This window comes from Aegilops tauschii, chromosome 2 (assembly GCF_002575655.3).
Source record: "Aegilops tauschii subsp. strangulata cultivar AL8/78 chromosome 2, Aet v6.0, whole genome shotgun sequence".
NCBI lineage: Eukaryota > Viridiplantae > Streptophyta > Magnoliopsida > Poales > Poaceae > Aegilops > Aegilops tauschii.
The window spans coordinates 119,499,004-119,643,182 of record NC_053036.3 but is presented as its reverse complement, the minus strand read 5'-3'; the positions used below and the strand labels follow the sequence as shown (position 1 = coordinate 119,643,182).

The window sequence follows — 144,179 nt, the reverse complement described above, 5'->3', positions numbered from 1 at the left end:
CTCTCGATACCGAACACCCTCCTTGAAGGCGCAAACTGCTTGATGCTGAGATACATTTTCCACTGCGTGATGCAAAGTGGTCCACCTTTGAATGTAATCTCTCAAAGTCTCATTCGGCTTTTGTACACAATGTTGCAATTCTGCCAACCCTGCTGGTCGTTTGCAAGTACCCTCAAAAGTTCTGACAAACACTCAGGCTAGCTCTTCCCAACTAAATATACTGCCTGGGGCCAACTGATTCAGCCATGCTTTGGCCGAACCCTCTAACATCAGAGGAAGATGCTTCATAGCTACATCATCATTTCCACCACCGATCTATACAGCCACTCGGTAATCTTCGAGCCAAGTGTCAGGCTTCGACTCACCGGTAAACTTACTAACCCCAGTCGCCAACCTGAAGTTGGGAGGGATCTCGGCAGCCCTGATGGCTCTGCTAAAGCACTCGGGACCTGAAACATGTACTCTGCTTCCATTCGGGCGATCTGTGTCCTGCCCTTCTCTGTATGCTCGGTTCCTATCGACCAAACCTTGCACTAAAATTGACCTAGCATCAAACCCTGGCTCTCTTGGGTCAACTGGCAACCTCCTCTCATCGTTGTACGGGTGCCTGTCATCATAATGCCGGGGCACATATGATCCACCTCTCGGGGGAGGTGTAGGCACCCGACGGCGGTCATCGCGGCCGAGTCGGTGATCATACTGCTCCTGGTTCTGACCCAAATATTGCTCTTGACGATTGAGTGAGTCCTGGACTAAGGGGTCCTCGGGCGTCCGGCCTGTTATCCATGGGCCGGACTGATGGGTTGTGAAGACATGAAGGCCGAAGACTGCACCATGTCCGGATTGGACTCTACTTGGCGTGGAGGGCAAGCTTGGCGACCAACTATGAAGATTCCTTCTTATGTAACCGACTCCATGTAAACCCTAGATCCCCCCGGTGTCTATATAAACCGGAGGGGTTAGTCCGGAAAGGACACATTCATTACCATATACACATAGGCTAGACTTCTAGGGTTTAGCCATTACGATCTCGTGGTAGATCAACTCTTGTAATACTCATATTCATCAAGATCAATCAAGCAGGAAGTAGGGTATTACCTCCATAGAGAGGGCCCGAACCTGGGTAAACATCGTGTCCCCCGTCTCCTATTACCATCGATCGTAGACGCATAGTTCGGGACCCCCTACCCGAGATCCGCCGGTTTTGACACCGACATTGGTGCTTTCATTGAGAGTTCCACTGTGCCGTCGACAAAAGGTTTGATGGCCCCTTCAATCGTCGATGATGACGCCGTCCAGGGAGAAACCTTTCTCCTCGGACAGATCTTCGTGTTCGGCGGCTTCGTACTGCGGGCCAACTCGCTTGGCCATCTGGAGCAGATCGACAGCTACCCCGTGGCCATCAGGTCAGATTCGGAAGCTTGAACTACGTTGCGGACATCCATGGAGACTTGATCTTCGACGGATTCAAGACCGCAGCAATCGCTCCCCGCCGCCCCGATGGACATGGCTTAAACCTGTCATCGGGCCGCATCCAGGAGAGAGCTCCTGCAGCAACTCTGGCCTTAGATCCAGAGCAGATCAAGTCCCCCGAAGATGGGAAGCTCAACCCCATCGCGGGGGCTACCGATTCTGCGGCGTTGGAGCCGCTCGCAAATTCCACTGCGTACGACATCTGCATCAACGGAACCCCGGACTCTTCTCCGGATTCAAGTTCCGAACCCTGCGAGCCCGCGGATACCGAACTCGATCGGTTATCGATCTTCAAGTTCAGCGCCGCAGATGTCTTCCAACACTCGCCCATGGGCGACCTACTAAACTCATTAAAAAACCTATCCCTGGCAGATGGCTTGTCGCCGAACTATGTTTGGTTAAAACTTACGGCGGATGATGGAGAATTTTGCTCCCCACCCGCCACCCACTTTATAGCCACCATCGAAGACCCAACCAACACGCCTGACCCCCGCTCCGAAGACATCGCCGGTATGGACAACAATGAGGGGCAGGGCCAGAGCTTTCTACCCGCCAGACACGGGATGGCCACTTCCTGGTATGATGTGTGTATGATAGACACACCGGATGACGCTCTCGACGATGACAAGGAGGATCCAGTCGAGAATAAACCTCCTGGTACACAGTCCGAACATCGGTGCCCACGGCACCGCTCCAAGCCACATCGCCCAAGAGAAAACACTGCTAGCACCAGAAGAGACAATACTCCGGACAACGAAGACCCTGTTGAGGTAGAATCCGAACAGGAGGAACAGGAAAGCGGGCAAGACAGCCCTGATGAACAGGCCACATATGGAGACTCGGAGGACAGCAATTATCTCCCACCCTCTGAGGAAGAGGGGATCCTCGGCAGCGAGGATTTTATCATGCCTAAGGAACCTCTCGAGCAGGAACGCTTTAAACGCCGGCTTATAGCCATTGCATGGAGCCTAAGGAAGAAGCAGCTGCAGCTTCAAGCAAGCCAGGATTTGCTCAATGATAGATGGACCAAGGTCCTGGACGCCGAAGAATACGGCCTTAGCAGCCCAGACGAAAGCCACCCCAAGAGTAGGTGGCTCCCTCGATACGATGGTAGGGCATTGGAGCCCACATCAGCATCAAGCAACGCGGTGGGCCGACCACAATTTGGTCCGGTCAAAGCAGCAGCCCAAGCAGAGCACCATACCAACCCATCCGGCCACCCAAGCAAGAATAAAGCAGCTCGGGGGAACACTCGCGACATCCAACAAGACCTGGAGGGTAGAACAGAACACACAAAACCGACACCCAGATCGCGGGGGCATGCCCCGACCAGTAACGACGGTTATCTATTCAGACACAACAGACCCGACCATGCTCGCTCCGAAAACCGTAAGCGGAGTCCGCCGGAGGTGCTTCACAGTGTGGCCCAACATAGAGGAGCCGCACACCCTCTCTGCTTCACTGACGAGGTAATGGAGCACGAATTCCCAGACGGGTTCAAACCCATTAACATCGAATCATACGATGGAACAACAGATCCCGAGGTATGGATTGAGGATTACCTCCTCCATATTCACATGGCTCGCGAAGACGACCTTCATGCCATTAAATACATACCTCTCAAGCTTAAAGGGCCAGCTCGCTACTCGCTAAATAGTTTACCAGAAAATTGTATTGGTAGCTGGGAAGACTTGGAAGACGCCTTTCTAGACAACTTCCAAGGAACATATGTTCGACCTCTAGATGTCGATGACTTAAGTCATATTGTCCAGAAGCCCGGCGAGTCAGTAAGGGAGTTCGGGACTAGGTTCTTAGTCAAAAAGAACCAAATTGTCGACTATCCGGACGCAGAGGCCCTTGCAGCCTTCAAGCATGGCGTCCGGGATGAATGGCTAGCGCGTCACCTCGGGCAGGAAGGACCCAAGTCCATAACAGCCCTTACCGCTCTAATTACTCGCTTTTGTGCGGGAGAAGACAACTGGCTCGCTCGTAAAAGCAACAACGCTAGTGACCCGGGCACTTCCGTAATTCGAGACGGGAACGGTAAGCCACGACGAACCGAACACAACAGTCGCAGTAATACATGCGACACAGCGGTGAACGCCGGATTTCACAATCCGAAGCCCGGTCAACGGAAGAAGCCACTAAAGGCAAACCAGGATGGACCATCCACCCTTGATAGGATATTGGACCAACCTTGTCAGATTCACGGTCACCCTGATAGGCCAGCTAATCATACCAACAGAAACTGTTGGGTCCTCAAGCAGGCAGGCAAGCTCAACGCCGATCACAACGGGAGGAGGCCACCAGGCGATAGAGACGACGGATCGGCTCGCCAGCCGAACACCAGGGGCCAGAAACACTTTCCCTCTGAAGTTCGACCACTCCCAGAACGGAAATAGCAGTTCGGCCTCCGCCACCCACCTACTGTACTGGCAAAGTTTACACCACGCGTACATCACTACGCACTCAAGATACCATGGGCATCGGCGGAAGCACAATATGGACAACCCTGCAAGAATCCCCGTAACGTTTTTATCTGTTTTCCTTATTTTTCTGTATCATTTCTTAAAAACAGGTGACCATCAGGACAACATCTACATCGGACTCTATCGAAGTTCGGATCCGCACACTCACCTAAGGGGCCACTCCTGTTAAGGATTCCCCTCCCCGAGGACGGGCGGCGCAGACGTGCGACAGGAGGTCCAAAATAAGCTTTTGTCAACCGCACTCTTTCTTTTGAGCCTGTAACATACCCTTTTCCTCTGTTCCCAACCCCGAGCATGTCAAATAGTTGGGTTGTGGTTTTTACTCTTTATATATATTTATCATTGGCATATTGCTCCGCTCCCAGTAAACTTTATCCGAACTAATCTTTCATGCTCTTTCTATAATGAGTCCGGCCATAACGACTGCCTTACAAGACGCGTCTCAGCATAACTTGCCAGGGGCCCGGTATGGGAACAAACGAGTCGCCAGTAAAAGTCTGAACAGCTCTATAGCGTACTTCGGCATCGCAAGTTTGGCCTTATATGCATCAGCTCCGAATCATTGTCTTTGGTCAATAGTTGGGTTGCCCGGCTCCTGTGCTTGCTACCCTACGTTTCGCTCTATCGGCTAGGGTAGTAAAGGGAGAACTACTGCGATTGTGCCCTGGCCTAGACCGGATGAGCACCTCAGTAGAGAAAGCCGAAAACTGACTGTCATGATGCGGCGAGAGCTGGTCAACCACTTGACGACTTATTCGAATCTTTAGTGATTCTCCGTGTCACACGAGGGATCTTTTTTAGATCAACATATGTAAGGCACTATGCGTCGTATACATACCAGGGGCTATGTCGTAGCCCCACCATAAAACTCCTATGGCTAAGTGAAAGTGTTAACGCCATATAGTCCGATTGCCTGGTTCGCCGCATTATCACCTCCTTTATGGACCAAGATGTTGGATAAAGAGTGATTAAATGCTTTTCCAAACACCCCCGTACTTCCTACAAGGGGGCTGAAGCCGACGACTGGAAAACTTTCAGATTATACTAACACGGCCACAGAGGAGGAATTCAAGCTTTGGAGCAAAATATAAATAGATTAACTATAAAGTTGTCTGTTACACCATTATATAAATCACCCGAACATTATATCTTTCGAGCATTTACCCTCTATCAAGCGGGCGGCATCTAAGACGTCTTCAAAATAGTGCTCCGGCTCATTACGGTCCTGGCCCTTGGGTGGACTCCTCGCCGCAACATCAATGGCCTTCATCTTTCCCCAAAATGTTTTGACTCGGGCAAAGGCCATCCGCGCACCCTCAATGCACGCCGACCGCTTCACAGCGTCGATATGTGGCACCGCGTCAACAAGCCGCCGCACCAGGCCAAAATAACTACTCGGAATAGGCTCACTTGGCCACAACCGGATTATGACGTTCTTCATGGCGTCGCCAGATATCCTATGAATCTCAGCCCACTGGGACATCTGTTCATTGAGCAACAGAGGGCGCTTTGACGCGCCGAATTGTGACCAGAAAAGCTTATGCGTTGCATGTCCCTCTTGTGCGTGGTAAAACTGCGCCACATCGGAAGAACTCTTCGGTAAGTCCAAAAATTTGTTCGGACAACTCCATACTTGGTTAAGCTGAACATAGTTCGGATCGCCGAACTTAGTCTGCAGCAAAAAAGGCTTGCCAGCCGCAATCTCCCCAGCTTGCCGGATTTCCTCACGGGCCGCTCTGGATTCAGACCGTGCTTCTCTCGCCTCTCGTAAGGCCTTGTCAAGTTCAGCCATTTTGGCTTTATTTTCCTCCTCAAGAAGTTTACAGCGGCCAGCCGCATTCTCTAACTCGTGCGCCCTGGTGGACATCTTCTCTTTGTCTTGGCGCCATGCAGCTTGTTCGGCTTTCAACTCAGCCAATGCCTTTTCGGCAGCCGCATTACTAAGCCAGGCCTCCTCCTTGGCCCGGGCTAGCTCCGCCCGAAGGGCCTCCACGGCGGCAGCACCATCTGCATTCACGCACATTTCATATAAAACTCTTTTTAGAGTCAGGCTTAAATTACAAGCACATTGGTGTAAGGAATGCTCGGAATATATACCTTGCGAGTCGTCAAGACGCCTGTTGATCAATGCAATATCATCCTCCGCAATATCCAGCTTTCGCTGCAGTTCGGCCACTTCCGTACTTCGGGTAGCCGCAGGAGGGGAGGCAGCATGTATTCCAAGTAACATCAAGGTTAGTACCTGAGCATATCTTTTCGATCCTCCGATTGCTTCCTTTGGAAGGCAATCCGAGTCTCAGGGGCTACTGCATATACAACAGGTGCATTCTATCAATAAAACTCCATTGGCAAAATTACATCACAAACCTCAAAACCCTTTAGAGAGGCTCGTGAAGGCCTCGTTCAACCCACTCTTCGCGGATAGAACCTTTTCGACCACCGTAACCATCAAGGCACAGTCTTCCTCCGAAACGGACGCTTGTCGCAGCATGTCCGTCAGCATTGCCGGCGCTTCTGGGTCTCCGGAGACCGCCACCGAAGTACGGCATTCCTTTGAAGGAGTCTGCTCACTCGCCTCCAGAACCGTCTCCGGCTGTAAACCGGATAGTGCGGGGCCATCATGCTTGATTGCCAAACCTTGAGTGACAGAGGCACCACCTTCGGGTAATGCCTTCCCCGTTTCCTGCACTACTCGTCGACCGGGAGGAGCCCCTGGGACAATACCTCAGAATCATCCGCCCTGTTGGGCGAGGAGGCCGGAGAAGGCGTGTCACTCTCCATCATTTCTGGAAGAAGGTCTCCCGGGGAGGAGGACGATTGAGCAACACCAGGCGTTAACCTGCGAGGACGTACATACGTCGGAAGATTACTTCAGCAATAAGAAAGGAATGAGGTATGATTAAAATACCATGTTGCACTTACGGTTTGGCCAGAGGTTCGTCCTCATCATAAAGCTCTACATCAACATCGCTTGCCCGGCCCAAGCCGCCCGACGATGGCGTTTTCCCTTTCTTGGGAGGTTTCCCCTCCTGATCTTCAGAAGCGGCCCTCTTCTTGCCATGGAGAGCTTCCTTTGCACCTTTGCTCTTGGGTAAAAGAGTTTCGGTTTCCCCGAACACAGCGTCTAATTCGTCCTCAGGGCGGGTATCACCTTCGGGCTCCCCGCTCTCGCCCCCCTCTGCAGACACCTGGTACGGTGTGGGAATCAACATTCTCGTCAGCAGGGCGGTCGCAGAGTCTTCGGGAAGGGGCGCCGGACACCAGATAAACACCGCTTTCTTTATCCAGTCCTATATAGGGATGGATTATTCAGTATCTTGTCAAGAGATGCTTGAATGGAAGGTGTTCAGAGTTTGAATACTTACCGCAGTGTCCGGATGATTGCAGTCAAGGCCGACGTCTTCGGTGGTGTCCGGCCATTGCTCTCGTTCCCCGAAATATAATTTCCATATTCCTTCGTGTGTGGTACCGAAGAAGTGCTGAAGAGGCCGCCGCCCTTCTGGATTAAACTCCCACATACGGAGAGGCCGCCACTGACATGGCAGGGTCCGGCGGACTAGCATTACTTGAACGACGTTCACAAGACCGATGCCCTTCTCGGTAAGGCTTCGGATGCGACCTTGCAGGGTCTGCACTTCATTGACGGATCCCCAGTCCAGTCCCTTATTGATCCATGAAGCAAGTTGAATTGGAGGGCCAGGTCGGAACGGAGGCATGGCCGCCCACTTGGAGCCCCGCGGCTCGTTGATATAAAACCACCCCTGCTGCCATAGGTCGGAAGACTTGGCGAAAGATCCTTCAAACCAAACCGCACTAGCAAGCTTGCCTATTGTGACGCTGCCGCACTCTGCCTGCTCCTCCTCTGCCACCTACGGCCTCACGTCGAAGGTCTTGAGCCATAAACCAAAGTGCGGAGGAGTCCGGAGGAAGGCCTCACACGTGAAGATAAATGTCGAGATGAGGAGAATAGAGTCCGGGGCCAGATCATGAAAGTCCAGCCCATAGTAGAACATGAGCCCCCGGACGAAGGGGTTGAGCGCGAACCCTAACCCATGGAGGAAGTGGGACACAAATACTACCCTCTCGCCGGATTTGGGGGTAGGAACGACCTGCCCCTGTGCAGGAAGCCGATGAAGGATTTCCGGGGACAGATACCTCGCTGCGCGGAGCTTCACAATATCCTCCTCTGTGACAAAAGAAGCCACCCACCAGCCTTGACGGCTAGATCCGGACATGATTAGGGCTGGTGGCGATGGGAACCCGAGGGTTGGAACTTGGGGTGGCTAGGGTTGAGGAAGAAGCAAGCGCAAAGGAAGAAGACGAGTCTGGGACCCTATATAAAGACCCCAAATACTAAGCGTATCCACCTGGGTCTCGAAGCTTACCTATCCCCAGAGAGTTGTACCCAGGGGACGGTTGGGTCACCCACGCTTGCATTAATGAAAATCTCGTGAATAAGGGAACACGATCTCTGCCTTGGCAAGACGTGCCAGTAAAACCGCGACCCGAGACATGGGCGACATGCCAGCCAACGGTTGGAAACAGTAACCGGGCAGGCGTGATACGATGTCATAAACGGTTATCAACAAATCAGACTCGTGGAATATTGTATTTTCTGCAATTGTATACACAGGTCTGAATATATCTACTACATCCGAAGACTATTCCGGAATTCGGAAGGAGGGAACCCGCCTTGCAATGCCGAAGACAATCTGCGCGCCGGACTCCTTCTCATTGAAGCCAGGTTCAGGGGCTACTGAGGGAGTCCTGGACTAAGGGGTCCTCGGGCGTCCGGCCTGTTATCCATGGGCCGGACTGATGGGCTGTGAAGACATGAAGGTCGAAGACTGCACCGTGTCCGGATTGGACTCTACTTGGCGTGGAGGGCAAGCTTCGCGACCAACTATGAAGATTCCTTCTTATGTAACCGACTCCATGTAAACCCTAGATCCCCCCGGTGTCTATATAAACCGGAGGGGTTAGTCCGGAAAGGACACATTCATTACCATATACACATAGGCTAGACTTCTAGGGTTTAGCCATTATGATCTCGTGGTAGATCAACTCTTGTAATACTCATATTCATCTAGATCAATCAAGCAGGAAGTAGGGTATTACCTCCATAGAGAGGGCCCGAACCTGGGTAAACATTGTGTCCCCCGTCTCCTGTTACCATCGATCCTAGACGCACAGTTCGGGACCCCCTACCCGAGATCCGCCGGTTTTGACACCGACAACGATGCCCTCACCCTTCACATCGCTGAGGCGATCTAGGGCTGTGAGCCGACTAGACTGTGTCAGCCACCACGGACCTGCTATGGATTCTGCTCCGCGACTGAGACACTGCAGTGTTCTGCTCTCCTGCTGCCCGGAGTAAATCCCGGATCTGCATCAAACCTCTTTCAGCCTCTGACTGGGACGGCTGAATAGACTCTGCTATACGGGCCGCAGCTGTAAGATTCTAAATCGGAGTGCGGTATACCTGAGGTTGAGGCGGGAAGAGTTGTCGCTGCCGTCGACTGGACTTAGGGATCCGCTGCCGAGCACGCTCGTCGAGTGCATGCTGAAGGTTCTCTAGTCGGGTGCGCTCAGCCAAAGTGGCCAGGCGCGCCTCCTCCAAGGCCCGAGCCTCAGAGGTCTCTCCAACGATGGGCGTGTGGAGCGCCTCCATGTTGCGGCGGTGAAGTCCCTCCCTCTACTGTGAAGAAAGGGTTTCGGGGTGGTACTCTTCGTGAACGCGTGACGGATCGCCGCCGCCATCGCCGCCACCATTGCGACGCATGCTAGGGGGGCTGCGCGGCGAGTCGACCATTAGGACTTCTACCGCAGGATCGCTGATGTCGCACTCGGACAAGGTCTCGACGGAGCCAGTCGACAGATCGGACAGGCCGTAGAGTGATTCGTCAGGCTTGATTGCCGCGACTTGGGGGGTGGCCGACTGGCGTGCCACCGCGTGTTTCACCCACTGCTGAAGCCGCGAGCGACCGGATCGCTTACAGCGGCGAACAGCGGGAAGCGAAGAAACCGCGGGAGCTGACCGATACTGGGTCGACGGCTGCCGCAGAAGGACGCCGCGAACGCACGCACGAAAGTGCATCGCTCCGCGGACGGGGAGTGTCTCGACGTCGAGAGGAGCCTCCTGGAGCCAGGCGGAGTCGTCGGCGACGAAGACGAGCGCGCCGAGACGGATCTCGCAGCCATCGGCCAATCCACCGCCTGAGACCATGACGATGGGGATCGCAAAAAACTGCAACCTCACCAGAAAGTCGCTAAGACACCTGCCCCAAGGTGGGCGCCAACTGTCGTGGTTCTAAGCCTGACAGTAGAATGGGGGTAGGTATGAGGAGGCAAGATCCTAGCTATGATGGAGTTGTGCACGCAAGATTTACGAGTTCAGGCCCTTCTCAGTGGAAGTAACAGCCCTACGTCTCGGTGCTCGGGAGCTCAGTCAATTGGATTATGCGTGAAGTTACAGGGGGTGCGAACCCTTGTGCCTGAGGAGGGGGTGGCTTATATAGAGTTCGCCAGACCCCTCCGGCCCTCAGTTACACAGGGTTCAATGTACATAAAGATAGGACGTTACCGGTAACACCAGCATTAAAGTCATATAAATGATCATTAAGACTACGGAGTGAACGCCTGACCGTTGTCATTCAGAGTGACCTTAGATCTTCTATACTCCGAGTGGTTCCTGATATGGTCGAGTGAGCATACTCTTGTCGAATGGAATTGGGTTGTCCGAGTGGAACTCTCAGTCGAGTGGGTTGTATCATGTGATGATTTCAGTCGGTAGAATCTGCTGTCCTTTGAATGTCCTTGACTATAAGGCAGTGTCCTTGGGTAGGGTACTTAGATCAGGTCTATTGCCCTACCCAAGGTACATGTCATCGTCAGTGATCTATCCTTGTAATTGTGTGCGAGATATATAATAAAGTTTAGTTTGAGTTTTTGCTTTATTTACCTTTTTGTTTCAATAAAAAGAAAGGAAATAAATGAAAAAGATCATAGGGTAATCTTATGGTAGGTGATGACACCATAAGGAAAAGTATAAGTAGAAATTTTTATTAGAGATTGACAAACATAGAATTGGTCAATGATGCATCTCATGAAAGAATTAATAAGGGAAGAGAAGATTCACGTATAAATACACTATCATGGAAATCTTTTGTGATTGTGAGCCCCCATCAAAATATTATATGCCAAAATTGTTGACGTTGGACAAGGAAGACAACTTAATGATTTATGTTTGTTCATATTCACACAGAAGTTATATTGTCATAGATCCTTCAACATGTGGTGCTTGCCCCCCATCTTTACTATCCAAAAATCCCGCACTAAGTAGAGATACTACTTGTTCATCGAAAAACCCTTAAACCCAAATCTTATTTTCAAGAGTCCACCATACCTACCTATGGATTGAGTAAGATCCTTCAAGTAAGTTGTCATCGGTGCAATGATAACCCACAAGTATAGGGGATCACAACAGTTTTCGAAGGTAGAGTATTCGTTTATTGATTCGACACAAGGGGAGCCAAAGAATATTCTCAAGTATTAGCAGTTGAGTTGTCAATTCAACCACACCTGGAAAACTTAATATCTGCAGCAAAGTATTCAGTACCAAAGTAGTATGGAAGTAACGGTAACGGTGGCAAAGGTAACATTAGCAGTTTTGTAGTAATTGTAACAGTGGCAACAGAAAAGTAACTAAGCAAGGATCAATATGTGAAAAGCTCATAGGCATTGGATCAGTGATGGATAATTATGTCGGATGCGATTCCTCAGGCAACAGTTATAACATAGGGTGACACAGAACTAGCTCCAGTTCATCAATGTAATGTAGGCATGTATTCTGAATATAGTCATATGTGCTTATGGAAAAGAACTTGCATGACATCTTTTGTCCTACCCTCCCGTGGCAGCGGGGTCCTATTGGAAACTAAGGGATATTAAGGCCTCCTTTTAATAGAGTATCGGACCAAAGCATTAACACTTAGTGAATACATGAACTCCTCAAACTAGGGTCATCACCGGGAGTGGTCCCGATTATTGTCACTTCGGGGTTACCGGATCATAACACATAGTAGGTGACTATTGACTTGCAAGATAGGATCAAGAACTCACATATATTCATGAAAACATAATAGGTTCAGATCTGAAATCATGGCACACGGGCCCTAGTGACAAGCATTAAGCATAGCAAAGTCATAGCAACATCAATCTCAGAACATAATGGATACTAGGGATCAAACCCTAACAAAACTAACTCGATTATATGATAAATCTCATCCAACCCATCACCGTCCAGCAAGCCTACGATGGAATTACTCACGCACGGCGGTGAGCATCATGAAATTGGTGATGGAGGAAGGTTGATGATGACGATGGCAAAGGATTCCCCTCTCTGGAGCCCCGAACGGACTCCAGATCAGCCCTCCCGAGAGAGATTAGGGCTTGGTGGCGGCTCCGTATCGTAAAACGCGATGAATCCTTCTCTCTGATTTTTTTCTGCCCGAACGTGAATATATATAGTTGGAGTTGAGGTCGGTCGAGCCTCAGGGGGCCCACGAGACAAGGGGCACGCCCCAGGGGGTGGGCGCGTCCTCCACCCCCGTGGACAGGGTGTGGGCCCCCTGGTGTTGATTCTTTCGCCAGTATTTTTTATTAATTCGGAAAATATTCTCCGTGAAGTTTTAGGTCATTCCGAGAACTTTTATTTCTGCACAAAAATAACACCATGGCAATTCTGCTGAAAACAGCGTCAATCCGGGTTAGTTCCATTCAAATCATGCAAGTTAGAGTCCAAAACAAGGGCAAAAGTGTTTGGAAAAGTAGATACGTTGGAGACGTATCAACTCCCCCAAGCTTAAACCTTTGCTTATCCTCAAGCAATTCAGGTGAGAAACTGAAAGTGATAAAGAAAAACTTTTACAAACTCTGTTTGCTCTTGTTGTTGTAAATATGTAAAGCCAGCATTCAAGTTTTCAGCAAAGATTATGAACTAACCATATTCACAATAACACTTAGGTCTCATGGTTACTCATATCAATGGCATAATCAACTAGCGAGCAATAATAATAAATCTCGGATGACAAGACTTTCTCAAAACAATCATAATATGATATAACAAGATGGTATCTCGCTAGCCCTTTCTGAGACCACAAAACATAAATGCAGAGCACCTCTAAAGATCAAGGACTGACTAAACATTGTAATTCATGGTAAAAGAGATCTAGTCATAGTCATACTCAATGTAAACTAATAGTAATGCATGCAAATGACAGCGGTGCTCTCCACCTGGTGCTTTTTATTAAGAGGGTGATGACTCAATATAAAAGTAAATAGATAAGCCCTTCGCAGAGGGGAGCAGGGATTTGTAGAGGTGCCAGAGCTCGATTTTTGAAACAGAGATAAATAATATTTTGAGTGGCATACTTTCATTGTCAACATAACAGCCAAGAGATCTCGATATCTTCCATGCTACACACATTATAGGCGGTTCCCAAGCAGAATGGTAAAGTTTATACTCCCCCACCACCAGCAAGCATCAATCCATGGCTTGCCCGAAACAACGGGTGCCTCCAACTAACAACAATCTTGGGGGAGTTTTGTTTGCAATTATTTTGATTTTAGCATGGGACTGGGCATCCCGGTGACCGGCCATTTTCTCGTGAGTGAGGAGCGGAGTCCACTCCTCGTGAGAATAACCCACCTAGCATGGAAGGTACAGGCAGCCCTAGTTGATACATGAGCTATTCGAGCATACAAAACAGAATTTCATTTGAAGGTTTAGAGTTTGGCACATACAAATGTACTTGGAACGGCAGGTAGATACCGCATATAGAAAGGTATGGTGGACTCATATGGGATAACTTTGGGGGTTTATGGAAGTGGATGCACAAGCAGTATTCCCGCTTAGTACAAGTGAAGGCTAGAAAGAGACTGGGAAGCGACCAACTAGAGAGCGACAACAGTCATGAACATGCATTAAAATTAATCAACACTGAGTGCAAGCATGAGTAGGATATAATTCACCCTGAACATAAATATTGTGGAGGCTATGTTGATTTTGTTTCAACTACATGCGTGAACATGTGCCAAGTCAAGCCACTCGAATCGTTCAAAGGAGGATACCACCCTGTCATACCACATCACAACCATTTTAATAGCATGTTGGCACACAAGGTAAACCATTATAAACTCCTAGCTAATTAAGCATGGCATGAGCAACTATAATATCTAATTATCATTGCAAATATGTTTCATTCATAATAGGCTGAATCAGGAATGATGAACTAATCATATTTACAAAAACAAGATAGGTCGAGTTCATACCAGCTTCTCTCATCTCGATCAGTCCATCATATATCGTCATTATTGCCTTTCACTTGCACGACCGAACGGTGTGGATAATAATAATAGTGCACGTGCAATTGGACTAAGCTGGAATCTGCAAGCATTTAATACAAGGGAGAAGACAATGTAATATGGGCTCTTGGTTAAATCAACAATAATGCATATAAGAGCCACTTCAACATTTTCATCATGGTCTTCTCCTCTCGACCCCAAAGAAAAGAAAGGAAATAAAACTATTTACACGGGAAAGCTCCCAACAAGCAAAAGAAGAACGAGAAATCTTTTTGGGTTTTCTTTTAATTATTACTACTACAGGCATGGAAAGTAAGGTAGCTAAAAGCTACAACTAATTTTTTTGATTTTTCTTAAGGTTTTTCAGACATACAAGAAGAAGACTTAGAAAGGAAAATAAACCAGCATGGATAGTACAATGAAAAAGTATGAGCACCGATAACTGGCATGAGTGTGTGAACATGAATGTAATATCAGTGAGAAATACTTACTCCCCCAAGCTTAGACTTTTGGCCTAAGTTGGTCCATGGCCACGAATTGAAGCTACTCTCTCTGGTGTACGGAGGAGTGTCCTCTGGGTGCCACTGGTTGGCGATCTCCTCCGGATCCCCCTGATAAACAAAGTGTTGTTCGCGCTGGTCGTGGAGGAAGTCGGTGAGGCCTCCGCAGTGCGAGGAAGATTATATTTGGGCTTTTTATCCTCTTCATTTTGCTTATCATTAGAGCTTCGGCTCGAAGAACCTCTCAACAACCTCTTCAACATTTTCTCCCTCTGAAAATTTCTGAAATTTTTAGTGACTCAAAATAAAAGTGAACCAAACTCAAAAAGATTGATAGCAACTACTCCCACAAGTGCCTAGAGACTATATGATGCATTAGAACTACTTGGGACCATATAAAGTTGACATGCAAGCTCAAGAACAGGGTCACCTTAGCAGCAAAAATTTGCAATAAATAAAGCACTAGAACAAAAAACTAATTGGACCATTGGAGGAGTCACATACCAAAAAACAATCCCCCCAAACAGTTTTATGAATGGAGCTTTGAGTAAGGAGATCGAAAATGGCAGCAAGATGAGCTAGAACACGGGTTTGAGCTATGGGAGGATTTTTTCTGGAGGAAGACGAAGTGAGTGGGTGCAGGAATAAGTGGAGGGGGTCCAAGTGGGGCCCACGAGGCAGGGGGCGCGCCCCAGGGGGGTGGGCGCGCCCTGGACCCTCGTGGCCATATGGTGGGTCTCCCTGGTGTGTTCTCAGTGCCATATATTCTTAAATATTCTACAGAAATCGTATTTCATTTTCGGGACATTTGGAGAACTTTTATTTTTGAGGTATTTTTTATTGCAAGGATAAATCAGAAAACTAACAGAAAATACTATTTTTTTCTTTATTTAATCTAAATAACAGAAAGTAAAAAGAGGGTACAGAAAGTTGTGCTTTCTAACTTCATCCATCTCATGCTCATCAAAAGGAATCCACTAACAAGGTTGATCAAGTCTTGTTAACAAACTCTTTCCGAATCGCATGAAACCGGAGAATTTTCAAATAACACTAGGTTGACAGTAGGAAGAGGAAATTCAAAACCTCCAATAATAATCGTTGAAGTTTTTCCAATAGAATTGATACTATGGAATTGAGGTTGTTTCCTCGGAAAGTGTACCGTATGCTCATTACCATTAACATGAAAAGTGACATTTCCTTTGTTGCAATCAATAACAGCCCCTGCAGTATTCAAAAAGGGTCTACCAAGAATAATAGACATACTATCATCCTCGAGAATATCAAGAATAACAAAGTCCGTTAAAATAGTAACATTTGCAACCACAACAGGCACATCCTCACAAATACCGACAGGTATAGCAGTTGATTTATCGGCCATTTGCAAAGATATTTCAGTAGGTGTCAACTTATTCAAATCAAGTCTACGATATAAAGAGAGAGGCATAACACTAACACCGGCTCCAAGATCACATAAAGCAGTTTTAACATAGTTTCTTTTAATGGAGCATGGTATAGTTGGTACTCCTGGATCTCCTAGTTTCTTTGCTATTCCACCTTTAAAAGTGTAATTAGCAAGCATGGTGGAAATTTCAGCTTCCGGTATCTTTCTTTTATTTGTAACAATATCTTTCATATACTTAGCATAAGGATTCATTTTAAGCATATCAGTCAAACGCATACGCAAAAAGATAGGTCTAATCATTTCAGCAAAGCGCTCAAAATCCTCATCATCCTTTTTCTTGGATGGTTTAGGAGGAAAGGGCATTGGTTTCTGAACCCATGGTTCTCTTTCTTTACCGTGCTTCCTAGCAACAAAGTCTCTCTTGTCATAACATTGATTCTTTGATTGTGGGTTATCAAGATCAACAGCTGGTTCAATCTCTACATCATTGTTATTGCTAGGTTGAGCATCAACATGAACATCATCATTAACATTATCACTAGGTTCATGTTCATTACCAGATTGTGTTTCAGCATCAGAAATAGAAATATCATTGGGATTCTCAGGTGTGTCAACAACAGGTTCACTAGAAGCATGCAAAGTCCTATCATTTTTCTTTTTCTTCTTTTTAGAAGGACTAGGATCATCAACATTAGTTCTCTGAGTATCTTGCTCAATTCTCTTAGGGTGGCCCTCGGGATACAAAGGTTCCTGAGTCATTTTACCCCCTCTAGTCATAACTCTAACATCATTATCATTTTTCTTGTTATTTAATTCATTGAGCAAATCAATTTGAGCTTTAAGCACTTGTTCTAATTGAGTGGTAACCATAGAAGCATGTTTACTAATAAGTTTAAGTTCACCTTTAACGCTAGACATATAATCACTCAAGTGTTCAATCATATAAGCATTATGTTTCAAATGTCTACCAACATAAGCATTGAAGTTTTCTTGTTTAACAATAAAATTATCGAACTCATCTAAGCATTGGCTAGCAGACTTATAACGAGGAATATCACCTTCATCAAATCTATAGAGAAAATTTACCCTTACTACATGAGTCGGGTTAACAAGACCATGTATTTCTTCAATAGGTGGTAAATTCTTGACATCTTCAGCTTTAATACCCTTTTCTTTCATAGATTTCTTTGCCTCTTGCATATCTTCAGGACTGAGAAATAGAATACCCCTTTTCTTCAGAGTTGGCTTAGGATTTGGTTCAGGAAGTGTCCAATTATTATCATAACTCTACCTATTATTCAATAGCAATTCAGCTTGATCAATAGTTCTTTCCCTGAAAACACAACCAGCACAACTATCCAGGTGGTCTCTGGAAGCATCGGTTAGTCCATTAAAAAAGATATCAAGTATTTCATTTTTCTTGAGAGGATGATCAGGCAAAGCATTAAGTAATCGGAGAAGCCTCCCCCAAGCTTGTGGGAGACTCTCTTCTTCAATTTGCACAAAATTATATATTTCCCTTAAGGCAGCTTGTTTCTTATGAGTGGGGAAATATTTAGCAGAGAAGTAATAAATCATATCCTGGGGACTACGCACACAACCAGGAGTAAGAGAATTAAACCATGTTTTAGCATCACCCTTTAATGAGAACGGAAATAACTTAAGGTTATAGTAGTAACGAATTTTTCCTCATTAGTGAATAGGGTGGCTATATCATTCAATTTAGTAAGATGTGCCACAACAGTTTCAGATTCATAGCCATAAAAAGGATCAGATTCAACCAAAGTAATTAACTCAGGATCGACAGAGAAATCATAATCCTTATCAGAAATACAGATAGGTGAAGTAGCAAAAGCAGGGTCATATTTCATTCTAGCATTCAAAGACTTTTCTTTCAGTTGAGCTAACAGTTTCTTAAGATCATATCTATCTTTGCAAACAAAAAAGTCTCTAGCAGTTTCTTCATCCATAACATAACCCTCAGGTACATCAGGCAATTCATATCTAGGGGGAGAATCTTCATCATCACTTTCATCAATATTATCAGTTTCAATAATTTCATTCTCTCTAACCCTAGCAAGTTGTTCATCAAGAAATTCACCTAATGGCACAATATTATCAAGCATAGAAGTAGTGTCATCATAAGTATCATGCATAGCAGAAGTGGCATCATCAATAACATGCGACATATCAGAATCAATAGCAGGTGTAGGTGTCGCAAATTTACTCATAACAGAAGGTGAATCAAGTGCAGAGCTAGATGGCAGTTCCTTACCTCCCCTTGTAGTTGAGGGATAAATCTTGGTTTTTCGTCTTTCCAGTTCCTCATAGTGATCAACAGATATAAATTCCAAGTGACTCAAAGAATAGAGCTATGCTCCCCGGCAACAGCGCTAGAAAATAATCTTGATAACCCACAAGTATAGGGGATCGCAACAGTTTTCGAGGGTAGAGTATTCAACCCAAATTTATTGATTCGACACAAGGGGAGCCAAAGAATATTCTCAAGTATTAGCAGTTGAGTTGTCAATTCAACCACACCTGGAAAACTTAATATCTGCAGCAAAGTATTTAGTAGCAAAGTAGTATGGAAGTAACGGTAACGGTGGCAAAGGTAACAGTAGCAGTTTTGTAGTAATTGTAACAGTGGCAACGGAAAAGTAACTAAGCAAGGATCAATATGTGAAAAGCTCGTAGGCATTGGATTAGTGATGGATAATTATGTCGGATGCGATTCCTCATGCAACAGTTATAACATAGGGTGACACAGAACTAGCTCCAGTTCATCAATGTAATGTAGGCATGTATTCCGAATATAGTCATACGTGCTTATGGAAAAGAACATGCATGACATCTTTTGTCCTACCCTCCCGTGGCAACTGGGTCCTATTGGAAACTAAGGGATATTAAGGCCTCCTTTTCATAGAGTACCAGACCAAAGCATTACCACTTAGTGAATACATGAACTCCTCAAACTACGGTCATCACCGGGAGTGGTCCCGATTATTGTCACTTCGGGGTTACCGGATCATAACACATAGTAGGTGACTATTGACTTGCAAGATAGGATCAAGAACTCACATATATTCATGAAAACATAATAGGTTCAGATCTGAAATCATGGCACTCGGGCCCTTGTGACAAGGATTAAGCATAGCAAAGTCATAGCAACATCAATCTCAGAACATAATGGATACTAGGGATCGAACCCTAACAAAACTAACTCGATTACATGATAAATCTCATCCAACCCATCACCGTCCAGCAAGCCTACAATGGAATTACTCACGCACGGCGGTGAGCATCATGAAATTGGTGATGGAGGAAGGTTGATGCTGACGATGGCGACGGATTCCCCTCTCCGGAGCCCCGAACGGACTCCAGACCAGCCCTCCCGAGAAAGATTAGGGCCTGGCGGCGGCTCCGTATCGTAAAACGCGATGAATCCTTCTCTCTGATTTTTTTCTCCCCGAACGTGAATATATAGAGTTGGAGTTGAGGTAGGTGGAGCCTTAGGGGGCCCACGAGGCAAGGGGGCGCGCCCTCCACCCTCGTGGACAAGGTGTGGGCCCCCTGGTGTTGATTCTTTCGCCAGTATTTTTTATTAATTCCAAAAATATTCTCCGTGAAGTTTCAGGTCATTCCAAGAACTTTTATTTCTGCACAAAAATAACACCATGGCAATTCTCCTGAAAAGAGCGTCAGTCCGGGTTAGTTCCATTCAAATCATGCAAGTTAGAGTCCAAAACAAGGGCAAAAGTGTTTAGAAAAGTAGATACCTTGGAGACGTATCAACTCCCCCAAGCTTAAACCTTTGCTTGTCCTCAAGCAATTCAGTTGACAAACTGAAAGTGATAAAGAAAAACTTGTACAAACTCTGTTTTCTCTTGTTGTTGTAAATATGTAAAGCCAGCATTCAAGTTTTTAGCAAAGATTATGAACTAACCATATTCACAATAACACTTAGGTCTCATGTTTACTCATATCAATGGCAAAATCAACTAGCGAGCAATAATAATAAATCTCGGATGACAACCCTTTCTCAAAACAATCATAATATGATATAACAAGATGGTATAGCTCTAGCCCTTTCTGAGACCGCAAAACATAAATCCAGAGCACCTCTGAAGATCAAGGACTGACTAAACATTGTAATTCATGGTAAAAGAGATCCAGTCATAGTCATACTCAACGTAAACTAATAGTAATGCATGCAAATGACAGCGGTGCTCTCCAGCTGGTGCTTTTTAATAAGAGGGTGATGACTCAACATAAAAGTAAATAGGTAGGCCCTTCGCAGAGGGGAGCAGGGATTTGTAGAGGTGCCAGAGCTCGATTTTTGAAACAGAGATAAATAATATTTTGAGTGGCATACTGATAATCCCCAAGTGTAGGGAATCATCGTAGCAATTCCCAATGATGGAAGTGATAAGTATGGAGTGTCGATCCCACAAGGAGCTAAAGGTAAGATCAATATTCTCTCAAGTCCTATCTGCCACTGATACGACTCTACGTACACCGAATGTTTGCTTCCAACTAGAAACGAGAAATAAAACTACGTTGTGGGTATGAAGAGGATAACTTTGCATGATATCGGAGAGCTAAAACATAAAAGTAGGTGCTGTTATCATAAAGTTAGAATATATTACTAAATATTATAAATAGCGAGTGTGGAATAATGATGGATCGGTGTGCGGAATTGTCCTAGGCAATTGTAACAAGACCGGTGGTCGTCATTGCAATTTCATATGAGGGAGAGGCATAAGCTAACATACTTTCTCTTCTTGGATCGTATGCACTTATGATTGGAACTCTAGCAAGCATCCGCAACTACTAAAGATCATTAAGGTAAAACCCAACGATAGCATTAAAGCATCAAGTCCTCTTTATTCCCATACGCAACAACCCCCTTACTCGGGTTTGTGTTTCAGTCACTCACCAACCCACTATAAGCGAATCATGAACGTATTGCAACACCCTACAGCGGGAATCCCTCACGCTTGTGCGACACGGAGGGCACCATAGGACAGCACCAAAATAAAACATACAACTCATACCAATCTCGATCATCAATCAACCCAAAGACAAAGGATATCTACTCAAAACATCATAGGATGGCAACACATCATTGGATCATAATATGTGGCATAAAGCACCATGTTCAAGTAGGGATTACAGCGGGGTGCGGGAGAGTGGACCGCGTAAAAGAGATGAGGATGGTGATGGTGATGTTGATGAAGACGATCACCGCGGCGATGATTCCCCTCCCGATGATTCCCCTCCCGATGGCACTCCGGCGCCACTGAGAGAGAGGAGGAGAGGTTCTCCCCCTTGTGCTTCCTCCTCCATGGCCTCCCCCCTAGATGGGGAGGGGTTCTCCCTCTGGTCCTTGGCCTTCATGGTGATGATGGCCCCTCCGGGATCCTCCTCCATGGCCTCCGGTGATGATGGCCCCCTCCGGCAGGGTGCCAGAGAGGGCCTAGATTGATTTCTCGTGGCTACAGAGGCTTGCGGCGGCGGAACTTCCGATCTAGGTTATTTTCTGGGTTTTTTAGCATTTATAGGAATTTTTGGCGTTGGTTTCACGTCAGGGGGGTCTCCGAGTCGTCCACGAGGCAGGGGCCCACGCCCAGGGGGGGTGGGCGCGCCCCCCACCCTCGTGGACAGCCCGGGACTCTTCTGGCCCAACTCTTTTGCTCCAGGGGCTTCTTTTGGTCCATAAAAAAATCAACAAAAATTGGCACGTCAATTGGACTCCGTTTGGTATCCCTTTTCTGTAAAACTCAGAAACAAGGAAAAAAACAGAAACTGGCACTGGGCTCTAGGTTAATAGGTTAGTCCCAAAAATCATATAAAATAGCATATAAATGCATATAAAACATCTAAGATGGATAATATAATAGCATGAATACTTCATAAATTATAGATATGTTGGAGACGTATCAGCATCCCCAAGCTTAATTCCTGCTCGTCCTCGAGTAGGTAAATGATAAAAGAAATAATTTATGAAGTGTGAATGCTAGCAGGTGCACAAGTTTGATCAATGATAATTTCAATCACTTGTTCTAGCATCAATACATGTCATAACAGTAGCTCATCTCGTAAAACTTTTCATGATCAAGTAACAAGCTATTCACATGTTAAAGTATAGATCATAAACTTTCTTGAAAACTAACAAACAATGCTCTTAGTCATCAAACAATTGCAATTCATCTTATTTTCAGGATGGGTCTATGTCAGAGCTTTGATTCAGCAAACTCCACATACTCAACTATCATTTAATCTTTCACAATTGCTAACACTCATGTGATATTTATGGGTTCAAAGTTTTAATCGGACATAGAGAAAGATAGGGGCTTATAGTTTCGCCTCCCAACCTTTTACCTCAAGGGCAATGTCAACAATAATAGTTCATGATAACTTACATCCAATTGGATATATGTATCAGGATCTTTCCAACACAATGTGCCTGCCAAAGGATAAAATGTAAAAAGGAAAGGTGAAGATCACCATGACTCTTGCATAAGGTAGAAGATAAAAGTAAAAGATAGGCCCTTCGCAGAGGGAAGCAGAGGTTGTCATGCGCTTTTATGGTTAGATGCACAAAATCTTAATGCAAAAGAACGTCAATTTATATCGCCTCTTGTGATAAAGACCTTTATTATGCAGTCCATCGCTTTTATTACTTCCCTATCACAAGTTTGTATAAAGCTTATTTTCTTCGCACTAATAGATCATACATATTTAGAGAGCAATTTTTATTGCATGCACCGATGACAACTTACTTGAAGGATCTTAATCAATCCATAGGTAGGTATGGTGGACTCTCATGGCATAACTAGTTTAAGGGATATTCGGAAGCACAAGTAGTATCTCTACTTGGTGCAAAGAATTTGGCTAGCATGAGGGGGGAAGGCAAGCTCAGCATGTTGGATGATCCAAGACAATATACTTTATTTCGGATATAAGAAAACATAACCCATTACGTTGTCTTCCTTGTCCAACATCAACCTTTTAGCATGTCATATTTTAATGAGTGCTCACACTTACAAAAGATGTCCAAGATAGTATATTTATATGTGAAATCTCTCTTCCTTCAATATTCTTTCATGAATTGTTCAAGTAACCAATTCTACGTTTGCTAACTTTCAATGAGTTTACTACCTATACTTATTATGTGTGAAGTCATTACTCCCCATGTTATAAGCATATGAAACATATATAAATTCAGATTTATGAAATTTAATTCATTCAACCATTTACTCATAGGATATTCGTGACGCACATGAGTAAATGACAAACTACTCCAAAAGGTATAAGTGAAGAACACTGAGTAGTCAAATAATTAACTAGCCATGGGAGGATTATTTTTCATTCAATAATTCAGATCCAATGATTTTATTCAAACAGCAAGTAAAATTCAAAATACGCTCCAAGCAAAACACATATCATGTGACGAATAAAATATAGCTCCGAGTAAGGTATACCGATAGTTTTGAAGATGAAAGAGAGGATGCCTTCCGGGGCATCCCCAAGCTTAGGCGCTTGAGTCTTCCTTGAATATTACCTTGGGGTGCCTTGGGCATCCCCAAACTTAGGGTCTTTCCACTCCTTATTCTCCTCATATCGATATCTCACTCAAAGCTTGAAAACTTCAATCACACAAAACTTGACGGAACTTCGTGAGATAGGTTAGTATGATAAAGAGCAAACCATTCACTTTGGTACTGTCAAAGACAAGGTTCATAGTTGTTATCACACAATGCCTACTGTACCATATCATTTCTACAATTTATATTGAGAAATATAAGCCATAGAAACTAGAAAACAAGCAAACTATGCGATGAAAACAGAATCTGTCAGAAACAGAACAAACTGTAATGATCTGAACAGCAACCATACTTCTGCTACTCCAAAAATTATGAAATAAGTTGGTGGACGTGAGGAATTACGTAATCAACACTACTAGTCACCCACAAGCACCAATCTATAGTTCCGGTAACAAGATTGAACACAAGAGATGGACTAGAGCTTGAGATGAGATGGTGCTGTTGAAGATGTTGATGGAGATTGCCATCCCCAAGATGGGAGAGTTGTTGGTGAAGATGATAACGATGATTTCCCCGTCCGGGAGGGAAGTTCCCTCGGCGAAATCGCTTCGCCGGAGGGCAAATGTGCTCCTGCCCAAGTTTTGCCTCGAGACGGCGGCGCTCTGTCCTGAAAGTCCTCTCCTTATTTTCTCTATGTCAAAATGACCTATATACCAGAAGATGGGCACCGGAGGTGGGCCTGGGTGAGCACAACCCACCAGGGCGCGCCTGGGCTCCCTGGCGCGCCCAGGTGGGTTGTGCCCACCTGGTGGGCCCCCTCTGGTACTTATTTGCTCCAATATTCATCATATATTTGATAAAAAATCTCTGTGAAGTTTCAGCTTGTTTGGAGTTGTGCAGAATATGTGGCCTGACGTAGCTTTTCCAGGTCCAGATTTCGAGCTGCCGGAATTCTCCCTCTTTGTGTGTACCTTGTAAATTATGAGAGAAAAGGCATTAGAATTACTCCAAAAAGCATTATTATGCATAAAAACATCATAAATAACAGTAAGGAAACATGATGCAAAATGGACGTATCAACTCCCCCAAGCTTAGACCTTGCTTGTCCTCAAGCGAAAAATCGAAATCGAAAAACATGTCCACATGCTTAGAGAGAGAGAGGTGTCGATAAAAACAAAATACGGACATAGAAGCATCATGTTCATTATTATAACAACAACAAACTTGAACACAAGACTCTTACCATTAATCGCTTATCATAGACTTCTCATGAATAAGTGACAATTCATCACAATATTGAAGTATAAAGCAAAAACTCTATTAAAAACCAACAAACTATGTTCTCAGTCAACTTTGCAACTACAATTCATCATCCTTTCAGGAAGGGTCACGTATCGGAGCCTTTAGGCAAGTCCACATACGCAACCATCATATAGTCTTCTATGATTGCTAACACTCACCGCGTACACATGAGTAAAACGTTTCAACCGGACACATAGAAAGATAGGGGCTTATAGTTTCGCCTCCCAACATATTCACCTCAACGGTGATGTCAACAATAATAACTCATGCTATCTATATTCAACTGGACATATGTGCCTAGATCTTTCCTCGCCACATGATGCTTGCCAAAGTAGAAAAATAAAAAGGAATAGAAGGAAAACTTTGACTCTTTGCATAAAAGTAAATACATAAAATTAAAAGATAGGCCCTTCGCAGAGGGAAGCAGAGGTTTCCATGCGCTCATTTGTTTGTATGCTCGACCCCTTAGTGCAAAAGAACGTCACGTTGCATTGCCCCTTGTGGTAGCGACCTTTATTATGCAGTCTGTCGCTTTTATTCTTCACCATCACAAGTTCGTGCAAAGCTCAATTTTCTCTTACACTAAATGATCTTACACTTTTAGAAGCAATTTTTATTGCCTTTTTGCACCGATGACAACTTACTTGAGGGATCTTGCTCAATCCCTAGGTAGGTATGGTGGACACTTGAAAATAAGATTTGGGTTTAAGGGTTTTTGGATGCACAAGTGGTATCTCTACTTAGTGCGGAATTTTTTGCTAGCAAAGATAGGGGGCAAGCACCACATGTTAAAGGATCCACGACAATATGACTTCTGTGTGAATAAAAACAAACTATAGCCATTAAGTTGTCTTCCTTGTCCAACGTCAACAATTTTGGCATATAATATTTGATGAGGACTGAAAATCACAAAAGATTTCTAGGATAGCATATTTATATGTGAATCTTCTCTTCCCTTATTAATTCTTTCATGAGTTGCATCATTGACTAATGCTATGTTTGTCAATCTCTAATAAAATTTTCTACTTATACTTTTCCTTATGTGGTGTCATCACCTACCATAAGATTACTATATGATCTTCTTGATTTATTTCCTTTCTCTTTTTCTTCCTTATTTCTTTTCTTTTATTTGCAACATGAAAGTAAAGAAAGCAAAAACTCAAACTAAACTTTATTATATATCTTGCACACGATTACAAGGATAGATCACTAAGCAAACTCTCAAAGAAGAAAGGATCAAGCTAAACTTTTATTCATCTAAAGCAAAAGATCAAACTAAAATAAATAAAGGCAAAAAGATAGTGGGATGATACGATACCGTGGCACCTCCCCCAAGCTTGGCGGAAGCCAAGGGGAGTGCCCATACCCGATACTCAATTCTCTTTTGGTGGTGAAGAAGAAGGTGGTGGTGAAGAGATCTTGTCCTCAGATTTCCATGGCAGTGGTCCACCATCATAAGAGGAGGGGTGAGTCTCACGGGTCCTGCAACTAGCAGCCAAACTCATACCTTTAGACCTCGCCTCATATTCAAAGACTTGGTTTTGGAGATCATAGATCTGGATTTGGAGGAAGTTGATTTGCTTGTTGAGGGTGAAGACGATGTCCTTCATGGGCTTGCCATCCACCTTGAGATCACGGGAGAGGTCTGTGATCATGGGTGATTGGCGTTGAGTCCACGCTCCACCATCCCCTTGCACCGGAAGACGTCCTGCTCCATAGCTTCGAACCTAGCCTCCACAGTTCCTGTCCCTTTGGGACCTTGCACATCGCGGATGTGGAGCAACCCCTCATGCATCTGGATGACCTGAGGGTGCTGCACCACCTCCCGCAGATATGGGTTGATGATGTTCTTGAAGAACTTGTCCTTGAAGGAGCTGGAGGTGGCCATGGTAGATAGGATCTGACAGAAAACAGCAAGGAAAAGAAAACAGAGGATTTCTCCGGGATACGGTGGTTAACAGGTTCAGGGAGTATATATAGATTTTTTTATCTTGGGTGACAAGCAAACTACAGAAAAACGGAGTCCGGAAGGTTGTCCCAGGTTGGCACTGATGACCCACAAGTATAGGGGATCAATTGTAGCTCTTTTCGATAAGTAAGAGTGTCGAACCCAACGAGGAGCAGAAGGAAATGACAAGTAGTTTTTGGTAAGGTAATGTCTGCAAGTGCTGAAATTCTAAGTAGCGAAGTAGTTTGATAGCAAGATAAGTTGTAACGAGCAAGTAACGATAGTAGTAAAAAAAGTGCAGCAAGGTAGCCCAATCCTTTTGAGGCAAATGACAGGCCAAAACGGTCTCTTATGATAAGCAAAGCATTCTTGAGGGTACACGGGATTTTCATCTAGTCACTTTCATCATGTTGGTTCGATTTGTGTTTGCTACTTTGATAATTTGATATGTGGGTGGCCCGGTGCTTAGGTGTTGTTCTTACCTGAACAAACCTCCTACTTATGATTAACCCTCCCGCAAGAATCCGCAACTACGAGAAAAGTATTAAGAATAAATTCTAACAATAGCATTAAACTTCTGGATCCAATCGGTCCCTTACGGAATAGCGCATAAACTGGGGTTTAAGCTTCTGTCACTCTCGCAACCCATCATCTAATTGCTACTCTACAATGCATTCCCTTAGGCCCAAATATGGTGAAGTGTCATGTAGTCGACGTTCACATGACACCACTAAGGGAATCACAACATACATACTATCAAAATATCGAACACATATCAAGTTCACATGATTACTTGCAACATGATTTCTCCCGTGACCTCAAGAACTAAAGTAACTATTCACAAATGATAAACATGCTCATGACCAGAGGAGTATTAAATAGCATATTGGATCTGAACATATAATCTTCCACCAAATAAACCATATAGTAATCAACTACAAGATGTAATTAACACTACTAGTCACCCACAAGCACCAATCTATAGTTTCGGTAACAAGATTGAACACAAGAGATGAACTAGGGTTTGAGATGAGATGGTGCTGTTGAAGATGTTGATGGAGATTGCCCTCCGCAATGGGAGAGTTGATTGTGATGATGAGGATGAGGATTTCCCCCTCCGGGAGGGAGGTTCCCCCGGCGGAATCGCTCCGCCGGAGGGCAAAAGTGCTCCTACCCAAGTTCCGCCTCGAGGCGGCGGCGCTTCGTCCCGAAAGTCCTCCCCTTATTTTTTTCTAGGTCAAAATGACCTATATACCAGAAGATGGGCACCGGAGGTGGGCCTGGGTGAGCACAACCCACCAGGGCGCGCCTGGGCTCCCTGGCGCGCCTAGGTGGGTTGTGTCCACCTGGTGGGCCCCCTCTGGTAGTTTTTTGCTCTAATAATTCTTAAATATTCCATAAAAAATCTCCGTGAAGTTTCAGCTTGTTTGGAGTTGTGCAGAATAGGTAGCCTGATGTAGCTTTTCCAAGTCCAGATTTCCAGCTGCCGGAATTCTCCCTCTTGGTGTGTACCTTGCAAATTATGAGAGAAAAGGCATTAGAATTACTCCAAAAAGCACTTTTATGGATAAAAACATCATAAATAACAGTAAGAAAACATGATGCAAAAGGGACGTATCAACTCCCACAAGCTTGGACCTCGCTTGTCCTCAAGCAAAAACCAAAATCAAAAAACATGTCCACATGCTTTGAGAGAGAGGTGTCAATAAAAACAAAATACGGACATAGAAGCATCATGTTGATTATTATAACAGCAACAAAATTAAACGTATGAATTTTATCATAGAACTTTTATCATATACTTCTCATGAATAAGTAATAGTTCATCACACAATCGAAGTATAAAGCAAAAACTCTATTAGAAACCAACAAACTATGTTCTCAATCAACTTTGCAACTACAATTCATCACCTTTTCAGGAAGGGTCACGTATCGGAGCCTTTAGGCAAGTCCACATACTCAACCATCATATGGTCTTCTATGATTGCTAACACTCACCTCGTACCCATGAGCAAAACATTTCAACCGGACACATAGAAAGATAGGGACTTAAGGTTTCGCCTCCCAACATATTCACCTCAAGGGTGATGTCAACAATAATAACTCATGCTATCTATCAACTGGACATATGTGCCTAGATCTTTCCTCACCACATGATGCTTGCCAAAGGAGAAAAATAAAAAGGAATAGAAGGAAAACTTTGACTCTTTGCATAAAGATAAATACATAAAAGTAAAAGATAGGCCCTTCGTAGAGGGAAGCAGAGGTTTCCATGCGCTTATTTGTTTGTATGCTCAATCCCTTAGTGCAAAAGAACGTCACATTATATTGCCCCTTAAGATGACAACCTTTATTATGCAGTCTGTTGCTTTTATTCTTTGTCATCCAAGTTCGTACAACGCTCAATTTTCTCTTACACTAAATGATCTTACACTTTTAGAAGCAATTTTTATTGCCCTTTTGCACCGATGACAACTTACTTGAGGGATCTTGCTCAATCCCTAGGTAGGTATGGTGGACACTTGAACATAAGATTTGGGTTCAAGGGTTTTTGGATGCACAAGTAGTATCTCTACTTAGTGCGGAATTTTTGGCTAGCAAAGATAGGGGCAAGCATCACATGTTAAAGGATCTATGACAATATGACTTCTATGTGAATATAAACAAACATAAATCATTAAGTTGTCTTCCTTGTCCAACGTCAACAATTTTGGCATATAATATTTTGATGAGGGTTCACAATCACAAAAGATTTCTAGGATAGTATATTTATATGTGAATCTTCTCTTCCCTTATTAATTCTTTCGTGAGTTGCATCATTGACTAATGCTATTTTTGTCAATCTCTAATAAAATTTTCTACTTATACTTTTCCATATGTGGTGCCATCACCTACCATAGGATTAGTATATAATCATATTGATTTATTTCTTTCCTTTTATTTATTTCCTTTCTCTTTTTCTTCTTTATTGGCAACATGAAAATAAAGAAAGCAAAAACTCAAACTAAACTTTATTATATAACTTGCACACGATTACAAGAATAGATCACTAAGCAAACTCTCAAGGAAGAAAGGATCGAACTAACTTTTATTCATCTAATGCAAAAGATCGAACTAAAATAAGTAAAGGCAAAAAGATAGTGGGATGATACGATACCGGGGCACCTCCCCCAAGCTTGGCGGAAGCCAAGGGGAGTGTCCATACCCGATACTCAGTTCTCCTTTGGTGGTGAAGAAGATGATGATGGTGATGAAGCGATCCTATCCTTAAGGATCAAGAGATTCTCTAATCGACGGATGACACTCCGGAGATGGATGACATGCTCTTGATGCAGAATATTTTCGCGAGTGAGGTACTTATTCTGTATGCAAACTATTTCAATGACGCAAAAAGCTTCAATCTCAGCAGGAGTAAGGTGAGTAAGGTAGGGCTTAAGGATATCCTCTTCCTCCTCCTCGGCCAACAGTTCTTGTGCTGCCACCGGGGATGGATCTAAGGTAGATTTCTTTCCCTTGTCTCCCTTGACGGCGTCCGTAGGCTCCTCCTGTTTCGTCTCGAACTTCATCAACCAAGCATCTTCTACCACGTTGTTGGAGGAGCAAGAAGACATGATGCCTGGCTTGATAAATCTGACCGTAAACAGCAAGGAAAGAGAACAGAGGATTTCTTAGCGATACGGTGATCAATAGGTTTGGGAAGTATATATAGATTTTTTTATCTTGGAGGACAAGCATACGAAAGAAAAACGGAGTACAGAAGGGGTCCCAGGTGGACACAACCCACCTGGGCGCGCCAGGCGCGCCCTGGTGTCTTGTGCCCACCAAGGGACGCTTCCTCGAAGTTTCTTTATTTCCAAAATTCTTAAATATTCCAAAACTGATAAAAAAATGCGGATTTTTTGGAGTCCGTTTACTTACCATATCACGTACCTCCTTATTTTCACGATTCTGGAGTGTTCCGGGACGACTCTTTTATGTGTTCTTCCGGTGTCAAAGTTTGGATAATATTACTTTCAATGTTAATGGGCATACCTGAGATATAATGTTTTATTCGTTGCCCATTGACAACCTTCGGGTTAGTACATTCGGGATTATTTATTTTGATGACTCCAGACCGGTAAACCTCCTCGATGGCATATGGGCCTTCCCATTTTGAGAGGAGTTTTCCTACAAAGAATCTGAAATGAGAGTTGTACAAAGAACATAATCTCTGACTTTAAACTCACGCTTTTGGATTCTTTTGTCATGCCATCTTTTAACCTTTTCTTTGAATAATTTTGCATTTTCATAAGCTTGGGTTCTCCATTCATCTAGAGAGCTAATATCAAATAACCTCTTTTCACCAGCAAGTTTGAAATCATAGTTGAGTTCTTTAACTGCCCAAAATGCTTTATGTTCTAACTCAAGAGGCAAATGACAAGCTTTTCCACAGACCATTTTATAAGGAGACATACCCATAGGATTTTTATATGTTGTTCTATAAGCCCAAAGTGCACCATCTAATTTCTTAGACCAATTCTTCCTGGACCTATTAACAGTCTTTTGCAAGATTAATTTGATTTCTCTATTGCTAAGTTCAATTTGACCACTAGACTGAGGATGATAAGGTGATGCAATTCTATGGTTAACATCATACTTGGCAAGCATCTTACAGAAAGCACCATGAATAAAGTGTGAACTGCACGAAATATGCCCTAGAGGCAATAATAAAGTTGTTATTTATATTTCCTTATATCATGATAAATGTTTACTATTCATGCTAGAATTGTATTAACCAAAAACTTAGTACATGTGTGAATACATAGACAAACAGAGTGTCACTAGTATGCCTCTACTTGACTAGCTCGTTGAATCAAAGATGGTTAAGCTTCCTAGCCATAGACATGAGTTGTCATTTGATTAACGGGATCACATCATTAGAGAATGATGTGATTGACTTGACCCATCCGTTAGCTTAGCACGATGATCATTTAGTTTGTTGATATTGCTTTCTTCATGACTTATACATGTTCCTATGACTATGAGATTATGCAACTCCCGAATACCGAAGGAACACTTTGTGTGCTATCAAACGTCACAACATAACTGGGTGATTATAAAGATGCTCTACAGGTGTCTCTGATCGTGTTTGTTGAGTTGGCATAGATCGAGATTAGGATTTGTCACTCCGATTGTCGGAGAGGTATCTCTGGGCCCTCTCGGTAATGCACATCACTATAAGCCTTGCAAGCAATGTGACTAATGAGTTAGTTGCGGGATGATGCATTACGGAATGAGTAAAGAGACTTGCCGGTAATGAGATTGAACTAGGTATTGAGATACCGACGATCGAATCTCGGGCAAGTAACATACTGATGACAAAGGGAACAACGTATGTTGTTATGCGGTTTGACCGATAAAGATCTTCGTAGAATATGTAGGAACCAATATGAGCATCCAGGTTCCGCTATTGGTTATTGACCAGAGACGAGTCTCGGTCATGTCTGCATAGTTTTCGAACCCGTAGGATCCGCACGCTTAACGTTCGATGATGATCGGTATTATGAGTTTATGTGTTTTGATGTATCGCAGGTTGTTCGGAGTCCCGGATATGATCACGGACATGACGAGGAGTCTCGAAATGGTCGAGACATAAAGATCGATATATTGGAAGGCTATGTTTGGACATCGGAATGGTTCCGGGTGAGTTCGGGCATTTATCGGAGTACCGGGGGGTTACCGGAACCCCCCGAGGAGTCTATGGGCCTTATTGGGCCTTAGTGGGAGAGAGGAGGAGGCGGCCAAGGTGGGGGCGCCCCCCCTCCCCCAAGCCCAATCCAAATTGGGGTGGGGGCCCGCCCCCCTTTCCTTCTCCCTCTCTCCTCCTTCCTTCTTCTCCTACTCCAACTAGGGAAGGGGGAATCCTACTCCCACCGGGAGTAGGACTCCCCCCTTGGGCGCGCCATGAGAGGGCCGGCCCTCCCCTCCTCCACTCCTTTATATATGGGGGAGGGGGGCACCCCGTAGACACACAAGTTGATTGTTTAGCCGTGTGCGGTGCCCCCCTCCACAGACTTCCACCTCGGTCATACCGTTGTAGTGCTTAGGCAAAGCCCTGTGTCGGTAAATTCATCATCACCGTCATCACGCCGTCGTGCTGATGAAACTCTCCCTCGACCTCAGCTGGATCTAGAGTTCGTGGGACATCACCGAGCTGAACGTGTGCAGATCGTGGAGGTGTCGTACTTTCGGTACTAGGATCGGTCGGATCGTGAAGACATACGACTACATCAACCGCGTTGCCATAACGCTTCCGCTTTCGGTCTACGAGGGTACGTGGACAACACTCTCCCCTCTCGTTGCTATGCATCACCTAGATGGATCTTGCGTGTGCGTAGGATTTTTTTTGAAATTACTATGTTCCCCAACATGAACCACCATCAGTCATTAAATATTTAGGGACTCCAAACCGTGGGAAAATAACTTCCTTAAGCATTTTAATAGAGGTGTTGTGATCAGCACTACTAGTTGGAATACTTCTACCCATTTAGTGACATAATCAACAGCAACCAAAATATGTGTATACCCATTAGAGGAAGGAAAAGGTCCCTGATACGTCTCCATCGTATCTACTTTTCCAAACACTTTTGCCCTTGTTTTGGACTCTAACTTGCATGATTTGAATGGAACTAACCCGGACTGATGCTGTTTTCAGCAGAATTGCCATGGTGTTATTTTTCTGCAGAAATTAAAGTTCTTGGAATGACCTGAAACTTCACGGAGAATATTTTTGGAATTAATAAAAAATACTAGCGAAAGAATCAACACCAAGGGGCCCACACCCTGTCCACGAGGGTGGAGGGCATGCCCACCCCCCTCGGGCGCGCCCCCTGCCTCGTGGGCCCCCTGAGGCTCCACCTACCTCAACTCCAACTCTATATATTCACATTCGGGGAGAAAAAAATCAAAGAGAAGGATTCATCACGTTTTACAATACGGAGCCACCGCCAAGCCCTAATCTTTCTCGGGAGGGCTGATCTGGAGTCCGTTCGGGGCTCCGGAGAGGGGAATCCGTCGCCATCGTCATCATCAACCTTCCTTCATCACCAATTTCATGATGCTCACCATCGTGCGTGAGTAATTCCATCGTAGGCTTCCTGGACGGTGATGGGTTGGATGAGATTTATCATGTAATCGAGTTAGTTTTGTTAGGGTTTGATCCCTAGTATCCATTATGTTCTGAGATTGATGTTGCTATGACTTTGCTATGCTTAATGCTTGTCACTAGGGCCCGAGTGCCATGATTTCAGATCTGAACCTATTATGTTTTCATGAATATATGTGAGTTCTTGATCCTATCTTGCAAGTCAATAGTCACCTACTATGTGTTATGATCCGGTAACCCCGAAGTGACAATAATCGGGACCACTCCCGGTGATGACCGTAGTTTGAGGAGTTCATGTATTCACTAAGTGTTAATGCTTTGGTTCGGTACTCTATTAAAAGGAGGCCTTAATATCCCTTAGTTTCCAATAGGACCCAGCTGCCACGGGAGGGTAGGACAAAAGATGTCATGCAAGTTCTTTTCCATAAGCACGTATGACTATATTCGGAATACATGCCTACATTACATTGATGAACTGGAGCTAGTTCTGTGTCACCCTATATTATAACTGTTGCATGAGGAATCACATCCGACATAATTATCCATCACTAATCCAATGCCTACGAGCTTTTCACATATTGATCCTTGCTTAGTTACTTTTCCGTTGCCACTGTTACAATTACTACAAAACTGCTACTGTTACCTTTGCCACCGTTACCGTTACTTCCATACTACTTTGCTACTAAATACTTTGCTGCAGATATTAAGTTTTCCAGGTGTGGTTGAATTGACAACTCAACTGCTAATACTTGAGAATATTCTTTGGCTCCCCTTGTGTCGAATCAATAAATTTGGGTTGAATACTCTACCCTCGAAAACTGTTGTGATCCCCTATACTTGTGGGTTATCAGTCCCATGTAATCAAATACCCAAACATCAAATGGTTCAACAGCAAGTGAATAATTCATAGGCATTTCTTGACGCTTACCGATATTACCTATTCTTTGACATTCATCACAAGATAAGACGAACTTAAGGGCATCCTTGAAGAGAGTAGGCCAATAAAATCCAGACTGCAATACCTTATGAGCAGTTCTATCTCTAGCATGATGCCCTCCATAAGCTTCGGAGTGACATTTCCGTAGGATTTGTTCCTGTTCATGCACATGTACACAACGTCTAATAATACCATCTACTCCTTCTTTATAAAGATGTGGGTCATCCCAAAAGTAATGTCTTAAATCATAGAAGATTTTTTTTCTTTTGTTGGTATGTAAAGCTAGGTGGTAAATATTTAGCAACAATGTAATTAACATAATTAGCATACCAAGGAGTACTATGAGAAACATTTATTGCAGCTAACTGCTCATCAGGAAAACTATCATCAATAGGTAGTGGGTCATCAAGCACATTTCAAGCCTAGACAAATTATCAGCTACTAGGTTCTCAGCCCCTTTTCTATCAATGATATGTAAATCAAATTCTTGTAACAAGAGAACCCATCAAATAAGTCTAGGTTTAGCATCTTTCTTTTTCATAAGATATTTAATAGCAGCATGGTCTGTGTGAATAGTTACTTTGGAATCAACAACGTAAGGTCTAAATTTATCACAAGCAAACACCACTGCTAAGAATTGTTTTTCAGTAGTAGCATATTTTCTTTGAGCACTGTCAAGAGTTTTACTAGCATAACGAATAACATTCAGTTTCTTATCAACTCTTTGCCCTAGAACAGCACCAACAGCATAATCACTAGCATCACACATAATTTCAAAAGGCAAGTTCCAATCAGGTGGTTGAACAATAGGTGCAGATATTAAGGCTTTCTTGAGTGTTTCAAAGGCTTCTAAACAATCATCATCAAAAACAAAGGGAATATCCTTTTGCAAGAGACTAGTGAGAGGCCCAGAAATTTTAGAGAAGTCTTTGATAAATCTCCTATAGAAACCAGCATGACCTAGGAAACTGCGAATACCTTTTATATCTTTAGGACATGGAATTTTCTCAATTGCATCAACCTTAGCTTGGTCCACTTCAATACCCCTTTCAGAAATTTTATGACCCAAGACAATGCCTTCATTAACCATAAAGTGGCACTTCTCCCAATTCAAGACAAGATTTGTTTGTTCACATCTCTTCAAAACTCGATCAAGATTCCTTAAACAAACATCAAAAGACTTCCCATAAACCGAAAAGTCATCCATGAAAACCTCAACAATCTTTTCACAAAAGTCGGAGAATATAGCAGTCATACATCTTTGAAAGGTAGCAGGTGCATTACATAAACCAAAAGGCATACGTCTATAAGCATAGGTTCCAAAAGGACAAGTAAAATTGGTCTTTTCTTGATCGGGTTGAGAAATAGGTATTTGTGAAAAAACAGAATATCCATCAAGGAAGCAAAAGTGTGTGTGCTTAGATAATCTTTCAAGCATTTGATCAATAAAAGGCAAAGGGTAATGATCTTTTCTAGTTGCTTTGTTTAATTTTCTAAAATCAATTACCATTCTATAGCTTGTAACAATTCTTTGTGGAATAAGTTCATTCTTATCATTAGGAACAACAGTTATACCTCCTTTCTTAGAAACACAATGAACATGACTTACCCATCTACTATCGGCTATAGGATAGATTATACCTGCTTCCAGAAGTTCTAATATTTCCGTTCTTACCACTTCTTTCATCTTCGGATTTAACCGACGTTGGTGATCAACAACGGGTTTAGCATCAAGTTCCATATTAATTTTGTGATGACATAGAGTGGGACTAATGCCCTTTAAATCATCAAGAGTATATCCAATAGCAGCTCGGTGCTTCCTTAGAACTTTCAATAATCTTTCTTCTTCATATTATGAAAGGCTAGCACTAATAATAACAGGATATATCTTCTTTTCATCAAGATAAGCATATTTCAAAGTGTTTGGCAATTGTTTTAATTCAAACACAGGATCATCTTTAGGTGGAGGAGGACCTCCTAGAGTTTCAATAGGCAAATTGTGTTTAAGCAGAGGATGTTGTTCAAAGAAAATTTTATCTATTTCATTCCTTTCATGCATATGTAAATTATTTTCATGGTTTAGCAAATATTGTTCTGAAGGATCAGTAGGTGGTACAACAATAGAAGCAAGACCAATTAATTCATCCTTACTAGGCAATTCTTTTTCATGAAGCTTTCTACTAAACTTGGAAAAATTAAACTCATGAGACTCATCACCAAAACTAACACCGACAGTTTGTTTCTCACAATCTATCTTAGCATTAACAGAGTTCAAGAAAGGTCTACGAAAGATAATGGGACATCATCTCGTGGGGAACCAAGAACAAGAAAATCAGTAGGCTATTTTATTTTCCCACACAAGACTTCAACATCTCTAACAATCCCGATTGGTAATATGGTGTCTCTATTAGCAAGTTTAATAGTAACATCTATGTCTTCTATTTCTGCGGGTGCTATGTGATTCATAATTTATTGATATAAGGTGTAAGGAATAGCACTCACACTAGCACCTATGTCACATAAACCACGATAACAGTGATCTCCTATTTTGACTGAGATGACAGGCATGCCAACAACAGGTCTATATTTATCTTTTTTATCAGGTTTGGCAATTCCAGCAGCTTCTTCACAAAAGTAAATAACATGCCCATCTATATCTTCTTCCAAGAGATCTTTAACCATAGCAATGCTAGGTTCTACTTTAATTTGTTCATCAGGTTTAGGTGTTCTAATATAGCTTTTGATAACCACAGTTGAAACTTTAGCATGTTCCTTTATCCTAAGAGGGAAAGGTGGTTTCTCAATATAAGCAGAAGGAACAACTGTATCAACATTATAAAGTATAGTTTCTTCTTTAACTGGTACCGGTTCTTTAATTTCTTCTTTAATAGGTGGATGGTATTTAAACCACTTCTCTTTAGGGAGTTCAACATGAGTAGCAAATGATTCACAAAAGGAGGCTACTATCTCTGAGTCAAGTCCATATTTAGTGCTAAACTTTTAAAAAGCATCGGTATCCATAAAAGATTTAACATAATCATACTTAAGTTTAATACCTGACTCTTTACCTTCGTCGAGTTCCCAATCTTCAGAGTTGTGTTTAATTCTTTCCAAAAGATCCCACCAGAATTCAATAGTCTTCTTCATAAAAGAACCAGCACAAGAAGTATCAAGCATGGTTTGATCATTACAAGAAAGCCGAGCATAAAAATTCTGGATAATAATTTCTCTTGAGAGCTCATGATTGGGGCATGAATATAACATTGAATTAAGCCTCCCCCAAGCTAGAGCGATACTTTCTCCTTCACGAGGCCAAAAATTATATATATAATTCCGATCACGATGAACTAGATGCATAGGATAATTTTTTTGGTGGAACTCCAATTTCAAACAATTTCAATTCCATGATCCAATATCATCGCATAACATATACCATGCTAATGCTTTTCCCTTCAAAGATAAAGGGAAAACCTTTTTCATAACTTCATCCCCAGGTAAACCTGCAAACTTAAACAATCCACAAATTTGTTCCACATATATTAAGTGCATATCAGGATGTTCGGTTCCATCTCCTGCATAAGGATTAGCTAGCAGTTGTTCTATCATACCCGAAGGAATTTCATATTCAATATTTTCAGCAGGTGCAGCAGGTTGAGGGGTAGCTAATTGTGGTTCCGGACGAGGTGAAGGTACCCCGAACAAATCCGTCAAAGGATTGTTTTCCATAGTAACAAGTAATAATAAATTTCAGCACACTATATAAATGTTCCCTTACCAAATTCCACTTACCAAAGGCGCTTCAGTCCCCGGCAACGGCGCCAGAAAATAGCCTTGATGACCCACAAGTATAGGGGATCAATTATAGCTCTTTTCGATAAGCAAGAGTGTCGAACCCAACGAGGAGCAGAAGCAAATGACAAGTAGTTTTCGGTAAGGTAATGTCTGCAAGTGTTGAAATTATAAGTAGCGAAGTAGTTTGATAGCAAGATAAGTTGTAACGAGCAAGTAACGATAGTAGTAACAAAAGTGCAGCAAGGTAGCCCAATTCTTTTGAGGCAAAAGACAGACCAAAACGGTCTCTTATGATAAGCAAAGCGTTCTTGAGGGTACACTGGGTTTTCATCTAGTCACTTTCATCATGTTGGTTCGATTTGTGTTCCTACTTTGATAATTTGATATGCGGGTGGACCGGTGCTTAACTATTGTTCTTACTTGAACAAACCTCCTACTTATGATTAACCCTCCCGCAAGCATCCGCAACTACGAGAAAAGTATTAAGAATAAATTCTACCCATAGCATTAAACTTTTGGATCCAATCGGTCCCTTACGGAATAGCGCATAAACTTGGGTTTAAGCTTCTATCACTCTCGCAACCCATCAGTTAATTGCTACTCCACAATGCATTCCCTTAGGCCCAAGTATGGTGAAGTGTCATGTAGTCTATGGTCACATGACACCACTAAGGGAATCACAACATACATACTATCAAAATATCAAACACATATCAAGTTCACATGATTACTTGCAACATGATTTCTCCCGTGAACTCAAGAACAAAAGTAACTACTCACAAATGATAAACATGCTCATGATCAGAGGAGTATTAAATATCATATTGGATCTGAACATATAATCTTCCACCAAATAAACCATATAGTAATCAACTACAAGCTGTAATCAACACTACTAGTCACCCACAAGCACCAATCTATAGTTCCGGTAACAAGATTGAACATAAGAGATGAACTAGGGTTTGAGATGAGATGGTGCTGTTGAAGATGTTGATGGAGATTTCCCTCCCCAAGATGGGAGAGTTGTTGGTGATGATGAGGACGATGATTTCCCCCTCCGGGAGGGAAGTTCCCCCGGCGGAATCGCTCCGCCGGAGGGCAAAAGTGCTCCTACCCAAGTTCCGCCTCAAGGCGGCGGCGCTTCGTCCCGAAAGTCCTCCCCTTATTTTTTTCTAGGTCAAAATGATCTATATACCAGAAGATGGGCACCGCAGGTGGGCCTGGGTGAGCACAACCCACCAGGGCGCGCGTGGGCTCCCTGTCGCGCCCAAGTGGGTTGTGCCCACTTGGTGGGACCCCTCTGGTAGTTATTTGCTCAAATAATTCTTAAATATTCCATAAAAAATCTCCGTGAAGTTTCAGCTTGTTTGGAATTGTGCAGAATAGGTAGCCTGACGTAGCGTTTCCAGGTCCAGATTTCCAGCTGCCGGAATTCTCCCTCTTGGTGTGTACCTTGCAAATTATGAGAGAAAAGGCATTAGAATTACTCCAAAAAGCATTATTATGGATAATAACACCATAAATAACAATAAGAAAACATGATGCAAAATGGACGTACCAGGCACAACCCACCTGGGCACGCCAGGCTAGTGTCTTGTGCCCACCAGGGTACGCTTCCTGAAAGTTTCTTATTTTCCTATTTTTCTAAATTTTCCAAAACTAACAAAAAATATTTTTGCGGATTTTTCTGAGTCCTTTTACTTACCGTATCACGTACCTCCTTATTTTCACGATTCTGGAGTGTTCCGGAAGGACTTTTTTATGTGTTCTTCCGGTGTCAAAGTTTGGATAGTATTACTTTCAACATTAATGGGCGTACCTGAGATATAATGTTTTATTCGTTGCCCATTGACAACCTTCGGGTTAGTACCTTTGACATTATTTATTTTGATGGCTCCAGACCGATAAACCTCCTCGATAACGTAGGGGCCTTCCCATTTTGAGAGGAGTTTTCCTGTAAAGAATCTGAAACGAGATTTATACAAAAGAACATATTCTCTGAATTTAAACTCACGCTTTTGGATTCTTTTGCCATGCCATCTTTTAACTTTTTCTTTGAATAATTTTGCATTTTCATAAGCTTGGGTTCTCCATTCATCTAATGAGCTAATATCGTATAACCTCTTTTCACCAGCAAATTTGAAATCATAGTTGAGTTCTTTGATGGCCCAATATGCTTTATGTTCTAACTCAAGAGGCAAATGACAAGCTTTTCCATAAACCATTTTATAAGGAGACATACCCATAGGAATTTTATATGTTGTTCTATAAGCCCAAAGTGCATCATCTAATTTCTTAGACCAATTCTTCCTGGACGTATTGACAGTCTTTTGCAAAATTAATTTTATTTCTCTATTGCTAAGTTCAACTTGACCACTAGACTGAGGATGATAAGGTGATGCAATTCTATGGTTAACATCATACTTGGCAAGCATTTTATGGAAAGTACCATGAATAAAGTGTGAACCACCATCAGTCATTAAATATCCAGGGACTCCAAACCTTGGGAAAATAACTTCCTTAAGCATTTTAATAGAGGTGTTGTGATCAGCACTACTCTACCCATTTAGTAACATAATCATTAGCAACCAAAATATGTGTATACCCATCAGAGGAAGGAAAAGGTCCCATGTAATCAAATCCCCAAACATCAAATGGTTCAACAGCAAGTGAATAGTTCATAGGCATTTCTTGACACATACCGATATTACCTATTCTTTGACATTCATCACAAGATAAGACGAACTTACGGGCATCCTTGAAGAGAGTAGGCCAATAAAATCCAGATTGCAATACCTTGTGAGCATTTCTATCTCCAGCATGATGCCCTCCATAAGCTTCAGAGTGACATTTCCGTAGGATTTGTCCCTGTTCATGCTCAGGTACAAATCGTCTAATAATACCATCTACTCCTTTATAAAGATGTGGGTCATCCCAAAAGTAATGTCTTAAATCATAGACTTTTTTTTTCTTTTGTTGGTATGTAAAGATAGGTGGTAAATATTTAGCAACAATGTAATTAGCATAGTCAGCATACCAAGGAGTACTATGAGCATTTATTGCAGCTAACTGCTCATCGGGAAAACTATCATCAATAGGTAGTGGGTCATCAGGCACATTTTCAAGCCTAGATAAATTGTCAGCTACGGGGTTCTCAGCTCCTTTTCTATCAATGATATGTAAATCAAATTCTTGTAACAAGAGAACCCATCGAATAAGTCTAGGTTTAGCATCTTTCTTTTCCATAAGATATTTAATAGCAGCATGGTCCGTGTGAACAATTACTTTTGAATCAACAATATAAGGTCTAAATTTATCACAAGCAAACACCACTGCTAAGAATTCTTTTTCAGTAGTAGCATAATTTCGGTGAGCACTGTCTAGAGTTTTACTAGCATAATGAATAACATTCAATTTCTTATCAACTCTTTGTCCTAGAATAGCACGAACAGCATAATCACTAGCATCACAAATAATTTCAAAAGGCAAGTTCCAATCATGAGGTTGAACAATAGGTGCAGAAATTAAGGCTTTCTTGAGTGTTTCAAAGGCTTCTAAACAATTATCATAAAAAACAAAAGGAATATCCTTTTGCAAAAGACTCGTAAGAGGCCTAGAAATTTTAGAGAAGTCTTTGATAAATCTCCTGTAGAAACCAGCATGACCTAAGAAACAACGAATACCTTTTATATCTTTAGGGCATGGCATTTTCTCAATGGCATCAACCTTAGCTTTGTCCACTTCAATATCTCTTTCAGAAATTTTATGACCCACGACAATGCCTTCATTAACCATAAAGTGACACTTCTCCCAATTCAAGACAAGATTTGTTTGTTCACATCTGTGCAAAACTCGATCAAGATTGCTTAAACAATCATCAAAAGACTTCCCATAAATAGAGAAGTCGTCCATGAAAACCTGAACAATCTTTTCACAAAAGTCAGAGAATATAGCAGTCATACATCTTTGAAAGGTAGCAGGTGCATTACGTAAACCGAAAGGCATACGTCTATAAGCATAGGTTCCAAAGGGACAAGTAAAAGTGGTCTTTTCTTGATCAGGTTGAGAAATAGGTGTTTGTGAAAAAATAGAATATCCATCAAGGAAGAAAAAATGTGTGTGCTTAGACAATCTTTCAAGCATTTGATCAATAAAAGGCAGAGGATAATGATCTTTTCCAGTTGCTTTGTTTAATTTTGTAAAATCAATTACCAGTCTATAGCCTGTAACAATTCTTTGTGGAATAAGTTCATTCTTATCATTAGGAACAACAGTTATACCTCCTTTCTTAGGGACACAATGAACAGGACTTACCCATCTACTATCAGCTATAGGATAGATTATACTTGCTTCCAGAAGTTTTAATATTTCCGTTCTTGCCACTTCTTTCATCTTCGGATTTAACCGACGTTGGTGATCAACAATGGGTTTAGCATCAGGTTCCATATTAATTTTGTGCTGACATAGAGTGGGACTAATGCCCTTTAAAACATCAAGAGTATATCCAATAGCAGCTCGGTGCTTCCTTAGAACTTTCAATAATCTTTCTTCTTCATGTTCTGAAAGGTTAGCACTAATAATAATAGGATATATCTTCTTTTCATCAAGATAAGCATATTTCAAAGTGTCTGGCAATTGTTTTAATTCAAACACAGGATCACCTTTAGGTGGAGGAGGACCTCCTAGAGTTTCAATAGGCAAATTGTGTTTAAGCAGAGGACGTTGTTCAAAAAAAATCTTATCTATTTCATTTCTTTCATGCATATGTAAATCATTTTCATGGTCTAGCAAATATTGTTCTAAAGGATCAGTAGGTGGTACAACAATAGAGGCAAGACCAATTATTTCATCCTTACTAGGCAATTCTTTTTCATGAAGCTTTCCACTAAACTTGGAAAAATTAAACTCATGAGACTCATCACCAAAACTAACACCGACAGTTTGTTTCTCACAGTCTATTCTAGCATTAACGGTGTTCAGGAAAGGTCTACCAAAGATAATGGGACAAAAATCATCTTGCGGGGAACCAAGAATAAGAAAATCAGTAGGGTATTTTATTTTTTCACACAAGACTTCAACATCTCTAACAATCCCAATTGGTGATATAGTGTCTCTATTAGCAAGTTTAATAGTAACATCTATGTCTTCTATCTCTGCGTGCTATGTCATCCATAATTTCTTGATATAAGGTGTAAGGAATAGCACTCACACTAGCACCTATGTCACATAAACCATGATAACAGTGATCTCCTATTTTAACTAAGACAACGGGCATGCCAACAACAGGTCTATGTTTATCCTTTTTATCAGGTTTGGCAATTCTAGCTGCTTCTTCACAGAAGTAAATAACATACCCATCTACACTTTTTTCCAAGAGATCTTTAACCATAGCAATACTAGGTTCCACTTTAATTTGTTCATCAGGTTTAGGTGTTCTAATGTAACTCTTGTTAACCACAGTTGAAACTTTAGCATGTTCCTATATCCTAACAGGGAAAGGTGGTTTCTCAATATAAGTAGAAGGAACAACTGGATCAACATTGTAAAGTATAGTTTCTTCTTTAGCTGGTATCGGTTCGTTCTTTGATTTCTTCTTTAATAGGTGGGTGATATTTAAACCACTTCTCTTTAGGGAGATCAACATGAGTAGAAAATGATTGATAGAAGGAAGCTACTATCTCAGAGTGTAGTCCATATTTAGTGCTAAACTTTTGAAAAGCATCGGTACTCATAAAAGATTTAAAACAATCATACTTAAGCTTAATACCTGACTCTTTACCTTCGTCGAGTTCCAATCTTCTGAGTTGCGTTTAATTCTTTCCAAAAGATCCCACTGGAATTCAATAGTCTTCTTCATAAAAGAACCAGCACAAGAAGTATCGAGCATGGTTTGATCATTACGAGAAAGCCGAGCATAAAAGTTCTGGATAATAATTTCCCTTGAGAGCTCATGATTGGGTCATGAATATAAAATTGAGTTAAGCCTCCCCCAAGCTATATAGATACTTTCTCCATCACGAGGCCAAAAATTATATATATAATTCAGATCACGATGAACTAGATGCATAGGATAATTTTTTTGGTGGAACTCCAATTTCAAACGATTCCAATTCCAAGACCCAATATCATCGCATAGCCTATACCATGCCAATTCTTTTCCCTTCAAAGATAAAGGGAAAACCTTTTTCATAACCTCATCCCCGGGTAAACCTACAAGCTTGAACAATCCACAAATTTGTTCCACATATATCAAGTGCATATCAGGATGTTCGGTTCCATCTCCTGCATAAGGATTAGCTAGCAGTTGTTCTATCATGCCCGAAGGAATTTCATATTCAATATTTTCAGTAGGTGCAGTAGGTTGAGGGATAGCTAATTGTGGTTCCGGTCGAGATGAAGATACCCCGAACAAACTCCTCAAAGGATTGTTTTCCATAGTAACAAGTGACAATAAATTTCAGCACACTATATAAATGTTTCCTTACCAAATTCCACTTAGCAAAGGTGCTTCACTCCCCGGCAACGGCGCCGAAAAATAGCCTTGATGACCCACAAGTATAGGGGATCAATTGTAGCTCTTTTCGATAAGTAAGAGTGTTGAACCCAACGAGGAGCAGAAGGAAATTACAAGTGGTTTTCAGCAAGCTAATGTCTGCAAATGCTAAAATTGTAAGTAGCAGAGTAGTTTGATAGCAAGATAATTTGTAACGAGCAAGTAACGATAGTAGTAGAAAAAGTGCAGCAAGGTAGCCCAATCTTTTTGAGGCAAATGACAGGCCGAAACGGTCTCTTATGATAAGCAAAGCGCTTTTTAGGGTACACGGGATTTTCATCTAGTCACTTTCAACATGTTGGTTTAATTCGTGTTCGGTACTTTGATAATTTGATATGTGGGTGGACCGGTGCTTAGGTGTTGTTCTTGCATTAACAATCCTCCTACTTATGATTAACCCTCCCGCAAGCATCCACAACTACAAGAAAAGTATTAAGAATAAATTCTAACCATAGCATTAAACTTTCTGATCCAATCGGTCCCTTACGGAATAGCGCATAAACTGGGGTTTAAGCTTCTGTCACTCTCGCAACCCATCATCTAATTGCTACTCCACAATGCATTCCCTTAGGCCCAAATATGGTGAAGTGTCATGTAGTCGACGTTCACATGACACCACTAAGGGAATCACAACATACATACTATCAGAATATCGAACACATATCAAGTACACATGATTACTTGCAACATGATTTCTCCCATGACCTCAAGAACAAAAGTAACTACTCACAAATGATAATCATGCTCAAGATCAGAGGGGTATTAAATAGCATATTGGATCTGAACATATAATCTTCCACCAAATAAACCATATAGTAATCAACTACACGATGTAATCAACACTACTAGTCACTCACAAGCACCAATCTATAGTTCCGGTAACAAGATTGAACACAAGATATGGACTAGGGTTTGAGATGAGATGGTGCTGTTGAAGATGTTGATGGAGATTTCCCTCCCCAAGATGGGAGAGTTGTTGGTGACGATCATGACGACGATTTCCCCCTCCAGGATAGAAGTTCCCCCTGCAGAATCGCTCCGTCGGACAGCAAAAGTGCTCCTGCCCAAGTTCCGCCTCGAGAGGGTGACGCTTCGTCCCGAAAGTCCTCCCCTTATTTTTTCTAGGTCAAAATGATCTATATACTAGAAGATGGGCACCGAAGGTGGCCCTGGGTGAGCACAACCCACCAGGGCGCGCCTGGGCTCCCTGGCACGCCCAGGTGGGTTGTGCCCACCTGGTGGGCCCCCTCTGGTAGTTATTTTCTCCAATATTCACCATATATTTGATAAAAAATCTTCGTGAGTTTCAGCTTGTTTGGAGTTGTGCAGAATAGGTGTCCTGACGTAGTTTTTCCAGGTCCAGATTTCCAGCTGCCGGAATTCTCCCTCTTTGTGTGTACCTTGTAAATTATGAGAGAAAAGGCATTAGAATTACTCCAAAAAGCATTATTATGCATAAAAACATCATAAATAACAGTAAGGAAACATGATGTAAAATGGACGTATCAGCCCACAAGGTGGGCACAACCCGCCTGGGCATGCCAAGGAGCCCAGGCGCGCCCTGGTGGGTTGTGCTCACCTCGGCCCACCTCCGGTGCCCATCTTCTGGTATATAAGTCATTTTGACCTAGAAAATAAGGAAAGGACTTTCGGGACGGAGCGCTGCCGTCTCGAGGCAGAACTTGGGTAGGAGCACTTTTGCCCTCCGGCGAGCGATTCTGCCGAGGGAACTTCCCTCCCGGATGGGGAAATCATCGTCATCATCATCACCAACAACTCTCCCATCTTGGGGAGGGCAATCTCCATCAACATCTTCAACAACACCATCTCCTCTCAAACCCTAGTTCATCTCTTGTGTTCAATCTTTGTACCGAAACTATAGATTGGTGCTTGTGGGTGACTAGTAGTGTTGATTACATCTTATAGTTGATTACTATATGGTTTATTTGTAGGAAGATTATATGTTCAGATCCAATATGCTAGTTAATACCCCTCTGATCTTGAGCATGATTATCGTTTGTGAGTAGTTACTTTTGTTCTTGAGGTCACGGGAGAAATCATGTTGCAAGTAATCATGTGAACTTGATATGTGTTCGATATTTTGATAGTATATATGTTATGATTCCCTTAGTGGCGTCATGTGAATGTCGACTACATGATACTTCACCATATTTGGGCCTAAGGGAATGCATTGTGGAGTAGCAATTAGATGATGGGTTGCGAGAGTGACAGAAGCTTAAACCCCAGTTTATGCGCTATTCCGTAAGGGACCGATTGGATCCAAAAGTTTAATGCTATGGTTAGAATTTATTCTTAATACTTTTCTCGTAGTTGCGGATGCTTGCGGGAGGGTTAATCATAAGTAGGAGGTTTGTTCAAGTAAGAACAGCACCTAAGCACTGGTCCACCCACATATCAAATTATCAAAGTAGCGAACACGAACTGAATCAACATGATGAAAGTGGCTAGTTGAAATTCCCGTGTACCCTCAAGAATGCTTTGCTTATTATAAGAGACCGTTTTGGCCTGTCCTTTGCCTCAAAAGGATTGGGCTATCTTGCTGCACTTTGGTTACCGTTATTATTACTTGCTCGTTACAAATTATCTTGTTATCAAACTACTTTGTTACTTACAATTTCAGCACTTGCAGACATTACCTTGTTGAAAACCACTTGTCATTTCCTTCTTCTCCTCGTTGGGTTCGACACTCTTACTTATCGAAAATGCTATAATTGATCCCATATACTTGTAGGTCATCAGACATGGGTGGCCCCCTAATGACCATGGTGGTGTTCTAAGGCAGGAATACTTTCCACCAATTTGGTAGTGTCCTTTTGGCTTGGCGTGCAGTACTCACAGATACTACTATCGAATGATCCACTGGTTGGAATACCACATCATGTTCGGGTTGAAAACTCGTATCCTGATCTTTATTGGTTGGGCTCAGTGGCGAAGAACTGCATTGCAACCTTGTTGAAGGCGTTGTCTACTTTGTTATTATTGTGATCGTCGGCAATCACGACGAAAATCCTTGTCCACGTCATCTCCGATCGGACGTAGCAACAATGGCGCAAGGACATTTATCCCATTGAAGGCGTTGTTGTGGAACAAGTCAATTTAGTCGTAAATGTGAATTTCGTATCTTGATGGTTCGACTATGTTTCATTTTTTTTATACCCTACGTGCATCACAATGATGCAGGGGCCGAAAGTTTCAACCTTGTTTTTAAAGAAAAAAATACATTGAACCAATGATTTGGCGGCAAATCATATAACCCGTAAACTATACCACCTACCTCACTTATTTTAATTTGAAAAGGTTACTATAAAGGGATTGAATTGGAGATACAAACACATTTTAATGGTTTTTCATAATGAATTTCGTCGCAACTGCTAAATACCAGTGGATTATTGTTAGCATGAATATCGGTACACACATTTTTGATATTTGTATTCACATCCTATATCCGCCTGCTATGCTTGATTCTTTCTCAAATTTTAGGCGTGATTGCAATTTTGGCCGAACAAAGAGCTCCTATTTGACCGGGCTAGGGGGTTTCAAGCACTTGTTTTGGGCGGAATGGCGATGTTGATGGTGATTGGGCATCATATGTTCAATTTGTAACCTTATTCCTTTTGCTCTATTATTTCCTCGTTATAATGTTGTGGCAATGAGAAGGTCATGGTGTTGCATTAGTTGTTGTTGAGATGAGGGCGTTGGTCCTTTTGTTTGATATATTCGCTTGAAATTCCGCTCATATTTTAGCGCTCGATTAAGCTGTCATGTTTCCCCATCAATTTTTATTGTTCGGGACACACAAATACTATTTCTTTTTCGGTCTCAGCCATTCTTTACAAGCCCGCTCAAGGTTGGGTTGTGCCCCTACTGCCGGGCTTGCATGTAGCTCCACCAATGGGGCTAGGCTTTTTATTTATCGCTTACACGCATGGTACAACTCTGGACGGGTTGAGTTTCTTTTGGTGGAAAAACCTTCTGATTTACAATAAATCCGAGCAGGTCGCTTCACATAGAAAACATGTTTAAATTATGAGTGTTCACATTTACATATATGAATCCATTATTTGGAAAAAGATTATGTGTTACTGAAATCCACCATCAACCGACCATATTTTGGAAAAAATAAATAAAAAATAGCATGGCACACTTGTGAAGAGTTCACCGGCAGTGGAAGAAAATGCCGCACGAGCCGCTGAAACGGGAAATTCCGGGAGAAGTTTTCCGAACTCTGCAAATTAATCACCATCGAGCGAGGCGAGCCGGCGACCACTTCGTAGCGTAGCCGTCGACCCACGACGGACGGTATGGCTACATGGGTACGTCTCTCTCCCCACGCACTGCGACCCGACCCACCCGGCCTCGTCAAAAGGAGCCCCAGCCGGCCCTTCCACACCGCAGCGCACTCCCCCCCTCTACCTCACCTTCCTCTCCCCCCTCCCCCGCCCGCTCCCTCTCCTCGCCCGGGTGCTTCCTCCCTCCCTCCCTCCTGGTGTCCACTCCACTCGCCACTGGCTCCGTTCAGTTCTTGAATCTTGACCGACCCGCCTGGGCCGGTGGCCTGCTGCCGCTTCTCGCTCCGGTGGTGGCTACGAGCTGCGGACGGACGGACGGAGGGGGTCCGGGATGGAGCGGTACGAGGTGATCAAGGACATAGGGTCGGGCAACTTCGGGGTGGCCAAGCTGGTCCGGGACGTCAGGACCAAGGAGCTCTTCGCCGTCAAGTTCATCGAGAGGGGGCACAAGGTGAGCCCCAATTGAATTGAATCCCCCTCTGTGCCTAATTCGCCCTTTCCTAGGTTGTGTTTGAGTTCTTGATTCGTGGACGAGGCTTCTTCATCCGGACTGCTGGTGTTTAGCTGGTAGTACTTGGTAGTTTTGCTGATTCGGTGCTATCTGGCTTGAGTGGTTCCGGGTGTACTAGTATGCTCAGGAGTCCAGAGATTCGATGATGATCCACTGTGCTATCCCTGGCCCGACATGCTCTGTTTCGGTGTCTGAAATTCTCGCTCGAGTTTCGATGCTTTTAATTCATGGGTCCTGAATTTTCAGCAAAATATACTAGTTCACATCGCTGTTCGGTTTCTTGGCCTTAAATCGCACTTGACCGGTCAATGCAGTCGCTCCTCTGTTCATCGCTTTATATTGATTAAACAGATGGATTTTCACCTGGTGCTAATTAGTCCAAGTCCTGTCCACCTTAGTTGTAAATTGGGCAAGCATCTATTCACAGTGCATCTTTGGTACCAGGATCACCAACCAAATCCATATACCCTGTCCCGTTTTGCAGCCCAAGTGAACGGTCTGTCCAATTTTGGAATGCCTCCTTGGATTGTGTTGCATTTTGTTAGATTATGCAGAACCATGGTTGGCTTGTTTAAGGTGTTAACAGTTAGTTAGTTAAGTAAGTTTCCACAAAGCTGGTAGACGCCCGTACAGAATTAGCAAAATTTCTGTCTGCTCAACAAAATGAAGTTAGCAAACACTGTCATGTTTGGTAAACCCTCTTTACTAATTAAATTAAATAATTCACACGGTCATATCGGTTAGCATGTGTTATTACTTGTAGTTCACTTCAGCCTCGTATGGACATTCCCCCCACCTTTCCTGCTTATCATCATTGGCTCTCAACATCTTTCACTCAATCAATGATACTGCTATATTCATTATGTACACACAACCATTTATTATTTTCGATCTATTACGTCCACCACCTCTGACCATTTTATTGTTCATGTTTCGCTGTTCGTGTGGAGAACCATTCACCTTAACTTAATTGGGTTCTGTAAGCCATTTTGGGCGTGGTATTTGAGTATCTTTAGTTTGTCAGCTTGAACTTTAATTATTCTTCTTCTGCTTTCGTAGATTGATGAGAATGTTCAGAGGGAGATTATGAACCACAGATCTCTGAGGCATCCGAACATTGTTAGATTCAAAGAGGTAAGTTCTTTCTGACTGTATGGAAATACTGATACAAACTCAAAACATTTGAATCCAGTGTCATCTTTATGGATCTGACAATGCGTGATACCTCAGTCCAATGATTTTCGGAAACTCAAGACATTTTTTCTAATTTTAACGACCCCGTTTTACATATAATGGCTTTAAAAAGCGATGCAAAAATGTGTGGACCCAAGCTCTGGCCTAAGGTCGTATGTTCTAAGTCCTAATGCCTACTTATAAAACAATCATTTCTTTTGAAACTTCATTGCAATGTGTTTGCTGAAAATTCGTCAAACTTCATAACAGCAGTGTTTAAAATGCATTCAAAATCATACATTAGAATGAATCGCCCCCGCCCCCTCTCCCCCAAAAAATAAATGCATACATGATATGATGTAATGTTCAACTTCTCGGCTTCTGTCCTGTACCCATTCCAGCAAGAAAGTGGTGCCTATCTGTTATCCATCCATTAACTTGAATAGCACAATTAGAATATGTAAAGAAAACCTTTATCCTAGTTGCAGCGTTTGAAAGGACACTTTTGGTAGTGACGGATACCTTTATTGTTATACTTTATGCGCACAGCGGTTTTCCTATTTTGAGTAGTTTGAAGCATATGCTAGGTGTGGCTATGAATATTCCGATGGACCCTTATTGCGTATATGGTAATTTTATGTTTATTCATTCCATGTGTATGACTAGTGGGCTGCTTTTTCAACTGTTTGTGAGAACATATTAATTCTGTTGGATGATTGGATGCTTATCAGCATTCAGTAGCTTGTCCTAGTGCATGCCCTCTAACTTGGGTAATTCTGTTGTGGACCTGCCGCTGGCGTTGAGAATTGAGACCACCATTACGTTGTGTGAAGATACCATAATTGCTTAGGGGCCGCAATGTAAACTTTCATTAAATGACTATTGGAAGCGACCGTGGCGGCCTAGTAGGACACCATAGCCTCTTGTTCAAGTGTTGCAGGTTAATGTTATTCTTGGACTTGAAATCTTGCTCATGCTATGCATTCTAACTGCAGTTCAGAACGAGTGAATGCATGGACAAGCAAAAAATGTTGTAACTCTAGCACCATACTTAAATTTGAACACAATCATACTTTTTTTATTCAAGACGTGACAGAGACAGACACCATAACCATAAGAAATATTTATTCCAGGTAGTTATACTTGTATGGTATTGTCTCAAAAGAAGCTTTGCTTCAATAGTCCCCCACCTTTGCGTAAAAGTGTACAAATATGAAAGCGATTGATTAATACTTTGACCTGGCCTAAAAATATATAATTTTCTTAGTCCAAATCGACCAAGGATTTTCTCAGTTTAACTCCTTTTATTTCCTAGGAGCACTAAAAATCAGTGTCTTATTTTCTCAAGTATGAATCTATTATCATATCCAGATTGCAGGACTTAACAGAGATCACTTAATTTTTCAGGTTGTGCTAACTCCCACACATTTGGCCATAGTTATGGAATACGCTGCTGGCGGTGAGCTATTTGAAAGGATCTGTGGTTCTGGAAGATTTAGCGAGAATGAGGTATACAATATTCACCACAATTTATGATAATTAATAGTTACGTGCATGCCATTGTATTGATGATTTATCGACTTATTCATTCTTATCAACAGGCTAGGTTCTTCTTCCAACAATTGCTTTCAGGAGTTAGCTATTGCCATTCCATGGTACACAACTATTTCAAATTAAGTTACAAGAGCAACCTAGAAGTAGCACATAGCACATAACCATATCCTGTTACCACTGCAGCAAATATGTCATAGAGATTTGAAACTAGAAAATACGCTCCTGGATGGGAGCGAAGCACCCCGGCTCAAGATATGTGATTTCGGTTACTCCAAGGTAATCCACAGCAGATTATGACATTTATAATCACCTGCTTACTAAATTAAGCCAGTATACTTACCCATTTATCTACTTTTCAGTCCTCTGTGTTGCACTCTCAGCCAAAATCGACCGTCGGTACTCCTGCCTACATCGCCCCCGAGGTCCTTTCTAGAAGGGAATATGATGGAAAGGTAATTTATATTTACTGTTTTTCTTTTCAAGTGTTCATGATCCTTCACCTGAAACCTTCAAAACCCTGCAATTCAGGTCGCTGATGTTTGGTCCTGTGGAGTAACTCTATATGTGATGCTTGTGGGCGCTTATCCTTTTGAGGACCCAGACGAACCGAAGAATTTCCGCAAGACAATTACTGTGAGTTCATCCAACAATCAAGTGCACCATATCCTCATTCCATTTTGCTTCACTCAGCGCAATGCCATTAATTATGCTTGGGAGTAAAAGTTTATAAGATCCTTGCAGAGGATACTCAGTGTACAATACTCAGTACCTGATTATGTCCGGATTTCAATGGAGTGCAGACATTTGCTGTCCCGGATTTTCGTGGCAAACCCTGAGCAAGTAATCCTTCTCCCCAAACAGCTATGTTTCCAAACAGAAATGTTGAATACCTGCATTCTCACCAGCTATTTCCTGCAGCGAATAACCATCCAAGAGATCAAGAACCACCCGTGGTTCCTCAAGAATCTGCCGATCGAGATGACCGACGAGTACCAGATGAGCCTGCACATGGTCGGCGTCAACGCTCCCCCGCAGACCCTGGAGGAGATCATGGCCATCATCCAGGAGGCGCGGATACCGGGCGACGGTTCCAAGTTCGCCGGGCAGCTGTCAGTGCCTGGGCTAGGGAGCATGGAGCTCGACGACATAGATGATGTCGATGTGGACGTCGAGGACAGCGGTGACTTTGTGTGCGCGTTGTGACGAGCAGGCGTGGCGGTTCCCCTTGGTGGTGTGGCCTTTGTGTTTGTAATGTGTTCATCCTTCTGTTGTGCCATTTGTTTCAGAGGGTTGTGGTGTGCTGTTGTATGATTACATGTGTTTCTGTAAGCGTTGTTCGTAGTGATGCTGTGGATAAAGTATAAGTATAACTATACTTCCATATGTGTTTGGTGTCCTCAGCTGGATTCCTGGTGATTTGCTTCTCTGTGTGCTTCGGCAGTTTACGTTAGAAGGTAGTCCAGAAGCGGATGCAAATTGTGCTCTACATCAACGATATTTGGAAGACGAAATGTGTGCTGGGTTCGTGGTAGATGGATGGCATGTATGGTTTTCTCCTTCGGCGTCTTAGTCGTAGTAGGGTGTTAGATCTTAGTTTGATAGCTCACCTTTGGTGAGCCACCTTAGAGGTTCGCAAAGCAGCATATTAGCGACGTAATGTCGGTTGTTATGTGACTTGTAATTTGATCTTTATGATATGAGTGAGACACATATTAACATGGAAAAAAAAGTTAACATTAGTTATTTTTTTGAGGCTGCAGTTGGAGGGATCGTCCTAATTGTTGATCCATCGTGTGTTCAGGGGTTTGTACTATTCTAAACTACTCGTAGTTGGTATTGCAACTAAAACAACTAGTATTGAGTATTTCCCCTTTTTTAGAGTAGCTAGAATATTTAATTTTATTTTTAGGGTGACTAGAGTATTCATGTTCCAAACCAAAAGGAAAACAGAACCACACCTCTCCGAACCAAGCAGAGTAGTTTTTTCCTTTTTCTTTTGAGAAACTTGAGCTTCTTTACGTTTTTTCCTTATGAGAATCATGAGCTTTTTTTATGTTTTTCTGTTGTTGAGATCAACTTATTTATTTATTTTTTAAAGTTTCTTTCGAGACAAATGTTTTTTTAAGTGAGCTTCTATATTTATATTTTTTTAGGGGTGCTTCTTTATTTATGTTTTTTTTAGCGACAACAGCTAGGCTTTATTGATCTGTAATAATGTGAGCTTCTTTATTTATGTTTTTTGTTTAGCGACAACAGCATAGGCCCATTTTACACTCTAGGCCGGTTTAATCTTGTCCAACTAACCCTCCCGCGCTGAAAATGGCCCAGATCAACCGAGCACCCGCAGGCTGGACCCTAACGGCCCACTCCACTTCTCCCCGACGTCCCCCACCTTTATAAGCTCATCACATCTTCCCCACGCACGCATCCTCGCCCCCAAACCCTAGCGCTCGCGCCGCCGCCGCCGCCGCCGCCGCCGCACCACCGCTCCCCAGCTCGCGGCCCGCGAGCTTGCGCCGCAACTTCACCATGAAGGTACGCACCTGCTCCTTACCTACCGTCGTGCTCCGATGCGATCTGCGTTTCTGCGGGCGCCTGATTCGTGTGGTTCTTGCGTTGGTTTCAGTTGAACATCGCGAACCCCACCACGGGGTGCCAGAAGAAGGTGGAGATCGATGACGACATGAAGCTGTGAGTGTTTCTCAGCCCCACATTCGTTCTTTAGACCCGCGTCGTGTAGTCTAGTCACCACACTTCTCTTCGAAATTGCGTTGCCTTCAGTTTGGATCCTTGTGGTCGGCCTGTATTAGTTTGGTGGACTCGTTAAATCTGTTGTCTTGTGCATCTAACACTTGGCATGTTGACTGCGGAGAAGCTGCTCTGTTACATTGTTAGATTGGATTTGTCGGAACTATTATTTCTTTATTTGTAGGGAACTAGAATCATGTTATCGTGTGATTAGAATGATGTTTAGAACTTTTGCTGTTCTAGAGAACTAGAATCATGATTAGAAGCTTTTGCTGTTGTAGAGAACTATAATGGAGGTTCTGTCAGCGGTAAGGTTGGTGTTCTTGTAACAGTTTCGATAACCATACTATGTCACAACATTCACTATTTTGTTTGTATGTTTTTCAAACGTAGCACATTTAATGTACATGTATACTTGAGCACATACAAATGCATGGCTAGATTGTGTACTCTGAGCTAGCATTAGTGGCATCTAAACTACACCCATCGCACAAATTCATGTAATTGCTACTTGTCTGTGGTGCAGCTAGTTATGTCTGATGATTTCTCTCTAGCATAGTATCAATTAACAATGAATAGTTTCAACTATCTTGTGATGCCATGAACAATGTTGAGTTTAGGCTTTAAGTAGTCAACGATTGATATAGTAGTAGGAATTTAGTCTGCCGTTTGACAAAATATTACAGCTGGAGTTTACCCTCTGTTTTTTTGATATGGATATCTAATAGTTTCATATAACTACAGGCGGAACCTTTATGACAAGAGGATCTCTCAGGAGGTAGTTGGTGATCTTCTGGGTGAGGTAATCTACTGGCAAGTGATTTCATCACACTTAACCTGCAGCTGATATTTTAGTAGTTTTGATTAAAGATATCTATCATTTTCTGTTTCTCAGGAATTTGAGGGCTATATTTTCAAGATCATGGGTGGCTGCGATAAGCAGGGCTTCCCAATGAAGCAAGGAGTGCTAACTCCTGGGCGTGTTCGCCTTCTGCTTCACAGGGGTATTACTTTATTTTCATTGTACTTCTTGCAGACATTTTCTCTCTATTAAATTATAACTCCTACCTGTATTTATTTTGCGTAGGCACATCTTGCTTCCGTGGGCATGGCAGGCGTGTTGGTGAGCGCCGGAGGAAGTCTGTCCGTGGTTGCATTGTCAGCCAAGACCTATCTGTTATCAACTTGGTGATTGTCAAGAAGGGCAAGAATGATCTGCCAGGCCTGACCGACACTGAGAAGCCCAGGATGAGGGGACCCAAGAGGGCTTCCAAGATCAAGAAGCTCTTCAACCTTGGCAAGGATGATGATGTCCGCCAGTATGTCAACACATACCGCAGGTCCTTCACAAACAAGAAGGGTGAGCTTTCCTAGATTTGTTCGCTTACTGATGAATTATATTGTGTTATTTTACCCTCTTCCACTGTTCTCGAAGAAATTTTAAAGTCTTAATATCATAATGCTTGTCTTGAGCCTGCTAAAGAAAAACTTCCTCTACAATTCACATTGTGTCCTTAATTTACTTGTTTCTTACGCAGACAATATTGTTTGTTAATTGCAGGGAAGACCGTGAGCAAGGCTCCCAAGATCCAGCGTCTTGTGACACCCTTGACCCTCCAGAGGAAGCGCGCGAGAATCGCCGACAAGAAGAAGAGGATTGCCAAGAAGAAGTCTGAGGCTGCTGAGTACCAGAAGCTGCTTGCACAGAGGTTGAAGGAGCAAAGAGACCGCCGGAGCGAGAGCATGGCCAAGAGGAGGTCGAAGCTTTCTGCTGCTACCAAGGCTCCTGCTGCCTCTGCTTAAGATGTTTACAGTCTTTCATTAGTTGGACAAAACTACCCACTACTTCCAGCTTTCTTGAGTTCGTAGTTGATGATATTTTGCGTGAATGGGTATTTATCGGCTGGAGTTTGTTACTGAAATTCTATGTTAGTTTCTACTCAAGTAGAGCTGTAAGCAACCAAGTATTATCATCCATTTGAAATGTCCAGTACTTTAATTTGCTCATTTATTCCCAAATTTATCTGTTATATATTGTTTAATTGCACCAATGGGATGGTATCTTCGCCCTCACGGTAGCACCCCACAGCCAACCTCTAATTCGAGACAGGTCGTTGCAGCAGGCGACTAACAGGGTTAAGCATTTTTGCATGGCTAAAATATTGGTTGTGCAAACATGTTTAATTCTCGGGCTTGATCAAGTCTCAGTAAAGTGACATACTTCATCCGTTCTAAAATAGATGACCTAACTTTGTATTAAAGTTAATACGAAGTTGAGTCATTTATTTTAAAACGGAGGGAGTATATAAGAAGGAAATAGGAGAAACTGAAAAAAAAAGTTTGTATGCTCCCTGCAAGATCAAAGGAATAAGGATCAAGGAAAGTGCTCATGTGAGCCCGAGCACACGTACGCCATCAGCTGGCTTCGGGATGCTCGACCGAACAGGTATACTCCCTGTATTGTTATTTTATCCAGGGCCCATGGTCCACATCTGAAAAGTGGCCGACGTTACCCCGTTATTGACGCCCAAACCGGCTCGGATGGAAGACGACGGTATGGGCCGTCATCTATCGGATTCTGGACCAACATCGTCCTCATTTTCATCCTTCTCTGCCGCGACGCAGGTGCAGCCACCGGCGGCAGGATCGTGGTCGCCGTATCCCTCTTCAGGCAGTGTCAGCGCCGGCAACTCCCGTGGCCTTCCACCATCACAGCGTTTCGCCCAGATCAGTATCATCAGCACCTAGCCCCCTGCAAAATACAGGCGTTAGTCTTCAGACATTCGTAAGATCATGCAGGTGTTCATTCCTGAATATCAACTAGATTATAGATGCTTGCATCCTCCGAGACAGCAGAAAGAGCATAAGACAAATTTATGGCACCTCAGATCCTTCTCCTTCACGGACGCCCTCCGAAGCTACATCGACCTGAAAATGTCATTCATACCAAACTGACGAACATCCCCAAAACATAGAAAAGAGCCACATACAACACGAATGCAAAGTACCTCCACCAAAAGCACATCTCGCTCGGAGTATGCATCCGATCGTGTAATTGCTGATCCGCCGTCCGAGAAGACAGAGGGAGCCATCTCCTCTCTTTGCCAAGAGCTGCACAACAGTATTGCTATATCTACATGAACCAATGACAAACGCAGGGGACAACTCATCTTAGTCTCACCTGGTAAATATGTATACAGTCTCCACAGTGCTCATGTAGTTCAAAATTTGAACGCATGGAACTACCATATGTACATGAGTATTACCATAGCTTCACTTGTCTGAAGCCTGTCAGTTACTGAAAGCTTCATTAACTTGCTGGAGCATTCAGCAAGCAGAAACTAAGCAGGTGGTCATCTATTTGATCTACAAAGATCAATCAACACATATAACCCTTTCTGAATATAAAACACGGTATATGATCTGTTCCACGTCTATGATAACAACTTTCTGAATATACAACAGTATATGATCGGTTCCACTCTGAATGATAACAATTGCACACAAAAAATTAAGACCACCACTGTTTTATTCAGGAAACTGCCTGTAAAAAATATGGAACTAATGTAATGTCACAACACATCTCCGATTCGAAACATGCAGAAACAATTTTGTCTGGACAGTTTACAGGCATAGTCAAAGTAATAGTACAACATAACTGAAGATTTTCCAAACACGCAACATTCAAACTACACGAGCACATTTCAACACTATTTTTTCAAATCAGCCTCCATTCATTCTTAGCTCCGGTCTTTTGTTCTAGTTGTTTCGACCGTGACCTTCTACCCCACAATTCTTGCGGTGTGCAGGTTTCCGAGCTTGGTTTGGAACATCTCCACAATCTGTGCATGTCGTCTGCTTGTGCTCTGCCGCCAATAAATGATTCAAAATCTTATTTTCTTGATGAAACCTTTGTATGGCACCTTTTATCTGCTATGTACCAACCGTTGTCCATGGAATTGAAACGCTGCAGCCTTATCAGAGCAGGGCACTCACAACGACAAGACTTAGTGTTCTCCACGAACGCCTTCCCCTGATGCCCATTTGTACACAATGAGAAATAAGTTTAGTAATGAACAATTCAGTAGCTAGCAGTGTTCAGCAATACCAAAAGCATTTTTTACATACAGCACGGCCACAGACTATTTCTTGCATGCATTTCGTCCTCTCCACGTTCAGCCTGCTTTTGTCGTACCTAATGCCAAATCCTTTCTCCCAAGAGTATATGTTGTGAAGATCATAGGCTTCATCCGAAGTATCAAAACTTGTCCCCAATTTTGGCACAATTACATTATATCCAAGATTTTTAGCAGAACCACGGATTGCTTTCTCCAATGCAAAAATACCAGACACTGTGTCCTGCCTGCCGCGGCAGCATAAATCCTAACTCTGCGAGCAAATAACACTATTTTTTGATAAAATTGCAAATGCACGACAGTTTCATGAGTATCCCAGAAACCGGCCAGAACACTTTCACTAAGTCTCCCCATTTTCTCCAATGCAAAAATCATCCTATTAGGGCATGGCGCCCTGCCTGGCTCGGCAACCCCAATTCTGACTCTGGGTGTAAATCACGGTGTTCAGACAGAAATGGATAACGAACAAATGCAAATTACTCTCCTCATCCAAATGTAAATCACAGTGTTCAAACATAAATAGTCGATGCAAACATAAAGCCAGACAAAAACTAGATTGCCGAGCTATCACATACAACAAAGACTCTAAATTACTCCCTGATTAAAAATTCAGCCTGGCTCAAGCAGCACGCAGGCACAAACACCATACAGGAAATCAATTATTTGCTCACAGCGCACCAGCCATAGTGCAAATGTAACCATTAAGTGTTTCAACTCTTGGTCATTCAAACACACACCACGAACTATGTCACACAGAATCTAAATCGTCACAAAGCCATACCTTTGCATTCACCCAGGAGCTTTGAGGTCGATCTGCTCTACAGATTGCTTGAGCGGAATCTTCAATCCCTGTCCCCGCCGCCATTAGTGCGGCACAGATCTGGCCGTCCGCACTTGCTGCCGTCATGGGCAGCAGCCCAAGCGGCTCCATGGGGAGGTCTGCCGTCTGCACACCACAAATCGCGAAATACAGTCTAGATCTTCAGAAATCGCCACCACAAATTATAAGTCAATACATACGCAACGACTCAGATCCGTACCTCTTAATGGGCTGCATCAAAGAACTCCATCTTCGCGGGTTGCCGCAGGCATCTTCTCGCACGCCATAGGTCGCCGAGATCGCCGACAAAGGAAGGATCCAATCTCATGAGGTAGAAGACAACTGCTCCCAGCGACCCCTTTGCATTTACTCGGCTACTGTTGGTTCTCGCAGTTACTAGGAAAGCAGAAAACCTGAGGCACGGATCAGGACGACATTGACGTCTCGAGCCACGGCTCTGTTCCCACTCTTCGACGGCGTTTCATCATCTGCGCGAGACATGGCCCACTGCTCAGGTCTGCATGTGTACGTATATCTCATTTTCCCTATTTTTGGCAGAACCCGAGCCTGTCGCGCGCATTAAATGCGGTGAATCGCGAGGCTATACCCAACCGCTCAGATAACGAGCGCCTGTGTGCTCGAGTTCACAAACGAGGAAAACTTTTCTCTCTTTCTCTTCCTCTCATCTGCCTAGCAATATATCAGAGGATCAGGGCATGTTTTTTATTTAAACAGTTTTGCTAAAGCACATCTAGACGTACTCTAAGTATTGCACATCTACCTATATCATTGATTGATTTTAAGCTAGGATTCGTGCAAGCATTTTTTTTCTTTTTTCTTTCTATTTTGATTTGAGACACTTAGGACACTTGCGGTTTTTACTCCTCTAACCGAGACCTAAGTGGTTATCAATTTCAGTGTCGGAAAAATTTCAGCACCAATCGAAATCATTGAAATTCACTTTCATTCTGGTCAAAAGGCCGAAATATTCACTTGAATTCAATTCAGATTTTTTTTTGAAAATCATTTGGATTCATGTGTACTATTGAAATTGTCGAAATATTTTGGCCGAAACGTAATATTTCAGCGTCTGCTGAAATTAATGAAATTCAATGAACTTCATCGAAATCTCACTGAAAGTGAAAACCACTAACCGATCCCCAATACACGTTAGTGGAGTAAAAAAGATTACTCGGCCGCCGTAAATCTCCCTATTTTTACTCCACGCTCGGTGACCGAGTAAAACTTCTCTCCCTTTCTCTTCCTCTCCTCTGCCTCCTTTTCTCCCCCTTGCCTCACTGGTGCGTCCCCCACCCTTCGCCGCCCACCCCTCTCCTCCCAATAGTCAGACACGGTGGCCGGAGGTCCCCGCCGCCGATCCATGCTCGAGGGTCACCGTCCGCCGGCACATTCTCGAGCCGCCGACGCTCGCCCGCCCCCACCCGATTCATCGACTTCCCGGAGCTCCCTCCGCCGCGGTCGTCGACGAGGACCTACCTTGACGTCTGGCAGCACTCTTGGGGGACGTGGATGGCGGAGATCACCGACTGGGAGACCCACAAGAGGATGTAGGTCGGGTCGTTCCACACGGCCGAGCTCGCGGCCATGGAGTACGACCGGTGGCAAGTCCGGTATCACGGCGCCGCCGCCCGGCTAAACTTCCCATCGGGATGGCGCCAGTCCACCTCGTCCCGCCGGAGCCGGGGGTGGTGAGCGCGGCGATGGCACGGGAGGACCGAGAGGCGAGGGAGCGCCTTGAGGCGGAGGCCGCTGACGAGGCATACATGTCGGACCTCCGCCGGCAGCACCCGGAGCTCGTGGAGGCGGAGCGGACGATATTCGCAGTCAATGACGGGGAAGTCATCGTCATCTTCGACGACGAGGAGGAGGAGATCGACGTCGAGGAGTGGCGAAGCGTCTTCCCCGACGACGACGACGGCACCGACCCCGACCCAGCTCTCACCGAGGGTGGCTTGACGAGGAAGGATTGGCTCGACATTCACTTCAACCGTTGAATTTAAGTAGTTTTTAGTGTAGTTTAAATTTATGTTTAATGTTTTGTTGTGAAGACTATCTATGTTGAACTTATGTAATGCATGCAAATTTTTTGTTGAAATTAGATTCAATTTATGCAAATTCACGTTTACTCCGCTAAATTTAGAGGATCGGCTAGAACCGATCAAAATTTAGTGGAGTATAAATACTCCACTAAGGTTTAATTAGGCCGGATACTCCGCTATTTTCTAGGGATCGGTTAGAAATGCCGCGGTAACTAGGGCACATCTAGATGTGGGAGAAAGACCCTTATTTAGATAGAAGTAATAAGTTATCCTTCAGTGTTTGTAGTCGTTGCTAGGTGGTTTACGGATTTGGATGTAATTTTTTATTATTTCTGGTGTTCATTGTACTGTCTTGATTGAAGATGAATAGATTGGAATTTTTTTCGCAAAAATAATTAAAAAAATAAGCTACTTACTCCCTCCTTCCATCTATATCATTGGAAGCTCTTTTCACATATAAATTTGACGGTATGATTTGTGTAAGTTGCATGTCATATATTATTGCTCTAACATTTGGTTAAAGTTGATCTCGAAAAATGTATTAGGCCCTGTATAGATGGAAGGAGGGAGTATCTCATTGCCTTGATTTTGTACTGGGGTACTGCGCAATAGGAAATGAGTCTGTTTAGGACACATCTAAATGTGATATAATTATGTCACATTTAACCTGATGTCCACTATGTTTGTGGTCTAATTATTATTTTTGTCCCAGTTTTTCTTTTTCGTTCCTTGTTGTTGCGTATTTGTGGGAGGTTAGATGTGACATCTTTAAAAAATATCTAGATGTGAATTAGACAAACTGATAGGAGATGTCCTATTGGCCCGAACAGTTTGTCCCGAACAGTTTGTCTAATTCACATCTAGATGTTTTTTTAAGGATGTCACATCTAAACTCCCACAAATAACGCAGCAACAAGGAAAAAAAACGTTGGGACAAATAAAAAACCACAAATATAATGGACGTGGATGTGCCCTAGCCCGAAGTGAGTCATCATATGAAAGAGAACGAAACCGACTCCAAATCACATCGGACGCCGTGCGCTCTGCATTATATACTGGACAAGCACAGCAAAATCGCCACGAACGAACTGTACGTACGTCTTCTGCGGAGATGATGCCCTGGCCGACCAACAAGTCGCGGCAGTCCGGCTCTGGCCTGGCGGAGCTCGCCGCCGGCCTCACCAAGCGCCTTGCCGACGAAAATCGCAGCACCAACCTCGTCTTCTCGCCGCTGTCCATCTACGCCGCCGTCGCGCTCCTGGCGCCCGGCGCCCGTGGGGGCACCCTGGACGAGGTCCTCCGCCTCCTCGGCGCGCCCTCCCGGGACGAGCTCGAGGGATCCATCTCGCGCCTGGCGGACGACGCGCTCCAAGACCTGTCTGGATCCGGCGGGCCGAGCGTCGCGTTCGCGAGCGGCGTGTGGGTCGACAAGCGGCGGCCGCTGAAGCCGGCCTACCGCGAGGCCGTCGCCGGCGCGTACAGAGCGCAGGCGCGCGCACTGGATCTCCGGGAGGACCCCGCGGGAGCGGCACGGCACGTCAACGCCTGGGTCGCCGAGGCCACGAAGAACCTCATCAACGACGTCGTCTCCCCGAGAACCTTTGGCCGGAAGACCGACGTCGTGCTCGCGAGCGCCATGTACTTCAAAGGCGAGTGGGCGCTCCCGTTCGACGAGAGGGACACCAAGGACCGGCCGTTCCACCGGCGCGACGGAACCACCGTCGACGTGCCCTTCATGCGCAACTCCTCCCGCCACCTCGTCGCCGTGCACGACGGGTTCAAGGTGCTCGCGCTGCCGTACAAGATGCCGCAGCGAGGGTATCAATCGTGCGAGTCGGCGGCAAGCTTCAAGCCACCCACACGATACTCTATGTGCATCTTCCTGCCGGACGCGTACGATGGCCTGCGGAGCCTCGTCGACGAGATAACCTCCCGTCCGGGCTTCGTGCACGACCACCTGCCGGCGATCTCCGTCAAGGTCGGCGACTTCGGGGTTCCCAAGTTCAAGCTTGATTACTCGAGCAGCTTCGTCGGAATCCTGAAGCAGCTAGGGCTCGTTCTGCCGTTCGGCATGGGTTCTGACCCGTCGGACATGGTGGGGCACGACGGCACCGGGTTGCCTTTGGTCGTTCGAGACGTCATCCATAAGGCTGTCATCGAGGTCAGCGAGGAAGGGACGGAAGCTGCGGCTGTCACCATGATGAGTGCAGAGTTTGGACGTGCTCCCATGATGATGCCGGAGCCGAGGGTGGATTTCGTCGCCGACCATCCTTTCGCGTATTTCATAGTCGAGGAGGCATCCGGCGCGATCATGTTTGCAGGGCATGTCGTCGACCCTAGCAATGGCGACAGCCCGGCGCGGCTTGTGCAACGGAAACAACGGGGCGCACTTAACGAGCAGAGGCTACCTGATAGAGGATTCGAGTTGCCGATGACCAGAAACTTGCCGGTGCAGTTCGACGTAGTAGCGCCGACGGGGAATTCTGGCTCTAGCGGCCTGGCAGCGCTCGCCGCCGGGCTCGCGAGGCGCCTCGCCGAGGGGAGCACGAACGACAACCTAATCTTCTCGCCGATGTCCATCTACACAGCTCTGTCGCTCCTGGCCGCCGGCGCCAGGGACGCCACACTGGACGAGATCCTACGCGTCCTCGGCGCGCGGTCGCGCGGCGAGCTCGAGAACGTCGTGTCTCGCATGGCGGCGGGCGCGCTCCAGGACAGGTCGGCCTCAGGCGGCCCCCTTATGGCGTTCGCGTGCGGCGTGTGGAGCGACCTGACGCGGCCGCTGAAGCCGGCCTTCCGCTTAGCCGTCGCGGGCACGTACAAGGCCGAGGCGAGCACTGTCAACTTCCGCGGCGCGCCGGAGGAAGCGCGCCACCAGATCAACTCGTGGGCGGCTCAGGTGACGAGGAACCTCATCGACTCCGTCCTCCCCCCGGGATCGATAGATCCGGCGGCAACGCCATGTACTTCGAGGGCAAGTGGGAGGACCAGCCATTCGACAGGGGGCACACCGCGCACAAACCCTTCCGCCGGCTCGACCGCAGCCAAGTTAGCGTGCCGTTCATGCAGAGCTGGAAGCCGCAATTCGTTGCCGTGCACGACGGGTTCAAGGTGCTCAAACTCCGGTACAAGATGGCGGCGCCAGATCACGAGGGCACCACACGGGAACATGCACCTCCTCCTCCTTTGGGCCATGGTGACCATGGCGTCCACGGCCATGGTGCTCCCTACGCCCATCGCCATGTGAGTGCTGCATACAACGATGGGGGTCCGTCTCCAAACTATCTTCCCACCGGACCCCCACCATACTTCCGTCACCGTCGTCACGATCCCCCTCCCTGGGCCGGCAGCCCCATCTCATACGCCCATCCTAGGCCATATCCATATGGTGCACTTGGTCGGTTTGGCTACCCTCCTAATCCATCATATGCCCTCCAGGTTCCATTTGGTCGTGTTGGTCCGATTGGCCACCCTCGTAACCCATATTTCCCCCGCCATAATGCATTTCGCAACAGCTACGCGCCTGATCCGTGGGCAGGCAATGCCTACCCATCCCAGGGTGCTGCTCCGTGGGCGCACTCCGGCTCCGATCGTACCGGGTACACGCAGTTCTCCATGTGCATCTTCCTTCCGGACGCCCATGACGGCCTGTGGGGGCTGCTGGACACGATGGCGTCCCGGCCTCCTGGGTTCCTGCACGACCACCTGCCGGAGCAGAGAATCGCCCTCCGCGAGTTTCGGATGCCAAAGTTCAAGCTGTCCTTCCACAGCAGCGTTGCCGCCGTCCTCAAGAAGCTTGGGCTTGAGCTCCCGTTCTGCCAGCAGGGCAACCTGTCGGACATGGTGGAGGACGATGGCTCTGGCTTGCCAATAGTGGTGGATGATGTCATCCACAAGGCCGTCGTCGAGGTAAACGAGGAAGGGACTGAAGCCGCCGCCGCCACCATGGTCGTCCAGGGTCTTGGATGCGCAATGCCATCACCTCCAACACCTCCACAGGTGGATTTCATCGCCGACCATCCGTTTGCCTACTACATAGTGGAGGAGGCGACCGGAGCAGTTGTCTTTGCGGGGCACGTCCTCGGCCCCTCCAAGGAGTAATAAGTAGACTGTTGAGGTCGGCCAACACTTTTTTTCTTTCTATTTTGATTCCTGCACCTACTTGTACAATGATGAATTTATATGGACAGCTATTTTTCACCTCATGAAAAATCTGCTTTGTGGCTCAGTTTGATTATACTAGATGCATCCGTATGGCGCAAGAAGCCAATTAAACTTATATCTCAGGTGTCTTGCTGTATGCAAATGAGTGTTTTTTTTATAATTGTGCAAGATGAGAAAGAATCAGCAGGCAAATTCATGTACATCTGTGCTGAAACTAACAAACCGGTCTGCTAAGGCAGTTCACACCGTCAAAAAGATTCAGCATCGCTAGGTATCTTAATTTTCTGTTCTTTTATCTCGTTTTTCTGAACCACTGAATCTGCGAGCCTTGTATTGGTATTTTCTGCTTGCTGCAGCCACGCGTAGCTGTAATCGACAAGCACCTTAGCTTATCATAATCGACAGGCACCCTCTTTAAGAAGTTCCAACCTTAGCTTATCTCAAGATGAGTGGGTAAAATTTATTATGTCGGTAACTAGGATAACATTTTTTATCTGAATGCATGCCTAGTTTGAAAATATTAAGCATTGGCAATTTGGCGCACATGCAAATCTGTTGTTCAGAGAAAAAACATTTTGCCTCAAAGAATAACTTTGTATGATATATTGTGGTTAGACCAAAGAAATCATCTCCAAGTCTAACAGCCTTCTACTACTTTCAGTCAAAAGAGCACAAGAAGATCATGTACCATGGTTCTCACCTTCTGTAGTTTTGGAAATTTTAGCATTGCTAAAATAAGTCAAAAGAATCAAACTCTAAATAATCCGTATTTTCATGTGTGGAGTTTGTGATTGCACCAAAGAAATTATCTCCAAGGAAGAACACCAGGGGCAGCACAGATAACACCAACAAAAGAGGGAACAAATCAGCCATAGCACAATTGTGTTGTCATAGACCTACAAAATGAACACATGAGTAATAAGGTCCAAGAACTGAATTCTAAATAACTCCATAGCTGCCCCAAAACTTTGATGCAAAATATTTGAACCCAAGCATAATGCAAGCGGCAAAACTATGATGGAGTTTCGGGTGTCAGATGTGCCCTGCCTTCTATCACGACGGTCTATTTTCATGTTTGGAGTTTAATGCCCTAGCAACCCGATGGGGAGCTGGCGAGACGTGTAGGTTTTCAGACGGGCCCGGTGGTGAGTGGGATACGGTCAACCACCATAAATGATAAAAATGGCTATTGTGGTAAAACCTACAAATTCACTACAAAAATATGACAGCAAAGCTCAATAAATGTGTGCATAAACTCATAACGCGTGCCTGAGATAGGAGACACATGTGTGACCTGCAGGTATGTACAACAGGGCTCACTAAATATGAAACTTACAAATTTATTGTTATTTTTAATAGTTTTGTTATAAAGATTGGGATAGAAAGACATTTTCCAAGGACACCCTTTTGGGCAGTGCTATAATCAAAGCTTGTCTTACAAAGTTAAATTCATACCCCTCTTAAGCAGTTCCAACCAGAGCCTGTCTCAGGGGCTACTAACGGTGCTATGGCCAAGGGTGCTTTAACATATCGAAAGCCGGACTGAATAAGCCGACACGAATCAGGCCCCCTTAGGTCGGTTCCTGCCTTGGGTGGTAGTGCCGGCCCATGGACCTAACCAGAGAAGGACCCAGAGGATTTGGGGCACACGACGAGGAAACCGGCGCTCCTCCAACCGACTAGAATTATGTAACCCTAGACCCTGGTAGCCATATATGTTGGGGTCAGAATACTTGATTAGATACAGAACCTCAAAGCTATTGCTCAATCCCTCGATCTTTGTAAGCCCCTGTACATAAGCAATATACACGAGCAAGAAATAGGGTTTTACCTCCTCTACGAGGACATAAACATGGGTAATCCTTGTCTATTTCCCATTTGATATATTCGTCTAGCTAGTATACCCTATTGAGGGATCTACCGGAAATAACTCACATACTCCCTCAGTATGGCATGCGTCTTACGTTTTGATACAGAAAATTGTTCTCAAATTTCAAATTTCAAAAAATGATCGCTGATTCAAAAAACATTCATGAATTCAAAAACTGTTCATGTGTTTCAAAAAATGATTTATTAAAAAACAAAAAAAAATTGTGAATTTCAAAAGGTGCTCCCAAAATTCAAAAAATGTTCACAATTCAGAAAATGTTCGTGAATTTATAAAAGATCTTCATGATTTCAAAAAATGTTAATGAATTTGTAAAAAAATGTTTAAGAATTGGAGAAATGTTTACAATTTCAAAAAATGTTTGACATGTTTGAGAGGACAGATTTACATCACCAAATAGATGAAACAATGAGATATAAATAAATTAATAAAGGTAACTCATATTATTTTTATTTTCTCGAATCACAAAGGCTCAAACAGATCAAACACTCAAAAATAAAACAAAGAAACAAAACATAGTGCAACACCACGAGTAAGCTACCCCCCTGCTGTCCTCGACAAGTACCAACACCTCATAAGCACACAGCTTGTGCAAAGAGCACCCCACCATACAAACTCAATGGAATGCGCATTTGGTTACCGCTTGCAAATGCCAACTATCTAAACCCTCCTCCCTGGTGCTTCCTGCTTAGAAAGCCAATGGGGGCAGTGGCAGGTTGTTGGTGAGTCCTGACTTCATCCGCCTCTTCCTGAGTCTCTCGGCGATGATGAAAGCGAGCTCCAGAGACTGCGACGCGTTCAGCCTTGGGTCGCAGTGGGTGTGGTAGCGGTCACCCAGGTCATCGAAGGTCACAGTCCGCGATCCACCAATGCACTCAGTGACATTCTGTCCAGTCATTTCAAGGTGGATACCTCCTGGGTGGCTGCCTTCTTGGTCGTGCACGTCGAAGAATGCACGCACCTCATTCTGTTGATCAACACAAAGTTAATGTTAGAGCAGTCAATATATGCCAAAAGAAACTTGTAAATTACTGGAAATGTTGTTTAATAAATAGAAACTCTTTGTTGCAACCAATCTATCTAGAATCAAGCTTTAGGCTCTTCACTATAGTAAAATATTTTGTAGGGATTTATGCAGCAAAAAGAGCAACAAGCAAAATGTCAGATGGAACAGCAAGAGCAACCATCTTTCATTGCCCACTTCCATAGGCAGTTCAATCAACAATTTTTTTACTTCAATTGTTCATATGAACTTTGAATCATCAGAAAACATTTGATTGTGAAAGAAATGGTCACACCCTATTTTGCCATGTCATGAGTTTCACTTTCATCGACAATGTTTAGGAATGCAGTAGAATCCGGAGTAGAAAGATACTCACCATAATAGAGTCAAATGGACGAGTCTTCAGACCACATGGGGCCTTGATGGTGTTTCCGTGCATGGGGTCGGTAATCCATGTGACAATCTGTCCAGAATTGCGGACAGCACGGATGAGATGAGGCAACTTCACCCTCATGTTCTCAGCCCCCATTCTTGTAATTATGGTGATCCTTCCCGGCTTGTTTGAAGGGTTCAAAATGTCAATCAGCTTCACCAGTTCAGCAGGGTTCATCTTGTCACTCACCTAAATTCCACAAGTTCATGTTATTTTAAATTTCATCATCCAAAACACACTGAAAAAGAATTTAGATTTCCTTTGACCAAATCTTAAAATGAATTCAGTACCGACCTTAATGCCAAGAGGGTTGGCAATACCACGGAGGAATTCAACATGAGCCCCATCGAGTTGACGAGTGCGCTCACCAACCCACACCATATGGGCCGAGCAGTCGTAGAAAAGGCCACTTGTGGAGTCCTCACGGGTAAGAGCCTGCTCATATGGCAAGAGGAGACACTCGTGGGATGTCCAGAAGTCAGTAGTCGTCATTATCGGATGGTCCATTCCCAGCCCAGCTGCAGTCATGAAGCCAAGAGCCTCATCCACCCTATGTGCCAACTCACGGTACCTATAGACCATTCCACAGAAGAACTTAGACCATTAGATAACATATCAATCCAGCAATTAGAGAAATATATTCTGCAAACTATACGGTAGGATAAGCAGCGACAAATACACTCATAGCATTTCTGCGGTCTATCTGCAATCTGATCTTAAAAATCCTACGAGCACATGTCATTTATTATGCCTTATTTTGATGATGACCCGGTAAGAAACTTTGTTAGAGCACCATCTTTTCCAGAGAAATAAAAAGGACTTCATGAATATACATTATTCGAGTTACCTAGACACACCTGAAGAAAACATTGACTATATTAACACGACACGGCTTAGTAAAAATAACAATTCCAAGAAAGGTTACTGGTGTTTAATTGGACGCACGCCAATTGCATGGGCGATTGGCATATTCTGAGTATATACTGCAGCACAGCGACACCTAGGAAGATTCATACAACTAAAACTGAGCAAATCCCCGATGAATCATTCAGAAAGTTAGGTGCAGAGAAAGACAGCTTGAAAGAAAAGGACATCTAAAGCGAAAGTTTCCACATACTCTAATATGGCCACTCGTCCACTCCTACCAACTACTGATTGATGAACCCCGAACTACCATGTGATTTGTTTAAACATTGGCAGGCAGTGAAGAACCACACAAAAAGCTGTTCTACTTAATTTTGAGGCTACAACTGAAAATATCTGCATATTCCAAGAACAGGACTAAGTGTCATACTCTCAAGAATATGTCCAGCAATCTTTACTGACATGACAAGATTTTTACTAGAATAGGTTAATACTTGTACCAGCAACCTATCAGTTGCCTTATCGTGATAAGGAGATATGTGGAAGAAATTCAACACCGATATTTTAACAGGACAGCGAGTGCCCAAGCTGCACCAAAAGTTCTTCTAAAAATTTGAATGACAAAAGGCATAATTTTTCTCACCTGTCTCCCTGCTCGTTGTGATCCATGAAATCCAGGTTCCACTGGATGACGCGCTGCATAGCTGCGTAGCCTCCGGTCGCGAACGCGCGGAGCAAGTTCAGCGTCGCCACCGACTGGGCGTAGGCCCTGATCATCCTGTCGGGGTCAGGCGTGCGGCTCTTGAGGTCGAAGGCGTCGCCGTTGACGTTATCGCCCCTGTAACTCGGCAGCTTGACGCCGTCCTTCTCTTCGAAGTTGTCAGACCTGGGCTTGGCGAACTGGCCAGCCATCCGTCCCACCTACCATGCGCAAGGAACAGAGGAGCAGATCGGATCAGATCTCACAAATCAAACGACCGATGGGCGTACCAGGTTCAATTCAATTCGGTTTGTGTATAATCATCGGTGTGTACCTTGACGACGGGGACCTGGCCGCCGAACATGAGGACGGCGCCCATCTGGAGCAGCACACGGAAGGTGTCACGGATGTTGTTGGCGTTGAACTCCTTGAAGCTCTCGGCGCAGTCGCCGCCCTGGAGGACGAAGGCGCGGCCCATGGCGGCCTCGGCGAGGCGGTCCTCGAGGTGGCGCGCCTCGCCGGCGAACACGATGGGCGGGAAGGTCTCGATCGTCTTGAGCACCGCGTCGAGCTCCTCCTTGTTGGGGTACTCGGGCAGCTGCAGCGCCTTCTTCTTCCTCCAGCTGTCGACGGACCAGCTCGCGGGCCGGGTCACGGCCGCGGCCTCCGGCGCCACGGTCGGGGACGAGGTCTTGGCCGCCGCGGCCGCCGGGACGGACGCGCCGCCGCTCCGGGCGGGGTCGGCGGCGTGCACCGCGGAGATGGTGCGGCGCTTGAGGGGGAGGAACCCCGCGCGGCGGGGCTGGGCCGCGCCGCCGGTCAGCGCGGCGGCCGCGGCGGCGGTGTTGGTGGCGAGCGCCATTGCTGCGGCGGGTGGGGAGGGGAGGGGAGGGGCTGGGCGGCGAGATGCGCAGCTGCTCGGGCGGTAGGTCGGTAGGTGGGGCTGCTGTGCGGAGGGCGAGTCGTGTGGTCTGGGGGAAATGGGGGTGGCAGTCGGGGTTTATATACCAGGCGGCCGGCGAGGGGTGGTGGCGTGGGGTTGGTGGCGAGGCGGGGCGGGGGATTTGGTGGTTGGCGACGAGACGGGACGGGGCGGCGATGGGGGAAGAGAAGGGGGGAGGGGATGCCGGGGTAGATTTGGGTATCTGCCGTGCCGGAGACCGGATATGTGGCGTGGAAAGATACTTTTGGGGGGTTTGGTGGCGAGTATGACAAAAGGGTCCGCGACGCACGGGCGGTGGGGCACCACCTGGCTGTGGGTTGATACGTACACGGTGGAATTGGTCCGCTCAGCTCGGCAATGGATCGGCTCAGCTGGGACAAGATGGCGTGTGTGTACGCACGTATCCGCATGACCGCGGTTGGCGATAGCTGTTTTTAGGCTAGTTTTGGATTCTTGCCAAAAACCACCCCATCCATATTTTGGTTACAATTAAATTTTTGGTTTCTTGTTTTAATCATGGCCAATTTTTCAACAGGCCAATGCTCATTTTTCTTGCAAGGCTTATACACACAAAAAAAAAATCATGGGCAATTTTTCTACAGGCTAATGCTCATTTTTTCTTGTACGAAGTTGCGATGTGAATATTCTTCTTGTAAGACCAACCACATCATAACTAGAGTTGCGCCAACGCTCGGTGATTGTGAATATTCCTGTCAGAGTTACAATGTGATTTTATTCAATAGTAGTTCATTATATCATGTCAGATGGGAGAAACTAAAATATAGATGAACAATAAAGATCTCGGGTAAAACTAAAGTTAGATCGAAAGTCCTATTCTACTCCCGAGCTCAAATGAGGTAAAATAATTGTGGCAATTTTGACAAGTGTTTTGTGTGCTTGAAAAAAATTAGCATGAGAAAAACAGCACTACAAAATACTTTCAAAAATAGCAATTTTGGAGCATTGATTTTGTTTTTTTTTCTCACGACTTCCACGAATATCATTTTATGATAAAAAATTCAAGCGCACAAAAAATGTGTCAAAGTTTATTAAAAAAATAGAATTTTTTGATTTTTTTTCCCATGACTTCCACGAATGTCATTTTATAACAAATTTTTGCAAGCACACAATTTTTTTTTCAAAGTTTACCAAAAAATGTTTTTTTATTTTTTTCACAACTTCCACAAATGTCATTTCATGATAAATCCAGAATTTCGTAATTTTTTAAAGTATTATTTTTTTATTTTACTGCTCATCAGGGAGCATTCGAGCTCAGGCGCACATACTCCGCGTCCAACTTAGATCAAACATTGTCGGATTTGACATGTCGTGCACCTTTTGTATCTCACATTTCCATTGAGACCTAGTGGAAACCCCATTAAGATTGAATATGCATAAATTGGATGGGTCTTGTAGGTTTTGAATAGCCACTTGAATCGCTCACTCCGGCAGGTATGCGTTGTGGCGAAGAACACATTTATATATGTCATTCTTCAAATGGTTCATTCATCACCATAGTAGAGAGGATAGGTTCGCGAGCACAAAGGAATAAAGCATGATAGTCGTTGACCAAACAAAATTTGATACCACTATCATCGCCACCGCGCAAGACAGGTCAAAAGCACAGGACGGCAAAAACTCTGGATTTAAAGCCAACCAAGAATCGGTGGTACTAAAACACATGCTCTTTGGTGTTTCCCATGTTGGCCACAACGACCACAACATGATAGGGATAGAGGAACTTTTATTCCGCCAGACACCACCTCCACCATTGAGACACCGTCGTTAAACACACACAAATCCAATATGAAGAAATTAAACTACAATCCATATGCCAAGTCCAAGGTTCTTCCCACCTCCTAGCACCAAATCGACCGGAGGGGACTAACTGAATTGTCGATGGAAGGTGAGAATTTTCTCCTGGTCATGTCCTTCTATGGTTTATGGATATTTGAAGCTCACTACAATTTTTCTAAACTCAACATATATCTTTATTTTTTAAATCAATTTATGTTGTCACATTTGGTAAATTTTATAACAGTTTAAGATAATTTATCTTGGCAATGGTTGCTAAGGAAAAATAGTTTACATTTTTAAATTTTTTTTAACAATACTTGTGTTTTGGCGGACTGAGCATAACTCAGATGGTTATGTTCCTTTTGGTGAAACCAGTTCACCAAGGTTCAAGTTCTAGACTTGGCACATGTGTTCATATTTTTCTGAATTTATTTCAGACTTTTCGGCGACATTCGTTCAGTGGGAGCAAATGTTCATGTTGACTGTGAGATGTTATGGGTGTGTGTGCGCATTTATAGGGGTGAATGTACGTGCGTATGTGGGTATTGGCGTTTGCACCGTCTTAGAAAAACGACGCGGGACAAATATAACTTTTTTTGCAAGAAAACTTCCGTTCTATTCATCTTCAATCATGTCAGCACAACGAACACCAGAAATAATAAAAATTACGTCCAGATCCACAGACCACCTAGCGACAATTAAAAGCACTGGAGTGAGCCGAAGGCGCGCCATATATAACATTGTTGATACTAAAGAGAAAGAAGCTTGAAAATAGTGTGTGTTTTGCATTTCAAATGAGATGTTTTTTTCTCAACTCCGAAAAATCTTCTCTCTTAGTCACATGTTCATAAAATTTAATTGTAATTGCCACATAATTTGAGTAGACAAAAATTAGTTCCTAAAGATAACGTGAAGAGCATCTTTTCTCTTAGTCACGTGTTTATAAAATTTAACATAACTACCACGTAATTTTAGTAGCCAAATATTACTAGTTGCTAAAGATAATGAAGAGCATGTTTTCTCTTAGTCACGTGTTTATAAAATCTAATTTTAATTACCACATATTTTTAGTAGCCAAATATTAGTTGCTAAACATAACGTTAAGACCATCGGTTGTATGTATAACGTGTTTTGTACGCTGTCATCCCGGGATGACATGGAGAGTTTTGGGAAGGCTTCCTTATCTGCACAACTTCAATAAATGCCCTAAACCTTTGGACCAACTTTTCTACCATATCATCGTCCATATCTATACCTGACCCCGAATGTGACTTACAAGATGATTGCTCTGGCGTGCTTCTAAAAAATGTAAGCTTGTACTCCTATATATGCTTAGCAACGTGCAACGTTAATCTGCGGGTGACTTGGGAAAGAAGTGCAGTGTCAAGATATTGTATGGCATCCTGGAGTTTGTTTATCTTGTAATCTGTAAAGCGACATCACGCGGATCGGCCCATTTCTTGTGCTGATAGGAAGAAATTGCCTTGTTTCAAGCGTGTTTTTAATTATCTTACTCCTCACGGATAAGCAAGTTAGTGTCTATCCTGAAATTGGCTTCCAAGACATTGGTGCTTGGTACAGTACTTTTTACCCGAGGGGCAGCCAGCACTGTTTCGGCAGTTCCACGAACATGAGTATAGTATATATATATATGACCAAAGTGTCCCGCGAAGCACACTGTACCTTTGTCTCACCTAACGTAGAAGCTGCTAGTAGTAAGCGACCGAGACATCACGATGCTGGTGTGCCCCACCCGGTACCGACGGCGTCGACGTGGCGTGAGGCTCTTCCGTCGCGGCAGTCTGGACGCACCAACCACCACCCGTGCCACGACTCGCGACCAAGTGAGTGGGTGGGCTTGGTTGGTGCGGCGTATGGCTCGTCGCCTGGACACACGCCTCTGCGTCGCCGCCACCACAATTCCAAGTCGCGGCACGGCGCGGCACGGCGGTGTGTGCAGGCGACCGCGGGAGAAGGCGGCGACCCCGGCCGGGGGTGGGGCGTCGCGCGCCTCCCCAGTCCCCACTCGGGCGTGTGCGGTTCCCTATTACGAATGGCCAGCACGGGTAACAGGAGGGACACAGGGAAAGCACGTTGCACATGCTCCACCACACGCCGCCACGACTGGCTGCATGGGCGGCTCGCGTACCATTTTAGGTCCAAGGGTGTACGGTACACGTAAACTGTTTTCGTTTCCTGACATTTGTTTTCCCATGGCTACTAGAGTAGTATTTTCAGAGGAGCAATTTGCCACGCTGCATGGTGCCTGTGGTCGACACAGTGGTTCGGGGCCAGCGATATCCCAAGTCACGATGAGCCCGACGCATGGAAGCCCATGCCCTGCATCCGTGGGACCGTAGATAAATGCCTGCTGACATTTACTGTCCACACTGATGAGCAAGAGACGCAGCGGTTTCGTATTGGCTAGTGTTCCCGCCGTGAAAAGTCAACCTCCGAGGCTCCCGGCCGATGATCTTCGGCCTTCCTTGACATGGCGGGTAGCGGATTTGACTCCGATCACTCTAGATCCATCAACTTGAGTGTCGTTCCATGCGGGTTGAAGGAGTCAATGGACATCCGCATTGCCCTACGCCGCTCCCGGGAGGACTGCGCCCGACCGACGACGGGATCTGTTCGACGTGAATCCATTCCTTCTGCGCGACAGGCGCTTGGATTCTCCGGGGCTGGATCATCGCGGTCCCTTAGCTTCCCTGTCTCTGTGGGCCAAGTATGAGAGTTACTGGGACCGGTGTGCCCGCCGTGGGAGGGACAAGATGAGGGTGGCCGAGGCCTGCCTCGCTGCACACATGGCGACGGCGGAAGCGACACATGTGGCGGCGCGCTGCCGCGGAAGAAGCCATATGTGCCCGCATCGTAAAGAAGCAGCAGCAGAGGAACACACCCGCCCTCGCCCGAGAGCAGAATCGAGCAGTTCGCGCCATGGCCGAACTGCCATCCAAAGAGGAGAAGGAGTACAACGACGGGCCGGACAACTCCGGCGATGAACATATCCGGTTTGATCCACATTGTGTTTTTCACTGCTACTTTCACGAGAAGGCCGGCAAGGCGCTGACATGGGCAAGGGCAGCCATGGATAATCTTCTCTATAGCTAGTATGTCGGTAGAACATGCCAAAAATTGATAGTCCGATGGCATGTCTTGATGAGCTAGACGATGTGTGTTGATCGTTTACGTAGGGTTGCATGTCTATGTATGGATTGAGATTTTTTAATTGAGGTGTCCAGTTGTGTGAAAGAAAATTTGATATATGCTCGGTCAGTGCCCCGGGATGTCAAAATTAGCAAGTTCAGATGCTCTTAATCATTATTAAGTTTGTCATGGCTCGATATCCAAAAGGATAAGGAAATCCCCTCCAAAAGAAAATGAATAAGGAAATGAGCAGCAGCGTCTTTTGTTCTCTGAATCCCATCAAGCAGGTCGTCGTAAGAGAAGAACAATAATAAACAAAGTGAAAGCAGCAAACAATACTAGTAAGCCGAAAACAATAGCTGCACAGGGGCAAACAAACAGCAGACACACACACACATGTCTTGCTTTCTTTTGGTAACATACTGTAGGTGAGTACGACAATGTAAAAAACGACTCATTTGAACCGTTCTTCGCATCAACGCATTACACGTGCGGCGAATGTCAAAAACTTGTTTATTTAGCAGTAGCTCCCTATATTCAATAAAAATAATTAGCTGCAGCACACAACACAGCCAATTAGTTTGACTGCTCTCCGCTGACGCTAATAATACCAATTCCAATGCGACTAACCTCCGCTAGGACTAACCAATCATCATGGGTAAACAAAAACAAATCTCGTCGCACCATCAGACACAAGGAAACTAATCAGCTACTATAGTAAGAAAAGAAACTATGAACAGACAAATTACCGTGGGCTGAACCTCCACGAGCTCCCACGGTAATCTTTCAGTCCAAAACGGATGTAAAGGTCCGCCAACCCGACGGTTTCTTCTCGCCGCAACCCGCAGGCAAAGTTCAGCTCAAACTTTTACCCAGACCAACGCAGCTCCGGTCCCAGCACGTCAGGCCTGGCCAGCAGCAGAGCTGCCGATCTACGACGGTATGTGGTTAGTGTCCGTGAATCGGGAGTGCAAACGAAGCATGCTGCGAGGAAGGTGCGTTAAATAAATCAGCCACCAAGCAGCCCACATGTTTGAACTGAATTACTAGTACGACTTGACCCCATATGTCCAGATGCGTCTGTCGATATGCTTTTCGCGGCTACAATATGCCGTCGACGTCGAGGCTTTGTTCGCTAGCCAGAGCCACCTACCCCACCACCCTCGCCTCGTCTCCAACCTCTTTCGTCTGTTGGAGGAAGAGGGTTCGTCAATGGTACCGGCGTTGGTCAAGCAAAGATGGCGATGTTTCATCACACATCAGGTTTTTTAAGCTAATGAACTGTTAATGCAATCAATCAATCAATTAGGGTCACATGTTTGAAAGTGAAGGTAGATGATTAAGGGGATAACTCCTCTGCTCAGTGCTCCACTAACTACTCACCTACATATTGTAATGTGCAGTTGTGGTGGTGCGTATGTATACCGAAATAAAATTAGGGCAACTCCAACGTTTGGTTCACCAAAAATGGATACAACAAATGTCTGCGGACACATTCGGACGTGTCCGTGGTCAACAGATAGAGGAGTGGCCATCCGATCCGGTACATCAAACTTTCGTGCTAGTTCTTTTTTTTTAGAAAAAACTTCCGATCTATTTATTAACTGTCAAAGTAGTACAGAGAACATCAAAAGTAAAAAAAAAAATACATCCAGATTCTTAGACCACCTAGCGACGACTACAAACACTAGAGCGAGTCGATGGCGTGCCATCGTCATCGCCCCTTCATCACCGGAGCCGTGCAAACCTTGTTGTAGTAGACAGTCAAGAAGTCATTATGCTAAGGCCTCATGGGACCAGCGCACTAGAACAGCAACCACTGCTGATGAAGAGATGCGTAAATCGGAATGATCCAACCTGTAAACGCACGAGCGTAGATGAACGAAGACCGAATCCAAGCGGATCCACTGAAGACAAAAGCCGACCGAATCCCGCGAGATTCGCCGGAGACAAATCTCCACACGCCTTCCAACGATGCTAGAAGCATCACCAGGACGGGGGCTAGGCGGAGAGAACCTTATTCCATCTCCAGGAAGCCGCCGTCGTCTCGCCTTCCTGAGCAGGACACAAACCCTATCAAAACTCAAAGAAACTCCTAAAAACGGAGCCCTCCCGCTGGCAAAGACCGGAATCCATCGCATCTCCATGGCCCTAAGGCCATAGGAGATGAGGCAGGACGGCGGCTGCGTGGCGGGAGGCAACAAAAACCCTAGCGATAGCCGCCCTCATGTACGAGCGAAGGGGGTACAACTTCTGCGCTAGTTCAAACGGACAATTCAAAAAGACGAATGAAACTCATGCAAATTAGACGGTATTTGTTAAATTTTGATACATGTACAATCAAAAGGACAAAATTTAACAAAGTTCAACTAAACATAAGGAAATTTAAATTGAACCTGAATTAAAGCTGAGCAAGGTACCAGACGGTGACCTCATAGTCGTAATCATGGCCTCTGAGGCCGCGAGCACCTCCGCCGTTGCTGCCATTATCATCCTTCCTTCGCAGCTGCCATGATTGACCACCGCTTGGCACAACCGATGGGCCACACCCGCTGGCAGCGAGAGTCGATCACAGACGCGCTCTTTCCCTTGCCACTAGGTGTGGCGAGGGCACGGGCGGCGTGCTTGGATTCCTCTAGCCCCACTTTGAGAAGTTGGTCAATGATCCAACACAAATGACGGGCGGGCGTCTGCACGGTAGTCCTGGACCGATCCTCGGACCAGGCGAACGCAAGGTCCAGGTCGACGTCTACCTGAGGCGGGAGACGCTCTTGACAGTAAACGCCCACCTGCTAGGGAAAGAGAGAGCAAAGGGATGTGGGTGAAAGGGTGTGGGGCAACCTAGTCCGACTGTTCTAGATCATACCACTTCGTTGTTTTACATGCAGAGATATGTTAGGCTCACGACAGTGTTTGCACAGTACTAGGTCAGATTAGGCCCAATAGGCTAGGATTATATTTCCTCGTTTTGTTGTTTCCTATCTTATTTACTGAAATGATTTTGATATTTAAAATATCAAACCATCTGCTAAAAATCCAGAAACTTGCACACATACTCGATAAAATATAGAGAGTATATTTCCCTCTCCATATAAATTTACAAATAGTTTTTTATAATTTTTTAAGGACATTATAAATTCCATAAAAATAGTATTAGGGTTTTATAAATCCTAAAATGATCTTCAAATAGCAAAATAATTATATGCACATTATTAAATATTTTGAATGTTATTTTGCAGAGAAGTCATATTATCTCCTCTCATTTTGTCATATGGTTAATTGGAAAAAAAAATACTTAAATGGCCTCTAAATGCAAATAATCAAATAAACTCAATTTTTTCAATTGTCCATTGGAGATGTCATTTTATCTCTCCTCTGTAATTTGAATACGAGCCAGATCCAATTTAAAATGCAAATACCATATTTTAGAAAGTCATTTTTTCTAACCTTGAGAAAGTCATATTATTCTCACTCATTTAAATATAGTTTGAAAAATATTCAAATGAAGGATATTAAATCCTTTTGAGCTTAAATAAATTTCCAAACCAATAATTAATTTTTTTAGTTACACTAATCCTATTTGCATCACATGGTTTGGAAAAGTTTTAACCAAGACTCAAAAAGTTTCTATTTCTTCTGAAAATCATAGCAGCTCAAAAACTATTGCCTATTTATTTATTTAACATTCCAAAATTTGAAATCTTTTTTTGAGGATAAATTTGAAATATTATTTTTTGAGGATAAATTTGAAATCTTTTGGGATGTTACACTTAGCATCACGAATTTGATAGTGTGGCGGCCCAAATCTGGGCACGCCGAAAGCGTAAACACGCGGGGCGTGTCCACTTAACCTAACGACTGGGCCTAGTAAGTGAAAAATAGTGAGCCGATGGGCGGGTTTCCCCGCAACCGGTATGGGGGAACCCCCGCCCAAGCTCCGGGCAGCCGCCGCGACGTCGTGGCCGGAGCTGCTCGCGCCATTCGACCTCTCTCGCCTCCGATCCACGCTCTCCTCCCGCCCGCTCACCCCGCACCGTCTCGGGCGCCTCCTCGCGCTGCCGCTGTCCCCGGCCACCTCCCTCCTCCTCCTCCAGTGGTACGCCGCCTCCCACCCCGTCCTCTCGTCGCACCCCCTCCGCCCCTTGCTCGCCGCCGCCGACGCAGACCCAGAGCGCGCGCTCTCCCTCCTTGAATCCCTCCCCTCCTCCCGCCACCCCCCTCTCCGGGAGACCCTCCTCATACCGCTCCTGCGCTCCTTGCCCCCTGGCCGCGCCCTCCACCTGCTCGACCAGTTGCCCAGCCGCTTCGCCGTCTCGCCGTCCTTCCGCTCGTACAACACCGTCCTCGCGGCACTGGCCAGGGCGAACTGCCACGCCGATGTGCTCGCGCTCTACCGCCGTATGGTCCACCGGGACCGCATCCCGCCCTCCACCTTTACCTTCGGTGTCGCTGCGCGCGCGCTCTGCCGCCTCGGACGTGCTGATGAGGCGCTCGCGATGCTCCGCAGCATGGCGCGGCATGGGTGTGTGCCCGATGTGGTGCTCTATCAGACGGTCATCCACGCCCTGTGTGAGCAGGGTGAGGTCGCCGAGGCTACCACGCTCCTTGATGAGATGTTCCTCATGGGGTGCTCTGCTGATGTCAACACGTTCAATGACATTGTGCACGGGCTATGCATGCTTGGGCGTCTCCGCGATGCTGCGAGGCTTGTGGACAGGATGATGATAAGAGGCTGCGTGCCAAACACCATGACATACGGGTTCCTTATCCAGGGCCTGTGCCGAGCAAGGCAGGTGGATGAGGCACGCACAATGCTCGGGAGGGTGCCGGAGTTGAATGTCGTGTTATTTAACACGGTGATTGGCGGATGTCTTTTGGATGGGAAGCTAACAGAGGCGACGGAGCTGTATGAGATAATGGGATCAAAAGGCTGCCCACCAGATGCACACACTTACAGTATATTGATACATGGGCTTTGCAAGCTTGGGAGGCTTGGTTCGGCCATGCGGTTGCTTAGAGAGATGGAGGATAAGGGTTGTGCTCCAAACTTAGTGACCTACACGATCTTGCTGCATGCTTTTTGCAGGAATGGCATGTGGGATGACATGAGAGCAACGCTGAAGGTAATGTTGGCAAATGGCTTGAGTCTGAATTCTCAAGGATACAATGGAATGATTTATGCTGTATGTAAGGAAGGCAGGATGGATGACGCGATGTCACTCGTGCAAGAGATGAAGAGTGAAGGCTGCAAGCCTGATATCTGCACGTATAATACAATAATTTATCATCTCTGCAACAATGGCCAGATCGAGGAGGCCGTGTATCTATTTGAAAATTTGGTTGACGAGGGTGTTGTTGCGAATAGAATAACTTATAATACACTCATTCATGCACTGTTGTGCAAAGGAAGTTTGCAGGATGCCATACGCCTTGCAAATGAAATGGTACTTCATGGTTGTTCGCTTGATGTTGTTAGCTACAATGGTCTGATTAAAGCCCTGTGCAGAGATGGGAATGTTGATCGGAGCATGGTGTTGCTCGCAGAAATGATAGAAAAGGGAATTAAGCCAAATAACATTTCATACAACCTCTTGATTAGTGAGCTCTGCAAGACAAGAAGGGTGCGTGATGCACTAGAGCTCTCAAAGGAGATGTTAAACCAAGGGCTTACTCCTGACATTGTCACATACAACACACTCATAAATGGATTGTGCAAAATGGGATGGATGCATGCTGCGCTGAATCTCCTAGAGAAGTTACATTCTGAAAATGTGCATGCAGATACTATTACATACAATATCCTCATTAGTTGGCACTGCAAAGCGAGATTGCTTGATGACGCTAATATGCTTCTAAACAGATCAGTGACTGTTGGGATAACACCTAACGAGCGCACTTGGGGAATTATGGTGCAAAATTTTGTTAGACAGCCACTCAATTTTTTATCCGATGAGGTTGAAGGGCATTAATTTCTTTTTGCTGTGTACTGTATGTTGGTTGTCATGGCTTTTGGAGTTACCACAACTACAGATGTTGTAAAGATCAGAATGGGCAGCTCATGGTGTCCATCATAATGTTCATCATGCTTGACCTGGTATGTATGTTTCCTGTTATAATTAGAAGTTTGTACCTTGTATCCATTGGCCTTTAGCATCATTTGGTTATTTTGTTGTACCACTAGTAAGCGTGCACGTGCAATGCATGTCTCGTTAGAAATTCGCTAGAAATCAACATTTGAATATATGAAGCTTACGTTTTCAATTTACATATAGCGATACGTGATCTAAAGTGCGCAATGATTTACTGTACATTGCACGTACATTGCGAATTTAAATCTTGATGGGATGTAGTACTCAACAGACTTGCCTAAAGCATATTGAGATTAAATCTGCCACCAGCATTGACAAATCAAGAATCTTAATGAACACCCATAACATTTCTCCCTTGTTGAGCAAATAAAATACCTATTCCAATCCAGACGCCTCTATGGGGCATATCAGATCATCATAGTGAACAAAAGATGTATAGATAAGGTAGAATAAATCATACTCCCTCCGTCCGAAAAAGCTTGTCACAAGCTTGTCCCTCAAATGGATGTATCTAGCACTAAGTTGATGCTAGATACATCCATTTGAGGGACAAGCTTTTTCGGACGGAGGGAGTAATATATTTCTCATAATATTATGACAACTACGGCTCACCATCATTTAACTGTTGAGACTATCGCCGGTGTTGCCGGAAACACCACCTCCATAGCTCAGTGTTCTCCTTGACACCGATCTGCCGGCCTAATCCTCTTCTTCCGCGTTGTTTAGCTCATAGAATACCGTTCCTCATTCCAGGCTACATGTTGGTTCTGATCAAAAGCAGCAATTAAAAAACAAATAATGTTAGCTCAAATACATGCTATAGCAAATATATTTCAGTTGCAGCTTCATACACAAAGAATATAGTAAGAGTGCACATGCAATGCACGTCTTGACTAATGTTATAACCAGATTTTCAAATTCACATGGATATAAAAGATACTTTGATAGCACTAAAAACATATTACAAATCGACCTATAATTTAAATGATTTTCAAGCAACGCTATAATTTAGCATCATATGCATACAGTGAAGACACCTAATTATCTCAGTATTGCCTTAATACACTAATCAATTCTTGTACAACATCAAGGATGCATGTTGTCTGTGGCTTCATTGTCAATGTAGTTGAGTAGATGCACCAAAAGTCGCTTTCTTGCCTCACAACTATTCTCTTTGAGAACTATAGGTCGTTATCTTGAGAGTTTTCATGAGGTAGAATTCAAAAAGTTGCAATATTAAATACTCACCTTGCAAATTGGCTGGTTCAATTCTTTCTCGTTCCATGAGTGCATAAAACCAAAACCAAAATAACTAGAGACATGCTACATTGGAAACTAATTGAAATCATGCACTGCTGATTTGCATGCTTGCTTGTCTATGGAACATCTGCTTTGAAACATTTTTAAAAAAATAACATCCGCTTTGAAAGCAATTCACAGTGACAATTGTTCTCTGCAAAATCAATGGCTTGCTCGCCCCTAGTAAACTTGCACGTGCCTTGTCTCAACAGACAAAAATGAGATCAAATATATCTTGGGATAAGTAAATACAGAAATTTCATCTAAAAATAAAATGTAAAAGCTATGTCAGACAGCCACATCAGTGTTCCATTCTGATTCCTGGAACCTCATTTGAGATCTTAGGAAATTAAAGTACATTATGTATATTCATCAATGGCAAAATAATTGAAGTTCGCGTATGCTATAAAGGAACGAATCCGATCTATCTAATTTTTTTAAAGGCTGCCAGCCAACCCGCCTCCATGGCGCTCCTCCAGATTGGGCGATTCCTGGTCGTTGGATCCGAGTAGATTTCCCACCTTGGCTCCCCTTGGCCGTCCGATTTTGACTGCTGTTTTCACTTTTTTTTACGTGAGTATGACTGGTGGGCCTCTTCCTAGGTGGGGTCATGTGAAGATGGGTGGGTGCGGCCATGTGAGGGTGTGATTGGTTATTCCTCCTGGAAAGCCCATTGAGCACAACCGCATGAACCCTAGCCCCCAATCCACAGCCGCTACACTCCTCCCTCCTCCTCCACCCCAAGTCATTCTCCCTTGCGAGCCTCCGCTCCAACTCCTCCCTCCCTCGTATCTGCCTCTTCTCCGCTCCGAGCTCCTCTGACGCTTCCCGAGGTCATTGTCATCGCATGAAATCCCGTTGGTGGCCGCCGCCCCTACCGATGAGATCCACCGCCTCCCAAGGTCCTCATCTCGTCGTCACCGCCTCCATTTCCCCATCCATCCGCGCCCCGCTCGGCTGCGGCGTCCGCGATTCGTGGTGTCACGGGGCGGATGTGTGGTAGAGCACGAAGGGAGGCCGGCTAGCGCGGTGAGGATGCGTAAGTGGCAGGAGAAGGGGGAACGGCGTGGTGAGGACCACCACGGCGTCTCGTGCTGCTCGCTAGAAGCTGCAAGCTCCCATGCGACCTTGCTCGTCGTCTTCTTCTCGTGCACAACATCCAGGTAGGCAATTAGCAACTCCACTATTTATATATTTTTGGACTGTTTGATGGATTAATCTCGATTTGAGATGTTAGTTGTGAATTTGTTCTTATGCTCATGAATATTTTTGCAAATGGAAGAGGGGATTGTAAATCTGTCTTGTCTTATAAAAGAATCATGTTCTCACCTGAATTGATAATGTGCTGCTTGTGTAGGTCCATCAATTTGTTAATCCAAGATTTGGCTCAGGAGAGTGCCGCATATGCAGGTCAGTATAATTTCTGGTCTACCTGTCCATGAATCTGATGTCACTGAGTTCCTAAAATTTTCTGGATGGCTTGCTTAATTTCCATAATTAACCATAGTGAATGGCCTCCTTGCAAGCAGGAAGACACGGAGATGGTGAGTCAGTGACCATGGTTGCTCTGTTGAGTTCAGGGGAGCAAATCAATCGAGGAACTCTGATCTTATGGTTTTTAGAATTGTTTATGTGTAAGCCACAGATTTTCGTGCATGAAACTGATAATCTTAACGAGGATACGTGTGCTATTTGTTAACCACAGCATATTGAAGTTGGTAACTCAACATACCCGCTGCATATTTGTACCCTAGTGAATGCCTGAAAATATTATCCATTCATCAAAAATATCACTGCGACTGAATACAAGTTTCTGTACTAAATGTAGTTGTTTTCATGTCATCTAGATTGTACCAAACATAGTAACAATCAAATATGCAATTTTGGGCAAGGCTAAATGCTACTCCCTCCGTCCCATAATATAAGACGTTATTACAACCAATGTACCCACATATTGGTTGTAATAACATCTTATATTATGGGATGGAGGGAGTATTAAAAATTAGTCTTGGTTTAGTATGGCAATAGTTGTTGGTCACACCAATTAAAGTGATTTTATTCGTCCTATCAGGTTATTTAAACTGCGGCAAGGAATTAACATTACAGCTCATCTGCATCATGGCCCTCTCTGATTTTCTTTGATGTTGTTTCATTCCTTCTCCAAGTAATGCTTGTAATAGTGTTTTGTCTGAATTGAAATAATATGTCATATCAGTATATTTTACCCCACGTCATCTTCAAAAAGATGTTTCTTTTCCGCAGCCCAAGAGACAACATTAGTGTGGACGCCGGTGAGCATCCTTCTTCCTTCCGAATTGTGTCTAATTGCCTCTGGTCATAAACAGCAAGACACTGATGGAGGAGCTGTCCAGCTCATGCCGCGATTATTCCAGCTTTCCGTACTAAGAAATCACTGATTGCCAGGAAAGGGAAGTGGACCGTGTGCCACAGGCATGGTCTAGCAGTTTGTCATGTGGTTCCCTCTTTGCAGTGTGTTGCTTCTTATTTTTCGACGGTGTTGTGAATGCAGTTTTGCTTTGCTTTGCACCAGAGCTCTTATTTTGGATTGACCAGTTAACTACTAGGATGATGTCATGATGATGCCTACCCTGCATCCGTGCATCGGGCCTTCTGCTCCATGGATCGGAAGTGAAATCCTTTCTGCCTTAATATATGCCCAAGGACACCAACCCCTTTGATGTTTGTAGAGCATCGGAAACGTTTCCTAAGATTATTTGCTACTTTATAGCACTGTATTTCCATTGTGGCTACATCAGGCACTATCTGATGCCATGTAATACATGCCTCGAAGCATCAACCTTTATGACATTTCGAGAATGGCAAAAACTCCCTTGTTCGATTTGCTAAGAAAGTATGCTACCGTATAATATAGTATTTGCAGTTACTATGTGCGCCGTCTAGGATTGTGTGCTACTTACCCCCATTGTTTGTGTGAATAGCTTATTTTTGTATACATGTGTTGCAGGACATAGGTGCGCTTTTCACACAAAAGGGCACACCTGACCACCCAGGAGGCGCACAAAGGCGCGCTGAAGCAATGCAGGCCCTGTAGCTTAGCAGATGTGTGCAGGTTTGCCTGTAATCTATATTTTGTACTTCATCTAGCTAAGTTCAGCAAACACTTGTTAGTTTTCTTACATAACTACCGAAGCAAAATTATTCTCTTGCAGACTCTGTAGCCTACTGTTTAACTGCTATTGTTGTTGGAGCCATTGGCTATTTATGCATAAGATGGAGGCAAACTCGGATTTTTGTGAGGGGAACTATTTTTTTTTCCAGATGGCTTGCTCGTGATGAGGTTGATACTGATGAACTGATGGCGGGCATCAAGGTTGCATCTTAGCCACATTTCTGTCTCTATAGTTGCCATTTAGTTGATTAACATGCATTGTACTATTTTCAGTCAAGCACACTCTGGGTCAATAAATATTGAATCAGCTACTTTTTATATCCCTGGACTATAGATATTAGATCCATCAGATATGCCTATACATCTGATAACAAGGATAAGCTGAAACAAATCTTTCCGTTTCCTTAAATACAAGAATTCAAAGACGTTAAGTAAAATATTTATTCTATTGATCTCATGATATTCTTAAATACCTTATATTATCCCTTCAATTTATGCTATACTGCTTTACGAAACAATTGATTACGTGTGATTAGACTTTGATTTATGGTCTTTGCAAGTGGTTAGGCTGGACAGATTACACACACATGTATCAAGTAGAAGTAGAAGGTAAAAAAAGAGTAAAATAAGGTATTGCTATTTTTGTGTCGATGCCAGTTGGCATATGTATATTTGGTGCAGCGGAACACAGGCTACATGTAAATGGTGGGTGATACCGTGCATGTCCCATCTTTTCCCATGGTGCAGTGAAATGTTTTGCATTTAGTTGTAGTTCAGTACAGTAAAATGGTGTCCAATCTTTTTTGTCCTTCGAAAAATAAAATGATATCCCCTCCGTTCCATATTAGTTGTCGCTGATTTAGTATAAAGTTACTAAATCAGCGACAACTAATATGGAATGGAGGGAGTAGATGTTTAAAAGTCTGCTTGATCTCTCATTGCTTATCCTTCCATAAACTGGAAAGCCAAAATAGATGTTTCAGTGTTCAACTTTAAGACTGTTTGAGCTTGAGCACTATACAATGTGGGTATGCTGACCGTTTCTTATGTTTTTAACATCCGTAGACAATGCGATGTCAATTTTGTATTCAATCCTTCACTTGAGTGAATTACTTGTATCGGGGGCTCCGGGGCTGCACTTTATTCTAGACAAAGGATGTGCAATTTATCAAGTGAAAGTGAGTCTATCAGATGTACTCCCTCCGTCCCACAATGTAAGACGTTTTTTTGACGCTACACTAGTGTAAAAAAAAACGTCTTACATTATGGGACGGAGGGAGTACTGTTGAAGGATGGATAGCAGGACAGGTGATCGAGTTCATGAAAGGAGTGGTCAATGTTGGTGCATATCTATATTTCTTTGATATCTGTTGGTACTTATTAGGTTGGAAGTGCAAATTCTTGTGTGCTTTCTACAGGCTGGGGAGCAATGTTGTTTTACTAGCATATTTTTATGATTTCAAAAAATGTTATAGACGATGGCCAATGCTGTTATGGGGTGCTTTTGAACCATGAATTCATTGTGTTATTCTTTGGTTCTGATTATGAAGTGCATATTCAGATCATCCATTTTGGTCAGTTCAGAGCCATAATTATACATCAAAACCACTGAATGGGATGGATTCATAGGAATGCATGCATATATGTCAGGACCTGGGCTGTTTTATCTCTGAAGAAACCGACACCTTTAATCTGTTTCAGATAAGTTTGAATCGATACCAGTTGGCGCGAAGCACTACGGGCCGTCCATCTATCATCCAACACTTCGCTCCTGCATACCACTTCGCAGGAGAACAGTGATACGGTGTTGATCCTTCATTGGACGGCTGAGGAGCACCCGAGTCGCTGTTCACTTTCCGGCAAAGGTCTACAGAGCCTTTGAGGGCATTCTGTTTTGTAAGGGGTAAACCCTAGCCGCTAGCGTTCCTGGTTGGCCCTTAGGTGTATCTGAACTCACACTAAATCTCTCGCAATCGAGCTCAAGTTTCCGTAAGATTTGTTGATTCAGTGAGTGCTTAACTGAATTTAGTTATTCAGACCACTCGGGTCTGACATAGGAGTATATTGCTTAGAGTAACATAATAATACAAATTAGTTTTAATATTATGGGAACATAAAACAAGGAAACATGCCATTTGCACTATCACTGATCTTAGAAATGTTTTTATTCCAGTTTTTGTAGATTACAGTTGCGTAGTATTTGTCCTTTCCACTTACTTTTTTATGTTAGTACTTATTTTTGTGCTCCTAAACTGAAAATTTGGTCTTGGCATTGCACTTTGCTTTAGATGTGGCAACTTTTACTTCAAACAAAATGCTGAGGAGGAAGTTAAGGAACACTTTCCAAAAAAAAACTAGTTAAGGAACAATAAACCTTAAGACAAGTACACCCTATGATAGTTGATAAGATTCGTGAAGCTCAATAGGTTTTTTATGAAAAAAATAGAAGCGTCTAGTGTATAGCAGAAAAATAAGCAAGATTCACATTTGAAAGTTTTCCCTGTGGCATTGCGTCTAGAGTATACCAGGAAAATTAAATTTGCCAGCTCTACGACCATTTGTGTTCTGCAATATATAAAATCGCTGATTCACATTGGAATTGTTGGGTTTGTTCCGTCACAACTCACAAAGATGGTAAGATTTGGCCAAGTTTGGCCCTCTACAAAACTGGAGGAGTTTAGAATAAGTAGATCTAGACCTCACCCATAGCATCAGAGGGGTGGTGGCGCAGTTGGCTAGCGCGTAGGTCTCATAGCTAAACGTGAGTGATCCTGAGGTCGAGAGTTCGAGCCTCTCTCACCCCATCTTTTTTCGTTTCGTCTTTTTTTGCAGCAGGGCAGAATTAGGCGTGCATACTATACTGGGCCCAATCGCTACCTCACCCCATCTTTTTTCGTTTCGTCTTTTTGCAGCAGGGCAGAATTAGGGGTGCATACTATACTGGGCCCAATCGCTACCCATTCCACAATACTGTACTGGGCCTTACGCCTACCACGGCCCATTTGATCGAGCTTTTTTTTTTTTAAACAAATCCCATTTGATCGAGCTGCCCGCGTTTCTCTGGGAGCGCCTATAGGGCGCAGCACGCGCTGCGAAGGAAGCGGGCGCGCACCCCCCGCTCCCCTTCTGGTCCGGCCCATGTGTGGCCGGGACGCCGCCTAACACAATCATGATTTAAAAAAATCATGATTGTGTCTAAAAAAATATATCATGATTTCCAATAATTCGGGAAATTATGAATCTCATATTTCAGAAAAGTTGATAATATTCGGGACGGCGCCTAAAAGAAAGTCCTAAATTTCAGAAAAGTTGATAATTTTGAATAAAACAATCATGATTTAAAAAAAAAATCATGATTTCCAAAAAAGATGCTCGGTAATTCAAAAATTGTTCATGAATTTGGCAAAAAATGTACACAAATTTAAAAATGTTCATGATTTCATAAAAATGTTCTTGAAATTGAAAAATGTTCACCAAATAAGTAAATCAGGATTACAGAAAAATGCTCTGGAATTCAAAAACTGTTCACGAATTTGTAAAAATTTGTTCACAAACATAAAAAAAGTTCATAATTTAAAAAATTCAAACAAATGTTCGCTAATTCGAAAAATGTTCACGAATTTGGAAAAAATGTTCACGACTCAAAGAAATGTTCGCTAATTCTAAAAATATTCATGATTTTGAAAAAGTATTCTTTAATTTTAAAATGTTCATTATTTCAAAAAAATGTTCATGATTTGAAAAACATGTTCATGACTTAAGAGAATGTTCATATATTTCTAAAAAAATTGTTCATGATTTTTGAGTTTTTAAAAAATGTTCACTATTTCAAAAAAATGTAACGATTTAGTATAAATAAAACCACGATTTGGGAAAAATATTCATCATTAAAAAAATACGGTTTTAGAAACAAATCACGAATTAATTGATTTTCGGAAATTAAAAAACAAGAATAAAAATGAAAAGAATAAAAGTAAAGAAAAAATGAAAAGAAAACAGAAAAATAAAAAACGAAAAAAAAAGAAAAACTGTAAGAAAAAACATAAAAACCTGGTTCAAGGAAGGTTCTAGAACCTTCCCAAAACCGGTTGGGGGTAAACTCCGAAATGGGCCGGCCCATACAAATAGCAGCGGGCGTGGGGGGGGGGGGGGCTGTACGCGGGCGCGGTACGCGCCGTATAGGATCCTCGCGTTTCTCTAGGCACCCCTATGCCTGGCTTTAAGCGAGCACAGGGGGAAGCCTCGCGTCGGGGGGAACCCAACTGTGCGGGAGGCTACGACCTCGCGTTAAGCAAGTATTTATAAAATGTTGAATAAGTATTAAAAATTGCTGAATGAGTATTTAAAAAAATGTGAAACAAGTATTTGAAAATGTTGAATAATTATTAAAAATGATAAATAAGTAATAAAAACATTAAACAAGATTTTGAAAAATGTTGAACAAGTATTTTAAAAGTTTTGAATAAGTGTTAAAATGTTGAGAAAGTATTTGAAAATATTGAAGAAGTGTTCGAACAATGTTGAACGTGTATACAAATTTTTTTGATCACCTATTAAAAAATGTGTTTGACATATACGAAAATTTAGAGGGAAAACGAAAATAAACATAAGAAAAAACAAAAAAATGAAGTAGAAAAAAATAAAACCAACGAAAAACTGGAGAAGAAAAAATAAAACCAAAAAAATAGAATAATACAAAAACCGAACATAATAACCAAATAAAAACAAAATGCAAAAATGAATGAAAGAAAAAACGAAAAAGAATAAAAAGAAAAGAAACAAAATTAAAAAAAGGAAAAATTCCAAAGAAAACGGTCGGAGTAGCCTCTAGGATGCGCCCCTAGTTCTTAACATTGAACGAACTTGGGTGGAGTGGTTAGGGCGGCGCGCGTTCGACCCGTGTTTGACCCCTCCTTCTCGCATTTCTTTGCCTTTTTTACGACTGTGCGCGCGTGAATGGGTGGAGTGGTTAGAGAGCTGCTACTTGTATCGCTTAAGGCGACAAATAGTCCCCGCGCGTTTCTCTTGCTCTTTCACTCAGTTTGTTCGCAACGTCGGATACTCGGATCACAAGCAAACTGACACTGGATGTATCACTCAAAAAAAAAAAGGCACTGGGCATAACGGAAGCCATAGGGAAACCAATGCGACATTTCACCACAACGGTAGCAGAACGTGATCTGGCAGGCATGCCAGTTCACATAACCGATGATTACACTGCTCAAGGCAACATAACTCAGGTATTTTTCCACCGAGAATGGCGAGAACGCTGCGATCCCCCCTCTTCCTTTCCTCTTCCAGTGTCAATTTTGACCGCAATGCCGATGCCCAGCGAAGAAGACACCATCCGCCGCTTCGATGAGAGCCACACCTACTACACCTGCGAGACGAAGCAAAGGAGGATGAGACGAGACGGCATCGAGAATGCTACGACATCTCAGGAGATGGTTCACATGGACATGGTGGAAAGATGTCCTGAAAGCTGGGACGCCTACCCTTTCGTCGTTTGAAGCTTCGGGGATTGGCTCTTGGAAAAACTCGATGATGCTCTTGCACACATCTGTAGGCTTCTCGAGATTGACTGCGTGCCCAGCGTTGTGTATGACTGCCAACCGAGAGTTCCCATCAAGATGCCTGCCAATTTGTTCGCATGTCCGCACAGTGGTTAGTTTCAACTTTCAAGGGATGCCGGCACCGCAAACTCATGTGGTCGAAATGTTTATCAAAAGGTTAGCATCTTCGAACCTCTTCAATCTGTGAGCCAACTCCATCGGGAACACCTTATCTTGCTCCCCCCAAACTATCAGCGTCTTCTGCATTATGTCGGAGCGCCAAAACAGTACAATGTTAAACAGACCACAGAAACAAGTCTCATAGGATTCTATATATCAATTCATGACCATCACAAGCATGCGCTAGTAGACCTTTCGGCCTTCAACTATGAGAGCAGAATTTTGCAAGAAACTACCTGACGTAGTTTTGGAAGAGTCGAAATTTGCCTCCCACTAATCAAAGCGTGTAGTAGCTCAGTCTTCTCCTCGATATGGTCTGAGCCCATCACCTGATGCAGTAGACAAAGGAAAGGGTCCACAATTTAGATGGGAAAATACAAATTCTTTGTTAAGGTAAATACTCTGAAGAAGCAAACGCCCTTTTCGAGATAATCTTGGAACAGTATTTAACACTTCAATTTGTGACCTAATGTAAGAGGAAGAGAGCACCGAAAGCACAAATCATTTCATGATTGAAACTGAATAAGAACAGGAACAATGCTTGTCACATCACTCGCAGCATATTCCAAACCCCATAATGTTCTAAAGCATTGCGAGCACCAGTTTTTTAATTTCAAAAGCTCACTGAAGCATATGAGATTCTTATCACAAACTGAGATTACATTTTTTAACAGTTGGATTGCTAACATTTCCAGGACCAAAACCTGCTTTTCAGTTCTGATCTGAATCTTAGATACTGATGTATTCCAAAAGAATACCAATTTTAAAGGTTGCAGTGTTCTATGAGTAAGTGGGAGCATTGTTCCAAAAGGCTCAAAGCTCATCTCCATAATTTGGCTCGTCTTTTCTCTTTCACTTTCCACACCCTTTTGATCCAGCAGGTCAGTACTTTCACAAACTGCATACATGCATGAACCATAAACCATCCTTTTAATGAGTGACTGCTAAAGTTAAAGCACTTTTTTCCAACTAGTAATATTTTTGTTGTCTCAAACAATGTAGTCCACCTGGTATTTACCACACACCACCATTGAGAAGACAATCGTCATTTTTCTTCTTTTCAAACTTATATTAGCCAACATTCTTGAGAAGTAAATGATATTGTCAATATAAACCAGTCAAAGGAACTGCAATGAAAAGGGTATATCACTTGCCAACGAATATTTTATTTTATTTTTTAATATATCCAGTTCCATCCCTTTTGTGTTACTTTTTTTGAAGGAAATGTCACACCTATCTGAGAAACAACTGATTGCATCTGAACTGCAACTCCAACAGATTTCCAGCATGCAAGTTAGTAAAGTCATTATCCTTGGCATTTATGTGCTGTAACAGTCAATTTATTTGTAGGAGGTAAAAATACAGAAATGTGAAGGTAAGTACAGAAATACATGAGCGAGCAAAGAAATGATGGGCCTACTGAGCCTACTGAACTATAAAATCGTGTATGTTGTCATAATTTAACTATGGACCCTCCACATGCAAGTGTCGGGTGACCAATGCCTCTGACTCAACAAAAGCAAATCACATACTCACATGTAAAACATATGCACCAGGACAAACAAAAACAGTGATGTGCTACTAAGCTCCTGACACGTGTGAACATTTTGAGGCTTTGCCGGCTCCAGAAAATCTATGGCGCTCATTACATCGGCCACGTAATGGATTCAATGAGTTGTTTTCAACCACAACAAACAGACAACAGTGCAAAAAATATCCCCTCCACTCCATATGTCACCTCAGTACACCTCTCTCTCTCGAAGCATCCCGACAAATGGTGTGCAAAAACTGGGATGCAAGTAACTACACAAATGTTACCACTTTACTTAGGTTTTAATTTGTGGCAGTGTTTGATTTGCAGATCAAATTGGCTCGAGAACGGAGATGGATGTGCAATCACAAACTCACAATCAGTAATCAACCAATTAAACTAACATGAATACTATGTGCCTAGGATCCTGTATTTCAAGTGTAGACCATTTTGACAGAGGCTTCAAGTGATTGAACTGAGCCAGACGTTCAGGTTTCACATATTTAAATGAGTAAGTCAGTTGCCTGCACCACCACGTGCAAAGTACAATCTTCTACTATGCGAAAAATGAAACACAATTCAGACCCAACTGATGCCCAATATCACACAAGGAAACATCATTCTCTAGTCTAGAGGTGCCTTGATGTTCCCTCTCCTGTATTTTATAATCTTATCTGACGTCCTATACTATAAATATATTATAAATTTCAAACCAATTCAACCAAAAATTGATGGAAGCAGCAATTAACCTTAATGTAGTCCCAAAGGAAGCACGACGGCATGATGATCGGCGGTCGCACGAATGTGAGCCTGACCAGGCGCCGCACCTCCTCTGGCCGCCGTGGCACCAGCAGCGCTGCCGCTTCGTCGACCCCGGCCACCGGGAAGAGACCCTCCGCGAGGTCCTTCTCCTCCAGGCAAACGCCGGCGCACACCAGAGTCACCCTCTCCACGGCGTCCGGGTACATCGCTGCCATCCTGTACCCCACGAACCCTCCATAGCTCACCCCAACCAGCCCAAACTTGGTCACCCCGATGGCTTCCAGCGCCGTTTTGATCGACCGCGCCTGACACAAGCAGAGGAGGTGTCAAGGATGCAGGGGTTGAAGACTGACGGATCGGGCCCAGGCATCGGCGAGACGGACCTGGAATGTGTCGGAGCGATCGGGGAGGCGGGTGGTGGAGTTGCCGAAGAAGACGAGGTCGGGGACGATGGGGTCGAAGCCGGCGGCGATGAGGGGGCGGAGGTAGGGGTACCACTGCCACGTGGCGGAGGCGCCGAAGCCGTGGAGGAGGACCAGGGGGTTGCGTGGCGGCCTGGCGGGGACCCACATGTGGACGGTGGTGACGGGGTCCGCCGAGTCGGGGAGCTGGACGGAGACCGGGTGCGCCGAGTCGGGGAGCTGGATGGAGACCGGGCGGAGGCCGGCGGCTTGGAACCGGCGGCTGAAGCAGCGGTCCCGCGCCGCCGCGAAGCTGAAGAAGCGGCCGACCTTGCCGGCGATGGACTGCGGTGGGGGAGGCATTGCTGGCGACCGCCGGAGATCGCCGGCGCGGGGGTCTCCGGCGATCGCCGGCGAGCGTGGAGGATCCGGGCGGAGAGAGGCTGGCGCGGCGGGGAGGGGGAGCGGCGGCGGGGGAGGCCAAGACGAGGGCGAGCGAGGTTAAATTTGGGTTTTTGCTAAGTTTGGGGTTTTGGTTTGCTCGGTGGTGGTGGTGGGACGCTCCAAATGAGGATTGGAGAACCATCAAAAGCGATTCTTTGCTTTCTTTTTCGTAGCGGGGAGGGATTAAGAAGGTGAAGCGGATGCTAAATTTCGGAGCGTCACGGGCGGGGACGGGGAGAAGAACCGCGAGGCTGAGCTGAGCTGAACATGTCGGCGCACTCTGCTGCTGGTGCCTGCCCGATGCCACGAGACTAGTATAGCATTTTGCCCTGCCCGACGCGATGCGTTGCGTTGCGTATGATTCTTCTGCCGAGCGGTCTCGAATCCTGGGATGCATATGCCTTTCTGCTTTGTGGTTTCTCCCGGCCCCCAACGTGTGGGCTTAATCGAATCCAATGGAGGCAATTGCATTTTTTGTGGCAAAGGTTTCACCGGTGAAATGCCCTGTTGATCCATAAATTCGGAGGTGATATATACACTTTAGTCTATTCGCAAAAAAGAAAAGAAAAGATATATACACTTCAGTCCACAAAACTCTAAAATGAAACACTTTAATCCACAATTTATTTTAAGTGGTACATTTTTTGGTTCAAAAATGCTTATGAGGAAACCCTAGAAAGGCCGCCGCCAGCCTTTCCCAGCCCCACCTACTTCACCGCCACCGGAGGGGACACAGTCAAAGTTGTGCGTGCCAGGGAAGGTGGTAGTGGGGCTCTCCTAGTCAACTGTGACCCCGCGCATGTGTCACGACTGCCAGGTGGTTCAAGATCCGCGCCACTTCGGGGCGGCGACGTCTCGTATTGGTGGAAGGGTGGTGCGGCGGCGGGCATCGATAGCCGTGCTGCACAACGGAGGTTGCCCTGTGCCAGGGACAGATCTGGGACCCTCGAGGAGCAGCGCCCTGCGCGTGGTCATGACAGTGTTGAGGGCTCTCTGCGGCCATGGGGGCGCGGTGTCGGCAACTCGTGCTTCGGTGCTGCCGCCCAGGATGCACGCCTGCGTCATCGTACTTGTGGCTCGCGCTAGTGGTCCCGGGCCATGCGAGCTTGGCGGTGGGGGTGGATCTAGCAGGTTGTGGTTGGCGGTAATGGATAGGATGTGACATGGCTAGATCTCCGCTCCGGCTGACGCTGGTGCTCGAGGTAAGTGGCGGCGTCACCGAAGGCGCCTTTTCGCTGGCTTCGGCGGGGACGCTCGTCGACGAGTTGCATAAGGTGGTAAGGTCTCGTGCTCTTATGCTTTGCCAGACTCGGCGGGCAGCATGTGCGATGAGGTTAGAGGTGCGATGCTTCAGGTGAAAGCCTTGTGCCGGTCTTATGTTGGCAGTGATGATGACGACGCCTTTGGGTGCCTTTCTTTTTTCCTTCTCAGAGGAGTCATTGTGAAGCTTCCACGGCTCATCCTTCCAATGTGCCCCGGATGAAAGCCTAAGATCCATTGTTGGATTGGACTACGACGGTGTCCTTGATGTCATTACCCCCTTGGGGCGGAGTCTGCCATTAATCCGTTGTTGGTCTGTTCTCATCTTGGCTCGAGCACGATTGGCCAAGCATGCATGTGTGGGGTGTATGGTGGTGGCGGTGGAAGTGATCTATGGTTGTGGCTACCGCCTTGGTCATCCCGTTACTAACCCTTGACCTCTCTTTGGGGTCTCATGGAGGAACTGAGGTCTCCAAGTTTGGTGCCCTTTGTTCACGCCTGATGTTTGGTTGCCTCACATACTGTTCTCGTTCTCTCTATTTGTGATGGTGGCTATGGTGTGGCTCAGAGGAGGAGCAGAGCTGCCTCAGCGGAACATTTCCCTTTGGCACCTCTATGTCACGTCATGGCTAGGCAGTGGGAATCCCTTCGACAGTGGTTGCGACACTCCTAGTTCTTCAAGGTGCATAGTGAACACATGGCAACACACGACTTCTTCTCTATGTCTTCTTGGTGTTAATTATCCTTTAGACTGATCCGACAATGCTAGTTTGCCATTTCTTCTTGGTTTGCCTAGTGGTGTTGGGTGCTAAGTTGTTGGTGTTGGCTATTTGTGTAGCTTGTTTCTGGTTCTCCACTGTTGTTCCTTGTTCCTTCTTGTGTGTTGGGTGCTACTAGCTCTCTCGTAAGCACGGTTAGCTAACCACCAAGTATAAGGATGAAGTAACCTAGAAATAAGTATTTCCCACGGTAGAGAACCAAGATTTATCGAACCAGAAGGAGTTCTTCCAGCAAACAAAGTCATGGGTACCTGCACACTAAACACAATACAAACTTGCCCCCAACACTTCAAGAAGGTTGTCAAGCTCCTCATCCTGCTAGTTACAAGATTAAATTGCACGGTATGGTAGGAATTGATAGATAGATAAAATAAATAAAACGGTACAACAAAGAATACTATTTTTGATGATGCTTTCAGTAAAGGAAAATAGACCCTTGGGCCCATAGGTTCACTACTCGCATCTCTCCAAGTAGACAACTGTGGTGTGGTGGACAAATTACAGTTGGACAGCAATTAAATTACAATATTTATATTTATGACTATGATCATTCTGTTGGAAATATGCCCTAGAGGCAATAATATTGTATTATTATATTTCTATGCTCATAATTAAGAGTGTATATTCTATGCTATAACTGCTATGATCTTGGAATATGTGATTCAGTAAAAAACTCATATGCACGTGTGGAATGATAAGCGGTAAAAAAGATTCCTAGTCTCACCTATAGGACTAGCTCAAATGTTGTTGGTGATCATGTTTTGCGGATCTTAGGATATCGCTAGGTGTAAAGATTGTCTCTAAAGTACCTATAATTTTTTACCATTCCATGCTATTATAGTATCAACCTTGGATGTTTTATATGAAATTATATATCATTTTTTGGGACTAACCTATTAACCTAGTGCCCAGTGTCAATTGCTGTTTTTTTGCTTGTTTTTGGCTTTTCAGGAAATCAGTGCCAAACGGAGTCTAAACGCTATGAAACTTTCTGACGATTTTTTCTGGACCAAGGGAGACAATAGAAGGTTCGAGAGAAGACCAGACGAGCCACGAGGGAGCGACAAGCTCACCAAGCGTGGCCAGGGGGCTCAGGCACGCCCCCTGAGCTTGTGGGCCCCTCGTGGTACATCTTGACCTAATTCCACTTCTATAAATTCTCAAATATTCCTAATACACCAGGGAGCCACCCGAAACACTTTTCCGCCACCACAAGTCTTTGTTCTTCCACGATCGCATCTGGAGGCCTTTTTCGGTACTCTGCTGGAGGGGGAATCGACCACGGAGGGCTTCTACATCATCCTTGTTGCCCTTCCGATGATGCATGAGTAGTTTACCACAGACGTACGGGTCCATAGCTAGTAGCTAGATGGCTTCTTCTCTCTCTTTGATCTTCAATACCATGTTCTCCTTGATCTTCTTGGAGTTCTATCCGATGTAATCTTTTTTTTGTGGTGTGTTTGTTGGGATCCGATGAATTGTGGGTTTATGATCAGATTATTCATAAATATTAATTGAGTCTTCTCTGAACTTCATTATGCATGATTGTTATAGCTTTGTATTTCTCTTCGATCTATCTGTTTGGTTTGGCCAACTAGATTGATTTATCTTGCAATGGGAGAGGTGCTTTGTGATGGGTTCAATCTTGCGGTGTTCCATGATACGTCTCCAACATATCTATAATTTTTGATTGTTCCATGCTGTTATATTATCAATCTTGGATGTTTTACATTCATTTACTAGCAACTTTATATCATTTTCTGGGACTAACCTATTAACCTAGTGCCCGGTGCTAGTTGTTGTTTTTTGCTTGTTTTTTACTTCGCAGAATATCCATATCAAATGAAGTTCAAATGCCACAAAACTTTTTTGAGATTTTTTTCTGCCCAAAAGAGACCCAGGGAGCCCAGGAGGTGTACCAGAGGAGGCTCATGGGGCCCACGAGACACCAGGGTGCGCCAGAGGCCCCAGGCGTGCTCTAGTGCTTTGTGGGGCCCACGGTCCTTTTCCACCGCCTCTCAACTTCTATAAGTACTCAGATACTCTAGAAACCCCGGGGGAGTCGGCGAAACACAATTCCAGCCGCCACAAGTTCCAGAACCACGAGATCCAATCTAGAGCCCTTTTTTGGCACCTTGCCGGAGGGGGAAATGATCACGGCGGGGTTCATCATCCTCATTGGTGCTCCTCCGATGATGCGTGAGTAGTTTACCATAGATATATGGGTTCGTAGGCAGTAGCTAGATGGCTTCTTATCACCTTTTGATCTTCAATGCAATGTTCTCCTCGATGTTCTTGGAGATCTATTTGATGTAATGACTTTTTGCGGTGTGTTTGTTCGGATCCGATGAATTGCGAGTTTATGATCAGTTAAATCTATGAATATTATTTGAGTCTTCTTTGAACTATTTTATGCATGATCATTATAGCATCGTATTCTTCTCTGAAACTTTGGTTTGGTTTGGCCAACTAGATTGATTTTTCTTGCAATGGGAAGAGGTGCTTTGTGATGGGTTCGATCTTGCGGTGCTTATTCTCAGTGACAGAAGGATACATGACACGCATGTATCGCTGCCATTAAGGATAAAAAGATGGGGGTCTATTCCTACATGAATAGATCTTGTCTACCAGAGGCGGAGCCAGGATTTCTTGAAGCCTAGGGCTAAAGCTAAACTGGTATAAATAACGCCAAATACGATCACCTCAAAGATACCTTTTTTGCGGGACACCTCAAAGATACCTAAAAACACTAAATTATCACACCTACCAATGCATGTTAGAAGTACACCACATTATAGCATTATCACAAAGAGCACGAGGTAGAAGCCCCATGTGTTTCCTTATTTTTGTTAGCACTATATAATCTTAATTATCCAGGTCCTCTTCATCTTTGATCTATTTAATATCCCCAGTTCATTGATTTCTGCTGATAAAAAGAAACAAGGAAAAATATTACTATAGATGATACAACAAACTTAAAATTACCTCTCCAGCCGGTTGTGGAAATCATGAGATTGGTTAATGGAGAACATGACGCATCGATGGGGCTTCTCCAATGATGTGATGCGAGAGATTTGAGTTCCAAGTGCCGGCCGCCGGAGGGCGCGTCGGGTGGAGTCGAGCAGTACAGGACAGTCGGCGGCGTAGTTTTCCATGGATCGATAAGATGAGGATCGTGCGTCGTGGCTTCGAGCGATTTGGCCGAGGTGGCTAGCGATTTGTTGGAGAGATCGTGTTAACTGGGCTTCTCGGGATGGAGTGCTCTGTTGAAATTGGATGCTTGGATTGTTTATGGGCTGAGACCTGGGGCTGCTGGGTTTTCTTGCCTGGGGCTGGGCCTCTAGAACTCTATTAACACGGGAAATTCTTGCTGGATATATAACCTATAGATGGGCCATGCCTGGGGCTACAGCCCGAGTTGCCCCAGGCCTGATTCCGCCACTGTTGTCTACATCATGTCATCGTTCTTATTGCATTACTCCATTTTTCATGAACTTAATATGCTAGATGTATGCTGGATAGTGGTTGATGTGTGGAGTAATAGTAGTAGATGCAGGCAGGAGTCGGTCTAATAATTTTGGATGTGATGCCTATATACATGATCATTGCCTTGTATATCATCATAATTATTTGCTCTTCTATCAATTGAACAACAGTAATTTATTTACCCACCGTATGCTATTTTCTCGAGAGAAGCCACTAATGATTAGTGGACCGACTCCTGCCTGCATCTACTACTATTACTCCACACATCGACTGTTATCCAGCATGCATCTAGTGTATTAAGTTCATGGAAAAATGGAGTAATGCAATAAGAACGATGACATGATGTAGACAAGATCTGTTCATGTAGGAATAGACCCCATCTTATTATCCTTAATAGCAACGATCAATACGTGTCTTGCTGCCCCTTCTGTCACTTGGAAATAACACTGCACGATCGAACCCATCACAAAGCACCTCTTCCCATGGCAAGAAAATCGAGCTAGTTGGCCTAACTAAACCAAAGATTCGAAAAAGAAATACGAGGCTATAAGTAATCATGCATATAAGAGATCAAAACTCAAATAACTTTCATGGATAAAAATAGATCTGATCATAAACTCAAAGTCATTGGATCCCAACAAACACACCGCAAAAAGAGTTACATCAAATAGATCTCCAAGAGACCATTGTATTGAGAATCAAAAGAGAGAGAGAGAAAGCCATCTAGCTACTGCCTACGGACCCGTAGGTCTACAATGAACTACTCACGCATCATTGGAGAGGCATCAATGAGGATCATGAACCCCTCCGTGATGGTGTCTAGATTGGATCTGGTGGTTATGGAACTTGCGGCGGCTGGAATTGTGTTTCGTCGACTCCCCTAGGGTTTTTGGATTTTCGGGGTATTTCTAGAGCAAAGAGGCGGTGCGGGAGGCCACTAAGGTGGGCACAACCCACCAGGGCGCGCCAGGTGGTTTGTGCCCCCTCGGGGCACCCCTTTGGTACTTCTTTGGCCCAACTTGTTCCTTCTGGTCTAGAAAAAATCTCCAAAAAGTTTAGCTGCGTTTGGACTCCCTTTGGTATTGATTTTCTGCGAAGTAAAAAACAAGCAAAAAAGAACAACTGACACTGGCCACTATGTCAATAGGTTAGTCCCCAAAAATGATATAAAGTTGCTATAAAATGATTGTAAAACATCCAAGAATGATAATATAACAGCATTGAACAAGCAAAAATTATAGATACGTTGGAGACGTATCAGCATCCCCAAGCTTATTCCTACTCGTCCTCGAGTAGGTAAATGATAAAAACATAATTTTTGATGTGGAATGCTGCCTAACATGTTCATCACATATTCTTTTATTTTGTAGCATGGACATTTCGACTTTTATATGATTCAAAGCAATAGTCTAGTTTTGACATGAAGATTTCAATACTCAATCATATCAACAAGCAACCATGTCTTTCAAAATATCAACACTAAAGCAAGTTATCCTAGCCCATCATGCTCGATCATTGATCCATTCATGAAACACACTCGCATATTAGCTACATCCAATGCTCAAGTACGATCATAGTGCCCTTAGTTGGTGCTTTATAAGAGAAGACGGAGACTCAAATAAAAAATAAAAATGGCATAAAGTAAATAGAAAGGCCCTTCGCAGAGGGAAGTAGGGATTTGTAGAGGTGCCAAAGCTCAAAGCGAAAAAGATAGAGATAAAACTTTTTGGGTGGCATGCTTTTCCTGTCAACGAAATCGATCAAGTAGTTCCCAATACTTTCCATGCTAGATATATCATAGGCGGTTCCCAAACAGAAATTAAAGTTTATTCCTTTTTCCACCATACTTTCACACTCCACGGCTAACCGTATCCACGGGTGCTGTCCATACCAAAACTTTCCAATGAATTTATTATTTGACGACATAAAGTAAATTCATTTTTCATTTTGGGACTAGGCATCCCTAATACCTTTGCCGTACTCTCGTGTAATGACGAGTGAATAAACACTTATCTTGAGAATAACACATCTAGCATGGAAAAATATCAGCCACCCCCTACTGCTTCATGAGCGGTACGAGCACACAAAAAGGAAATTATTTTGAAAATTAGAGATGGCACATACAAATTTGCTTAGAACGACAAGAGAATACCACATATAGGTAGGTATGGTGGACTCATATGGAAAAGCTGGGTTTAAGGATTTTGGATGGACAAGTAGTAATCCCACTTAGTACATGGGAAGGCTAGCAAATAGATTGAGAAGCACCCAACCAAGAAACAAAAAATCACATAAACGAGCATTAAGCATAACTAACACCGACTAATGCACCACAAGTAGGATGTAATTTCATTGCATAACTATTGACTTTTGTGCTTTCATAGGGAATCGCAAACCTTAACCCCAATATTCTTACTAAAGCATAATTACTCACCAACATGACTCACATATTATTATCATCATATCACAAAACTATTACAAGGAATCAAGTTTATTTTGTCCAATGATCTTCATGAACGTTTTTACTATATCCCTCTTGAATATCTATCACTTTGGGACTAGTTTCATATGTTGCTTTTGATAGCTCAAACAAAATCTAAGTGAAGAACATAGCATAAAACTTTTCATCTCTCAAAATAATATAAGTAAAGCAAGAGAGAATTTATTCAAAAATTTACTAACTCTCAAATAAATCTAAGTGAATCATGAGAGCATTTCTTCAAAAATACTAAAGCACACCGTGCTAAAAAAAGATATAAGTGAAGCACTAGAGCAATTCCATAGCTCAATTTTTTTAAGTGAAGCATAAAGAGCAATTCTAACAAATCATAGCATAATTTTGGCTCTCTCAAATAGGTATGTCCAGCAAGGATAGATGACACAAAATAAAAAGCAAAACAAGCAAAGACTCATATAATACAGGACGCTCCAAGCAAAACTCATGGTATGTGACGAATAAAAACATAGCTCCAAGTAAAATACCGATGGTCGTTAGAAGAAAGAGGGGATGCCACTCTGGGGCATCCCCAAGATTAGTTGCTTGTTTCTCTTTGGATAATAACTTGGGGTGCCATGGGGCATCCCCAAGCTTAGGCTCTTCTTACTCCTTATTCCTTCATCCATCGTGATCTCATACAAAACTTGAAAACTTCAATCACACAAAACTCAACAAAACCTTCGTGAGATCCGTCAGTATAACAAAGCAAATCACTACTCTAAGTATTGTTTCAAACCCATTCATATTTTATTTTTGCATTATCTCTACTGTATTCCAATTTTTTTTATGGCTCCTACCCCCCGATAAAGTCCATAGATTCATCAAAATAAGCACACAACACAAAGAAAACAGAATCTGTCAAAAACAGAACAATGTGTAGCAATCTGAAAACTTCGTATGCTTATGTAACTCCATTTTTTTAAAAAAATTAGGAAGATGTAGGCAATTTGTATATCAATCTTGTGTAAAAAATTCAGAAGCTATTATCGCTTCTGTGATTTTTGAAAATTATTTTACTAGATGCAAAAGTTTCTGTTTTCCAATAAGATCAAATCAACCATCACCAAACATGATCCCAAAGGCTTTGCTTGGCCCAAACACTAATTAAAACATAAAACAGACAATCATAACAGAGGCATAATTGTGCAAACACTCAAAAACAGAAATAAAAAGGCAAAAATAAAATTTATTCATTGGGTTGCCTCCCAACAAGCGCTATCGTTTTACGCCCCTAGCTAGGCATAAAGAAAAGATCTAAGTATTGTCAACAACATAGAACACATTATCCATAGAAACTTTAGCACTATCAAGTTGCTTATCATCATATCCCCTTTTATTTCCGGCAACAATCCAAGAATAGTGTTGATTAACATCATTGAAAACTTGTTGGATTATATCTAAAACGGGGATTTCCTTTTTAAGATTCTCATAAAAAATTTGATTATTTCCAACATATAATCACTATTATAAAGGATCTCATATATCACCAGTTTTTCATGGTTCATACCATAAAAATCAAAAATTTCCCTAGCTTTCCGTATTATGTAATCAAATTCATTCATAAGAACAAGGGTAGCCAACTTTTTAGCTTTGGGATTCTTTATGATAGGTAACTCATAAAACAATCTTTGCAAGGTAGGATGGGTACAGATAAATTTATTTTCAAGTTTCAGAACTAGTGCTGAAATAGCTTCCGCATAAGATTTAGTCCTTTTAAGTATAGGAGCATCGCTAAGACTTAAATTTCCAACACAATTAAAAAAATTCTTGGATATGTTCTTTTCCCATAACATTCCCTTGCCCCAAAACAAAAGTTTTAGCATCCAGATTGCCAGATCGTCAAATTTTAGGAGTTAGGCCATCATCTGTTTCCGCCATACCAAAATCACTCATGATTGCAAGCAAAAAGATAGATCTGACGAGAAAACCACGAAGGAAAAAAAGAGGGCGAATAAAACAACCATTTTTTGTGAAGTGGGGGGGGGGGAGGAAAACGAGAGGCAAATGGAAAATAATGTAAATTGCAAGGAGATGAGATTTGTGATTAGGAACCTGATAGATGCTGATGATGTCTCCCCAGTAACGGCGCCAGAAATCCTTTCTTGATGGCTCGTGTCCGCGTCAGTATTTTCCCCGAAGAGGAAGGGATGATGCAGCACAGCTACAGTAGGTATTTCCCTCAGTTATAAGACCAAGGTTATCGAACCAGTAGGAGAACCACGCAACACTATGTAAACGGTACCTGCACGCAAAGAACAAATACTTGCAACCTGACACGTAAGTGGGGTTGTCAATCCCTCCTGGGTAAAAGATAGATAAAATTGTAGTAGATTGGATAAATAGATCTCGCGGGAACGCGAGATCAAATAAAATAATAATTAAAGCAAGGTATTTTTGGGTTTTTGGATTAATAGATCTGAAAATAAAAGAGGCAAATAATAGATCGGAAAGCAAATATGATAAAGAAGAGACCAGGGGGCCGTAGATTTCACTAGTGGCTTCTCTAGGCAAACAAATTACTGTTGGGCAATTGCTAGAACTTCAAATAATTATGACGATATCCAGGCAATGATCATTATATATGCATCACGTCCAAGATTAGTAGACCGACTCCTGTCTGCATCTACTACTATTACTCCACACATCGACCGCTATCCAGCATGCATCTAGTGTATTAAGTTCATGGAAAAACAGAGTAATGCAATAAGAACGATGACATGATGTAGACAAGATCTATTCATGTAGGAATAGACCCCATCTTGTTATCCTTAATAGCAACGAACAATACGTGTCTTGCTGCCCCTTCTATCACTGGGAAAGAACACCGCACGACCGAACCCATCACAAAGCACCTCTTCCCATGGCAAGAAAAATCGATCTAGTTGGCCTAACTAAACCAAAGATTCAAAGAAGAAATACGAGGCTATAAGCAATCATGCATATAAGAGATCAAAACTCAATTAACTTTCATGGATAAAAAATATTTGATCATAAAATCAAAGTTCATAGGATCCCAACAAACACACCTCAAAAAGAGTTACATCAAATAGATCACCAAGAGACCATTGTATTGAGAATCAAAAGAGAGAGAGGAAGCCATCTAGCTACTGCCTACGGACCCGTAGGTCTACAATGAACTACTCACGCATCATCGAAGAGGCACCAATGAGGATGATGAACCCCTCCATGATGGTGTCTAGATTGGATCTGGTGGTTCTAGAACTTGCGATGGCTGTAATTGTGTTTCGTCGACTCCCCTAGGGTTTCTTGATTTTCACGGTATTTATAGAGCAAAGAGGCGGTGCGGGAGGCCACCGAGGTGGGCACAACCCACCTGGGCGTGCCCGTGCCCAGGTGGGTTATGCCCCTTGGGGCACCCCTCTGGTACTTCTTTGGCCCAACTTGTTCCTTCTGGTCCAGAAAAAATCTTCAAAATGTTTCGCTGCGTTTGGACTCCGTATGGTATTAATTTTCTGTGACGTAAAAAAACAAGCAAAAAACAACAACTGACACTAGGCACTATGTCAATAGGTTAGTCCCAAAAAATGATATAAATTTGCTATAAAATGATTGTAAAACATCCAAGAATGATAATATAACAACATGGAACAAGCAAAAATTATAGATACGTTTGACACGTATCAGACGCGTAAGAGGGGTTGTCAATCCCTCCACGATAAAAGATAGATAAAATTGTAGTAGATTGGATAAATAGATCTCGCGGGAACGCGAGATAAAATAAATAACCAAAAATTGCAGCAAGGTATTTTTGGGTTTTTGGATTAATAGATCTAAAAATAAAAGAGGCAAATAATTGATCGGAAAGCAAATATGATAAAGAAGAGACCCAGGGGCCGTAGATTTCACTAGTGGCTCCTCTCGAGAAAAATAGCATACGACGGGTAAACAAATTACTGTTGGGCAGTTAATAGAACTTCAAATAATTATGATGATATCCATGCAATGATCATTATATAGGCATCATGTCCAAGATTAGTAGACCGACTCCTGCCTGCATCTACTACTATTATTCCACACATCGACCACTATCCAGCATGCATCTAGTGTATTAAGTTCATGGAAAAACGGAGTAATGCAATAAGAACGATGACATGATGTAGACAAGACCTATTCATGTAGGAATAGACCCCATCTTGTTATCCTTAATAGCAACAATCAATACATGTCTTGCTGCCTCTTCTGTCACTGGGAAAGAACACCGCACGACCGAACCCATCACAAAGCACCTCTTCCCATGGCAAGGAAAATCGATCTAGTTGGCCTAACTAAACCAAAGATTCGAAGAAGAAATACGATGCTATAAGTAATCATGCATATAAGAGATCAAAACTCAAATAACTTTCATGGATAAAATAGATCTGATCATAAACTCAAAGTTCATCGGATCCCAACAAACACGCCGCAAAAAGGGTTACATCAAATAGATCTCCAAGAGACCATTATATTGAGAATCAAAAGAGAGAGAGGAAGCCATCTAGCTACTGCCTACAGACCCATAGGTCTACAATGAACTACTCACACATCATCGGAGAGGCACCAATGAGGTTGATGAACCCCTCCGTGATGGTGTCTAGATTGGATCTGGTGGTTTTGGAACTTGTGGCGGCTGGAATTGTGTTTCGTCGACTCCCCTAAGGTTTTTGGATTTTTGGGGTATTTATAGAGCAAAGAGGCGGTGCGGTAGGCCTCCGAGGTGGGACCCCAGGTGCGCCCAGGTGGGTTGTGCCCTCCTCGGGGCACCCCTCTGGTACTTCTTTGGCCAAACTTGTTCCTTCTGGTCCAGAAAAAATATCCAAAAAGTTTCGCTGTGTTTGGACTCCATTTGGTATTGATTTTCTGCGAAGTAAAAAACAAGCAAAAAACAACAACTGACACTGGGCACTATGTCAATAGGTTAGTCCCAAAAAATGATATAAAGTTGCTATAAAATGATTATAAAACATCCAAGAATTAATATAACAACATGGAACAAGCAAAAATTATAGATACGTTGGAGACGTATCACGGTGCATCCAAACCCCGTGATATGATACGCTCTATCACATGTAAACCTCCTTAAATCTTCCTCAAAACAACCACCATACCTACCTATTATGACATTTCCATAGCCATTCCGAGATATATTGCCATGCAACTTCCACCATTCCATTTATATGACACACATAATCATTTTCATATTGCCTTGCATGATCATATAGTTGGCATAGTATTTGTGGCTCAGACACCGTTTATCATTTTTAATACATGTCATGCTAGATCATTGCATATGCTGGTACACTGCCAGAGGAATTCATATAGTCATATTTTGTTCTATTATTGAGTTGTAATTTTGAGTTGTAAGTAAATAGAAGTGTGATGATCATCATTATTAGAGCATTGTCCTAGTGAGGAAATAAATAAATAAAAAGAGCAAAAATTGGCCAAAAAGATCCCACCAAAAATATGAGAGAAAAAGAGAGAAGGGGAAATGTTACTATCCTTTTCCACACTTGTGCTTCAAGGTAGCACCAAGTTTTTCATATAGAGAGTCTCTGATACGTCCATTTTGCATCATGCTTTTATGTTGACATTTATTGCATTATGGACTGTTATTTCACATTATGGTACAATACTTATGCCTTTCTCTCTTATTTTTACAATATTTACATGAAGAGGGAGAATGTCGACAGCTGGAATTCTGGACGGGAAAGGAGCAAATCTGAGATACCTATTCCGCACAAGTCCAAATGTCCCAAAACTTTACGGAGAATTGATTTGGAATATATAAAAAATATTGGGCGAAGAAACAACAGAAGGGGACTCACCGGGTGGCCACAAGCCTGGGGCGCGACCTACCTCCCAGGGCACGCCCCTTGAGCTTGTGGGCCCCCTGGCCAGCCCCCAGTGTCCATCTTCTGCTATATGAAAGGTTTTGACTTAGAAAAAATCATAAGGAAGCTTTCGGGACGAAATGCCACCATCTCGAGGCGGAACCTGGGCAAAAGTGATGTCTACTACGCAACATTATTCTTGTAGACTCGTGTTGGGCCTCCAAGTGCAGAGTTTTGTAGGACAGTAGCAATTTTTCCTCAAGTGGATGACCTAAGGTTTATCAATTTGTGGGAGGAGTAGGATGAATATAGTCTCTCTCAAACAACCCTGCAACCAAATAATAAAAAGTCTCTTGTGTCCCCAACACACCAAATACAATGGTAATTTGTATAGGTGCACTAGTTCAGCGAAGAGATGGTGATACAAGTGTAATATGGATAGTAGATATTGATTTTTTTGTAATAAGAACAATAAAAACAACAAGGTAGCAATTGATAAAATGGAGCACAAACGGTCCGTACTTTAGCTAGTGCAATCTCTCAACAATGCTAATATAATTGGATCATATAACCATCCCTCAAAGTGCGATGAAGAAACACTCCAAAGTTCCTATCTAGCAGAGAACATAAGAAGAAATTGCTTGTAGGGTACGAAACCACCTCGAAGCTATTCTTTCCGATCGATCTATCCAAGAGTTCATACTAAAATAACACCAAATAATTTCAGATTCATAATACTCAATCCAACACAAAGAACCTCAAAGAGTGCCCCAAGATTTCTACCAGAGAAACAAAGACAAGAATGTGCATCAACCCCTATCCGTAGATTACCCCAATGTCACATCGGGAATCCGCGGGTTGAGTGCCAAAACACATATCAAGTGAATCAATATGATACCCCATTGTCACCATGAGTATTCATATGCAAGACATATATCAAGTGCTCTCAAATCCATAAAAGTATTCAATCCGATAAGAACGAAATATCAAAGGGAAAACTCAGTTCACAACAAGATAGAGAGGGGAAAACACCATATGATCCGACTATATTAACAAAGCCCGCGATTCATCAATATCGTGACATCTCAAGAACACGAGAGAGAGAGAGAGAGATTAAACACATAGCTACTGGTACAAACCCTCAGCCCCGAGGGTGGACTACTTCCTCCTCATCGTGGTGGCTGCCGGGATGATGGAGATGGCCACCGGTGATGATTCCCCCCTCTGGCAGGGTGCCGGAACGAGGTCTAGATTGGTTTTCAGTGGCTACAGAGCCTTGCGGTGGTGGAACTTCTGAATATTTGGGATCTTATAGGGCAAAGAGGGGGTGTGGGAGGCCACCGAGGTGGGCACAACCCACCTGGGCGCGCCTGGGCCCCCAGATGTGCCCTGGTGGGTTGTGCCCCCCTCGAGGCACCCCCCAGGTGCTGCTCTGGCCCATCAGGAGTCTTATGGTCCATAAAAAATCCACAAAAAGTATATAAGGCAATGATCTTTTGTTTTTTTGTTTTATAGGTATGAAAATATATGATGGAAAATAGACCCGGGGGCCATAGGTTTCACTAGAGGCTTCTCTCTTGAAAGAAAACATACGGTGGGTAAACAAATTACTATCGAGCAATTGATAGAAAAGAGCAAAGTTATGACAATATCTAAGGCAATGATCATGAATATAGGCATCACATATGTGTCAAGTAGACATAAACGATTCTGCATCTACTACTATTACTCCACACATCAACTGCTATCCAGCATGCATCTAGAGTATTAACTTCATAAGAACGGAGTAACGCCTTAAGTAAGATGACATGATGTAGAGGGATAAAATCAAGCAATATGATGAAAACCCCATATTTTTATCCTTGATGGCAACAATACAATACGTGCCTCGCTACCCCTACTATGTCACTGGGTGAGGACACCGCAAGATTGAACCCAAAACTAAGCACCTCTCCCATTGCAAGAAAAACCAATCTAGTTGTCCAAACCAAAGCGATAATTCGAAGAGAAATACAAAGATATTTAATCATGCATAAAAGAGTTCAGAGAAGACTCAAATAATATTCATAGATAATCTGATCATAAATCCATAATTCATCAGACCTCGACAATCACACCGCAAAACAATATTACATCGGATAGAACTCCAAGAACATCAAGGAGAACATTGTATTAAAGATCAAAGAGAGAGAAGAAGCCACCTAGCTTCTAGCTATGGACCCGTAGGTCTGTGGTAAACTATTCACGCTTCATCGGGAGGGCAACAAGGTTGATGTAGATGCCCTCCGTGATCGAATCCCCCTCCGGCAAGGTGCCGAAAAGGCCCCAAGATGGGATCTCATGGGAACAGAGGCTTGCGGTGGCGGAAAAGTATTTTGGTGGATGCTTCTAATGTTGGGGGAATATTTATGAATTGATAGTGCAAGATTAGGGTTGGAGGACTCCCGAGGGGCACACAAGCCCTCAGGGCGCCCCGCGGGGCGCACCTAGTAGGCGTGTGGCCTCCTCGGGAACCTTCTGGCCCCCTCTCCAAGTCCCCTGGGTGTCTTCTGGTCTAAGAAAAATCATCGCGAAAGTTTTATTCCGTTTGGACTCCGTTTGGTATTCCTTTTCTGTAAAACTCTAAAACAAGGAAAAAATAGAAAGTGACACTGGGCTCTGGGTTAATAGGTTAGTCCCAAGAATAATATAAAATAGCATATTAATGCATATAAAACATCCAAAACAGATAATATAATAGCATGGAACAATAAAAAAATTATAGATACGCTGGAGACGTATCAAGTGTCTTCATGAACATCATCATTATCTTTTTCATTATCACTAGATGAATGTTCATTACTAGACTGAGTTTTAGCATCAGAAACAGAAACATCATTATTATTATCAGGAGGTTTTTCTACTTCAGGTTCACTAGAGGCATGCAAAGTCCTATCATTTTTCTTTCTCTTCTTCTTTTTAGAAGGACTTGGTGCATCAGTGTTAATTCTTTGAGAGTCTTGTTCAATCCTTTTAGTATGTCCCTCAGGATAAAGTAGTTCCTGAGTCAATTGACCTCCTCTAGTTGCTACTCTAACAGCAAAATCATTTATATTATTTTTTATTTCATTAAGCAATTCTTTTTGAGATTTAGCAACTTCTTCTAACTGGGTGTGGACCATAGATGCATGTTTTCCTACAAACATCATTAGTGATTCTAAAACAAGTTACTCAAGCGAGCAATCATATTAGAATTGTATTTCAACTGTTTCATAACATTTGCATTGAAGTGATCTTGTTTTCTAATGTAGTTATCAAACTCATAAAGGCATTGACTAGGATGTTTATTGTAAGGGATGTCACTTTCATAAAATTTCATTAAAGAATTTACCTCTACCACCTTTGGTGGTGGTGTGTCAAGTCCATGTATTTCTTCAATAGGAGGTAAATTTTTGACATATAGATATGTCTCCAACGTATCTATAATTTTTTATTGTTCCATGCTATTATATTATCTGTTTTGGATGTACTATATGCATTAAATGCTATTTTATATTATTGTTTGGACTAACCTATTAACCTAGAGGCCAGTGCCAGTTCCCGTTTTCCCTGTTTTTGAGTTTCGCAGAAAAGGAATACCAAACGGAATAAAACCTTCGCGATGATTTTTCTTGGACCAGAAGACAACCAAGAGACTTGGAGATGAAGTCGGAGGAGCCACGAGGCGGCCACAAGGACGGAGGGGGCGCCCAGGGCGGCAGGGCGCGCCCCCACCCTTGTGGGCCCCTCGTGCACCTCCTGGCCTAATTCTTGCGCCTATATATTCCCATATATCCCCAAACTAACAGAGGCATCCACGAAAACACTTTTCCACCACCGCAACCTTCTGTACCCGTGATATCCCATATAGGGACCTTTTCTGGCACCCTGCCGGAGGGGGATTCGATCGCGGAGGGCTTCTACATCAACTCTATTGCCCTTCCAATGAAGCATGAGTAGTTTGCCACAGACCTACGGGTCCATAGCGAGTATCTAGATGGCTTATTCTCTCTCTTTGATTCTCAATACCATGTTCTCCTCGATGTTCTTGGAGATCTATTCGATGTAATATTTTTTTGCGGTGTGTTTGCCGAGATCCGATGAATTGTGGATTTATGATCAGCTTATCTATGAATATTATTTGAATCTTCTCTGAATTCTTATATGCATGATTTGATATCTTTGTAATTCTGTTTGAACTATTGGTTTGGTTTGGCCAACTAGATTGGTTTTTCTTGCAATGGGAGAAGTCCTTAGCTTTGGGTTCAATCTTGCGGTGTCCTATCCCAGTGACAATAGGGGCAACAAGGCACGTATTGTATTGTTGCCATCGAGGATAAAAAGATGGGGTTTTCACCATATTGCTTGAGTTAATTCCTCTACATCATGTCATCTTGCTTAATGCGTTACTCCGTTGTTTATGAACTTAATACTCTAGATGCACGCTGGATAACGGTCGATGTGTGGAGTAATAGTAGTAGATGCAGAATTGTTTCGGTTTACTTGACACGGACGTGATGCCTATATTCATGATCATTGCCTTAGATATCGCCATAACTTTGCGCTTTTCTATCAACTGCTCGGCAGTAATTTGTTCACCCACCGTATTATTTACTATCTTGAGAGAAGCCTCTAGTGAAACCTATGGCCCCGGGTCTATTTTCCATCATATAAGTTTCCGATCTACTATTTTGCAATCATTTACTTTCCGATTTATAAACCAAAAATACCAAAAATATTTGCTTTACCGTCTATCTATCTCTATCAGATCTCACTTTTGCAAGTAACCGTGAAGGGATTGATAACCCCTTTATCGCGTTGGGTGCAAGTTGTTTGATTGTTTGTGAAGGTATTCGGTCACTTGTGTGTTGTCTCCTACTGGATTGATACCTTGGTTCTCAAACTGAGGGAAATACTTATCTCTACTTAATTTGCTGCATCACCCATTCCTCTTCAAGGGAAAAACCAACACAAGCTCAAGAAGTAGCAATATATAGGTTGATGCCCGATGGCTTACAGAGTCCCGACCGGTCACACAACATGACCGGCTCGGTTTCTAACTAAACCCGCCTTAGAGAGCAAGTTAGCCTCGACGGCTCACACCGGGTCTTGAATCACCTCCGTGTCTTGGGCCTCCAGTAAGCTTGCTTTATGAACCGCCATCCCTAGGTCTTCTTGGACCTCTTGGGCCTTCTTCACAATAAGTCGCCAACGGTGTAACCCAGCCCCTCCTGGGCAGGTCACACCTCGGAGTTATATCCCCAACATTAGGCCCCAGGTTGATTTGATTTTGTTCATATCAATCTTCACTCTTTCACTTAACAGACCACACTAGTGCTAATATCATATGCAGATCACCATAACCCGCCACGACATCATGTAAACATAAACATCATAACCTGCCATGACGTCATGTGCATTAATTCTGCACAAGACCCAGAATATCTTCAACGGATCCTTATCTTTAATAGGCTTCTCGAAAATTGAGGCGCTTGCATTGCTTAGCATAATCATTTTACCTCCTCGATCCCCGTGCATGCCATCGTATCACCTCCTTATAAATAGGGACAGGGGCCTTCTTTCTCACTTTTACCCCCGCCCCTACCTCTTCTTCCTCCTCGCGATGGCTGACGCCACCGAAGCTCCACCGCCCCCGTCGTCTGCATCAACTCGGCCGCTGCATCAACCTGAACGGACCAGAAAAAACGCGGCGCCTTCCTGCTGTCCGTCAGCACCGCCAGGTACTCCCTTTCCCTCCTTTCGATCTGCATTAGGGTTTCCTCTATTCGTCGGTGTTCATCAACGTTCATCATAGTTTTCTTCGCCAATGCTTACTTCAATCCAAAAACCAGTATGGAAGTCGCACGGTAGCTGTTTTTAGCATGTGTTTCCAATCATAGACGCACCCCTTCTACCTCAGATTCAAACCCAACTCGCATGTTCTTCTGCCTTCATACTTTAGGTTTAGTAATTATTTCCCTTTTCCGAACCTGTTGTAGATCCAATATATAGAACTGATCCATGGAACCTGTTTGTGTAACACTTAGTGAAATTTCCCTCAAACTTAGATCCGTAAATTCCTGCATAATCACCACTGTGTGGGTGGCTCAAACATTACTTTATGACCCACCAAACACCAGCCGGCTTATTCATGAAATATTCAAATCAGCCGCATCTATCTGATGTTAATATCACCCAACTGTGCTTTGTTGATTTGTCCATGCTATTTCTTTTCTTTTCTCATAATAACTTGTCCGCACATTAACCAAATTTGCATAGTACATTTGCCTTCTTGTAACCATCGGCCTGCTTATTATCACAAATTTGACCCGCCAGTACTCCCCCTTTTAGGCCTTTTGAGATAAAAATGACTAAGACAGTCACCTCATGTGATTGGGTCACTTCCACTGTTACGAAACAAGCTCTGAACGAATATGTTCAAGTGGGAATCTTATCAGCCAAAGAATTTATCCACTGGCGGGCTCCAGGGACAGAAATCATACCTGATCCAAAGGAAGGTGAAGTCATAGTTTTTGCTGATCATATGAGCCGGGGTTTTTCTCCACCCGGAGCAAAGTTCTTCCGCGATGTTCTGAATTTTTATCAACTTCACACGCAAGATATCGGTCCCAATTCATTCTCCAACATCTGCAATTTCCAAGTCTTTTGTGAAGTGCACCTTCAGGAAGAGCCCACTGTTGACCTTTTCAGAGAATTTTACTATTTGAACCGCCAAACAGAAATGACCGACGGACCCAGTCTTGAACTTCGCGGGATTTCTATCCAAAGACGAAAAGATGTTGGCTTTCCCGCGGCCACGCTTCCCAGTCACCACAAAGACTGGAATCAGACTTGGTTCTACTGCCAAGACACCTCTCCGGCGGGTGAGAACCCTCTGCCGGGTTTCCGCGACCGCCAGCTTACCCCAAGACATCCACTTCTGGACTGGACCAGTGCCGCTGAATGGGCCAAATATACATCCACTTCTAGCAAGATAAGAGCCTTAATGGCCAACGACTTAATTGGCATTGATTTAGTCCAATCCTGGGTTGCCTGGAGGATCATGCCTTTGAGCCGCCGCCCTGGCTTAATGTGTATACTGGCGACACCAAAGATCCACAACGTCACTGCCAAGTACGTCTGAATGATAAAGAGATCAACAAAATGACTAAAATGCTGCTCAGGGAAAGCTTAGAGAATTGTAGCAAGACGGGGCTGAACCCCTTCTGCACCCTTAATCCGACTCTGGCTGTAAGTATTTCAAGCTTATTGTTATCTTATTCTTCCTTCTCATACATTGCCTTCTTCTTACTATTACTTGCTTTCCTCAGGCAGATGATCCTTTCTAGAACAAGAAACTTTAGGATAAACCGACCAAAAATGGCCAGGGCAAAGAACAAGGCCCTGATACATCTCCAACGTATCTATAATTTTTGATTGTTCCATGCTATTATATTATCTGTTTTGGATGTTTTATATGCATTAATATGCTATTTTATATTATTTTTGGGACTAACCTATTAACCTAGAGCCCAATGCTAGTTCCTGTTTTTTTTCCTTGTTTTAGAGTTTTGCAGAAAAGGAATACCAAACGGAATAAAACTTTCGCGATGCTTTTTCTTGGACCAGAAGACATCCAGAGGACTTAGAGTGCAATTCAGACAAGCCACAAGGCGGCCACAAGGATGGAGGGCGCGCCCCCACCCTTGTGAGCCCCTCGTGACTCCACCGACCTATTTCTTCCACCTATATATAACCATATATCCCAAAACCAACCACGGGAGCCATGAAAACACTGTTCCACCACCGCAACCTTCTGTACCCGTCAGATCCTATCTAGGGGCCTTTTCTGGCGTCCTGCCGGATGGGATTCGATCATGGAGGGCTTCTACATCAACACCATTGCCCTTTCGATGAAGCATGAGTAGTTTACCACAGACCTACAGGTCCATAGCTAGTAGCTAGATGGCTTCTTCTCTCTCTTTGATTCTCAATACCATGTTCTCCTTGATGTTCTTGGAGATCTATTCGATCTAATACTTTTTTTTGCGATGTGTTTGCCGAGTTGTGGACTTATGATCAACTTATCCATGAATATTATTTGAATCTTCTCTGAATTCTTATATGCATGATTTGATATCTTTACAAGTCTCTTCGAACTATCAATTTAGTTTGGCCAACTAGATTGGTTTTTCTTGCAATGGGAGAAGTGCTTAGCTTTGGGTTCAATCTTGCAGTGTCCTTTCCCAGTGACAGTAGGGGCAGCAAGGCACGTATTGTATTGTTACCATCGAGGATAAAAAGATGGGTTTTCACCATATTGCTTGAATTAATTCCTCTACATCATGTCATCTTGCTTAATGCGTTACTCCGTTCTTTATGAACTTAATACTCTAGATGCATGCTGGATAGCGGGCGATGTGTGGAGTAATAGTAGTAGATGCAGAATCGTTTCGGTCTACTTGACATAGACTTGATGCCTATATTCATGATCATTGCCTTAGATATCGTCATAACTTTGCACTTTTCTATCAATTGATCGGCAGTAATTTGTTCACCCACTGTAATATTTTCTATCTTGAGAGAAGCCTCTGGTGAAACCTATGGCCCCGGGTCTATTTTCCATCGTAAAAGTTTTCGATCTACAATTTTAGTTTCCGATTTACTTCCTTTGCAATCTTTTACTTTCCGATCTATAAACCAAAAATACCAAAATATTTACTTTACCATTTATCTATCTCTATCAGATCTCACTTTTGCAAGTAACCGTGAAGTTATTGACAACCCCTTTATCGCATTGGGTGCAAGTTGTTTGATTGTTTGTGAAGGTATTCGGTCACTTGTTCGTTGTTTCCTACTGGATTGATACCTTGGTTCTCAAAACTGAGGGAAATACTTACTCTACTTTGCTGCACCACCCTTTCCTCTTCAAGGGAAAAACCAACACAAGCTCAAGAAGTAGCATGAAGAATTTTTGGCGCCGTTGCCGGGGAGATCTATGACAAGGCAAGACATACCAAGTATCCATCATAAACTCTCATCTCTTGCATTACATTATTCGCCATTCGCCTCTCGTTTTCCACTCCCCCACTTCTAAATGATTTTCGAAAAGATTTGCCTTTTCTTCGCCCCTCTTTCGTTCGTCTTCTTTGCTTACGTTTTGTGTGCTCGTGTGTTGGATTGCTTGCTTTGTCACGATGGCTCAAGAGAATACCAAATTGTGTGACTTTTCCAACACGAATAATAATGATTTTATTAGTACTCCGATTGCTCCTGCTACTAATGCGGAATCTTGTGAAATTAATGCCGCTTTGCAGAATCTTGTTATGAAAGATCAATTTTCCGGCCTTCCTAGTGAAGATGCCGCATCCCATCTAAATAATTTCTTGATTTGTGTGATATGCAAAAGAAAAAAGATGTGGATAATGATATCGTTAAATTGAAGCTATTTCCGTTCTCGCTTCGAGATCGTGCTAAAACTTGGTTTTCATCTTTGCCTAAAAATAGTATTGATTCATGGAATAACACTACAAAAAAATACACTTCCGTGATGATACGTGTTTGTCACAGTAGGTCACGTTTTCTGTCATGCATGTACATCCATGAAGATTTTATGACAAAATCAAGATAGTCATACCTGTTGAGGGAGTCCTGGATTAAGGGGTCCTCGGGCGTCCGGGCTATGTGACATGGGTCGGACTGATGGGCCATGAAGATACAAGGTAGAAGACCTTTCCCCGTGTCCGAATGGGACTCTCCTTTATGTGGATGGCAAGATTGGCGTCCGGATGTGTAGTTTCCCTCCTCTATAAACCGACTCTGTACAACCCTAGCCCCCTCCAGTGTTTATATAAACTGGAGGGTTTAGTCCGTAGAGGCTATCAAAATTCATATAGGCTAGACATCTAGGGTTTAGCCATTACAATCTCGAGGTAGATCAACTCTTGTAACCCCTATACTCATCAAAGTCAATCAAGCAGGAAGTAGGGTATTAACTCCATTAAGAGGGCCCGAACCTGGGTAAACATCGTGTTCCCCGTCTCCTGTTACCCTAGATCCTCAGACGCATAGTTCGGGACCCCCTACCCGAGATCAGCTGGTTTTGACACCGACATTGGTGCTTTCATTGAGAGTTCCCTTGTGTCGTCGACAGAAGGATCGATGGCTCGCCTTGTCATCAATGACAAAATCACCTCTGGAGGGGCCCTAGCTCCAGGGCAGGTCCTCCAGCTTGGCAGTTTTACCATGGGTGCCTGCTCGGCCGTTAAGCCAAAGGCGGCCCCTCAAATCGCCAAACATCGTCTCCGCATTGGCCTCAAACACTCTGAAAAGATGGATCCGACAGGTGTCTCGTCCTTGAACGAACTGCTAGATTGCATTGCCGCCCTGGGGTCGCAACAGACTATGATCGGATTGGGCTTAAACCCGGTCAGAGGGAAATCAAGTCCCCACCGATCACCCATCTGGTGGCGGTTGTGGAGGAACAAGCCGAGAATACTTCTTCCCCTAAGCTGATAACAAGCTATGTTCGGATTTCTAAGCCCTGCGAGCTGGATACCCATCTTCGGGAAGAGACCCCATGTCATCCGAACATAGAATCAGGCGTTGAGCCTGAAAGTCACCAGGACACCAGATCCAATAGTGGGTCAGGGTTCGGATTTCAGCCCGCCCACCCACCAAAAGCAATATTCCCCAAGCAATACAGGTCCTCCAGACATATGCGACCTAATTATGTGCGGCAGCAACCTCAGGAAATGGTCCATCACTTCTGGGCTAGGTTCCTCCTTGTTAAAAAAAAGATCAAAGATTGCTGCAACAACGACGCGGTTTCAGTTTTTTGCCGCAACTGTACGGACGAGGGGATCCTCAATGCCCTCAACCACCGCCGCATACTGCACTTCGCAGATTTGGCACACATAGTACAAAAGTATTGCGCAATGGAAAGCGCCTGGAAAGCCCAAACAACCCGGTGGGAACTGCCTGCCTTTAAGCCACCCACCGGACGGGCAAAAAGGATGCACCCTTACGGAGCACCCGATCATCATCCTGTGGACATGAAGATAAAGCCCTTCTCCAGTCGTAGAACTGTCCTGGATGAACTGCTCGACAAGCCCTGTCAGATACACACGACGCTGAATACCGAACCAACACATAGCCTTCGGGCATGTTGGGTACTCCGGCAGGTGGCTAAGAGCGGCGAGGCCATCCTCACCAACACTACCTCAGAGAAGTACTCTTCGGAGGATGACGATCTCAATGTCTTTATGGTCTTTGAGACCTTTTATTCAAATAATAGGCGCAAAAGGGCGCTCCACAACCTCGCCGAAGTCAACCAAGTAGCCGCAATAAATCCTTGGAATGATACGGCAATAACTTTTACCGCCAATGACGAACCAAGGGCTCGATCAGTCCGAGCACCAGCCGCTTTGGTCTTAAACCCAACCGTGGACGGCTTTCAGCTCACCAAAGTGCTCATGGATGGCGGCAGCGGACTAAACCCCATCTACGAAGACACGCTCAATAAAATGCAAATGGACAAGAGTCGCATCGAGAAAAGTAGTACAACCTTTCGAGGAATTATCCCCAGTCGAGAAGCGCGATGCTCGGGGAAAATTAAACTTGATGTAGTATTCGGCACACCGGAGAACTACAGGTCCGAAGAGTTGCTCTTCCCCGTGGCACCTTTCAACAGCGGATACCACGCCCTGTTGGGGCAAGACGCATTCACACGCTTTCAAGCCATACCCCATTACGGGTACATGAAGCTCAAAATGCCTGGGCCCAACAGAGTGAGTAAATAGCATAAAACTACTACTTTACAGGCTAGGGTTCCAAAATACTACCGGTTTTTAATTTTTCTCAGATAACTACCAAATGGGTGGTCGGCTGTTTCAAAAAACTCAAATCGTCGAGTGCTTATCTATTGACCGTGATTATGACAGGCCGGACCCACACCTAAACGAAGCGTTAGTTTGACCGTTAACCGACATGTGAGGCCCACATGTTAGTGTCTCTTCTCATCTAGCCATCTTCTTCTTTTTCTCTCTGCGTCCCTTCTTCTCCTCCACTCTCCCTGCTCGCGAAGAACGCCAGAAAACAGCCATGGCCGCCGGCCACACTACTGGCCCACACCGCCGTCCCATGCCATGTCCGGTCGCCGCCCTATGCCATGTCGCCCCCTCCCCCCCTCTGTTGTTGTTGTTGTTGTTGTTGGTAGGAGCTTGCCGAAGCTCCTGGAGACAAGGAGCTCACCGGCCTCAATGACCTCGTCCGTGGCAGGGGTCGCCGCCGCGCGCACCGCCGTCGGGTTCCGACTCGGGTCACCGCGCCGCTGCGTGCCATCGGGAACCGCCTGGGGCGCTGCCTGCCATGGGGCTTCGCTCGGGTCACCGCGCCGCCGCCCGCCATGGGGAGCCGCCTGGGGGTCACCGCGCCGCCGCCCGCCATGGGGAGCCACCTGGGGGTCGCCGCTCGCCATGGGGCCGCCAGGGCTGGCCGCCTGCCATGGGGAGCTGGCGCCCTCGCCAAGCGTAGAGGCGGCCACTGGCCCGATGGCGTCATCCAACACGGGTCAGCTGCGAGCGTAGAGAAGCAGGTAAGGCGGAGCAGCGGCCGGGGTCGAGCTCCGGTGATCACCGGTGGCGGACGGCGGGCGGCTCACCGGGCAGAGGAGGCGCCATCGCGAGGCGCCATCGCGAGGTCTGGGCAGACCTGCGCCAATGGCTACGTGATGTGGCAAGGACCCGATTGCTTTTTTACAAACTTGTAGGGACCTGATTGCTTTTTTAAATTTGTGCGCAGGCCCACTCCTAACGGTCAAACAAACGGTCAACAATCAGAGCTCTTACATGGGGGTCCGACCTGTCATAATCATGATTAATCGTAAAGCACTTGACGATTTGGGTTTTTTGAAACAGCCGACCACCCATTTGGTAGTTATTTGAGAAAAAATAAAAACCGGTAGTTTTTTGGAACCCTAACCTGTAAAGTAGTAGTTTTATGCTATTTACTCCAACAGAGTTATCACTATCACTAGTGATCCGGATATAACACTCCGCGCCGAAAACAAAACCACATCCTCGGCCCTCGAGGCACTATCCGAGGCCCTCGCGGCCGAGGAACTAACCACTCTGCGTTCCACAGTGGAAAGAGACAATGTAATCCTCGATAAGAGACCTAAGTCCACTTCTTTCAAGCCAGCAGACGAAATAGTCAAATTTCAAGTTCACCCAACGGATCCCAACAAGACAGCCTCCATTGGAGCACAACTGGATCCGACGGTCAACACCGCATTACGTGCTTTCCTGCGCAAGAATTGAGACATCTTTGCCTGGCATCCTTCGAACATGCCAGGAATCCCACGCAGACTGGCCGAACATAGCCTCAACATAATAAAGGGGTTCAAATGAGTCAAGAAAACGCTGCGGCGATTTTCCGAACCCAAACGACAAGCTATGGGGGAGGAGCTAGCCAAACTACTTGAAGCCGGGTTCATCAGAGAGATCAAACACCCGGACTGGCTAGCAAACCTGGTAATGGTGCCGAAGAAGGATAAATCCTGGCGCCTTTGTGTTGATTTCAAAGACCTCAATAAGGCCTTCCCTAAGGACCCCTTCCCGCTGCCCCGCATTGACCAAATCATTGACGCGACTGCAGGACACGATTCACTGTGTTTCCTCGACGCATACTCCAGATACCATCAAAGTAAGATGAAGGAATCTGACCAGGACGCAACGGCATTCATTACCCCGTATGGGCCTTTCTGCTTCAACACTATGCCTTTCGGACTCAAAAACGCCGGCGCCACTTACCAACACATGATTCAAACATGCCTGGAAAAGCAAATTGGCAAGACGGTGGAGGCATACGTAGATGACGTAGTCATCAAGACTAAGCATGTCGAATCATTGGTGGACGACTTACGCCTCACATTTGACAACCTCCGAACATATGACATACGGCTCAATCCAGAAAAATGCGTTTTCGGTGTTCCAGCCGGAAAACTGCTCAAGTTCATTGTCTCCAATAGAGGAATCGAAGCAAACCCAGCCATAATCCAAGCCCTGTCACAATTAGCAACACCAACAGACCTAAAGCAGGTCCAAAAACTAGCTGGGTGCATGGCGGCTTTGAGCCGCTTTATCTCCAGATTGGGAGGAAAGGCACTGCCACTTTATCGCCTGCTCCGACGCACCGACCACTTTGAGTGGACGGATGCGGTAACAGCCGGATTGGAAGAAATAAAAACTTTGTTAGCAAGCAACCCAATCCTTGCCGCACCAAATGTCGGCGAACCTATGTTGCTCTACATATCTGCAACTCACCAGGTGGTGAGCGCGGTGCTCGTCGTTGAACGAGAGGAAGAGGGACACAAATTCGCACTCCAAAAACCAATATACTATGTATCGGCGGTCCTTACACCATGCAAATCGCAAACCCACACTATCAAAAGATAGTGTATGCGGTCTTTATGGCATCCCGGAAGCTGCGACACTACTTTCAAGAGTGTTCGATCACAGTGGCTTCCGAAGTACCACTCAATGACATCATGAACAATCGGGATGCCACCGGCCGCATTGCCAAATGGGATATTGAGCTCTTACCATTTGAAATAACATACAAGCCACCGAGCTATTAAATCTTAGGTGTTGTCCGACTTTGTCGCCGAATGGATAGAAGCCGAACTCCCTAAAGAGTACATCATAGACTCCAACTGGGTGATGTACTTTGACGGCTCTAAAATGTTAGCCGGATTGGGGGCCAGTGTCATCCTAACATCCCCTACAGGGGACACAGTCCGTTATGTATTAGAAATCATGTATACAGACTCCAACAACGTAGCCAAATATGAGGCACTACTACATGTTCTCCGGATGGCTGTTTCCATGGGCATACAACGCCTCGAGGTGCGTGGGGATTCAAACCTCACAATATCCCAAATAAATGGAGAATTCGATGCAAAAGATCCAAAGATGGCGGCCTACCGCAACACCGTACTCAAAATATCAGCTCGGTTTGAGGGGCTCGAGTTTCATCACGTGGCTCGAGATAGTAATCAAGCAGCGGACATCCTTGCTCGAATGGGCACTAAACGCGACCCCGTACCACCCAACACCTTCGTGGAAAGGCTTTTCAAGCCATCCGTGGTATGGCAGGACGAGAGCGGCAATACTAGTCCGGAGCCGATCATACCCCCAGATGCCGAACACAATTCTGATATCATCGGGGGCTCGGGCACTGAAATGACACCTTCCGCCCATGAAATCATGGTTGTAATTGCTCCATGGACCGAACCTTTCCTGGCCTACCTTAACAGGCGGGAGCTCCCTGATGACCAGAATGAGGCACATTGCATCATTCGATGCTCGAATGCCTACAAAGTTCATGAAGGAGAACTCTACAAGAAAAGTACTACTCGAGTTCTTCAAAGATGTATCTCCGAAGAGGAGGGACGGCAGCTCTTGGCTGAAATACATGCTGGTCTAGGAGGCCATCACGCCGCAGCTCGGGCCCTCGTAAGTAAGGCCTTCCGTACAGGTTTCTTTTGGCCCACGGCCCGAGCAGACGCACATGCCCTTGTACAGCATTGTGTCGGATGCCAGCTTTTTGCCAATCAAAGCCATATGCCGCCCACTGCCCTAAGAACAATCCCCATTACTTGGCCTTTCGAGGTCCAGGGGCTAGACATGGTCGGACCCCTTAAAGGGGAAGCCATAAGAAGAAATATTTGCTGGTTATGATGGATAAATTCACCAAGTGGATAGAGGCCAAACCAGTAAAAAGGCTGAAGCCGGACCGGTGATCGACTTTATATCCGGTGTCGTACACCGTTATGGTGTCCCGCACAACATTATTACTAACAACGGCTCTAACTTCACGGCCGATGAGGTGAAAAATTGGTGTGCTAACCTAGGCATTAAGCTCGATTACGCCTCCGTATATCACCCTCAAACAAATGGTCAAGTCAAACGGGCTAATGGCCTGATAATGAGTGGCATCAAACCCAGACTAGTGCGATCCCTAAAGGAGTCAGATAAACACTGGATCGAGGAACTCAATTCCGTACTCTGGGGACTGCGGACCACGCCCAATCGCACGACTGGATACACACCCTTCTTCATGGTGTACGGCACAGAGGCTGCCTTGCCCTGCGACATTATTCATGACTCACCTCGAGTGCGCATGTATGAAGAGAGAGAAGCCGAGCTCGATTGGTAGGACGACCTAGATGGCCTGGAGGAGGAGCGCGATGTTGCAAAGGCCCGTTCTGCATTCTATCAACAACAGGCTCGGAGATACCAAAGCAGAGAAGTGCAGGCAAAGACTTATAACGTCGGTGAGCTCGTTTTACGCCTCCCATAGAAGAAAAAGGACAAGCTCAAACCAAAATGGGAAGGTCCCTTCATTATAGATGAAGTTCTCACTGGAGGAGCCTACCTCCTTCGCAATGCATCAGATAATCGCTTAGATTCAAACCCATGGAATGCCGCTCGGCTCCGAAGATTCTACACATAAGTCCAACCATACTCTTTTTTCTTTCCTTTTTCTCCTTTTCAATTTTTCTTTCTCTTCTCGTTTTCATACGCGTTCCAGGATGTGTTCGGATAAGCCGGACACTTGAGGGGTACACATCCTTAAATGTACACACCCCACCATGACTGGGGGCTTCTTTAAGAAGAAGCTTATTATTATCCCGAGCCTAGAGCTCGCAATATATGTGTCGTTTGCTGATATACATCCTTTTGCCATTATATGCACCTCTATGACTTAAGTTTTTGCCAAGCTGGGTTGCCTTGCTCCTGTGTTTATGCCCTACGTTCCCAATTGTTCGGCTAGGGCGTAAAGGGAGCACATCTGCGATTGTTACAACCGGGTTATCCGGACATGTACCTCAAACGGGTGAAGCCGAAAGCTAGCGTTCTTAAGGGAATAATTGGTCGGCAATCAAATGACAGATTGTTGCATTATTGCAACCACTTTAAAGACTGCGAGACAGTTTTTTCGTATTACGGATCACACACCCCGACACGCATAATTACAGTATGCCGACCCAAGGAAAGGAACCCTTAACGGAACTATTTTCCTTGGAAGATGTTTCTTACATAGGTAATATAACATACATCCTGAACTCAATTTTTTGTCTGTTCGAGCACAATGACTGGGTTGCATGGTTTCCGGACATAGTAAATACTTACTTTCCATTTCGAATAAGTATCCGAAAACACTCCACCATTTGGTTTGGAGGTTAAAGCCGAAAGCCTGCGATGACAAATCTTTTCACATGTTCGGATAAAGACACAGGTTGATCATAAATGTACATTAATACATTAAACCTATTCCTTATCTATTCCATCTATAAGACTGTCTAACCTACAGTCTTCCTGCGAATATTTCGCAGCTATCATTACTTGGTCATACACCAAATTCAATGGAATTTCTTTCCCATCTAGTCCCTGTGGTCCCACTCGGGCCATATGATTTGGGTCCAGTTTAGTGAAGCGTGTCTTCACCATGGCCCAGGCTTCTCGTGCGCCTTCACGGCAGGCGGATGTCTTCCATAGCTCGAACTGGCACCGGGCACCTTTGAACAGGTTTGCCAGGCCCTCCATACTTTCTGGAGGGGTATCAGATGGCCATAAAGCCTTCACCATACTCTTCATGGCTTTCTGGGCCCGAGCATGTACCGTGGACAACTCCTTTAGCACATCGCCTTGAAATATGGATACTTCCTCTTCCGGCCGACCAGTTAACAGGCCTGCAGCAATAGAGTCATGATATTCCGAATTATGGACTAAAACATGAGCACCTAGGGTGGTTCTAAATAAGAGAGGTAGACATACCGAACATGCCGCCCTTCAGTTTTTTATTCTCTTTCTGAGCGGCCAATCACTGAGCCCTCAAGCTCGCTATCTCTTCGGATTGTTTGTCCTTTTCCTCCTCGAGATTTTTCTCCCTGGACGCGCCTGTTGCGTTCTTTTTCATTTCCGCCAGTTCGGCGGTGACTGCATTCAGTTGCGTCTGGTTTGTTTTCAGCTCCTGGGCTAGCGCAGTGTTCTTTTCTTTCAAAACCTGCAAATATTATCTTCGCTTCACTGCTTCAAGTCTCGGGGGCTACTGACATTGATCATACAAATTGTATAAACTTTTACCTGTATGTCCTTTGAGAACAACTAAGTGACTTCGGCAAGTCCGTCTCGAGCCGCTCGGAGGTATGCATCCACCAAACTGAGTGCGGTAAATTCTTGCTCAGAAAAGGCCGGAGCGCGCATGCCCTCTTTCAATCGAGATGATTCATCATGCTCTCTACTTCAGAGTTCGTGACAGATACGTCGTCCGAATCCTCATGAGGCGGCGGAACTGGCATTGCATTGGCTCCCGTCCCAGTTGATGAGTTCGACACCGAATTGGCTGACATTCGGCTAGCAGGGCGCTTTCCCACCATTTGCCGCGTGTTTCTCCTGACATCAAGAAGAAAAGGAGCCTTTGAACAATCCAGACTCGTACCTGGGCATGTATTAAAGTGGACATACCTCTTGGATGGCTGTGAAGTTTCTGCAGCACTCCCAGTCCCTTTTAGTTTCAAACAATTATCCTGTTTAGGGGTTGCCCTGGTGGAGGTACGGGCCGCCGAGTGCCGATCCTATTAAAATTCGGATCAGTATAATGGGCAAAAGTACAAATAGGGATTTCCTTTCAAGAGCCCTCCGAATACTCACGATGTAGAAGGGATAGAGGCGGGGGTAGTCGGCGGTGATAGCCACTTCTAAGCCGTCAAGGCTCGCTTGATAAAATACTCCATCATCAAACTCTATGTATATGTTCGATCCTCGCAAAAGCCAGGGTCTCCATCACGATTATGATCCTCTAGCTGTGGAGCGGGACAGTGGACGTCCTCGATCATCTTCCTCCATGACTATTTATGGCAACAAAAGGCAAGTTTGATTAGTATCTGTAATAGCAATAAAATAACACAGACGATCAAAATCTTACCCATTCAATGGGGTTGTACATGGAGTAGCCTTCACGACAGTTCAAGCGGAGGAAATCTTCTTTATCACCCTTATACAGATCGGCCAAGATTGTGGCCAGTTCGGCTGGGGTATCCGGACCTTTTCGTCCGTAAAGGGACGCGTCATCTTCTCCGTTGTAACACCATAACGGGGTTACTCTGGATTGAAGAGGATGAACACACCTCTTTATTGCAATGGCCATGACCTCGACTATAGAGAGCTCGGTGTGGGACAGCAACCTGACCTTGCTGACCAACCTCTTTATCTCCGCACTGTCTTCTTCCTTGGGACTTCGGGGACGCCAGTTGAGGAGCTTCTTTAAAGGGGCACTGGAAAATTCAGGAAGGCCACGCCGAACTGGGTCCGGCAGAGGGACGTCGTCCATGTAGAACCATTCCGAAGAGCACTGTGCATATACCTCCTTGGGAGTTCCGATGAGGTCCTCCTTGGGAGTTTCGATGAGGTATCCGGATCCGGCTATGCGCCATACTTCGGCGCCACCTACTTCAAATATGGAACCTCCTCGATGGCGGGGGACGAGGCAAAAGAACTTCCTCCATAGTTCAAAATGGGCCTCAATGCTAAGAACAGTTCGCAGAGGGCAACGAAGCCTGAGATGTGCAGAATCGAACCTGGGGTAAGGTTGTGCAGTTGGATGCCGTAAATTCCAATAAGCCCTTGAGGAAGGGATGGATAGGAAATCCTAGGCCCCACAATAAGAATGAGACGAAGCACACCCTCTCCTCCTTGTTGGGGTTGGGGAAATTCTCAGCCATCGCATCGTTGCCGATTGAGGCCAAACCCGCTCAAACGGAGACTAGACCTGCGAGGGGTAGATAGCCCTGTGTCTGCAGTCGACTCAGCTGAAGATGAGGGACGGAGCAACTCTGCCAATCACCCTCCTGAGGGCCATGGGGGCGCAAAGAGGAGCCTGGAGCGCTGGCCATGTTGGAAGATTTTTGTTCCTAGCTAACCTTGGCGGGTTTTTTTTCTCTATGCGATGTGAGATGGCATTTGGGGATCTAAGTCTCCTTATATAGATGCCGTCCGAGCCTGGTGAGGGGCTTATTTGTAAAAAATCATGGACCGTTTGTATTCATTCAGTGCGCGGAAATCGAAGTGACCACAAGAAGGAATCATAAAGGCGGCGCATCGAGGTCAGAGCCAGACTGTCGTCAATCCAAAGTGTGAATGAAGAACCCGCCTTGCAAAGCCGAAGACATAAGCCGGATACTACGTCATCATTGAAGGCAAGTTCGGGGGTTATTGAGGGAGTCCTGGATTAAGGGGTCCTCGGGCGTCCGGGCTATGTGACATGGGCTGGACTGATGGGCCGTGAAGATACAAGGTAGAAGATCTTTCCCCGTTTCCGGATGGGACTCTCCTTTATGTGGATGGCAAGATTGGCGTACGGATGTGTAGTTTCCCTCCTCTATAAACCGACTCTGTACAACCCTAGCCCCCTCCGGTGTCTATATAAACTGGAGGGTTTAGTCCGTAGAGGCTATCAGAATTCATATAGGCTAGACATCTAGGGTTTAGCCATTACGATCTCGAGGTAGATCAACTCTTGTAACCCCTATACTCATCAAAGTCAATCAAGCAGGAAGTAGGGTTTTACCTCCATTAAGAGGGCCCGAACCTGGGTAAACATCGTGTTCCCCGTCTCCTGTTACCCTCGATCCTCAGACGCACAGTTCGGGACCCCCTACCCGAGATCAGCCGGTTTTGACACTGACACCTGTGCTATCTTAGAAGTGTTCCATGACATTATCAAAATTATCATCATGGAAGTGTCCACTTCCATGACGATAAATCACGCGTCACAGAAGTGCTTTCGTCAAGGGTGACCGACACGTGGCGTCCACCATAACGGGTCGCCGTTAAGCTATCGGGTTCCGGTTTGGATCCGATAACCCATTAACAGCCTGGACCAATGGGGATTTTCCACGTGTAAAATTTTCATTCGCCGACGAACCACGTGTCGGCTCACCGTTGGGACAGATGTCATCCACTCATTGGACTAGAGGCGCCTATGATAGGTCGACACGTGGCACGGCCCATTCCGATGAAAAAGGCCGGCCCAATAAAAATTAGCAGGCCGGCCCATATAAGGCCTACTTGTGTCAGGTCCATTTAAGCCCACGGCCCATACGAGATGTGCCAATTTGGCCCGTCAACGGCCCGTTAACGATTTGACACCATTGCAGCCCATCGTCAGTTCAAGCCCGTTAAGAGCCCGCTATATATTTGGGCTCAATATCGGCCTGATGTGGTTTCGGCCTGTTAACGGCCCATTCAAGGGATGGGCCAATTTTCAGGATGTACATCTTTCAGCCTTTTAGCAACCCATTTAAGTGTTGGGCCAATTTTCGGCCCGGTGTGTATTTCAACCTGTTAACGGCCCATAAATGAGTTGGGCCATTTGTAGTCGGACCTGAGTTTTGGCCTTTTAACGGCCCATAAATGAGTTGGGCCATTTGTAGTCGGACCTGAGTTTTGGCCTTTTAACGGCCCATGCTCTTCATGGTCTAGTACCAGCCCGAATTCTCTTTCGGCCTGCTAAAGGCCCACAACACAGCTGGGCGATATACAATACGACCTGACTTTCGGCCTCTTAGCGGCCCATGCTCTTCATGGTCCAGTACGAGTCCGCTGTCTCTTTGGGCCTGCTAAAGGCCCATAGTATAGTTGGGCCATATGTAGCCCGACCTTAGTATCGGCCTGTTAACGGCCCGTAAAATCAAATGGGCCCACCTGTTGCCCGCTTCGATGTCGGCCTGTTACGACCCGGGAGGTAACAGGGCCGACCATTAACTTTCGGCCTAGTAACAGCCCATTAACTTAATGGGCCCACTAAAGTTCGTACATGTCTTTAGGCCCAATTAGATAATTTGAGCCCATTACGACGAGCAATTATGCACAGGACCAAAACCGATCAAGCAAAGGTACGCTATACAGGGGAAAACGTTGCACATCCAGCATATATTACAGGAAATTACATCCACTGGGCAATCAAAGATTGATGCCAATGCAAATAAATGAACAGAACCTAACGATCTACAATGTCACAATCTGCAACCTCAGCGCGGATGATGCCCATAAGCATGTGGGAAAGTTCTTGCTGCTTTGCTACACTGTCTTTGAAAACATTGATCAGTTGTTGTTGCGCATGAATGTGCACCTCTGATTCCTCCACCATTTTCATCATTGCTTCAGCCATTAATTGGTTCACAAACATACATTTTTTCCGTTGCATTCGAGACAAAGGAAACTAAACAGATTCAGATGGCGATTTTGGCAGGCTTGTATTATTGATAGAGGAGAGTGTCTCGACCACTACATCATAACATAAATTAGGAGGGGAACCGAACAGATTAATCAAGAGTTATTGCCATATTACCTGGCCTAGATTTATTGGAAAGAAACTTTGGGGTTGCCTTGCTATTTTCAGAGTTTTTCTTCTTATCTTCAGTAGCCTGCACCAAATTAACACACTAGCATTGCTATCATTGGCCAGGTCAGATAATAGGAAAGCAACATTGACACAACGAACGTTTGGGCAACCAGACCACACCAGCCTACACCAAATTAACACAATATGCACAACTATCATCAGTCAGGTAAGGTAATACGAAAGCAACATTGGCACAATAAATGAATGGGCAACCAGAGCAGCACCACAATTCAGTAATGTGCATGATATGAGATAGTAAACTCATGCAGCTCAGTATGCAAAACTACCAGGCAGTTTTCCTTACAAAAACCAACATTGTCTCCTTTAACATTTTGCTACAACTAAATTTAGATCAGATAAAGGTTGGATTCACGCTGATTAACAAAATATATGATGATGTAAAAATATAGTGATATACTTCAGGTACTTACATCAGCATTGGAGCACAGAGAATTCCCGCAAGATACTTTCCTCAAATACGATCCCAATGCAGGAAGTCTTCTATCGTTTAACCTTATTTTCTAAGAGAGAGATGGGTAAGAAACATGTAGAAAATATGATCAGAATGCTATAAAATTTCGTGATGCGAGGATACGCAAACGCTTCTTAGAATGGAGTTGACATATTTTTGCTCGACTCGAGCGGACTAGTTCTTTGGCCACTAGAATCTGCTTATTATCAGTGGGAGTTGGGTTTCTCTGTGCTGGAGCAGTATCTATGAAAACTGGAGTTGGTTTACTATCTCCTGGCGTTTGGATCTTTTGAAAAGACCTGGTTTGTAGCCCTTCAGGTTCTAACATAGCCGCCTTCCACTTGCATGCCTTATATAGAAGAATGGTGCTTCAATTATAAAACATGCCGCATCAGAGATGGAATAGGTACTGAAGAATAGAAAGGCATGACATATTGACATGTATTCCCTCCATCCGGAAATAAATGGATGGGTCTAGCGTATTTCAGTTCTAGATACATCCATTTTTATCCATTTCTGCAACATGTAATCCGGACGGAGGGAGTATGATGTAAGAGCTAGGGATATGACAGGACAACAGTGTAAAAAAACACTACTTGAATATAAAACTGTATGCTAGCGGAATACATACAGAAAAACACTAAGGCAACATATGCGTGTATGATTGGGAAACTAAGATGGATTGCAACAGACCACTAGAACAACACTTCAATGTAAAAAAAGAACATGGTATGGTAGACAGATCAAGTACATATTGATGAATAACAATGCATAAGATATTCAGAAGCATGATGTCCAAACTAAGCAGATGGCATTGCGATAGAGTTGAATGACAGTACCTGAATTTGAAAACATGTTATCATGAATGGAATAGGTACTGAAAAACAGGAAGGCATGCCATATTTACATGCATGATCAGCAGGCTAAGCACAAGGCATTGCAACAGAGTAGATGCACTCCAGGACATTATATGCATGTTGTACCCATATCACGGGCCAAGTTAGAGCAAGGATCTTGTGGGGTGAATAGGATTCATCATCTTTCTGCAAGTCTTGTGAAGAACTGCCTTTACATGTTCCATCATATTGGGTATCATTGACGTCAAGTTTGTTGGCCGTTACATTGCTCCGTGAGGTTCTTGTGGATAAATTAGTGTGTGCAATTATATCTGACATGCACGGAAGACAACTAGTAGTTAGATTTATGTCATGAGTGCCTGTAGGAGACGACATAAATAGTACGACTGGGGTTAACTAGCAGCAACAGGTCTCCAAAACTAAAGGGAGAACACAGATGAAAGCTATAGAATATGTATCGTTTGTACTCGAGATTAACTAGATGGCACACAAAAGTATTAAAGAACAACATAGGTAATACTAGAAGTGGTATAATACTATAATCACCGGCCTGTGGGATAGCATTGGCTGATGGATGATAACTATGGAACAACGTTACCTAAAGAACAAGTCTCTTAGCTGAACTATGGAATAGCGTTAACTCCTGAACAAGACCCGTAAGAGATCAGCATGAATATACAGTGAAATGTGATAATCTATTTTCCATGCTTAGATGAATAACAAAGCCATAAATGTTGCACACAAGTAAGATGAGGGTACAACCTATCTGGCTGCCATCCATAGGAGTGAGCATCATGTGCTGACTTGTCGATGGCCCTGCAGTTGTTGTGGCTGTCCATGTCGGGCACGCGCATTCGATGCAGGGAACTGTTGAGTGGGGACTATAGCTCCCTTCTGGTGTATGCTTCCCTTGTTGCAGTAGCTGTGGTGAGTCAGAAGACGGTGTGGCTGGAGATGCAGAAAACGCATAATGTTAAGAACGACACATCTCTCTTATCTGAAGAATTACCCTAAGAGATCAACAACAAGGTACAAGAGTGGTCACACGTCTGTTGACTGAAGGCTAAATTGGGGTCACACGATTTTATTTTATTTTGGTACTGTCCGATCTACGCCGGATGGCTTGATGGTCGTCTTGTGCCTCCCGTCTGACACTGTTCGGAATCTTCACTGAAGAGCCAGCGACCACCGGCAGAGCAGCCTGCCTCCGCCGTCCGTGGCCGCGAGAGCTCCGACCAAAACCCCGCTCCCCGCTCCACCGCACTGCCGTGGTTGCGCCGCCCCCGACCAATCCACAAAGACTCGCCGTCATCCAGATCCGGCGGCGGCAGTACCTTCAACCCACGCAACTCTAAGATAGCCATCTAAGCGCCGCTTCGCGGCGAACTTGCACCCCGCACCCTTACGTTAGACACCAGCCAATCGGCAGCCTAGGAGCTCCGCCGCCTTGAGGGGTGTTGCTTCCCATTGGGAATCGATTGGCCCGGAATAAAAATTCAGACAACTGATGCCTAAATAAAGTGATTTGAGATGAGGGTGCGACCTATCTGGCGGCCCGGTGAAGTAGGCAGCTCCAGCTGCCGAGTCGGTGTGGCCGGTGCGGTTGCGGTGGCTACCAGCGGCAGGGAAGCAGAGATGTCGCGACGGTCGACAGCTACGGGGAAGCAGCGCCGGGGCTCTGGACGGATCCGAAGTTGGAGCCGCTCCGGTGCCGTGAAAAACTAGGGGGGGTGAATCGGCTCCGGTACGTTTCACGCGGCTGTCGTCGAGGCAACTCCGGCATCATGGAGTAAGAGGCACACGACCCAGTGCATGATGGCAGATGGAGAGCGTCTCTGGCATTAGGGAGGAGGGTGGCTGTGAATTTGGTGCGGTGGGGGCACCATGGAGGAGGGGCTGAGGTTTCGCGGCTCGGGAGAAGGTGATTTGGCGCCCATTGTCGGTGTCAAAACCGGCCGATCTCGGGTAGGGGGTCCCGAACTGTGCGTCTGAGGATCAAAGGTAATAGGAGGCGGGGGACACGATGTTTACCCAGGTCCGGGCCCTCTTAATGGAGGTAATACTCTACTTCCTGCTTGATTGACTTTGATGAGTATAGGGGTTACAAGATTTGATCTACCTCAAGATCGTAATGGCTAAACCCTAGATGTCTAACCTGTATGATTGTGATCGCCTCTACGGACTAAACCCTCCGGTTTATATAGGCACCGGAGGGGGCTAGGGTTGTACAGAGTCGGTTTACAGAGAAAGGAAGCTTCATATCCGAATGCCAGGCTTTCCATCCACGCAAAGGAGAGTCACATCCAGACACGGGGAAAGGCCTCCAATCTCGTATCTTCACGACCCATTAGTCTGGCCTATGTCACATAGCCCGGATGCCCAGGGACCCCCTAATCCAGGACTCCCTCAGTAGCCCCCGAACCTGGCTTCAATGACGACGTGTCCGGCGCGCAGATGGTCTTCGGCATTGCAAGGCGGGTTCCTCCTCCGAATACTCCAAAGCAATTGAACAAAAGAACTGTATTCAGTTTTTCAACGACGATGCAGTATCCGTCTTTATATCTTCGGCTTTGTAAGGTGGGCCCTCCAGGGTACTTCGGACAGCTTCGGCTTTATATTAAATATCATACCCTTCGGCTTCTGCGCCACCGCCGCCTTGGCTTCCACGTGTTAGACGAATACGAAGGGTCCAAGTGTTTTCACAGATAACACACTGACTTTGAAGGGAAGGCGTCTATTTAAGGAGATTGGATCTCAGATGCCATTCCACACCAGGCGAAAATCCTTAGAGCTTGCCATAGGAAACCGTGCAAACATGGCTGCCGCTCCTAGTTCTTCCTCACGCCCCCACGACCCTTAAAAAGGTGATTGGGAGAGCTGCTCGGTATCCCACGCCCAGCTGACCAAGCTTTAGACGCAGGGATATCTCCCTCTCGCGGATCTAGTCCCCATTCGGGCAGGATTAACTTCCATCAATGGCGAGGCCCTGGCGGAAAATTTCCCCAATCCTACTGAAGGGGAGCAAGTGTGCTTCATTTCCTTCCTGTTAAGAGGCGTTGGATTTCCAATCCACCCTTTCCTCCGAGGTCTCCTGGAGTATTATGGCCTCCAACTGCACAATCTCACGATGGGCTCCATTCTGCACATCGCGGGTTTCGTCGCTCTTTGCGAGTTGTTCCTAGGCTGTGAGGCCCATTTTGAGTTATGGAGGAAACTTTTCTGCCTCGTCCCCCGCTCCCAAAAGGGATCCATATTCGAGGTGGGTGGCGCCGAAGTATGGCGCGTAGCCGAGACAGGATACCTGTCCGGCACTCCGAAGAAGGCATCCGAAGAGTGGCCCTCAGAATGGTTTTGTATTGAAGACGTTGTTCTCCCAGACCCAATCCGACGAGGCCTTCCCGAATTTTCCAATGCTCCGTTAAAGAAGCGCACCAGCTGGCGTCCCCGAAGCCTTGAGGAGGAAGACAGTGCGGAGATTAAGAAGTTAATGAGCAAGATTAAAATACTCGCCCACTCCGGACTATCTATAATTGAGGTAATGGCGATTTCAATAACGCGAGGCGTTCAGCCACTCCAATTGAGAGGACTCCCCATGTGGCATTATAACGGGGAAGACGACGCATCACGCTGCGGGCGCAAGGGTCCGGACAACTTTGCCGCCTTGGCTGCCATGTTGGCTGATCTTTATAAAGGGGAGAAAGAAGATTTTACTCGCCTTAAATGTCAAGAAGGTCTTTCCATGTACAACCCTGCTGACTGGGTGAGCTTTCAATCAATAGCCTTACGCAATCCTCTTCCTGAGTTGTGCATAGTTGAATTTAACCCAACTATTTTTTAACAGGAATGGAGAAAGGTCGTTGCAGAGATCTATAGTCCCGCTCCGCAGCCGGAGGACCATATTTGAGACCTGGATCCCAGATTTGAAGAGGATCCAGATATATTTATAGAGCTTAAGGAGGTTTTTTTATCAAGCGAGCTACGACGGTACGGAAGTAGCCATCACAGCCGATTATCCCGGCCTTCTTCCCTCCTCCCACATAAGTGCCCAGGAGACATCTCTTCAACAAGAGTTTTCCTATTGCGTCTCACCCACCGCACTATCTCGTGCTTCGAAGGGGCAGCGCTCGTCCCACCAAACTGTACCGAAGGGGTCCTCCAAGAAGGCGACGCTCGCGCAGGGCAAGTCTTTGAAAAGAAAGGCGGGCGGTGATAATACTGAACCTCCTTATTCACCAAAGAGGTATAATTTTCAACCTGCACTCGGCGAATAGGATGGATTGTGACGTGCTCCGCTGTGCTATATTTCAACAAGAGCGTACACCGGACTGTATCCGGAGGTCTCGCCGGCCATGCATCGGCCAATCTGGCCCCGGACCCTGCCACAAGGACTAGGGTTGGTATGGGCACCACGCCGGATTGTCATCTCCACAAGGATTCGGATAATGTATCCGTCACTAATTCTGAAGTGGAGAGCGCGATGGTCCATCAGCGGCGGAAAGAGGCCATGCGCGATCCAAGTTTTACCGAAGAGGCGTTCAACGCCCTCAGCTCTGCGGATGCATATATCCGGGCTGCTCGGGATGGACTTGCCGGAGCTATACACCAGCTTTCAAAGGATATGCGGGTAAAGGCTTTGTGTAGATTCAATAATCATGTGCCAGTAGCCCCCGAGACTTGAAGCAGTTGGCGCAACTGAGTTAAGGATCGTTGTATAACCAGGTACTCACGGAGAAGAACAACATGCTGTCTCAGGAGCTGGAAGAATGTCCGACCAAGCTAGCTGTTGCCACCGCCGAACTGGAAGAATTGAAGAAATCCCAGAAGGCATCAAATGGTAAGTACAATCATTGCCGGAAAGTATGATGCTGCGGCAACAATGATTTTAAATATGCATTGTTTAACAGCGGCAGGGTCGGTAAATCAGTGGGAGGAGAGGCTAAAGGCTGCTGAGGCGGCCAAAGAACACGCCGAAGGGAAAGAAGCCGCTGGTCAACGTGTGTTGACACGGATCATTAATGAGAAAAACAAACTACAGGATACTAACATCCAGCAAGCCGAAGAACTAAAGGACGTAAGAGCCCAACTGTCGGATGCCTTGAAGGACAACAGAAAGCTGAAAGGTGGCATATTTAGTATGTCTTTTAACCTGTCTTACATATGGTCCCTTGACGGAATTTTTTACGAGATTGTTCTTGTAGGCTTATTGAATGGGTGGCCTAAAGGAGAAGTGTCTGGATTTCAAGGCGACTTGCTGCAAGAGTTATCCAAGGTGCACGAGCAAGCTCGCAAGGCAATGAGGAGTATGGCAAAGGCGTTATGGCCATCCGATTCACCTCCAGGACTAATGGGGGAGCTTGCGGAGCTATTCAAAGGAGATCGTCTTCGCTTTGAGCTGTGGAAGGCATCAGCATGTCGAGAGGGTGCATGAGAAGCCTGGGCCATGGTGAAAATGCGGTATACCGGACTTGATCCGAATCATATGGCCCGGGTTGTACCTCGGGGACCGGATGGACAAGAAATTCCGGCTAGCTTGGTGTATGATCAAGTAAAGATAGCCACCAAATTTTCACAGCAGGACCGTAAACTAGACAGCCTGATAGATGGCATAGATAAAGAGTAGGTTTGTGATTTTATGTGACAATACACTTTATCAGCAAAACTTATCTCCGGCCGATTTGTAAAAGATTGTCATGGCAGACCTTCCGCTTTTAGCCTCCGAAACCTAAGGGTGGAGTGTTTCCCAATATTATACCTGTGGGAAACACCAAGTATGTTCGGGAACCAGGCGGTCCGGTCATAATGCTTGAACAGACAAACTGTATTCGGGGAGTTATGTTATATTACCTTTTAACGTAAGAAACATCTTCCAGAGAGAATAGTTCCGTTAAGGGTTCCTCTTCCTGGGTCGGCATGCATTTATGCATGACTAAGCTGTGATGCGAAAGAATCACATGAGTCTTTGTATTTTTAGTAGCTTATACTGCTACGAAGGCAATTCGTCTTTGCCCGCCGACCAATTATTCCCTTAAGAATGCTAGCTTTCAGCTTCACCCGTCTGAGGTACATGTCCGGATGACCCAGCTGTAACAATCGCAGATGTGCTCCCTTTATGCCCTAGCCGAACAAGCAGGAACGTAGAGCATAAGCAGAGGAGCCAGGCAACCCAGCTTGGCAAAAACTTAAGTCATAGAGGTGCATATAATGGCAAAGACAAGATGTATATGAGCAAAAAAATACACATATATATATGGTGAGCTTTATGCTCGAGATAATAAAGAGCTTCTATTTGAAAGAAGCCCCCAGTTATAGTGGGGTGTGTACATTTAAAGATGTATTCCCCGCAAGTGTGCGGCTTACCCGAACACACGCTAGAAATCGTAAAACAAACGAAAATAAGAAAGAGAAAAGAGAGAATAAAAGGTAACGAACAATGTGTCTGGACTTAGGCGTAGAATCTTCGGAGTCTGGCAGCGTTCCATGGGTTTGGCTCTAAGCGATTGTCTGATGCATTATGAAGGCGATAGGCTCCTCCAGTGAGAACTTCATCTATAATGAAGGGATCCTCCCATTTGGGCTTGAGCTTGTCCTTTTTCTTCTTTGGTAGGCGTAGAACGATTTCACCTACATTTTAAGTCTTGGCCCGCACTTCTCTGCTTTGGTATCTTCGAGCTTGTTGTTGGTAGAATGCGGAACGAGCTTTTGCGACATCACGCTCCTCCTCCAGGCCATCTAAGTCATCTTGCTGATCGAGCTCAGCCTCTCTCTCTTCGTGCATGCCCACTCGAGGTGAGTCATGAATAATATCGCAGGGCAAGACGGCCTCTACGCCGTACACCATGAAGAACGGTGTGTATCCGGTCGTACGATTGGGTGTGGTCCGCAGCCCCCAGAGTACGGAGTCAAGCTCCTCGACCCGGTGTTTGTCCGACTCCTTTAGAGATCGCACTAGTTTGGGTTTAATGCCGCTCATTATCAGGCTATTGGCCCGTTCGACATGACCGTTTGTCTAAGGGTGATATACGGAGGCGTAATTGAGCTTTATGCCCAGGTTAGCACACCAAGTTTTTACCTCGTCAGCTGTGAAGTTAGAGCCGTTGTCGGTGATGATGCTGTGCGGGACACCATAATGGTGTATGACACCGGATATGAAATCTATCAGTGGTCCAGCTTTAGCTGTTTTAACTGGCTTGGCCTCTATCCACTTAGTGAATTTATCTACCATAACCAGCAGGTATTCTTTCTTATGACTTCCCCCTTTAAGGGGTCCAACCATGTCCAGCCCCCAGACCGCAAAAGGCCACGTAATGGGGATTGTACATAGGGCGGTAGGCGGCATATGGCTTTGATTGGCGAAAAGCTGGCATCCGACACAATGTTGGACGAGGTCCTGTGCATCTGCTCGGGCCGTGGGCCAGAAAAAACCAGTACGGAAGGCCTTACTTACAAGGGACCGAGCTGCGGCGTGATGGCCACCAAGGCCAGCATGGATTTCGGCCAAGAGCTGCTGCCCCTCCTCTTCAGAGATACATCTTTGAAGGACTCCGGTAGTACTTTTCTTGTAGAGTTCTCCTTCATGAACCTTGTAGGCTTTTGAACGTCGAACGATGCAACGAGCCTCATTCTGGTCCTCGGGGAGCTCCCGCCTGTTACAGTAGGCGAGGAAGGGTTCGGTCCATGGAGTGATTACTGCCATGATTACATGGGCGGAAGGCGTTGGTTCTGTGCCCGAGCCCCCGATGATGTCTGAATCGTGTTCGACATCTGGGGGTGTGATCGGCGCCGGACTGGTATTTCCGCTCTCGTCCTGCCATACCACGGATGGCTTAAAGAGCCTTTCCATGAAGGTGTTAGGTGGGACGGGGTCGCGTTTAGCGCCCATTCGAGCAAGGATGTCCGCTGCTTGGTTACTGTCTCGGGCCACATGATGAAACTCGAGCCCCTCGAACCGAGCTGATATTTTCAGCACGGCATTGCGGTAAGCCGCCATCTTTGGATCTTTTGCATCGAATTCTCCGTTTATTGGGATATTGCGAGATTTGAATCCCCACGCACCTCGAGGCGTTGTATGCCCATAGAAACAGCCATCCGGAGACCATGCAGTAGTGCCTCATATTCGGCTGCGTTATTAGAGTCCGTATACATGATCTGCAATACGTAGCGGATGGTGTCCCCTATAGGGGATGTTAGGATGACACCGGCCTCCAATCCGGCTAACATTTTTGAGCCGTCGAAGTACATCACCCAGTTGGAGTATGTGTCGTACTCTTTAAGGAGTTCGGCCTCTGTTCATTCGGCGACAAAGTCGGCCAACACCTGAGATTTAATGGCTCGGCGTGGTTTATACGTTATTTCAAATGGTAGGAGCTCGATGGCCCATTTTGCAATGCGGCCGGTGGAACCTCGATTGTTTATGATGTCATTGAGTGGTACCTCGGAGGCCACCGTGATCGAGCACTCTTGAAAGTAGTGTCGCAGCTTCCGAGATGCCATGAAAACCGCATATGCTATCTTTTGATAGTGTGGGTATCGGTATTTGCATGGTGTGAGAACCGCCGATATGTAGTATACTGGCTTTTGGAGTGGGAATTTATGTCCCTCTTCCTCTCCTTCGACGACGAGTACAACGCTCACCACCTGGTGAGTTGCCGATATATACAGTAGCATAGGTTCGCCGATATTGGGTGCGGCAAGGATTGGGTTGTTTGCCAGCAGAGTTTTGATTTCTTCCAGCCCGGCTGTTGCCGCGTACGTCCACTCGAAGTGGTCGGTACGCCGAAGCAAGCGATATAGCGGTAGCGCCTTCTCTCCCAATTTGGAGATAAAGCGGCTCAGGGCTGCCACGCACCCAGCTAGTTAGTGGACCTGTTTTAGGTCTGTTGGTATTACCAACTGTGACAAGGCTTGGATTTTGGCTGGGTTTGCTTCGATTCCTCTATTGGAAATGATGAACCCGAGCAGCTTTCCAGCTGGACGCCGAAAACGCATTTTTCTGGATTGAGCCGTATGTCATATGCTCGGAGGTTGTCGAATGTAAGACATAAGTCATCCACCAGTGATTTGACATGTTTAGTTTTGATCCGTACATCATCTACATATGCCTCCACCGTCTTGCAATTTGCTTTTCCAGACATGTTTGAATCATGCATTGGTATGTGGCGCTGGCATTTTTTAGTCCGAAAGGCATAGTGTTGAAGCAGAAAGGCCCGTACGGGGTAATAAATGCCGTTGTGACCTGATCGGATTCCTTCATCTTGATTTGATGGTATCCGGAGTATGCGTCGAGGAAACACAGTGAGTCATGTCCTGTAGTTGCATCGATGATTTGGTCAATGCGGGGCAGTGGGAAGGGGTCCTTTGGGCAGGCTTTATTGAGGTCTTTGAAATCGACACAAAG

General features: G+C 44.5%; 5 protein-coding genes, 1 long non-coding RNA gene, 1 other non-coding gene and 1 pseudogene across 15 annotated transcripts; 5 read left to right on the top strand and 3 right to left on the bottom strand.

Moving 5' to 3' along the window:
* Positions 1-49,812: 49,812 nt before the first annotated feature.
* On the top strand, positions 49,813-54,386 carry LOC109776569 (serine/threonine-protein kinase SAPK2). Its single transcript, XM_020335235.4, has 9 exons — positions 49,813-50,216; positions 51,336-51,410; positions 52,857-52,958; positions 53,051-53,104; positions 53,187-53,279; positions 53,363-53,455; positions 53,532-53,636; positions 53,745-53,843; positions 53,922-54,386. The coding sequence occupies exons 1-9, from the start codon at positions 50,097-50,099 to the stop codon at positions 54,204-54,206; spliced, it is 1,026 nt and encodes a 341-aa protein (XP_020190824.1). The 5' UTR covers positions 49,813-50,096; the 3' UTR covers positions 54,207-54,386.
* Positions 54,387-55,352: 966 nt separating this feature from the next.
* LOC109776568 (small ribosomal subunit protein eS6y) lies at positions 55,353-57,758 on the top strand. The gene is made up of 6 exons (XM_020335234.4): positions 55,353-55,538; positions 55,630-55,694; positions 56,496-56,553; positions 56,647-56,755; positions 56,839-57,111; positions 57,313-57,758. Exons 1-6 carry the CDS (start codon positions 55,533-55,535, stop codon positions 57,552-57,554), a joined length of 753 nt encoding a protein of 250 aa, XP_020190823.1. The 5' UTR covers positions 55,353-55,532; the 3' UTR covers positions 57,555-57,758.
* A 1,504-nt stretch (positions 57,759-59,262) lies between these two features.
* LOC120975015 (uncharacterized) lies at positions 59,263-61,245 on the bottom strand. 3 transcript variants are annotated; one of them, XR_012202031.1, is made up of 3 exons: positions 60,928-61,218; positions 59,880-60,833; positions 59,263-59,784 (listed from the first exon to the last, which is right to left on the bottom strand). It is a non-coding gene; the product is annotated as an uncharacterized lncRNA (long non-coding RNA). The 3 variants fall into 3 exon arrangements; XR_012202030.1 differs by having other exon boundaries at positions 60,669-60,833; positions 60,928-61,216; XR_005770821.3 differs by having other exon boundaries at positions 59,263-60,833; positions 60,928-61,245.
* Positions 61,246-63,878: 2,633 nt separating this feature from the next.
* LOC109776562 (uncharacterized) lies at positions 63,879-66,939 on the top strand (annotated as a pseudogene).
* A 2,296-nt stretch (positions 66,940-69,235) lies between these two features.
* LOC109776567 (phospho-2-dehydro-3-deoxyheptonate aldolase 2, chloroplastic) lies at positions 69,236-72,979 on the bottom strand. Its single transcript, XM_020335232.4, has 5 exons — positions 72,154-72,979; positions 71,763-72,040; positions 70,550-70,826; positions 70,199-70,444; positions 69,236-69,786 (listed from the first exon to the last, which is right to left on the bottom strand). The coding sequence occupies exons 1-5, from the start codon at positions 72,679-72,681 to the stop codon at positions 69,508-69,510; spliced, it is 1,608 nt and encodes a 535-aa protein (XP_020190821.1). The 5' UTR covers positions 72,682-72,979; the 3' UTR covers positions 69,236-69,507.
* Positions 72,980-81,595: 8,616 nt separating this feature from the next.
* Positions 81,596-90,394, top strand: LOC109776564 (uncharacterized). 7 transcript variants are annotated; one of them, XM_040401808.3, is made up of 7 exons: positions 81,596-83,803; positions 86,455-86,507; positions 86,627-86,641; positions 87,360-87,388; positions 88,084-88,188; positions 88,289-89,462; positions 89,950-90,394. In XM_040401808.3, exon 1 carries the CDS (start codon positions 81,624-81,626, stop codon positions 83,676-83,678), a length of 2,055 nt encoding a protein of 684 aa, XP_040257742.1. In that variant the 5' UTR covers positions 81,596-81,623; the 3' UTR covers positions 83,679-83,803; positions 86,455-86,507; positions 86,627-86,641; positions 87,360-87,388; positions 88,084-88,188; positions 88,289-89,462; positions 89,950-90,394. The 7 variants fall into 7 exon arrangements, with proteins under 7 accessions (XP_040257742.1, XP_073364241.1, XP_040257743.1 ...); XM_073508140.1 differs by adding an exon at positions 87,169-87,261 and having other exon boundaries at positions 86,627-86,731; positions 87,360-88,188; XM_040401809.3 differs by lacking the exon at positions 87,360-87,388.
* A 570-nt stretch (positions 90,395-90,964) lies between these two features.
* TRNAM-CAU (transfer RNA methionine (anticodon CAU)) lies at positions 90,965-91,052 on the top strand. The gene is given in 2 exon segments: positions 90,965-91,002; positions 91,017-91,052. It is a non-coding gene; the product is annotated as a tRNA-Met (tRNA).
* A 2,329-nt stretch (positions 91,053-93,381) lies between these two features.
* Positions 93,382-97,499, bottom strand: LOC109776563 (uncharacterized). The gene is made up of 6 exons (XM_020335213.4): positions 96,657-97,499; positions 96,261-96,578; positions 94,217-94,309; positions 93,994-94,061; positions 93,744-93,882; positions 93,382-93,628 (listed from the first exon to the last, which is right to left on the bottom strand). The coding sequence occupies exons 1-6, from the start codon at positions 97,035-97,037 to the stop codon at positions 93,623-93,625; spliced, it is 1,005 nt and encodes a 334-aa protein (XP_020190802.1). The 5' UTR covers positions 97,038-97,499; the 3' UTR covers positions 93,382-93,622.
* Between the last annotated feature and the right edge of the window lie 46,680 nt (positions 97,500-144,179).

Excerpts from the sequence above, each read along its gene's own strand:
- LOC109776569 (XM_020335235.4), top strand. The coding sequence starts at position 50,097 with ATGGAGCGGTACGAGGTGATCAAGGACATAGGGTCGGGCAACTTCGGG. Across the intron at positions 50,217-51,335 it reads TCATCGAGAGGGGGCACAAG|ATTGATGAGAATGTTCAGAG; the intron begins GTGAGCCCCAAT and ends CTGCTTTCGTAG. Across the intron at positions 53,280-53,362 it reads GTGATTTCGGTTACTCCAAG|TCCTCTGTGTTGCACTCTCA; the intron begins GTAATCCACAGC and ends TCTACTTTTCAG.
- LOC109776568 (XM_020335234.4), top strand. Across the intron at positions 55,695-56,495 it reads ATCGATGACGACATGAAGCT|GCGGAACCTTTATGACAAGA; the intron begins GTGAGTGTTTCT and ends ATATAACTACAG. Across the intron at positions 56,756-56,838 it reads TCGCCTTCTGCTTCACAGGG|GCACATCTTGCTTCCGTGGG; the intron begins GTATTACTTTAT and ends TATTTTGCGTAG.
- LOC109776567 (XM_020335232.4), bottom strand. The coding sequence starts at position 72,681 with ATGGCGCTCGCCACCAACACCGCCGCCGCGGCCGCCGCGCTGACCGGC. Across the intron at positions 72,041-72,153 it reads GCCAGGTCCCCGTCGTCAAG|GTGGGACGGATGGCTGGCCA; the intron begins GTACACACCGAT and ends TGCGCATGGTAG. Across the intron at positions 69,787-70,198 it reads GTCCATTTGACTCTATTATG|AATGAGGTGCGTGCATTCTT; the intron begins GTGAGTATCTTT and ends GTTGATCAACAG.
- LOC109776564 (XM_040401809.3), top strand. The coding sequence starts at position 81,624 with ATGGGGGAACCCCCGCCCAAGCTCCGGGCAGCCGCCGCGACGTCGTGG.
- LOC109776563 (XM_020335213.4), bottom strand. The coding sequence starts at position 97,037 with ATGCCTCCCCCACCGCAGTCCATCGCCGGCAAGGTCGGCCGCTTCTTC. Across the intron at positions 96,579-96,656 it reads ATCGCTCCGACACATTCCAG|GCGCGGTCGATCAAAACGGC; the intron begins GTCCGTCTCGCC and ends TGCTTGTGTCAG. Across the intron at positions 94,062-94,216 it reads CTCTTCCAAAACTACGTCAG|AAGACGCTGATAGTTTGGGG; the intron begins GTAGTTTCTTGC and ends GACATAATGCAG.